We start from the raw sequence: 122,495 nt of genomic DNA on the forward strand, positions 1-122,495 counted from the left end.
TTCCTCATTTATAGGTGCATAAACACAAATATATAATATATTTATATAATTCTTTAAATTCGTAAACATATCTATGATAGATGCCTTAAAATCTTTGCCTGCTAATTCCACCTCTGTCTCCCCACATTTTGTTTCCATTGATTATTTTTCTCCTCATTTTGGATCACAACAATGATAATTATCACAGACTTCTTGCCAGAAAATGCAGTCCAGAAGGCATTGGAACAGTATCTTTAAGAACTTAAAGAAAGGGAAAGTCAACTTAGAATTCTATGTCCAGTAAAAAGGAATTTTAACAATTAAGGAGAAATAAATACTTGGTCAGACAAAAAAAAAAATCTGACAGAATATGTCACCAACAGACCTGGCCAATAGAAATGTTAAAGAAAATTCTACTGGTTATGAAGTATTATGAAGGAAAATGCTTCAGGAAGGATAATGGTACCAAATGGAACTTGTATTTACAAAGAAATTGAAGTAGCAGAAATGGTACATATGTGGGCACACATAAAAGGTATTTTCAAATTAAAAAACCTTTAAGAATTAAATTTAAAAAATCTGAGTAACAAAACTTAAATAAACAATTAGGTTAAAAAGTTTTAATTTAAAAATGTTAAGTTAAATATCTTAAAAGATAAACGATTTTAAGGCAAAAATGATAACACATTGTAGGATTCATAATACATGTAGAAGCAAATCACAACAACAATAGCACAGAGAATGGGGGAAATGGAAATAAACTGTTGTAAGGTTTTTACATTGCATTTGAAACACTGTAATATTTGGAAGTAGACAATGAAAATTTAACAACAATATTGTAAATCCCAGAGCAACCACTAAATAAAAAATGAACAGGTGGTGTCAATAAGCCAATGATGGAGATAAAATGGAGTACCAGAAAATACTCAATTGAAAAGAAGATAGGAAAAGGTTAAAAAGAACAGGAAACAAATGAGACAAACAATAAAATAGCAAAATGGTATATTTAAATCCAACCATATTGACAAATTAAATGTAAATGTAAATGATCTAAATACTCCAATTAAAAGACAGATTATTAGGCTGGATTTCAAAAGAGCTAGATCCAAGTAAATGTTATCTATAAGAAAAAAAACCCTTAAATTTAAAGACACAAGGAGGTTAAAAGTAAAAGAATGGGAAAAAATGTAACACAGTGTATTAGTTTTCCTTGGTTGGTATAACAAATGTAGCCACCTAAGCCATTCAAATGTATTTCACAGCTCTGTAGATCAGAAATCCAACATGGGTCTCACCAGGCCAAAATCAAGGCGTCAGGAGGGCTGCAATTCTTCCTGAAAGCTCTGGGGAGAAGCAGTTACCTTGCCTTTCCCATCGTCAGGAGACCCCCCACATTTCTTAGTTCATGGTTTCTTCCTCCACCTTCAAAGCAAATAAAGAGGGTCTAGTCCTTCTCATCTTGCACTATTCTGACCATTCTTTTGTCACTTCCCCCTGTGACCACAACCACTAAAAGGCATCTGTCTTCAAGGAATCATGTGGTTAGGTTGGGCACCCGTGGAATTTGTCCCTATTGTCATGTAAGGTAACATAATCACAGGTTCCTGGAATAGCATACGGGCATTTTTGAGAGCCATTATTCTGCCTACCACACATGCAAACCTTAGTAATGAGAAAAGTGTTAGAGTGGTTCTCAGACAATTGAGCATGTAACATTCATCAAAACAGACCATAAATTGAACCATACAAAAGTTCCAAAATTTTCAATAAATTTAAAAGATTGAACTCATACAGAGTATGTTCTCTGACCACAATAAATTAAATTAGAAATCAATAATGAAGATTTGGAAGTAACAAATCAATAATAGAAAGATTTGGAGGGGCAATTACAAATACTTTGCACTGAACAAAAATGAAAACAAAATTGGAATGCAATTAAAACAGTATTTGGTGGAAACTTTCAAGCTTATGTGCTTATATTAAAAAAGAGAGGTCTACAGTCAATAATCTGTTTCCATCTTAAGAAGCTAGTAAAAGAAGAGCAAATGGAAACAAGTAAGTAGAAAAAGGAAAAAATAAAGGTAAGGGAAGAAATCAATGAAACAGAAAGTATACAAAAATAAAGAAAAACAAATGACATCAAAAATGGAAAATATTTGAAAATATTATAAAAATTGATAAATATCTAGACAGATTTAAAAAATAATACCCAAGTTACCAATATCAAGACTGAAAGAGGAGACATCACCACCACAGTCTATAGATATTAAAAGACTAATAGGAAAATATTATAAACAACATCATGCCAACAAGTTTGGCAACTCAGGGGAAGTGGATACACTCTTGGAAGACTCTTGTATTCCTTTCTCACTGCTGCTGTTAGATTACCACAAACACTGTTGTTTTAACAACACAAATTTATTATATTATGGTTCTGGAAGTCCAAAATGTGTTTCACCTGCCTAAAATCAAGGGATTGGAAGGACCGCATTCCTTCTGGAGGGTCCAGAGGAGAATCTGCTTCTCTCCCTTGTCCAGCTTCTATAGGCCACCTGCCCTCCTTGGCTTGGGCTCCCAGGTAGTAACTGCCTCACTTACCTCTGCTTCTGTTGCCACATCTCTCTGACACTCTCACCTCCCTGTCATAAAGCTCTTGTGATTACATTGCATCCATCCAGATAATCCAAGGTAATCTTCCCATTTCAAGATCCTTAATTTAATTACACATTCAAGGTCACTATTGCTAATTAAGGCGCCAGTTTCAGGTTTTGGAGATTAAGACATAGACATCTTTGGGAGGTCATTCTGCCTCCCAAATTACCAAAATGGATACCAAAGAAATAGAATGTTCAGACAGCCCCATATCTACTCCAGAACTTCACTATGTAGATTAAAAATCTTCTCACAAAGGAACGTCAGGCTGGGAGGGCTTCAGTAGTTTTCGGTCAAACATTTAAAGAAGAAATGAACTTTGACTCTTCATAGTAAACACAAAAATTAACTCAAAATGTATCATAGACCTAAATGTAAAAGCAAAACTATAAAACTTCTAGAAGAAAACACAGGAGAATACAGCCTTGGGATAGGCAAACAGTTATTAGATAGGACACAAAAAGTATGAACTATAAAAGAAAAAAAATCGATGTTTTTCTCTATCAAAATACAAACCTTTACTCCTCAAAACATTTACGTTAAGTAAATGAAAAGGCAGGCCACAGTCTGGAGAAAATATTTATAATGTAAGATTGCTTTCCAGAATATATAAAGAACTCACATAGCTCAATAATAAGGCAAACAATTCAATAGACACACTGGGCAAAGAAGATATACAAATGGGCAATAAGCACATGAAAGGATGCTCAACATTAATTATCAGGAAAATACCTATTAAAGCCATATTGATATACTACCACTTATTCAAATAGATAAAATTTTTAAAAGGCTAAATATACCAAGTTTTACCAAGGACGTGAAATACCTGAACCTCTCATACATTGCTGGTGAGAAAAAGTACAGTCACGCTGGAATACAATTTGTCGTTCTTGTTACATTAAATATATACTTAGTATATGACTCAGTGATTCCAATTCTAGATTTTTCCTTCTGATAAAACATGTGCAACATATGAAAACATATATCCACATAAAACATAAGAAACAAAACATGAAAATATTTGTCCTCATAAACACTTGTCCATTAATAATTATAGCAGCTTTATTCAAAATAACTGAAACCTGGAAACAACCATAATGTCCATTAATAGGTGAAAAGATAAACTATGGTATATTCATACCATAAAAGACTACTGAGATTTAAAAAGAAAACTGCTGATACCTATAACAGAATAGATGAACCTCAAAAGCATTATGCTGAGCAAAAAAAAAAAAAAAAGCTACAAAAGAATATATACTCTATGATTGCCATTTATATGAAATTCGAAAACAGGCAAAACTAATCTATCTTGACAGGAAGCAGATCAGTGATTGAAGCAGAGGATGAGAGCAACTGACTGCAAAAGAGCATGAGGTTACTTATCACAGTGATAGAAATTTTGATTAATGGGTGTGTGTATGTATTTGTCAAAATCCATTGAACTGAGCACTGAAAATGGGTGCATATTATTATATGCAAGTTATAATTCAGTAAAACTGATTTTTTAAATAAAAGAAAAAAAAGTTTAAAAATATAGACACTTGGGCCTGATTCCTAGTGATTCCAACACAGCTGGACTAATGTGGGGCCCAGAAATCTGCATCTTAAACAAGCCCCATGGAAAATCATGCTGTAGGGTGTTTCACTTATAGAAATAGTATTGGTCTCTATGAGCACCCAAGGTGGACAACAAGTCAACCAAACTAAGAAAATTCAGAAGAAAATTGTTTGAGTTTTTGTGTGCCCTTGTTTCATCCCCCAACCTCCATTTTCTAGCTGGAATACTGATCACTACCACACTATCCTCCTAGGTGCTCTGTTCCTCCAATTGTTGGCTCGGCTGTGAATAAGCTTCCTTCACTAATTCTTTACAAAAGGAAGTCTCCTTGGAAGATAAATGGGAGAAAAGCAAAATAAAAACACACTACAGGGGCAGAGAATCCAATATATTTGCAGAGTACAAATCCTTTGCCATAAGGTTACTCAAGACTTACACCAGATGGGCTTGGCTGAACCAGCTCACTGGACACATGGTATTTACAGATATACCTACCCTGGGGGAACAGCAGGTAAACAGGGAGCCTGATGGACCGACCACCTGTGTGGATAATGGAATGGTACAACAAGTATGCTACGAGGACTCACAGCCCAGAAGAAATGTTCATTTCCCTGACAAATTAGATGAACCAGAGTGCTCAATTTTCATCCCTTAATGTTTTCCTGTTGTCTGACATGTCTTTGGCATCTTATGGCCCCAAATCTATCTGTTGAAATGCTCTCTATCGATCATGGCCAGCTTGAATAACACCTTCAAGGAGAAGAATCAGATCATGATAGTCAAACGCAGCTTCTCCTTCCCCAGAACTCCTGTGGCAATTAGCTTGAAGAGCTCTTACAGAAATTTTAATTTGTATTTTAGTTATTCATGTGCATACCATATTAACTCTAGTAGATTGTAATTGTCTTGATGATAGAAATTATTATTTATTATCTAGGCTCAATGTGGCCTGCATAGTTTCTAATATATTACTTAGCACTTAATGACTGTTTTATGTACATTTACTATAGCAATTAATGAATGATTCAGTCTATGCTGATTAATATTTCTGAGCTTTTGCTCATGTTTTTACCAATTCTGGAAAATTCTTCCCAAGTCAAATGTTACTGCCTTAAAGAAGTCCTCCAGATTCCCAAGCTGTTGGGCTCCTACAGCACTCTGGACATTTCTCTACCTTGTTACAACCACCATCTTATGTCAAAATTAAATATTTGTTACCTGTTTTACTTACTTAATCATAAGCTCTAAGAAGCCAAATATTCCATCCTAGTCATCTTTATCTGGGCATCACCTAGCCCAGTGTTTGGTAGTAGTATGCATTTCATAAATGTTTTTCAAACAGAAAGATTTCTTCAGAAGTTTCTGGAAGCATTGGCCCATGACACAGAGGTCATGGTTTATTTAATTTGTGTTCCTATTAGAGTAGACTACACCATCCTGAGGTCTCATTCCCAGAGAAAGTCCAGCATAAACAGCCTTCCCACCCTATGTTTCCTCGGCTGAATGAAGGATTAGAACTAGATATTCTCTAGTGTCCCTTAGAGTCCCTATGATCCTGTATTCCAGTAAATCCCCCAACAAAATAGACTGTTGAGGACAAAAAAGGTAAGCATGGACTCTCCCAGAAAGTCTTTAAGATGGATCCCTAGCCTCTGGGGTGGCTGGATATAGGAAAAGAATTCATGACCTTTAGAGTCCCATGACTTCCTTTTAAAATACATTTCTCTATTCTGTTGCTACCTTCCCTTTTTGTTTTTGCGTCTCCAGCTTCTTCTTATCTGTTTCTCTTCTCCTACGCGTCCCACCACACTTTCCCCGCACCTCTACTTCCACATCGCCTGCTTTTCCTTTCTCGCCAGATTTGTTTTACCCATCTCGGGTCCCCCGCGTTTATCCTGCTCCCCTACCCGCTCTCGCGCTCGCCTCCCCCACCTCCAGTCGGCCCTGCAGGAAGCCGGGACCCCTCTCGGAGCCTTGAGGTGGGAGAATAGTGGGCGGGTCTGGCGCCGCGGTCCCGCCCCTCGGTGTGTGTGTGAAGGTCTGTGTGGCCGTGACGCGGCGCCCGCGGCGGGGAGGGGGGCAGGGCCCGCCGGAGAGGGAGGCGAGCGGATCGCTGGGGCTGTTCGGCTCCCGCGCGCCCTCGCGCTCCCCGCCGCCCGCCGAGGCGCAGGCAGGGCGCAGGCGGCGGGCGGCATGGAGAGCCTGCTGGAGAACCCGGTACGTGCCGTGCTCTACCTCAAGGAGCTCACGGCCATCGTGCAGAACCAACAGAGCCTCATCCACACCCAGCGCCAGCGCATCGACGAGCTGGAGAGGCGGCTGGACGAGCTAAGCGCCGAGAACCGCAGCCTGTGGGAGCACCAGCAGCTGCTGCAAGCCCAGCCTCCGCCCGGGCTCATCCCTCCTTCGCCAGCGCCGCTGCCGGCTGCCCCGGCTCCTCCCGCCACCGCCGCCGCAGGGGCCCAGGACCCGCTCCAGAACCACGGACAGCTCTCGCCCGCCGCGCCGCAGCCCTCGCCGGAGCAGCCGCCTCAGCACCACGGACAGCTCCTGCTGCAGCCCCAGCCGGGCCCCAGCAGCCGGGCTCACGCAACCCAGTCGCCACACCAGCACCCGGTGGCGCCCGGGGCCGCAGCCGACAAGGAGAAGGAGCGTCCCCAGAGTTGCTGCGCGGCCGCTGGAGCCCTTCTTCAGCACAAATCCCCCGCTGCCCTCGGCAAGGGCGTCCTGAGCAGGAGAACCGAGTAAGTGGGGAAAAGGGGAGGGGGCTGCTGAAGTGAGAGAAAGGGAAACAAATGGGTGTAAGGAGAGGAGGGGAAAATAGGGTGCACCTGAGAGTCTATAGGACTACAGTAACGCGCAGTGAAGGGGTGAGGAGATGGTTGGGGTTAAAAGTGTGTCAAGGAGATTTGGGGGGAAGGAGGAAATGATATCGGGTGTTTGAGAGGGTTTGGGGGATGTGGGACCAAAGGGAGTATCCAGACCATTACTGAGGACAAAGGAGGGGGGAAAATGGGTTTTCAATGATTAGGGATATTGGAAATGGGCAGGTTCTAAGGCAACAAGATTGGAAGTTGGGATGAAGATCAAACTGAAGAAAAGAGAGCAGTTGAATTTGAAGTTAGGAAAAATTTGGAAGGGAGTTTAGGTAGTAAAATCAATTGAATGGAGAGTGAGATATAAAAAGATGAAGGCTTGGCCAAGAATCATGTCAAGAGCTTGAAAAGGGCTAGGGTCCAGGAAGAGTAGAATTGGGGTCTGAGGGAATTCAGGAGGAAGGGGATAGGGCAGAAAAGCAAGAATGATGTGTGAAGACAGCAGGACTGGAGACAAAAAGACGAGGGTGGTAGAAAGCATTTCTCGGAGGAACGAGCTGGCGCTTTAACTGATGCAGTGGGAGACAAAGCCAGAAGCGGCTCATTTGGGTAAGCTTACTCTGCTTTGACCCAGTGGACACCTTTCTTCTGAATCCCCAAAGAACCAAAAGGGTATCAGAAAACAGTCCACCAAGCCAGTGGAGGATTCAGTGATAGCATGAGGGCTCAGTCTGCTTACAGCTTTTTTCCCTGACTCGAGGAAGATTTCCGTGCAGCGTGCTTGGCAGCTGTGGAAAGGGAGCAATGATGAGAGAGATAGTTGGCAAACGGAGTTGGTATTTGGATGTAATTGCTGTTTAAGTCTCTGTTATGGCTGGAGATTGCAAACCTTGTTTTCCCTTGCTTATTTGGTGATAACTGGAATCTCATGTTGGGTCCTGAGAGAAATATGCTCATTAACCCCCGGTGAGGGACTCTAGGACCTCAGGCTCTCTCTTTATGCCCAGCGTCCATGAACTAGGACTATGGGAAGGAGAGACGGAAAAGGACTGGAATATTCTCTCCTCTGTATCGGGAAGGCTGTGACCATGTCAGCTTTCTTTCTCTGATTAGACAAGTGATGGGAGAGCCGCAGGAAGAACAGCTCAGGGGAAATCAGTACCTAGGCAGCACCTGACACGACAATAGTGATGCTAATGGAGCTGCGGGGAGACCGCGGAAGAAAGCCAAGAGTCTCATCTTCATCCAGTCTCACTGTGCTTTAGGTCTGGGAATACTTGTGAAGATTACACATATTCCATAAAAACTCACATTCTCCTCACATCTGGAGAGTTTGAGAAGTTGGGTCAGGACATGTTACCTCACAGGGTAGATTTGGCTGGAGCCATGGGCTCTTAGGGGGTCACGATCCAGGATGGTCTGACTTGGCAGACCTTATAGCACTCAAACCCCAAGAAGGTGTGGTTTTCTTACCCATCTCCCTGAATGGCCCATTTGCTCTTCCTTTAGTTTCACAGTTTTCTTTCCTTCTCTGGCATAAAAAGCAGAAAGGTAGTGTTCCCTCACTGCTCACACTGCTCAGCAAAAGGCAACATTCTTCCAAGATACTATGTGGCTTTTTCCCCAAAGAGAGGGAAAAAACTATTTCATTTCATTTCCCTGGGGGCAGTACAGCTTCCTGGTAAACGTGGTTCTTCCCTGGATCCCTCTCCCCATGTCCTGTGGTGTCCCCCCCCTCTTCCACTGTACCCCCACCCTCTTTGTATCCCTTCAGGAGACTGTGGGACTAAATGTTGATGAAAGGTAATTTTTCTTGGCTAAGGACTTTGCTGTGGCCCCTCAAAGTAGCTTAGAGAGCCCAAACTGTCCTGCCCAGGTACTCTTGCTGGGGTACACCCGGACTTCTATCTAGCCTTACATGTCAAACCCAGATGAACTGTGTGTCACCATCGTTCTTTATCCCTTGTCCCGCTTTGGCTTCCCAAGGGAGCAGAACAAACATACGAAGTAATTGAATGATGGAAGAGAGGGGGAGTTGGGACTCTTTCAATTAGGGAGCTGTGCCAGGCACCAAAATGTTAATACCACCAGTAGCCCCCTCCTTTCTCCAGGTCCTCCAGCTTTTTCCTGCTCCCCAAGCCTGGGCACCCAGAGACTTAGAGAGCAAGGATATGCATGCCTCCCCTCCTCCCTGCCACTCTCTCCCCTTGGATGTGAAATCATGGACATCTTAGCTGGTTGAATGTCTTTTGTGCCTTTGTACCTCCCATTTCTCCCCACTGTTTAGTCTAATTTCAACCCAAGTTTCCCTCATAGAACCCCAACCTGTTTCCTGCCCATAACCCTTTTATATGTTTGTCCTCCTCTTCTCATACCTCTCAATGGTGCAGGGCCAGGTATGGCCAGCAGGCAGAGAGAGCTCTTCATGGGTAGGTGAGATGAGGAGAAGAGCAGAACCAGCAGTCCTCTCCCTGTTTCCTCCTGGGGAGTTCCTTACTGAATCAGTTCTTTACTGTGTGTGCTGAAGTAGGTGGAAGAGATGACAGAAGGGATCTTCTCATCATAATTTCACTGAAATATTTTCACATTCCTGGCCCCATTATCGTGAGGATGCTAAGGGGTGGTTGAGGGTTACAAGGGGCTGAGCTATGGTGGATGCATTATCTCACAATACAGTTAGTCTCTTATCCCCAAAACTCCTCTTCCTGCCCAAATCCAGGAGAGGCAGGAGCCCTGGAAACCTGTGACTGCAATAATGGATTAATTGCTATCAGATCTGCATTAATATGTAGCCTGGTCTCTCTCCCTCTTTCAGCTGAGGGAGATATGAAGGTGGTGGCCTTGGACATTAGGCCAAGGAAGCAATGATGTGGGGTGGATGGGTGCATAGATATCATGGAAGAAAGACACTTGAGGGGTTAAAATTCTCTCTCTGCATGCTTCCTGACTCTTGCTAAGTGCCAGTCCCCACTGCTTTTGCCTCTTAATGAAAGCAGCAACCGTTGTTTCCTCTTTATTTTTTCAGAGCTCACAGCATCTTCAGAATTGATTATCCCTTTCGTGGCTAGAGCCAGAGCCACAGCCTGACCTGGCAAAGTCTCTTCCTTGCCATGGAAGCACATGACCTTTCAGTGTGGCCGCAGCTTCTCTGAGCGCATGCTTGCCCACCCACCGAGCCTTGCATGTAGGGCCCATGGATCTTGCCCATGTCCCCAAACCTATGGGCAGATGATTACTGGAGGCTGGGTAGGATTCTTGCTTTATAATTCAAATTCATCTCCTACCCTAACTCCCAAACTCCCCACCTCCATGAAGTCTGAATGGATTAGTAGTTCCTACCCTGTCCTCTCTTCCTTTATACCCTTCCTCTTCCTCATTACTTTGCCCCTTCTCTTTTTCTTCTCTTCTCTCTTCCCCCTTTTTTCACTCCCCTCAATATTTTCTCTCTCCCATATTTTCTTCCTTCTATTCCTTGCTTTTACTTAAGTTGTGTGGGGAAGTCTCCTCTCTACTCCATCCTTTCTGCATAAGATAAATCTTGGGTCATCCTTTGAGTGTCATGACTCACTGGGGGCTGGACGCTGGCTAGAAGATCATTGGATTTGCTTTTTAGCCTGTTGTCTAAGATGCTGATTGGAGCAGGTGACTCTGCTCCTACTGAGTCAGGGCTGTCTGCTTGGAGGTGGCAGCTCATGACTGACACATCCTGGGAGCTATTAAGACAGTGTGAAGGTGTCAGGCAATCAACTCTATCGTACCAAGTGTCCAGTCTGTTCAAAACCCTGCATTCTGTGCTGCAGAAAGGAAAGAAGAAAACCATTCTTGCTTAACATGTATGAGGCACATAACTAGAAACATCTAAATGAGGGTAAGCAGATTGCAGCCGCCTTGAGCCACTCTCTATCAGAGCAGAACAGAATAAAAAGAGTGAGCATACAAAATGTACAGAGCCCAGAGAGGTTTTCTTGGATAGAGTCAAGGGTTTATGTCAGGAATAGTAAGAGCCAACACTAGCTGGAAGGGGCACAGAGCCTAGAAGAGTCAATCCACAGAGATACCTGTTTTGCATGTGTATACCATCCCATCTTCTGACAGTTCCCCCTACCTTAGCTGTGTCCTGCCAGGCTAAACCCTATCAAGAGGGCAAGGAAAGCCTAGGCACTCAGGGTCCTGGTCTACGAGTGGCTAGAAGGCTTGCTTGCTGAGGAAGCGATGTTAATACCAATACCCACCAACCTGCCTATCCTCCTTTTTTACCCTCTCCCTAGCAAGGTGGGGGTACTTCTAGATAATAAAGAGGAAAATGGGTCCAGAATGAAGGCTCAGTGAGGTGGTGGGGTGGGGTGTCATTTTACTGACCTGGAAGCTGGCACTGAGTGAGCACTTGCTGTCCCCTGCCTTTCCAAGGGCCTAGACTGCTGCTCTTCTCTCCATTTCATCCAAAAAGAACACAGTTTAAGAGAAGAAAGTCACTCTTGGCCTCTGGGAAAACCCAGTGACCTCCCACCTCCTCCCCAGCCCCTGGGCCTTGCTCCACACAGGCTCTCTCCTTCTCCTTCCCACGCCCATCCCATGCCCACACAGTTAACACCATAGGACCTCACAAAGGCAGCCTGGAATATTTTTCCTTTAGCCAGTAACCAGGTGAGAGGAGCAGCAGTTGGTCCTGCTGATTCAGCAAATATCTTTACAGCCTGAGTTTCAAAGGTCACTTATGAAAAAAGGCAGATGGGGTCAGGTCTGGTGGAGAGTCAGTGAAGGGAGAGTGATATGGAAAAGGAGGGGACAACTGGGACAAATAGCTGGACCCATGGTCTGGAAAGGACTTAGACCCTGAATTTAAATGCCATGTAAAGATTTTTAGACAGACTACTCTTGTTGGGGAGCCTAGACATTTTTTTCATGGGGGCCCAGACATTCTCTCAATGGCTCTAGATGCAGGGCAGCAGCAACTTAGTATGGGGTTTCTTAGTAAGAGGTCCTGGGGACACTTACTGCACTTGGCAGATTCCCAAATGCAAGGTCACCTGGCAGGATTTCTGAAGCTTGGGCTGCTGCAGCTTCTTCCTCCTCTGCTTCTGGAACAGCACAAAGTGCAGGTTTCCATACAGGCTGCAAAGGGTTTCTTGTTTCTGTGGAGGAAAGAGGTGGTCATCTTCATGTCAAACAATGAGATTGCTAACAATCCAAAAAGGATCAGTAGAGTGAGTGATAAATTAGATTTTTTTCAGGCTGAAAGGAACTTAAGGAAACCATGGATCCCAGAATTTTCAAGATCTAGGTAGTTAAAAAATGGGCTTTGGAGTCAGGCACAAGTATGAATCTTGCTCTATCACCTACCAGCTCTGAGGCCTTACGTTCATTATTTATCTTCTTAGAACCTGTTTTTTCATTTATAAAATGAGAAGTAATATATACCCTGCAGTGTTGTACAGTTTCAAAATTAAACAGTGTCATTTTTTAGTATTGTTCTGGGCACCATAATAAATACTCAATACATTGTGGTATTTCTATAGGTAAAGAAACCAGGGCTCATCTACAGTAGACCATGGTGTTAAACTAGAATCCAGGTCCAGGAATGCTTCCATTTTCCAGGCCAGCTTTCTGCATGTGTCCTTTTCTCACCCACCCCCCACCCCATCTGGGGACAACGTGCACCCAAGCTATTCCAGCCACGTGTTGCCTTGAAATGCAGCCAGGCAAGACAAATCCACAATCTCTTAGTTATCTATGATGAGGTCTCACAATTTCATAGCTGGGAAATATTTCCTTAAGCCCAATTTAAATCTCTTTTGCTGCATTTTAAGATTACTTGCACTTCTCTGAAGGACATCAAAGGGTCTGAGTTGTCACCCAATGCCCCATGGGGATAAGAACGACCTTTCCTGTTTTCTAAACTGGGAAGCTACTGACTCATTTAGCATAGGGACTTGTCCTGGGTAAGAGCAGAGGGCCAGGGGAATTGAAGTCTTAACCAGGGAATGCATTCCACTCTTGGGATGAAAGCTAAATCCATTTCTCCCAATTCTTCCATCCTGAGGTTGGAAGGGTAGACCTGCTCTCTGCAGGATTCTGAGGTCAGAAAGTTGGAAAAAAGAGCAGGGAGGGACTGAGAAAAGGAGAGGCCTGATGTGTTATTGTGTGGTTTTTGATGATAGTCAGGAGGGGAGCCATTATGGGAAGACTCTGCTCTCTCTGATCAAGAGTTTCTTCTCCTAAGGGCTTTCTTACATGGGATACCTTCTAAGAAAAACAAAAATGGAAAAGAAAGGCAGTGAGCTTCTAAAATTCTCTCCCATTGTGGTCATGGCTGTGAGACCACTGTGGGCAAAGGCTGCTGTGTGTGTGTGTTGGGGCCCTGGGTGGTGTGGGGAGACAGGCTGTTTTGCCATTGCTGTTTGTGGAATAGCTCATCCAGGAGGGTTATGTAAGTCTACGAGACCAGTACATGTGCTGAGTGATACCTTTTGCCCCTGGTGGGTGGGCAGGCTACTGTGGACAGAGGACATGCAGGCTTGTCTAAGTCCATGCCTACACTCTCTGCTGGTATCAGGCCATTCCTAGGCCACACCTTCAGGGGATGGAGGGCTTTAAATGCTGGACCCTCTGGGGACTCAGGTGAACGTCAGAGCTGGAAAGTTTCTATAAGGTCATTTGGTCCAAACTTCTCATTTGACAAATGAGAAAACTATGGCTTTATGACTGATGCTTCCAAACTAGTCAGTGGCAGAACAACAACTAGACCTCTTCATCCAGTGCTTGTGACAATATACAGTGACGGACCAGAAGAACTGGTCAGGACTGCTCCATGGGTGTGCAGGGCCAAACCTACAGCTAGTTACAGGGCTTAGGGGCCCAGAGAGGTCTCTCTGCCTTCCAGAATATCTCATCTTTGCTGACAAATCCATAATTAGAGATTCCTTTGGGTGCTTCAAGGTTATCCCCCTTGTTGAAACTCAAATTCTTCTAGGACAGGAGCAAAAAAATACACTGAGCTATAGCAGCCTTTCACACTTTGGTCTGAAAGAGCTTATTAGAGCAGCATCTGAGAGCAGGTTTGATAAGGAAAGAGGAAGCCATGGTGGCACTGGTTGACTGGGGGTTAGGGCAGGAGGATTATAAGGAGCTGAAGGGCTCATGGAGGAGGCTGTTAGGAGACTAAGTGACCTTGATTTATGCTACATTTTGCAGGGAATTGGAATTGCCTTGCCTGGATTTGGCAAGCAAAGGGGAGGGACCCAGGGTATACTCCCACATTGACTTGTCTTGGGAAAGTAATTAATTATCTGGGCTATAGAAGGCATACTTTGCCAATGAGCTTCATTTGTAGAAGTCACAGGGCAGGAATTTGAGGAGCACCCTGGTGTTTGGTAGGCTCTTTTGATCCTCGCTGCCTCCCTGTGACACCCTAGTCTGGTCCCACTGTCAGGACTCTGGGTTCCTTCACCTTTCCCTGAATGACTTGTTAATCTCTCTGGGTGAGCCAGTCCCTCTGGGTCTTCCCTGTAAAATGGGGCAAGTCTACAGTGCCTCCACTTCTGGTTTTCATCCTGCATTCTGTCTCAAGTGTAAAGCAGACCAGGCCTCCTGGGAAGAAGGCTGGCTGGAGGGAGGGTGGGTACAGGGCTGGGGGCACCTGGGACTCTCTATTAAGCTATCCTGTTTGGAAGCTCAGGTGGTGTAATGCATAGAAAGCTGCCATTTGATTTTTCCCTGCACCTGCTTTGGCCTAGTTATAGTCTGTGCCTCATGCCACATGACCTCTCAGGGCTTTGGTTCTGTCAGGTCAAACCAGCTGTCTCCCTGCCTCCAAGCAAGAATACACCCTCTTATCCCAGGCAGAGACGCAAGGGAATGCCGCAATTTCTTCCTTGATAAATGATTCCAGTCTACCACAATTTTCATTCATCACATCAATTCAACATGATTATTTTAAAACAGCTACAGCAACAAAAACTCTACAGAGCAGTTGGGAATCTCTTGCTTGTGTCTAGTTTCAGTGCTTCAGGCTGTGCACAGCCTGGTCATTAGGAACAAAGATGCTTTGGATGCTTTCAAACTGGCGCATTTGCCAGTGTTGACATTCTTGGAGCTATTTAACTCTTAAGAGCCCATCAGGGAAGGACGACGGAATTCAGGGCCGGTAAAGGCCCTTCGTTGGGCACCATTAGCCGTGGACACTCTTTCCAAGCAGGTGAACTCCGACCCAGAAGCCAGGCCCCCTGAGAACTTATTACTGTGCCCACCGTTACTGACCCCAAGTGTAAACTTAGAGCAAACCCCTCCCCTTCTCTGGGTCTGATTTCCCCTCTGCCCAATGGGGACAGTCACTCTTTGCCCACCATTTTGCCCTCCTCCCCCCCACAGCTCTCCAAGTCCGAGGCAAAGCACGGCTGCTAAGAGGTTGCTGCAGCTGGAAGGACCTAGCTTAGATATGAAAAGTGATTTCCAAATGGTAAGAGCCTTAGGAAGAGAGCTCAGGATGCGGGACGGGCGCGGGACTCCGAATTCACCTTGCCTTTCAAGAAAACAAAGGAAACAGACCCGTGCAGGGCGAGGGTAGGGCGGCCCGCCGCCTCAGGTCAGGGAGGGATAGAGTTCTGCGGGAGCTTCCCGGAATTCCCAAGAATTTCCACAGGGCTCCCTCCGGACTTTGCGTAAACACCGGGGACTGCTGGAGTGGAGGGCTAGGCATCGAACCCCCTCCTTCACTCCGCCCCCAAACTGGCTCGGAAAGGCTGGGGACAACCCTCCCTTCCCCGGCGCATCCCCCGGGGCCCTCCGAGGCGAGACGGCGAGTGAGGCGCGCGGCTGCCCGCAGGACCGGGTCTCCCAGCCCCGCGCCGCCCCCGCCCCGGCTGCGTGCGCCCCGCGCCCCCGCCCGCGAGCGCTGCTGAGTCACCGCCCGAAGGCGCCGCTTTCGCCGCGCCCCGCACAGCACCGGGGAGCCCCCTGCCCGGTACGGGCACGGACCGAGGGGGCCGCGGCGCGCGCCGCGCCCCACCCCACCTCCCCGTCTGGCGCCCCCGCGCCCGGCAGTCTGGCTGCCTCGCTGGGTCCTGCCCACCCCCGCGGCCCTCGCGACTCGGCCTGGCGCGCACCGCCGCCCGCCCACGCCGTCTGGGAGCACCCCTGGCGCCGCCGCCGCCCGCGCTCCGCGGGAGCCAGGGGCCTTCCGTGCTGCGTCACCACCTGGTCGCTGTTGCTCCCGCCGCCACCCGCCCACCGCCCGCCCGGCTGCCCCCGGAGGGTGCGAATCCCCCGGGCTGGAAGGGCAGCCCAGGGTTCTGTGGGTGGGTTCCCTTCAGCTGAGAGGGTCGGGGATCAGGATGGTGTCCCCTGTCACCGGGGCCCGACTTCTGCTCGGCATCCATCTCCCTTGGCCTTCGTTGTGCCCAAGACGCCCCGGCCGGAGAATCCCAGCCCTCTCTTAGCCCTCCCATATTTATGTTTGCGATGTGTAGAATCATGTAACCTTAGGATTCAGGTCCATCTACGGTGAAGCCTGATGGCGAGAATGTGGCCCTCGGTTCGGATCCTAACTAGGTCCTGTACTAACTGTGGTCTTCAGCTGTGACAGCGCGGCTTTCCTTATCTGTCACAGGCGGGTAAGAACCGCACTGACCTCACAGGACTGCTGTGAAAGTTAAGAGGTAATGCCCATTAAAGCGCCAAGCCGAGCGCCTGGTGCTGCAGCGAGGAGCCAAAGGTTAGTGGTTGCTGTTATTTTCGAGCCCTTTGGGCCAGAAAGTGCTTTTTGAAGGCCCAGCACGCTTCATCGCCCTATGGTCCAGAGGGCTCAGAACAGGCCTCCTCCTTCCCTGGCCTTCCGGTCCGCCATCTCGACCCCCGCCCCCAATCTTTTCGGACGCCCCGTGGCCTGCCCCGCTTGCGCCACGTGGCTCTGTGGATCGCTCCGCCCACCTCACTCCTGCTCACGGAGAAATCCAGAGCCACGGGGATCCCTGAGGTCCGAGGGGTGGGGACAGACTCCCTTGGAAAGGGAGACTCGTCCTCTCCATTGCCCCAACCATGCGGGTTCTGGGCCCCGCTTGGCTTTGAACGGCACCTAGGAACCCCCCTGGCTTTCTCAGTCCAGGGCCGCAGACAGACCTATCGAACCAGGTCAGCAATAGCCCTTGGGCTCTTTCCGCTTGAAGGGCTTTGTCCTCCGACTTCCGACCACTGGACTTGTTCAGGTGGCTTTCATTTTAATACCAAAACGGCTGAATTTTCCGCGTGGCCCTGTTAGTTTTCATTTTGTCAATCTGTGTGCTTCTTAAAATTTAATTTACTTCTTTCAACAGGCATTGGTATAGTACAAAATTTAAACGATACAAAAATTTACCGTGAAAAGCTTCTCTCCACTCCTGCTTCCAATCCACCCCATCCCCATTACTGTTAGCAATTTCCATGTATCCTTCCAGGGATATGCAATGTACATGCAAGCACACGTGTGTGTGTGTTTCTTTTTACACAAAACACAGTACATTATATGCTGTTCTGCACCTTGATGACCCTTTCATATTCAATAGAGAAAGAACCGCCTCATTCTTTTTAACAGCTGTGAAGTATTCCGTTGTAGAGCCTGAAACTAGGACCTCTCTTCTGGGTAGCCTGCCTCTATGTAATCATTTGGGGTGTGCTTTTCTGAAGGCAGCTGGGGTAGACATTATTGAGGGGCTCCATTTGAACTTGGCTCTCCAGCTGCTGACATGTAGGTAGCCTCCTACAGACATGGGTAAATTACACTAGAAGTAAGATTCAAGGAGTGTGCTTCCCTACCTGAAAACTCTTTTAACACCCCCAGCTTGGTTTCCTTTGTTGTCTGCAGTCACCAGGCTTGTGGGAGCTTCCAGGGTGTTATACACTGGTTTATACCAGGGTGAAGGGAACCCTAAAACACTATCTCCTTCAGGAAATCTTCTGGAACTGATCTGTGGAATAAACTGAGGTTATCATTACCTCTCTCCCTACTTCCTGCCCCAGACTGAGCACACTCCAGTCCTGGCTAAGAATGGAATTAATTCCTTTACCCCTACGATCACACCTGAGCAAAGACCTGGAGCAGCAAGTTCTGCGCAGTGTGGAGAGAAGCCTTCCCAGCAGAGGCAGCAGCCAGCACAGAGGCTGGGGTAGGGGGCCTGCCTGGTTGTCCAGGTAAGACAGGAGCACAGGGAGAGTAGTACGAGGTGGAATCAAGAGATAGTGATGGAGGGTACATAGGCTGCTGACAGGCATTAGGCTGGAGAAAGGAAAAATAAGGACATGCAAACAGAACAGAGATGCCATAGGGGGAGAACAGACCGGACCCCAAAGGCCATGCCGTATATGGAAAGGGGACAGCTCTCCCTGAATTCCATCCTGATGTGCCAACTAAGACCCGGATGTCAGCCTCCTCCCTCTTGGAAGGAAAAAAGTTTCTAGTTGTCTGTTATGTCACCTTTAGCCAATCATACCTCTCCACACCCCCTAGGCTAGCTTGCCCACTCCTCCCCCTCCTAATCTCTTATAAGCCTCCCACTTCCCTAACAGGGTGTAACTTCTCTGGCCTCTGACAGTAAGGCCACAGAACCTCACCCGGGGGTATTTAAATAAATTACCTGGCCCTTTGTTGCCTCTCTTTGCCTGCTTATTTCAGCTAGAATTTATCTTACAGCGGCAGCAAATCTTGTAAGGGATTCTTGCCTGGGATTTCCAGATCCACCAGGCAGTGTTTGGAAATGTGTGGGGATATTTTAGTAGTCAGAATGGCTGGCAGGGCTGGGAGGAAAGTGGTGCTCTACTGGCATTTAGTGGGCAAGGGCTATGTCCAATATCCTTTAGTGCCCAGGACAGTACCCACAATGAAGAATTTTCCTGCCAAAAATAATGATGTTTTTGTTAAGATATGCAATAGGTCCTTGGAATCCATCATGAAGAGTAGGCTTTTAAGAAAAAGGACCCACTGGATTGTTTTGAGCAGAGAATGTTTAAAAGGAACCTCAGCTCCTGGGTTGACTTTCAGTTGTGAACAGACTGAAGGAGGAAGAAACCAGAAACAGGAAGATAAGACAGGAGGCTATTGCAAAGTCCAGGTAAGAGATGGAAGTAGCCTGGACCAGGGGTAGATGCGTGCAAGTGGTGGTAGTCAAGAATGGTGCGTTGACTACTGGATTGATGTGGGGTGTGAGAGAAAGAGGAGCTGAGGATGAGTCCAAGGGTTTGGGCCAAAATTATTGGAAGATGAGATGGGCAGGTGTGGGTGGGGAGATGAGGGGTTGAAGTTTAGACATGTTAAGTTTGAGAGGCCTATTGGACATTCAGGTGGAGACGACTGGTAGGCATTTGGATTGGACTTGGAGATATAAGTTTCAGATGGCTTTTCAAGCCATGAGACCTGGTGCCCAGACCAAGAAGTGAGAAAAGGAGACTGAAGAGAAGCAGGGATGGAGCCTTGCAGCACCCCAAGAGGTGGGGGTGGGGCTGAGAAGGAGCAGCCGCGGAGGAGAGGAGCTGGAGAACCACGTGGTCTAGCAAAGCGGTGTTTCAACAAGGAGGGCAGGAACGCAGAGTCAAATGCTGGAGTTGGGTGAGGATTGGAAACTGTGCATTGGCTTTAGCAACATGGGGAGATGCTGACCAGTATCGCTTTGGTAGAGCAATGCGGGTTGAGGCTTGATTAGTGTGGGTGTAACAGAAAGGGAAGGAGACTCAAGAGACAGATCACCCAAATGTAATGTGTGTGCCTTGATTAGGTCCTGACACAGATGAGGCAACTGTCAAAAGGCATTTGTAAGGCATTAGGGAAATGTGAACACAGATATTCGAGAATGATTACTTTAATTAGGTGTAATAACGATGCTGTTATTATATCTTTTTAAAGTTCTACCTGTTAGGGATAGCATTCTGGATGAAATGGTATTATTTCTGGGATATGCTTTAAAATACCCCGAAAAAAGTTGGGATAAAAGATTAGCAAAATGTATGTTTGACATTTCCCTAATAAAAAATTAAAAGGATGACAGAATGAAAGGAATTGTAGATGGTGAATATAGAAAATTCCCTGATGAATTTTGCTCTCACAAAGAGTAAACAAATGGGGTGATAATGGAGGGGAGTGGGTTTAAGACAAAAGGGTATTTTTTAAGGTGGGAGAAAGGATGGCTTGTTTGTCTCAGTCAGTAGGACAGTCAGCCACACTTCCTGACCCCCCACCAAGGGAAGGCCCTGAACTAAGCGTGGTAGGGAAACTGAGGAAGACTGTGTGATACCCAGAGGAAAGTAATAAAAATTTAATGAAAGCTAACATTTTATCACACACTTACTATGGGCTAGGCACTGTTAAATGCTTTACAAACTTTATCAGTAGCTGTCCTAGTAACTTCTCCTGTGGTGGATGAGGCACAGAGACATTATGTGGCTTGCCTAGGCCAAGCAAGCCCTTGAGGTGGTGTCCATATTCAAACCCAGGCAATCTGATTCTGGCAACCAGGGCTCTTAGCCTCCCTCTCCAATGCCTTCCTGCAGATGAAGGCAGTAACGTGCATCCAAATGGCCAAGAGAAATTTTTCAGAATGTACTTGCCCAACCTCCTGGCTGGAGATAGTCGTTCAGTAGGAGGTGAGGGGAAGGAGGGCAGCCAAGTGAACTTTATGAAGCTCTCAGCGTTCAGCTGCAGCCCCCTGCTTAAGAATCATCAGTATAGATGAGCCTGAACACACTGGTTTATCAACACATACACAAATAGGCATGCAAGTGCTGCGAACAACTGGGCTAGCCCAAGGCTGGGGAAAAAATTAAAATGTGATGAGCTGTGCTGTCCAGGAGAAAAGAATGTGAAGAGAGGGGAGCAGAGGATATTATTGTTTATTTAGGGATGGAAAAAATGTTATTTAGGCTCCTCGAGGACTGGAGACATATCTGTATGTTCATCTAACTATTTATTGAGCACCTTCTGCATGGCAGCTCTGCTGTTGGTGTTGGGGAGTCACAGTGGACAGGTCACACGAAGACTCTGCAGTCACAGCTCACATTCAAGAGAAGACATAAGAAACAAGGAAATTAACACATGTACATATAAATTTATAAGAACTATAAGGACAAATAAGAGATGACTGGGAGAGGGTAGTTTTGATAGGCAAGACCTCACTTAGGAGGTGACATTTGAGCAGAAGGATTAAAGAAAGCCAGGGATGGAGCCATGTGAAGATCCGAGGGGAAGACACTCTTTGCAAAGGCCCTGGGGCTGGAAAAAAGGCATGTGTTCAAAGAAAAGAAGCAGGGAAGGGCAGCCAGAGGCAGAGAGAGGAGAGAGAGAGAGAGATGGTCCAAATGGGCCTTTCAGAGGAGTTTGTGGGGGCGGTTAATGAGAAGTTGTGGGGTTGGGGAATCTGAGCAGGGTTGTGATATCCTCCATTCAGACAACAGAGTTGGAGGTCAAAAGACAGAAGATGGAGAGCAGTTCAGCAGAGGGATTCCTGGAGTGCAATTCACAATCATTTAATGTTCACTAATTTATTTAGTCATTCTTTCAACATCCATGTACTAATTTCTGCTATGAGCTGGGTATTTGTGTATATTTACTATTTCAGTGTACCCACATAGTCCTGATGGGAAGGTATTATTATCCCTATTTCACAGATGTGGTAACTGAGGCTCAGAGAGGTTAAGGTGACCTGCCCAAATTACACAGCTAAAGTGGTGTCTTAAAGATTCCCATGCAAGCTTTAGCCTCTTGTACCCCAACACAGCTATCCCCACTCAGGGTGTCAGGTTAGAGGGGGGCTGTGATGTGGGAAATAATTCCCCCAGGCAAGGCCTGACTGGGGACATGGCTCAATTTTCAGGGACAAAAAGGTTTGGTACCATGTCCATATGACAGTTGTTCATGTTTCTGCAGCTTTGAACCTGGCTGTTGGCCCACTCACTTCTGCCAGCAATGCAGGACTTGGGTAGAGGACTGGCAAGATGCCACCCACATGGGGCCACAGGTAGGCAATTAGCAAGTCCCCATGGGATATTGTATCCTTCCAAGGCCTACATGGTCAGGAGGGTTCATGTAGGGGATAAAACTTCTTTGGTCTCAGTCCTGTTTGCACCTGCACATGCAGGATTGTATGTGAAGGTAGGTATGTGTGTATCTACACATCCAAGAGTGAGTACATGTGCATAGATATGTGTGTGCATAGCTTTGGGGAATTTCTAGTGAGTGTGAGATTTGGTGTACTTAGGACCTATGTGCATGTTTATGAGTGCTCTGGACATGTACATACAGTGAGGTGTGCACGTATGTGTGTGTGCACCGAAAGGCAGGTGTGTATGTTTATGGGTATGAGTCTTTGCATACCCAAGCAAATGTATATAAGCACACTGAGTGTTAATGTGTAGCTGGCTCCCCAGAAGCAATGGGTGTCTGTGGATATGAGTTGGGGTGGTGCCCATGAGCAGAGAGGGGGTTGGGAGCCTGGCTGAAGCTATGGGGTAGGCATTGGCTGGATGACTTTTTATGTCTCTAACTCTCAGAGTCTGCCTGTGCTATGGGGGGCAAGTTCAAGGCTTTTCCAGTCACAGCCCAGGGGACGCTTCCCCAGCAGATGCCTGCTATGGGGTTGAGGTATAGTGAGAGTGGGTATGTGGGCATGTGCAGCTGTGGAAGGGCATGGGGCTCAAGTCTAAGCTGTGGGTCTCAAGTCATCACACGTCTCTCAGCCTGTTTCCTCATCAGTCAAATGGCTTTAATATTTACATTAATCATCATTATAATTTTAATATATAATATTATTATTTGTACTACCATTAGCTACTGGGGTTATTCTTAGGGCATTCAAATGTTCTCTGGAAATCAGAAACACCTACCAAATGCAGCCATAATTGTTGACCGGACTTAGTTTCACTCTTCTTGGAGAAACAATGCATGTCCACAATCCACTAAGGGCGGGTAGGTAACACCGTGTAGGTGTGCTTCCCTGGTATTGGGTGGCAGGACGGAGGCATGGGCTAGATAGCCCTGATCCATCCTCTCAAGCTGGCTTTGCCCATCAGCCATGCACCCGTCTACCAGGTAATGAAGAGATCTCTATGAGGGAAGTTGGCAAGATGCAGCCAAGTGCCTAGCTCTGTAATTCATGCCCAGCCACCCAGCCTGGCACTGAGAGCCCTCCTGGCTCCCTACAAAGGCAGCTGGACTTCAAACAAGTAGGCTTCACGCTGGACAACTGAATGGTTCTGGGGCTGCTGGCAGTGCCACCCTACTGGGCAGGGGCGAGAGAAGGGAAAGGAGAGAAGTGCTGTAATAAAAGGAGGAGACAGCAGCAGAGTGTGCCCATTGCTGTGGGCAGTGTGACAGGGAACACACGAGGCGACAAAGGCAAAAGTCAACCAGTGGAACTGCCGCAAACTAAAATGCTCCTGCACAGCAAAGGACCACCAGCAATGTGAAAAGGCAAATACCATCTGGGAGAAAATATTTGCCAGTCATATACTTGATAAGGGTTAATATCCCAAATATATGAAGAACTCATACAACTCAATAGCAAAAAAACCAATCTGATTAAATAATGGACAAAGGACCTGAATAAGCATTTTTCTAAAGAAGATATACAAATAGCCAATAGATGCATGAAAAGATGCTCAACATCACTAATCATCCAGGAAATGCAAATCAACACCACAATGAGATGTCACCTCATACCTGTTAGAATGGCCGGTGTCAAAAAGACAAGAGATAGCAAGTGTGGGTGAGGATGTGGAGAAAGGGGAACCCTTGTCCCCTGTTGGTGAGAATGTAAACTGCTGCAGCCACTAGGGAAAACAGTATGAAGGTTCCACAAAAAAAATCCTTAAAAATAGGGATACCATATGATCTAGCAATTCCACTCTGGGTACATATCTGAAGGAAATGAAAACAGGATCTGAAAGAGATATCTGCACCCCCATGCTTATTGCAGCATGATTCAAAATAGCCAACATATGGAAGCAACTTAAGCATCCATCAACAGGTGAATGAATAAAGATGTGGTGCATTTGTATAATGGAATATTATTCAGCTGTGAGAAAGAATGAAGTCCTGCCATTTAGGACAACATGGATGGCCCTTAAGGTAGGCTAAGTGAAATATGCCAGAGAAAGACAAATACTGTATGATCTCATTTACATGTGAAATTTTAAAAAAAGTAAACTCAGAAACAAAGTAGAAAAGTGGTTGCCAGGGGTGGGAGGTGGAGGAAATAGGGTGAGGCTGGTAAAAGGGTGTAAACTTTAAGCTAGGAGATGAGTAAGGCCTGAAGATCTATGTAAAACATGGTGACTAAAGTTGATAACGCTGTATTGTATAATTAAAAAAAAGAAAGGGGTGAACACACTAGACCCAGGTAGACTCTCCCTTCAGTTGCACAAACACTGAATAGGTAATTGGTGGCAGGTCCTGTGTGTGTGCATGGGGATCTGGAAACATGGAGGACATGGACTTTGCCACGTGATTGGGAAATGCAGCAACTAATTCAAGACGGGAGAGACAACTGCTTATGATACAGTCCTGTGGCTAAACTCCTAAAGACATTTTCTCATTTTATTCTCTTAACTTCCCAATGAGGTACTACTATTTGAGAGATAAAGGGAGATGCTCAGAGTGGTTAAGAAATGTTCCCAAAGTCACACAGCTAGTAAAAGGCAGAGTGCTCTGTATGTTCATGCTTGCTGCCTCCATGGAACAAAATCACTTTTTCAGAAGGGCATGGTGGCAGTCCGTGAGCTGGGCTCAGGGAGTCTGGGCTCAGGAGTTGCAGTCAGTTGCCACCACAGTAACCCCCAGCAACCCTTGCTTCCTGCGCTCTGCATCATCTGCAGACCTTTCATGCCACTTATCTCTTATGACAGTCGAAGCAACCCAGTGAGGTAGCAGGTTTCACAGGCAATAGGGTCAGAGAGCTCAAGTGACTGGCCCAAAACCACAGAGCTGGATGTCTCTCTAGAATCTAAACTCAGGCTTCCTACTTGGTCCAATGTACACCCTGGCCTCTTCTGCAGCAGTAAATTAACTGGGAGACTGGGACCAAGCCAGGGTTCAGGTGCTACCTCTGCCTCTTCCTAGCAGTGTGACTTTGTCCACATCACTAAATTTCTCTACCCATCTGTAAACTGGGCATAATAATACCTACCTCTCCATGTTTTATAGTTACCGCACATCAAGTTCCTGGCAGGCAATAACACTCAATAAATAAACAGACAGGCAGTCAGTTGTGGAGTGTCCATTGTCTCCCAGGCTCTGTGGGGAGGCGCTCACTGAGGAGGACAGACGATCCTTTCTGTAAAGGAAAGGAAGCCTTGATGCATTCTGAAGGAGATGGGGCCCACTGTTTGTACTTTGAGTGGAAAACTCGCAAAATGCACATGTAAGTATAAGCCACTTCCACTCTCAGTCACAATTTCCTTATCTGTAAAGTGTGAAAAATGACAATAACGGTGTCCTCCTCACAGGGACAATTGGTGTGGAAGTGCTGTGTTAATTCAATCAGTATCACATGCAGATATGTGGTTTCTCCTCTGAAGCAGCCTATAGTCTAGTGAGAACACAGAGGCTATCAACCAGTCCCCTAGGAGAGTGCATAGTGAACCCCAAACCTAGGAGAGTGCATAGTGAAACCACAGAGGGCACTGTCTTGCTGGGGAATCGGCTTGGCAGGGATGGCTCTTTTCTGTGTCGCATGGCTTCAGTTGGAGAGACTCGATTAAAACTGGAAGGTTCATTTTCAGGATGGTCATCAAATGGCTGGCAGGCTAGTGTCGGTTGTACATCCCTTTCCACGTGGGCCTCCCAGCACTGTGGCTAGTCTCCTCCTCCTATTATATAAAAAGAGTAGAGTAGGAAAGCCGGAGAGAACACCTCTCTGGAAGTCAAGGGAGGAAGGTGTCTCACGAGACGGTTTGGCCAGTGAATACTGCACAAAAGGCAGGTTGATTAGGAACTGAGAAATCCCCACTGGCATTGAAACAAGATCACTGGGGACCTCCCTGGTGGAAGCTCACGTAGGGTCCTAGGGGAAGAGCCCTGTTACAGCAAGGTGGTAGGATGCCAAGGTGAGAGGAACACCTGGGAGGAGACAACTCTCCCTGGACGGCTGGCTGTGGAGGGACGGGGGAGGAGTTACACAGAAAAATAATATCTTCAGGATGAGAGGTTTGAGAATGTTTATATGCTGGAGAGCATATAAGAGCATTTCATACACAAAATAATGCTTTGGAGAAGCTCTATTATTAACCCGATTTACTAACGAGGAAACCAAGGCAAAGCATATTCAGCAAAGTTAGGGTAACTCAAGAATCTTCTTCCAGCAATGCGGAAAGGAGGGCTTTTCCCAAAGGGCCATTTTTACAAGAGGGCCATTGCAGGGAGGGCAGCAAGCAGCTCCCCTCGAGGACCACCGTGATGCCCAAGGCCAGGCTGGCTCCAGTAGCTGCAGTGGGAGGGCTTTGAGTCAGAAGAATGCTTTCCCATCTGCTTTTTTTTTTTAAGGGAAATGTTCCTGCCTGCCCCTCCACACACACAAACGGTCCCTAATCCATCAAACAGATCAAATCAGAGCTGTCTTGGTTGGACTGTAAGGTCCTAGGCTCTGCCTTCTCCACTTTCCTCTTGACCTTGGTGTGGCCCCTGGGGCCGCTGATGGGCCCAAGACTCCTGGGAAACCAGGAGAAAAACACTGTGTTACTACAGGACCAAATGTAGATCCATCATGTCTGGAGAGCCTGCAGTGTGTTTTCAGGTCAAATCTCTCTGAAAAGGAGAGGCAAACAACCCTTTCCTGAGGACCTTCTATTTCTTGGCTGCTGGGGAATGGACTAGATGCTCTGTAAAGCTCTCCCAGAGGAAAGTGAGCAGAGTGTTAAAAGAAGCAGAGTGGGAGATTTGGATCTTTCAGGCTTTGTCAGCTTTGGGGCAGAACAGTGAACCCGGTGGACCCACCTGGGCCTGGGTACTACCAGGGTGATGTTTTCTGTGGCCTTTTGCCCCTGGCTGCTGGAACATCTGTAATCACCCACCTTATTAAGATCTTCCCAGAGCTTTCTGCGGAAGACTGTGCAGGAGCAGATTGTGCCAATAGGAAAGGAAATCTCCCCCTTCCTCCATGGCCCCTCGGCCAGGAAGGAGGCGTGACATGGAGGAGGAGTCAGGATGGCATCCTGGTAAGTCTCTGCTCGCAGCAGAGCTGTGGTGGCTGAGTTCTTTGGAGGCAAAGACTAATGATATCAATAATAGTCATCATAAGATTTTGCATCTGTGCAGGGTTTATTATGTTTCTCCCAAGGCAGTTTCACGTTCAGAGTCTGACTGAATCCCTAAAACTCAGTGAAATAAACGGCAGGAATAAGAGCCTCACCTACCATGACTTGAGCTGGCCAAGGGCCCACAGCAGTGGGGTGGGGGCGGGGTCCCCATCTCCGGCACTGTTACTACTGCACTTCCCCAGGACTCTCAGCCCTAGGTCCAGATCTGTCCAGATCTAGAATTTACCCCATTCAACCATCCCCACCCCCAATTTTCTCACTGTCCTAGTTCCTGGCCCCCTGAACTCCTTTGGCTTAGTCATGTGCCATCTGGTCTCTGAAAATCCAATCTAGCAGTTGAAGGGAAAGGGAAATCCGGTGTTTTTTTACTGCTGCTCTGAGGGGGGTTAATAATTGGGTGATTAGGGGGCAATAGAAGAGGGAAGTTAGAAAAGAAATTATTCCTAAGCCTCTTGATGAAGTACCAAGAAATAAGAAGAGGGAGAAAAAGAGTTTGGTCTTTAAAAAAATGCCATGTTAAGGTACAACTACATACAATAAAATTTGCCCATTTAAGCATATAGTTTGATAAGTTTTGATAAATGTCTACAGTTGTGTAACCACGATCTCATTTAGGCTATAGAACATTCCCATCACTCCAGATGACCCCTTGTGCCCTTTCTCAGCTTAATCTCTCCCCTCCTGTGTCCCTGAAGCTAGTCTGCTTTCTGTCATTATAGTTTTGCCTTTTCTAGAAATCATACAAATGGAATCACACAGTGTGTAGACTTTTGTGTCTGGCTTCTGTCATTTAGTATAATGCTGTTGAAATTTATCACATGGGTACATATATGAGTAAGCTTGTTCCTTTTTACTGCTAAATGGTACCTCATCTTACAGCTATACTATGATTTGTTCATCCATTTACCGGTTAATGGACATTTAGGTTGTTGCTATTTTTTTTAACATGTATCTTTATTTTATTGATTATAACTACCTCTACAGACATTTAGAACACATGGTCCACACATGTGTAGGATATGTCACTTTCTCAACTTACAGACAATGCTTGGTGTGCATATGCATTTGGCCTCCTTGCACTAATTCTGGGCAGCTCCCTCTCACTCCTTGTCTGGCCAGGCACAGATGCTCACAAAGTGGGAACCATTCATTTTAGTCTCACAACTAAAAGAACAACTCAAGAAATGAATATAGAAACCAAACACTTACATGGATGTTTTGTTTTTTACTTTTTAATTGTTTTTTATTTTATAGTGGTAAAAGGTAGAGAGAAAAGGAGGGCTAATACTTAAAAGAACACTTTACATGAGATCTACCCTCTTTAAATTTTAGTGTACAGTGTAACAGTATTGTTAATTATATTGCACATATGTCAACAATGCTATGCACAGATATCTAGAACTTATTCATCTTGATAACTGAAACTGTATGCCATTGATTAACAATTTCCCATTTCTTCCATCTCCCCTAGTTCCTGGTAACCACTATTCTACTTTCTGATTCTATGAGTTTGACTATTTTAGATACCTCATATAAGTGGGATCTGCAGTATTTGTCCTTCTGTGACCAGCTTGTTTTGCTTAGCTTAATGTCTTCAAGGTTCATCCAGGTGATTACATATTATAGGATTTTCTTCTTTTTTAAGGCTGAATAGTATTCCATTGTATGTATATATCACATTTTCTTTATCCATTCTTCTACTGATGGACATTTAGGTTGTTTGTGAATTTTGGCTATTGCGAATAGTGCTGCATTGAATCCTGATTTCAGTTCTTTTGGATAAATACCCAGAAGTGGGATTTCTGAATCATATGGTAGTTGTTTTTTTGATTTTTTGAGAAACAACCATGCTGTTTTCCATAGCACCATTTTGCATTCCCACCAACAGTATACAAGGGTTCCAATTTCTCCACATCTTCCCTAAAACTTGTCTTTTGGCTTTTTTTGCTAATAAACCATCCCAACAATTGTGATGTGATACTTCACTGTAGCTTTGATTTACATTTCCCTGATGATTAGTGACTTTGAGCATCTTTTCATATACCTGTTGGCCAATTGTATGTCTTCTGTGGAGAAATGTTTATTCAAGTCCTCAGCCCATTTTCAACTGAGTTATTAGTTTTTCCACTGTTGAGTCATAAGAGTTCCTTATATATTTTGGAAATTAACCACTTATCTGATATATGGTTTGCAAATATTTTCTCCTATTCTGTAGGTTGCCTTTTACTCTTTTGATTGTTCTCTTTGCTGTACAGAAACTTTTTAATTTAATGTAGTCTCACTGATCTATTTTTTCTTTTGTTGCCTGTATTTTTGGTGTCATATCCATGAAGTCATTGCCAAGACCAATGTCATGAAATTTCCCTCTACATTTTCTTCTAGGAGTTTTACAGTTTCAGGTCTTGTGTTTAAGTCTTTCACCCATTTTGAATTGATTTTGTGTACAGTGTAAGATATGGATCCTGATTCACTTTTTTGCCCATGGATACCCTATTTTCCCAACACCATTTGTTGAAGAGATTATCCCCTCTCCACTGTGCACTATAGGCACTCCTGTTGAAGATCAACTGAGTTGCCAGGTGTTTTTTTACTGATGTGAACATTTTGTGTTAATATATGTTTTTATTTATCTTGAGTAAACATCCAGGAATGCAGTTACAGGAGCATATGGTTAAGTTTGCTTAACTTTATAAGAAACTGCCATATTGCTACCAAAGTATCACACCATTTCACATTCCCACCAGAAGTGTGTGAAAGCTCCAGGTGCTCCTCATCCTTTTCAGCACTTGATATTGTCAGATATTTTAATTTCAGTCATTCCAGTGGGTGTGTAGTGGTATCTCACTGTGATTTTTATTCATATTTCCCTAATGACTAATGATGTCATTAGTACATTTTTTTTGGTGATGCATGTGTTAAATCTTTGGTACATTTTTCTATGAAGTTGTTTGTCTTGCTATTGAGTTGTGTGGATTATTAATTTTTAACAATATCTTTCAAAGTTTTTTAAAATTTTGATGATAAATTAGCTAATTTATTAATTCTTTTTTATGGCTTTTGTGTCCTGTCTAGGAAATCTCTTCATCCTCTAAGTCAGATTTTCTTCTATGTTTTCTTTGAGAAGTTTTATAATTTTATCTGTTATTTTAGGTCTATGATCCATTTTATGTTAATATGTATGGTGCGAGGTATGGATTGAAGTCCTTTTATTTTATTTATTTATTTATTTTGGTATTGTTAATGTACAATTACTTGAACAATATTATGGTTACTAGACTCCCCCTACTATCAAGTACCCCCCACATACTCCATTACAGTCACTGTCCATCAGCATAGTAAGATGCTATAGAATCATTACTTATCTTCTCTGCATTATACTGCCTTTCCCATGTCCTCCCACTGCTACATTATGTCTGCTGATTGTAATGCCCTTTTTCCCCCTTATCCATCCCTTCCCACCCATCCTCCCCAGTCCCTTTCCCTTTGGTAACTGTTAGTCCATTCTTGGGTTTTGTGAGTCTGCTGCTGTTTTGTTCCTTCAGTTTTTTCTTTGTTCTTATACTCCACAGATGAGTGAAATCATTTGGTACTTGTCTTTCTCTGCCTGGCTTATTTCACTGAGCATAATACGCTCTAGCTCTATCCATGTTGTTGCAAATGGTGAAATTTGTTTTCTTCTTATGGCTGAATAATACAGCATTGTGTATATGTACCACATCTTCTTTATCCATTAATCTACTGATGAACACTTAGGTTGCTTCTATGTTTTGGCTATTGTAAATAGTGCTGCGATAAACATAGGGGTGCATATATCTTTTTCAAACTGGGCTGCTGCATTCTTAGGGTAAATTCCTAGGAGTGGAATTCCTGGGTCAAATGGTATTTCTATTTTGAGTTTTTTGAGGAACCTCCATACTGCTTTCCACAATGGTTGAATTAATTTACATTACCGCCAGCAGTGTAGGAGGGTTCCTGTTTCTCCCATCCTTGCCAACATTTGTTGCTGTTTGTCTATTAGATGGTGGCCATCCAAACTGGTGTGAGGTGATATCTCATTGTGGTTTTAATTTACATTTCTCTGATGATTAGAGATGTGGAGCATCTTTTCATGTGTCTGTTGGCCATCAGAATTTCTTCTTTGGAGAAGTGTCTGTTCAGCTCCTCTGCCCATTTCTTAATTGGTTTATTTGATTTTTGTTTGTTGATGTCCATAAGCTGTTTATATAATTTGGATGTCAACCCCTTATCAGATATGTCATTCATTTATGAATATATTCTTCCATACTGTAGGATGTCTTTTTGTTCTACTGATGGTGTCCTTTGCTGAACAGAAGCTTTTTAGTTTGATATAGTCCCATTTGTTCGTTTCCCTTGCCTGGGGAGATATGTTCATGAAGAAGTTGCTCATGTTTATGTTCAAGAGATTTTTGCCTATATTTTTTTCTAAGAGTTTTATAGTTTCATGACTTATGTTCAGGTCTTTGATCCATTTTGAGTTTACTTTTGTGTATGGGGTTAGACAATAATCCAGTTTCATTCTCTTACATGTAGCTGTCCAGTTTTGCCAACACCAGCTGTTGAAGAGGCTGTCATTTCCCCATTGTATATCCATGACTCCTTTATTGTATATTACTTGACCATATATTCTTGGGTTTATATCCGGGCTCTCTATTCTGTTCCACTGGTCTGTGGGTCTGTTCTTGTGCCAGTACCAAATTGTCTTGATTACGGTGGCTTTGTAGTAGAGCTTGAAGTCAGGGAGCGTAATTCCTCCTGCTTTATTCTTCCTTCTCAGGATTGCTTTGGCTATTCGGGGTCTTTTGTCCTTCCATATGAATTTTAGAACTATTTGCTCTAGTTCATTGAAGAATACTGTAGGTATTTTGATAGGGATTGCATTGAATCTGTAGATTACTTTAGGCAGGATGGCCATTTTGATGATATCAATTCTTCCTAGCAAAGAGCATGGGATGAATTTCCATTGATTAGTCTCCTCTTTAATTTCTCTTAAGAGTGTCTTGTAGTTTTCAGGGTATAGGTCTTTCACTTCCTTGGTTAGGTTTATTCCTAGGTATTTTATTCTTTTTGATACAATTGTGAATGAAATTGTTTCCTGATTTCTCTTTCTGCTAGCTCATCGTTAGTGTATAGGAATGCAACTGATTAATTTTGTATCCTACAACTTTGCTGAATTCAGATATTAGATCTAGTAGTTTTGGAGTGGATTCTTTAGGGTTTTTCATGTACAATATCATGTCATCTGCAAAGAGGGACAGTTTGACTTCTTCCTTGCCAATTTGGATGCCTTTTATTTCTTTGTGTGTTGTCTGATTGCCATGGCCATGACCTCCAGAACTACGTTGAATAAAAGCAGGGAGAGTGGGCATCCTTGTCTTGTTCCTGATCTTAAATGAAAAGCTTTCAGCTCCTTGCTGTTAAGTATAATGTTGGCTATGAGTTTGTCATATGTGGCCTTTATTATGTTGAGGTACTTCCCCTCTATACCCATTTTGTTGAGAATTTTTATCATGAATGGATGTTGAATTTTGTCGAATGCTTTTTCAGCATCTATGGAGATGATCATGTGGTTTTTGTCTTTCTTTTTGTTGATGTGGTGGATGATGTTGATGGATTTTCAAATATTGTACCATCCTTGCATTCCTGGGATGAATCCCACTTGATCATGATGGATGATCTTTTTGATGTATTTTTTTTTTTTGAGAGGGCATCGCTCATATTTATTGATCAAATGGTTGTTAACAACAATAAAATTCTGTATAGGGGAGTCAGTGCTCAATGCACAATCATTAATCCACACCCAGCCTAATTCTCATCAGTCTCCAATCTTCTGAAGCATAATGAACAAGTTCTTACATGGTGAACGAATTCTTACATAGTGAATACGTTCTTACATGGTGAACAGTACAAGGGCAGTCATCACAAAAACTTTCAGTTTAGATCACTCATTATGAACTATAAACAATCAGGTCAAATATGAATATTTGTTTGATTTTTATACTTGATTTATATGTGAATCCCACATTTCTCCCTTTATTATTATTATTATTATTATTATTTTTAATAAAATGCTGAAGTGGTAGGTAGATGCAAGATAAAGGTACAAAACATAGTTTAGTGTTGTAAGAGAGCAAATGTAGATGATCAGGTGTGTGCCTGTAGACTATGTGTTAATCCAAGCTAGACAAGGGCAATAAAACATCCACGGATGCAGAAGATTTCTCTCAAAACAGGGGGGTTGAGGTTTTAAGCTTCACCACTGTTGATCCCCAATTTCTCACCTGATGGCCCCCCTGTGACTGTGCCTGTCTTAGGTTGTTCCTCCCTTGAGGAATCTTACGCGTCTCTGGCTAACCAGTCATCTTCCAGGGCCATACAGGGAAATGTAAAGTTGGTAAGTGAGAGAGAAGCATTATTGTTTGAAAAGGTTAACTTTTTACTTCTTTGAAGATTTATGCCCTGTGGCTTCTATGCCCAGCATTTGCCTTGAGGTATCTTTACCTCATGGAGGAATTATGATACTCAGTGAATTCGATATGAGGCACGAATTCTATTTAAGGGTTGTAATTAGGAAGGAAGAAGAAAAGCTATAGAGGTAGCAGATGGAAGAAAACATGGGAGGATAGATTATTTCTTTGACACATCTTCTTGTAGAGTAACTTAAGCATGTATAGGTTTTAAACTACTATTTAAATTGCACACACACATTAACATAATAGGAATACAGTTACATAACCAAAGCAGACCTACAATTACCAGCCGTCTCCAGGGAAGCCAAGAAAACCAGTTAGGCACCCTAGGCATGTGTGAAAATTTGTCTATGACATAATGGATATTGTCCAACTGTACTTGAACAGTCTGAGAGAAATCAGACAAATTAAAACAACCCATTCCTGGGAACTGTTCACATCCCATATGTTCTTTTAACAGTAGATAGTCTGTAGTTGTAAGATTTTGGAGGGCTACAACTTGCACTTCTCCTAATTCTTGGTTGAGTTCCAACAGTATAGATCCAGTCAAATTTGTTGTTTTACTGTATGCACAGGCCTGCTTAGATATCTCCTTCTTCATTCCAATGGCAAGTCCAGGAACCAGTGAGATGAATGCAGCTACAACTGCAGCATCGCCTGGATCTTTGTCGAGGATTTTTGATGATCATCTTCTGGTATGACTCTTCCAGAGAGTGCTGATGTTGGAAGTTCTTTTTCATATCATATCTTAGTTCATTTTCTGGGTAGCCAAATTAGGCTTTGATCCTCTGTATAAACACAAACAGACCCTTTGTCCACACTTTGATATGCCCTTTATACCATTGTGTAGAACTCATTGGAGGTCACCATACAGGAAATGCTTTTTTTTTTTTAAGAGAAAGGAATATTATCAGAAAAGTGAACCTCCATAGCCAATCATCTGACACCCTTTAAGTGATCAAAATTAAGGATATTTAAAGCATGCATTAATTGTTGATTTACAGTTAGTTTTATCCTATCAGGGAGTAATCCCCCTTTTCTTTCTTTTCTTTTTTTGTTATCATTAATCTACAATTACATGAAGAACATTATGTTTACTAGGCTCTCCCCTATACCAGGTCCCCCCCATAAACCTCTTTACAGTCACTGTCCATGAGCATAGCAAAATGTTGTAGAATCACTACTTGTCTTCTCTGTGTTGTACGGCCCTCCCCTTTCTCCCACCCCCCCATGCATGCTAATCTTAATACCCCTCTTCTTTTCCCCCCTTATCCCTCCCTACCCACCCATCCTCCCCAGTCCCTTTCCCTTTGGTACCTGTTAGTCCATTCTTGGGTTCTGTGGTTCCGCTGCTGTTTTGTTCCTTCAGTTTTTCCTTTGTTATACTCCACAGATGAGTGAAATCATTTGGTATTTCTCTTTCTCCGCTTGGCTTATTTCACTGAGCATAATACCCTCCAGGTCCATCCATGTTGCTGCAAATGGTAGGATTTGCCCTCTTCTTATGGCTGAGTAGTATTCCATTGTGTATATGTACCACATCTTCGTAATCCATTCATCTACCAATGGACATTTAGGTTGCTTCCAATTCTTGGCTATTGTAAATAGTGCTGAGATAAACATAGGGGTGCATCTGTCTTTCTTGAACTTGATTGCTGCGTTCTTAGAGTAAATTCCTAGGAGTGGAATTCCTGGGTCAAATGGTAAGTCTATTTTGAGCATTTTGATGAACCTCCATACTGCTTTCCACAATGGTAGAACTAATTTACATTCCCACTAGCAGTGTAGGAGGGTTCCCCTTTCTCCACAGCCTCGCCAACATTTTTTGTTGTTTGTCTTTTGGATGGCAGCCATCCTTACTGGTGTGAGGTGATACCTCATTGTAGTTTTAATTTGCATTTCTCTGATAATTAGTGATGTGGAGCATCTTTTCATGTGTCTGTTGGCCATCTGTATTTCTTTTTTGGAGAACTGTCTGTTCAGTTCCTCTGCCCATTTTTTAATTGGATTATTTGATTTTTGTTTGTTGAGGTGGGTGAGCTCTTTATATATTTTGGACGGCAAGCCTTTATTGGATCTGTCATTTACAAATATATTCTCCCATACAGTAGGGTACCTTTTTGTTCTATTGATGGTGTCTTTTGCTGTACAGAAACTTTTCAGCTTAATGTACACTTGTTCATTTTTGCTGTTGTTTTCCTTGCCCAGGGAGATATGTTCAAGAAGAAGTCACTCATGTTTATGTCTAAGAGGTTTTTGCCTATGTTTTTTTCTAAGAGTTTTATGATTTCATGACTTACATTCAGGTCTTTGATCCATTTTGAATTTACTTTTGTGTATGGGGTTAGACAGTGATCCGGTTTCATTCTCTTACATGTAGCTGTCCAGTTTTGCCAGCACCATCTGTTGAAGAGACTGTCGTTTCACCATTGTATGTCCATGGCTCCTTTATCAAATATTAATTGACCATATATGTTTGGGTTAATGTATGGAGTCTCAAGTCTGTTCCACTGGTCTGTGGTTCTGTTCTTGTGCCAGTACCAAATTGTCTTGATTACTATGGCTTTGTAGTAGAGCTTGAAATTGGGGAGTGAGATCCCCCCTACTTTATTCTTCTTTCTCAGGATTGCTTTGGCTATTTGGGGTCTTTGGTGTTTCCATATGAATTTTTGAACTATTTGTTCCAGTTCGTTGAAGAATGTTGCTGGTAATTTGATAGGGATTGTATCAAATCTGTATATTGCTTTGGACAGGATGGCCATTTTGATTATATTAATTCTTCCTAGCCAGGAGCATGGGATGAGTTTCCATCTGTTAGTGTTCCCTTTAATTTCTCTTAAGAGTGACTTGTAGTTTTCAGGGTATAGGTCATTCACTTCTTTGGTTAGATTTATTCCTAGGAATTTTATTCTTTTTGATGCAGTTGTGAATGGAATTGTTTTCCTGATTTCTCTTTCTATTGGTTCATTGTTAGTGTATAGGAAAGCCACAGATTTCTGTGTGTTAATTTTGTATCCTGCAACTTTGCTGTATTCCGATATCAGTTCTAGTAGTTTTGGAGTGGATTCTTTAGGGTTTTTTACGTGCAATATCATGTCATCTGCAAATAGTGACAGTTTAACTTCTTCTTTTCCAATCTGGATTCCTTGTATTTCTTTGTTTTGTCTAATTGCCGTTGCTAGGACCTCCAGTACTATATTAAATAGCAGTGGGGAGAGTGGGCATCCCTGTCTAGTTCCCAATCTCAGAGGAAATGCTTTCAGCTTCTTGCTGTTCAGTATAATGTTAGCTGTGGGTTTATGATATATGGCCTTTATTATGTTGAGGTACTTGCCCTCTATTCCCATTTTGCTGAGAGTTTTTATCATGAATGGATGTTGAATTTTGTCGAATGCTTTTTCAGCATCTATGGAGATGATCATGTGGTTTTTGTCTTTCTTTTTGTTGATGTGGTGGATGATGTTGATGGATTTTTGAATGTTGTACCATCCTTGCATCCCTGGGATGAATCCCACTTGGTCATGGTGTATGATCCTTTTGACATATTTTTGAATTCGGTTTGCTAATATTTTATTAAGTATTTTTGCATCTACATTCATCAGGGATATTGGTCTGTAATTTTCTTTTTTGGTGGGGTCTTTGCCTGGTTTTGGTATTAGGGTGATGTTGGCTTCATAGAATGAGTTTGGGAGTATTCCCCCCTCTTCTATTTTTTGGAAAACTTTAAGGAGAATGGGTATTATGTCTTCTCTGTGTGTCTGATAGAATTCCGTGGTAAATCCGTCCAGCCCGGGTGCTTTGTTCTTGGGTAGCTTTTTGATTGCCGTTTCATTTTTTATGTAGTTTTGTATTCGGTTTGCTAATATTTTGTTGAGTATTTTTACATCTATGTTATTAGGGATATTGGTCTGTAATTTTCTTTTTTGTGGTGTCTTTGTCTGGTTTTGATGTAAGAGTGATGTTGGCCTCGTAGAATGAGTTTGGGAATATTCCCTCCTCTTCTACTTTTTGGAAAACTTTAAGGAGGATGGGTATTAGGTCTTCACGAAATGTTTGATAAAATTCAGCAGTGAAGCCATGCCTATGGGTTTTGTTCTTAGGTAGTTTTTTTGATTACCAATTCAATTTCTTTGCTAGTAATTGGTCTATTCAGATTTTCTGTTTCTTCCTGGGTCAGCCTTGGAAGGTTGTATTTTTCTAGAAAGTTGTCCATTTCTTCTAGGATGTCCAGTTTGTTACCATATAATTTTTCATAGCATTCTCTCATAATTCTTTGTATTTCTGTGGTGTCTGTCATGATTTTTCCTTTCTCATTTCTGATTCTGTTTATGTGTGTAGTCACTCTTTGAAGTCCTTTTATTTTTGCAGATGGATTTTAATTGTTTCAATACCATCTGTTAGAAAAATAATCAAATTATCATTCTTCATTGAATTATCTTGGTAGTTTTTCCATAAATGAATTTATAAGAATCAATACACAGTTGAGTCTGTTTCTAACCTTTCTGTTTGGGTCAATCAAATTGTCTCAATTTTGGTAGCTTTATTTCAAGTCTTGAAAGCACAAAGTGTAGGTCCTACAGCCTGCTCTTGCTTTTCAAAGTTGTCCTGGCTCTTAAGACTCTGCTACCCCCAAGGAATAGAAGTGACTTCTGAGAAAATAAGAATACTTTTCCTCCTATTCATCATATTTAGATAGAGAAGCCTTCCTGGAGGGGGCAGGAAAATTAAGAGAAAGTGAAATTTTAAAAAAAGGAATCTAGTCTTCAGGCTCTACCAACACTAATGATGGTGGTACCATAATGGGCTGGGGTCAGGGAGGTGACCGGAAATGATTTTATGATTTCTGCTTTTTCCTGGCACTTAAGACAGCTTCTTTAGAGAGGTTCCCTGGCTGTTTCCTGCCAAAAGCTGGGGAGTGGTTAAATCCACTGTCTTTAGCTTTGTGAAGGGGAAGGGGATGTTCCTCATTCAAAGTCGCCCCACCGGAACCCTGGCTTTTCCTTCCTGATTCTCCTGCTGGGAGCCCCCTTCTTCATGCATCTGCCAGCTTCACTTAACTGCAGTACTGCACACATCATCAATTCCTCCAAACTGCTCAACTATTTTTATGGCCATGCAGTGGAATCCTGAGTCTCAAACTAAATATAGGTGTGGGAAGCTATAGGTGCACAGCCTCCTATAATCTCCAGAGCCTGGGCCTGGCCAAGCTTGGACCAGCTCCTTGCAGCACCTGATGCTTCCCTCCGCTTTCAGCCAGCTGGCGGGCCTGCCGGCCGCTGCTCTTCCCAGACAGCATCACAGCCTTCTTCTCAGCTTCCTAGTTCTTCAAGAAACAGGGTCCATTTCTGGCTGAGCTGTAGTTTCCCCTTTTCCTTCAGGTCTGCACTGCCTTCTCTGAAGACCCTTAACTCCTATCTTGCCTGGGTGACACCCTGAAATTCCCTGAGCCTGCCGCTCCCCACTAACCACCTACTCCAGGCTCCTTCCCAGCCAGCCTTGCACTGAGAGGCAGGATGCGGGCTGCGCCAAATCCTCATTCTGGGTCTGGACTGCCCCACATTTTGGTTCACCACATCCACCTGCAATCCAGCCACCCCATCAAAATACTTGGGATTGCTCAAGTCAGGAAGGGCCAAATTTTGCCTCAAGTGGGCCCTAGAATACAAGAAACAAGCTTCTGGCCTGGCTGCCACAGGCTTTCCAAGAGCCAGGCACTGAGAGTGGGTCATGTCCCTTTCTCAGAGGGGCCCCTTCCATTGCCAGTTTCCTTGGGTCCCCTCCAGCCCCGGGCTCCAAGGGCCACAGCCTGGGGCTGTGAACCCCACAGGCTACAATGTGAAGGATGCTTCTGGAATTGTGTGGCTCAGGGGCTCTGAGAAGACCCCTCCTGCTCCAGGCTGGATGGGAGGCTGTATGAGTCCAGGGCCTGGTTCACATCCCTGATGGACTCTGAAGGGTCCCCCTCACTCCAAAGTGCAGTGATAACTCAGCCTGTGAGTGCAGGCCCCTCTCATTTCCCTGCTTCTCCAGTAGTGATGAGAAACAGACAAGAGCTGGGTCCTGCATACTCCACCTAAATGCCCAGCATTGTAGGGATTTGCTCCATCTGTCTCCCTCCACACAGGCCTCGATTTCTACCACAATGAAATGGGGATGCAGAAATGTCCCTCATCCTCAACCTGCCCTGGTATAATGAATTAGGTTCAAAGAGCTGAACATATCAAGTGCAGAGGCCCCCACGAAGCAGGTTCTGAGAGTAGCTGGTATTTGCTATATTGAGGAGCAGTCTCTGTCTCTTGGTGCTCACAAAATGCAGCCCTGGCTGGTGTCATTAATGGAAAAAGAATTCTTCCTTTCTTTCGTCTTTTAAGCTGATAAAATTAAAGGGTTGGGTAAAAAAAGTAAATAAATAAACCAATCACTTTCACCTTTATGGTGTGCTTATACATCCATTGCTATGCTTACTCCTTTAAAAGCTCTGCAAGGTGCATTAGTTACTATTGTCCTAGTTCTACTAGTGAGAAAAAGGAGGCTTGGTGAGAGAAGGGACTGGAATGGACCTGCACAGGGGCTGTGATCCATTTGTAGGGAGCTGATGAACGTAGCACGGATCCCCAAAACTTATCTGGGGTTGGGTGGGGCAAGGCCTCACATCAGCTGTCCTGAGGGAAGAGAGCTGCGTTCTGGGTTCTGTGGACAGGCAGGCTGTGCCATGCCCCTGCCTCACATGGACAGGCTGGGATGGGACATCCTGAGAATAGCCTTGGGTTATTGCCTCCAGGGACTCTGTCTCCCCCTCCTGTCCCTCACTACATTTCTTACCCTCTGGCGCCCAGAGGTCCTTCTGTGATGGTGGCCATGTTCCCACGGAAGGCAAGAAGAGATAGAGGCAGAGAGAGAGAAAGGTCCCTGACCTGCAGGCTAGGGGCTCAGGAAGCAGCTCAAGGGCAGTGTCAGGACAAGCCTCAGGCTTGGGCAGGAGAAGAACTAGGCAGTGATCCCTCTGCCCACATTCTCGTGGTGGCTTTCTTTCCAAACTGCAATCAAACAGGAACTTCATTGTTTGTTGATTTGGATGTTCTCTTTGCTGGTGGGCTTCCTGAGGCAGGGACTGCACATTACGCTTCTTTGCACACTCACATTGAGCATCAACAATATACCAGGCACTGGTCTGGGCACTGGGGACTCCCGGTCCAGGGCTTAGTGGCTGGAAACAAGAACACCCACTGGCAGACAACCTTATGAAGTTGGGTAAAGGGCATGATTCTTGAAACCAGCCTGTCTGGGGTTTAGGCTCTCCTACAAATGAGCTGTGTGACCTTGGGCAAGTCTCTTGCCTTCTCTGAGCCTTGATTTTCTCATTTGTACAAAAGGGGATAATCACACATGCTGTACAGAGTTGTCATAAGAACTGAGATATCTGTTGAATGCATGATATTTCATCAGTGGTTTACAAACTCACTTTTTCCTGATTTGTAGACAAGTTTCCTGATCTGTAGAGAGATGAGCAAGATTTGTTGGGTGTTGTTTTGTGAAAATTAATGTTAATACATGGGAAAATCCCAGGACAGTACATGCCACATAGTAGACACTATGAGGAATTAAAATACAATTATTAGTATTTTGCTGCCCAGCTTCATCATCTATCATCTGTTTATATCTATCTATCTATCTATCTATCTATCTATCTATCTATCTATCTATCTATCTATCTATCTATCTATCTATCTATCATCTATTTATCTGTCTATCTACTAAACTCTAAACCTTTGTATTTTGCCAGTTTCTTCACTGATATCCTCTTTATGCTCCAGGACCCCATCCAGGGGTCCACACAACAGGTAGTTGTCATGTCTCCTTAGTCTTCTCTGTTCTGTGGACGCTTGTCCCTCTTTGGTTTTCATGACCCAGGCAGTTTCAAGCAGTACTGGTCAGATAATTTGTACAATGACCTTAATTTGAGTCTGAGGTTTTTCTCAGTTACACTGGGGTCATGGCTTTGGGGAGGAAGGCCACAGAGGGGAAGTGCCCTTCTCAGTACACATCCAGCTATTTTTAATGGGAAGGAATTATTGGATCCCTTTGTTTGGGTTTTCCTTTGGGGTGGAGGGGAGGGAAGTCTGGGAGGCTGAGGGCAACATTCAGCCAACTTCAGCTAGGACCTGCCTGGGCCAAGGGACTTGGACCAGGCCCGTGGGCAGGAAAGTGGTCAGGCTGGTGAGAGGCAGGCAGAGCAGGACTTGCGATTCAGCGTGAACTCAATCCCAGGAGAAGGCTACAAGGGGGGTTCTAAGGGAGAGGGCCTGGCTGCGGATGAGGAGGCCCACGGACAGGAGGTGGGTGGGGAAGAAACAGAAGAGCTGAAGGTCAGCCTCGCCTCTCAGCTGGACTGACCCAGGGGGCCCTATCATCAGGAATCCCAGGAGAGACTGCGCCCCCACTGGCACCGCCATCCAAGCCCAGGGCATGGGGGGACTTGGGGACATCCAGGCCCATGCCATGTTCTGCAGGTACCAGCACAGCTGAGTCCGGGGAGCTGGGTGGGCCATCTGAAGCCTTCTCAGTGCTGGTGGGAAGAGCAGCTCGATTGCTGGGAGGACACCTCTGGGGAACAGAGACGGGATCAGAAGAGAGCCCCGGACACTGCTGTGCCTTCTGGTGACCGTGGGGGCGAGTCCTCCTTTCCTGGGCTGGACAAGCTGTGCCTCTTTGCCTAGGTTCTCAGCAGCTTTTGTTTGAATTCCAAACCTGCCCTGGGCCCAGGTATACCCGCTAGCAGGAACGGGGGGACAAGCTCTCTGCTGTATCTACACACCTGAGTCGCGCACGCGTCATTATTTGGGCTCTGAGCCCTTCTGCTCCTCCTGTCTCCTTCCTTCTCCCACTTCTCCTCAGGCCAGCATCCCTGAGGGTTATCACAAGATGCTTGAGATTCTGATAATGCACTAACAGCTCTAATTTGCCCCAGGAACCTCGCCGGGGTAGGGGAGGTCGGTGCTGCTGGCAGACACCCGGGCCTTTGGTCAGGGGGCCTCTAGACAAGTCACTGCTCCACTCGGGGCCTCTGTTTTCTCATATGTAAAATGAGGAGTTGAGTCAGATCCAATTATGTTCTTCATTACCCTTAAAAAAAAAAAACCCATTATTCGCATTGATTATTAATCTATAATCCATAGCTTATATATAATCTATTAAATTAACAAAAATCCAAGATAAAAATTGCCCATGATCCATCTTGAAATGACATTAATATTTGTGCTGGTTCTTGACACTTTTTAGTCCTTGTCTAGGTACATATTCAATTTTAATGTATTTATAGTCATATCTTAAGTGGGAATATATATCTAATACTTTCAGTTAACCTTACACCAAGCATAGATTTTCCTTCTCCTTTTCTTACCTCCGTTCTCTCTTCCCACTATCATCTTGCTGAGGTAGCTAGTGTTAACACCTTAGTTATGGATATACTTGTATATAAATATAGAATGCATAGCATTTGCATTTGGGGGAAAGGGGCCATTGTTTATTTTACAAAACTACATATATTTCTCTGCAACTTGCTTTCCTCATTTAGCCATATGTTGTGGAAATCCATCCAGGCCAAGAGATACAGTGCATAATTCCATGTAAAGATATAGTGCAGAATTCCATATAGAGATATAGCACGTAATTCCATGGTATGGATGACGCTATCACAATTTACCATTCCCTCATCAATGTGCACTGAGGTTATTTCCGGTGGTTTTGTTTCTCCCCATTAAAAACAATACTGCCACAACATTTTGTGCACATACCTTTATGAACAGGTTCCTGCATTTCTAGGGTGCAGAATTCCAGAGGTGAGACTGCTGGGTCAGGACACATGTGTTCTTTTAAATGTCCAAAAACAGCTATGAAAGTTCCCATCCGTGTACTGATAAATGAGAGCACTCTCTCCCATGTCCTTACCAGCACCTGTAGTTATTAGTCTTTTTAATGTTTGCCAGTCTGATGGATGGGAAATGGCATCTCAATGTTGCTCTAATTGGCATTTTCCTGTTTACTAGTAAGGTTGAGCAACTTTCCATATATTTATGGGCTCTTTGGATTTCCTCTTCTGTTGACTGAAATTCATATTCTTGGCCCATTTTTTTTTCTACTGGGTTTAACTTTGCATTATGAATTTGAAGGATACCACTGTAGGATATCAACGTGCCTTCTGTCATGTGTTGCAAATATGTTTTTCCAACTTCATCATTTGTCTTTTGACTTACTATAGCATCTTTTTCCACACAAGATGTTTTCACTTTATGTAGCTGATATGTTTATCTTTTTCTTAATGGCTTTTCAGTTTCTTGTTTTGTTCTGAAAGTCTCCCCAACACATTCTTAAGTTTTCTTCTAGATTTTCCATTGTTTTATTTTTTTCTCAAACATGTAATCTTTCTGGAATTCATTTTTGTTGAATTAATAGAGGCTGCAATGTATTTTCTTTTTTTCTTAATTTTTATTAAGGTATGATTGATATACACTCTTTGAAGGTTTCACATGAAAAAACAATGTGGTTACTACATTTACCCATATTATCAAGTCCCCACCCATGCCCCAATGCAGTCACTGTTCATTAGTGCAGCAAGTTGCCATAGATTCACTGTGTGTCTTCTCTGTGCTACACTGTTCTCCCCGTGATCCCCCACACCATGTGTACTAAACATAGTACCCCTCAATCCCCTTCTCCCTCCCTCCCCACCCACTCTCCCACACCCCTCCCCTTTGGTAACCACTAGTTCATTCTTGGAGTCTCTGAGTCTGCTGCCATTTTGTTCCTTCAGTTTTGCTTCATTGTTATATTCCACAAATGAGGGAAATCATTTGGCACTTGTCTTTCTCCACCTGGCTTATTTCACTGAGCATAATGTCCTCCAGCTCCATCCATGTTGTTGCAAATGGTAGAATTTGTTTCTTTCTTATGGCTAAATAGTATGTCATTGTGTATATGTACCACATCTTCTTTATCCATTCATCTACTGATGAACACTTAGGTTGCTTCCATATCTTGGCTATTGTAAAAAGTGATGCGATAAACATGGTGCATATGTCTTTTTGAATCTGAGAACTTGTATTTTTTGGGTAAATTCCAAGGAGTGGGATTCCCAGGTCAAATGGTATTTCTATTTTTAGTTTTTTGAGGAACCTCCATTTTTCTTTCCACAATGGTTGAACTAGCTTACATTCCCACCAGCAGTGAAGGAGGGTTCCCCTTTCTCCGCATCCTCGCCAGCATTTGTTGTTCTTAGTTTTTTTGATGCTGGCCATCCTTACTGGTGTGAGGTGATAGCTCATTGTGGTTTTAATTTGCATTTCCCTGATGATTAGTGATGTGGAGCATCTTTTCATGTGTCTGTTGGCCATTGGAATTTCTTCTTTGGAGAACTGTCTCCTCATATCCTCTGCCCATTTGTTAATCAGGTTATTTGCTTTTTGGGTGTTGAGGCATGTAAGTTCTTTATATATTTTGGATGTTAACACCTTGTCAGATATTCATTTACAAATATATTCTCCCATACTGTAGGATGCCTTTTCTTCTGTTGATGGTGTCCTTTGCCATACAGAAGCTTTTTAGTTTGATGTACTCCCATGAGTTCATTTTTGCTTTGGCTGCCATGTATTTTCTTCCACAAGGATAGGCAAACTTAGTTTCCAGTCAGTGCTCTCGGAGGCTAAGGGTAGGTGGCTACCAAAATCAGGGCTAGGTCAGGGAGGAGATGGCCTAGAACCCCACTTCCTGATCATTCTCTGACTCTAATGACAACTGCCTGCTAAGGGAGTGCAGGCAATGGCTCAGTAAACTATCTGAAACTAGTTTCAGTGTTAAATCCTAAGGTGACTCAAAGTGGACATTAGCATCACAGAATTTTAGAGGTGGAAGAGACCTTGGAAATCATCTAATATAATGCCTCTCAATTGTGGCTGCCCGTAGAATCACCTCGGAGCTTATAAAAAGTCCTGGCATGCTGACCCAGGCCAGACCAAATGAACCAGTCCCTGGAGGATAGGGCCCAGGCATCAGTAGTTTTAAAAACCTCCTGATAATTCTAATAAGTAGCTATGGTTGAGAACCCTTCTCTAGTTCATCTCCCTTCATTAGTAAAGAAATTGAGACCCAGAAAAGGTGAACTAGGTGTCACACAGCTGGCTAGAACCCAGATCTCTGCCTCCAAGCTGGCTTTTTCATCTGCCTCAAATAAATCCCTTATCAACACCATCACCTTGGATTTCCTACTGGCAAAACCAAAGTCCGTATGAGTGCTCTGTACCTTTGCATATGGTCAGCTTAAAAATATTTACTGCGTGCAATTTTTGCATCATGGATTAATAGACCTAGTTTGGCCTTGCTGGACCTTAGTGGGGAATAGGGTTATAAAGAACTATGATGACAGTAGAGCTGAATAAATGTCCATCCACATAGGACAGCCTAGCATGGGGCTGGGGTGTAGAAGGAAGAGTTGGTTTATTGGAGGTCAGGGGGTGGCAGGGGAGGTGCTGTTTAATGGGGCCTGGTGGGGGTTTAGAAAGGTCTTGATGACAAGTGACCGCTGTACCGCCTTCCCTGGAGCAGCGTTTAGCAGCCTCTGACTATAAGGGGGCCAGGTTTCAGGGCAGGGATGCTGGTGTGTCAGAGAGCCGCTGGGCTCTGACCTTCTCCCTCTGCTCTGCCCTTAGGAATGAGACCGTGCTGCACCAGTTCTGCTGCCCAGCCGCCGACGCCGAGCAGAAGCCCGCCTGCTCCGACCTGGCCTCCCCGAGGTGGGCACTAACTGGTGGCCGTCCTCCCTCCTGCCCCACGTCCTGCCCCTCAGAGCAAAGTGCAGGCCACCACGCCATCGGGCCTCTTCCTCTTGAGTCGCGCTTTTTCGTCTGTTTTAGCTCCTTCCTCCACTTGTATTTCTCCTTCCTTCCTCTGGATCCCTGATGAGCTATTCCTAACTTTTGGGGTCATTATACCCTATTGTTCAAATTTGGAACCTGTGCTCCTCCCCACCTATCAGCCTATATAATGTCATCTTTTTAGAGGTCGATGGAAATTAATTTGATTCTAGATAATAGAATCACACGGCAGGGGCTCTGGCACTCAGTAGGTGCTCAGCTAATGATAGTGCCCATCTTGCCTCTGTATCAGACACTTACTTTTCTCCCTAGCTTTTTCTCCTTCCACAAAGGCGCCAAGATGGCTGTGTTCACTGTAAGGGTTTTCAGCCTCCTCTGAGTTAGCTGACACGCTGTGGAGGGAGGCCCAGTGTGGAAAGATCAGGGGCCAGTGCCCAGGCTTTCTCTGCCCTCCAGTGCTGGGCTTGTCGCAGCCCCATCACAGTCATGCTGTCCTCCTCACGCACTCCCGTCTGGCTCCCCACCCTGCTGTCCTCTGCTCTTTCTCATCCTTGCCTGCACTGACCTCTTCTCCCTCTCGTCCTGGTCTGAGTGCCGTCGACCTCTGTCCTTACTATACACTCTGTTCTCTTCTCTTCCCCACCCTTTTCTTTACTAGTTCTTCACTTCAGTGTGAGTCAAGATACTTGGATTCTGGCCCAAAACCTGCCCCATCTACAGTCTCCTGTTGTCAGAATGAATTGGGGCAGGTGACTTAGCTCCCTGGGCCTCTATGTCCCCACCTGTATAATGAAGGGGTTGGTCCGTTAGAAAGTAACCTCTCCATACAGTTCCATTGAGCCCCTCATCTGTGCAGTGAGGTGAGAGTAGGTGGTCTATGAGAGAGAAGGGAGGCTCAGGGCAGGGCTGGCCCTCGGGCACAGAGCCTGCAAGGACCAGTACCCAGACGTGCACCCAGGGCATCTGACTCCTGTTGCTTCCCATTCCCTGGCTCAGACTCAATGATGCCATATTCCCCCTACTCTCTAACTAGAGAATAATCAGACATGGTAGCTGTGGACATAAAACTACTCCCTGATAGGGTTACTACTTGTTTTCCCTTAAAGGGAAGTCAGGGGGGGCTGGGAGGGGCAGGACTCTGAGGAGGGAACTATGGGAAATGGCCAAGACCAGGGGCACACACTCGGGACACTTTAATCCAGGGCTTTTGGTTGTGCCCTGAGGCTGGCCACGTTGGAGGCTGGGAGGCAAAGGGAAGCACTGACCGAGTGCTGTGTGATGCCCTGGGTGGTCCCTGTGCCACATACTGTGGCTGGGGACGCAAGGACAAGGGAGGCCCTGTGGTTCCTTGAAGAGCTCCCCATCCGGCCCATTTTTGTGATGCCTGCAAATTGAACATGGCTCACCTGGAAACAGGAAGGAAGAAGAGGAATGGGAGAATGAGAGAGCGGGAGAGAAAATGAAAGAGGGCAGATTGTGGGGCAGCCCAGGGGCCATCTGGGAGGGAGAGGTGGAGGATCCCAGCTCCTTCCTGGGAGCTGTCACTGTTCAGACACAGAGCCAAGACCTCGTCCTAAAAATGTCCTCCTTGGTGGAGGAGGAGAAAGAAAAATTGTCTAGCCTGCCTCCCAGTCCATCAATCTGACTCAGTTCAGTGGGCATTTAATTGCTACCATCAGACACCAGCGTCGGTGAGAACGCACCACAGTGCCCTCGAGAAGCCCCGTCCTGGGGAGGCACCCCCACAGAAAGCCTCTCTTGAGTTTTCCATGGTCGGTCCTATCTGCCATGCTCACCCCTGCCACTGTGGGGCCACCCTGCTGCCCTGGCTCCTGGTGGGAGGAGGGAAGGAGGGGGTGTGCCCACTCATGGGTGCCAAGGGAATAAGCTTCTTTTCCGAGATCCGGGCTGGGAGGGTAGGAAGTCTTAAATCTTAGTTCCCCTTGGTGGGGGAAGGTTGGGGCGGAGGTGCTGGGGGAGGGAGGTGGGGGGCATGGGGTTTCCTGGAATGCTGGTGCCTGGAGGGCCCGTAAGAACAGTGATGGCAGCCCACCTCTCTGAGGGAGGCAGGTCCAACTGCCCCCGGGCCGGGGCAGACCTTCATCCGCTGTCTGCCTCTGTGCCCAGTTGTTCCACATTGTCCTGTCTATCTGGTGTGTAGTTTTCTAGCATGTGTTTCTGTCTGTCTGTCTGTCTCTCTGATGTCAGTCCCTCAGCTTCTCTGGGAGGAGGCCCTATAGATATTTTCTGACAGCCCAACAGTGTACGTGTCAGTCGGTCTGTCTGTCCTTGTTTTCTTTTGGGGAATTCCATTCTAAGATCAGTTTCCTCCCCTCAGAGACCCCACACTGCTGCTCCCCATGCTAACAGTGACCCTGTCACAGCCCTTTACCCTTCCCTTTAACCGGGTGTCCCACCTCCAGAGAGTGTAGCGCCAACCTCTCCAGGAATGGGCCAAGGTCAGAGGCTGTGCAGGGGAGAGCCCTGGTGGGTGGGGGGCTTGGGCTGGGTGCAGGGCTTGGAGGTGCCGGGCTCTTGCCCATGGATCAGTCTGGTTTCCCACCATTACAGCCTCATTTGGAGGTTTCTAGGGATAAGCCAGTTGGTCTCTACAGGAAACCCCAGTAAGAAATCTAAACCAACCAGTCAGATGTCAGGGTCTTTGGGGTCTTTTGTGTGACCTCAGAGCTGACCACCCAGGCCCTTTCACCTTCTTCCCCTGCACCTGGCTGAAGCCAGTGCTGGCCAAACTGTGGGGCTGAGCAAGAATCCCGTCCCCAGAGCTCCTAGGTTCCTTCCCCTGGGAACTCCCCTGGCAGCTGGTCTGTGTGAGCTGATCACCCACAGCCCCTGGGAATCAGCCCTGTAAAGAGGGGCTGCTGCCACTTGAGGCAGACCCGTCACCCAGGGGAGAGCTGCCAGGGTCCAGGAGAGATGCTTTCTCCTCCCAAAGAGGCCGCGGAGCCCCAGCCTCAGGGATGGGGTATCAGAACAGCCTTCCCCAGCCGCCAATAGAGCAGTCTTTGGAGACAGGGTTGGGAGAAACTCCATCTTTGGACCTGAAACCTGCCAGGAGACAAAGCTGAGCAAGTTTACAAGCCCCGAGTCTGCATTCGGGAAGCCGAGGGGTGCACATCAGGGACTGGGGGAAGACGGAGCAGTCATGGGGCTGCACCACCCATGCAGGGTCCCTGGGTCTGACCAGCCTGTGCTGACCAGGGTGATGTGGCCCTCGGGTGAGGGCCAGGGGCACCAAGTGGTGCCAGACTTTCTTCCCCCTGCCCCACGTGCCCCCCCTGCCAGCTGATGACAGGGCTTTCTTCTGAGGAACCGAACAGGCCAGGAACCACAGCCCTTCCTTCGGTCCCGCAGGCCCCTCCTCCTCTGGCTCTCGGTGACATCCACACGATGAGCCCAGGGCCGGCCAGCCACCCCCCAGACCCAGCAGAACAGCAGCCTGCTCGTCTCCGTGGGTAGCAAGGGGCCCGATGAGGAAGACCGGCTTCTCGCAGAGCGACGAGAGGAGCTGATGGGCTCTCAGGGACCGGCGGCCCTCGGGAGGGAGGAGAACAACCCCCGGCCTGGGGGCAAATGGGGCATCTAGGGGGCACTGTGGGCCCCAGCGGACTGAGCGGACTCACCCCTGGAATTTCCTCCTTCCTCCTCACCGCCCTGCCCATACTCCAGGATGACACAGACACTATTTATTGAACATAATAGTTATTGAACTTGCCAGGGTTGCACTAAGCACTCTCAATAATTTATCTCAATTCTGTGAGATAGCCGCTATTCCCATTTACTGTAAGGAATCTGGGATGGAGAGAAGTTGGCTGTCTTGATAGGGAGTCCGTATGAGTCAGTTCTGGAGCTGAAAGGTGAGCAAACCCAGCTCTAACTCCGGAATGCACCACCTCTTTCCATGGAGCTGCCGCTAGGATCTTTCTTTTTTTTAAGAGCACAGGAGAAATCCTTCCAGACATTTCATTTGATCTTAAATAACATCTATTTCCCCTGATTATAAGTTATACTTGCTAGTTATTGACAATGTGGAAAATACAGAAATACATAGAAAATAAATATTGAATCCAGTCATATAAAATTAACCACTGTTAATACATCAGCAGGCAAACTTTCGGGGTTGTATTTTTTTAGGCACTGGATTTTGCGTTATCCCCTGATCAAATGAAGAGATTGTGTACCCCACTCAGTATAGGGCGTCTGAGAGAGAGGCACAGCCCTCAGCGGCCCCTCGCCGGCCCCCAAGCCCTTGCCGCATACGCGGCCCTTGGCACCTGCTCAGCATCCCACTGAGTGCGGGCTGCGGGAGGCGGCGCTCCTCCAGACCCCAGAGGCAGGGACCCCTTCCAGGGGCGGCTGTCAGGGAGAGCCTTCGTTGGCATTGCAGGGGCGCTCCCAGTCCCTCGGCCCTCTCCGGCTCTCCCCAGCCAGCCTGAGGCCTGGTCAATGGAGCAGCCAGTGTTTACCCAGCGATTACAGAGCAATTAAACTCTCAATCGATACAGTTTAGTCCTCAAGCAGCTGGGCTGGGGATCCTCGGCATCACGCGCCTGCTCCCTTAGTCACCTTCTGGGCTCAGAGGCTGCTGGCCACCTGCTCTGCCTTACCAGTGGAAGCTGAGAGGGGGCAGCAGGCCTGTGTGCTCCCCTCCCTGGGGAAACACAGAGAAGCCAGCTTTCCTCGGAGGCCCCCAGGGTGGGGATAGGCCTGGGTCCCAGCCTGCCCTGCCTCGGTCTCTGCTGTCTGTGCATTTCACCCCTGAAGCAGCTGTGGCAGGCGGGGCCCCGGCAAGTGGTTTGGCCTCCTTCAAAGTTCCATGGCTAGTTCCTAGAGGCCTCTCGGGGAGTTGGGATCACTGAAAATTCCCATGATGGCCTGCCCTGCAGTGGGGCATCTGCCAACTCAGGGCCCAGGGGGGATTCCTGGGATCCGGAAGACACTGGGTGTAGGACCCAGCAGTCTGGCCCCCACGAACAGCAGGGGCTGGGGAGGGCCTGCCCCTCCCCACAGTCCTCTCAGGGTCACCAGTCCTCTGAGGGTCTCTGTGCAATTAGAGCAGAACCGCCCTTGGCTGGGCTCTATAGCTGAGGGTGACCACGAGGAAGATGGCCAAAGAATTTGGCCCTGGAGCTAGAGAAATCTGTCCCCTGATGTACTCTGTGGCCTGTCTTTACCTGTCTGTGCTCTGCCCTATCGATGTCTTCTCTGCCAGATTCAGGTGGCACAAAAGGAAAAACAGATGTCAGAATACTTTCAGACCTTGGCACACATCCCCTCCATCCCAGAGAGTACCAGGAAACCTTTCTCTTGTCAACATTCTTGACTCTGATTCTAGGACGCTCAGCTGGCATGTGGAATTCATGTTAGGAGTCAAGTATTTGTCCAGGCCAGTTTCCTTATGTACTTTTCCCTCCCGGGCCTTCAGCCATCCTCTCAGGCTGGTGTCTCCATGAGACCTAGGTGTTGCCAGAGGGTCCTCAGGAAGCTCACCTGTCCACAGGCAGTGCTGGCGGCTGCACAGTTGGGGGGAGGTCAGGCTGGGGCTTCAAAGATCTCCTGGTTAAGACAGATGGCTTCCTGTCAGCATCGTGTTTAGAGACGATCAGAAAATTCCTCGTCACTCTGTATTCCTATTTTGTGTACCCAACTCATGAGAGAGCAAAAAGAACAGGAGCTGTCATGTACTGAGCACCTGCTGTGGCTGTACAGGTGTCTCCTTATTTAATTCTCACTAACAGCTTACTCAGTGTGCTCATGTTACAGACAAGGCAACTGAGGATCGGAGATGATGAAGGCTTGTCCGAGGGCTGGACACCTGGTAAAGGGCAGGGCTAGGATCTGAACCACTTCAGTCAGATGATAAAAGAAGGGAGGTGTTTTCAAGCCTAGGAAATACAGGTGTGGCAGTGGGGTAGATAACCTGCTCCCACTTCCCCCCACAGGGAACCTGGGTTGTAGTTCAGGCACTGAGAAAGCCTGGGCCTTTCTTTCCTGCCCCTCTACCCTGCACATGAGGCTGTTTGCAGATACCAGACAGCATTAGGTAAACACATCAAAGCAACCAAGCTGAAGATAGAAATGACCAAGAAAATATTTTCAGTGGGAAAAAAGCTCTAGGCTTTATTATTTAAAGGAATAAACAACTAAAGCTCATACTTCCAGAACAAAATGAAAGCCACTGCAAGGAATGTCGAGCTTTCTCTGTTCAGCTGGGGTTTGTCAATGCAGAGTTTTGTCCAGTTTTCTGGGAAAAAATGCTTGTTTCATTTGCTGGAAACTTCTTGTTTGAGTCTTCTGGGTATTCATCTTTCATTCCCAGAAGGAGTAACCTCTCTGCAAGCCTGGAGAGTTTTCTAACCTCAGTACTCCCTGTGCTTTTAAATTTTATTTTGCCTTCTCCCTGAAAGGTCATCTTCACCTATTCATTTATCTTTTAACCAATAATGTGGCCTTGAAAATAACTTATAATTTCATTAAGTGTTTCTGGTGTAAGACAAATAAAAGGGTTTAAATTCATTTCATCAAACCAAAAAAGAAGAAATAATCTTCATCTAAAGCAAGAGTATTTTAATCAGGTTAAAGACTACTGCCTTTGAGAAGCCTTGGAATGGCTTATGAAAGGAGATTTTTAGAGATGTCTTTTGTGATGATTAGAAAAAGGAACAACAGGAAAGACAGCTGTCTGTGAAGGAAGACTGGAGCGTGTTGCTGTCTCCAGCAGCAAGAGGTGCCAAGCAGGAGTGAAGAGAACCACAGGGTGTCAGGCTGGAAGAGAGCCCAGGGCTGCAGCTGCCCTTCATTGCACAGTTAGGAGGTGCTTTGCCCAAGGTGTCCCAGCTGGTGACGTGCAGGGCAGGGTAGAACTCAGGCTTCCTGACCACTCTGGTGCTTTCCACTGCCAGACGTAGACAGGCGCCCCCCTTCTCTCTGCCTCAGTTTCCTCAGCTGCACCATCATGGGTGGAGCATCTAATTCCTGAGGCCCCTGAAATAGTGACTCAGTAAGAAGACCATCTGCCTTGGCCAGGGGCAGGACCCATGCACAGAGAGCAGGAGCCTATACAAAGCAGAACTGAAGGCCGCTGGTAGGAGATGAGCAGACCCAAGAGGTGATGGGAAGGGCAACAGGAATGAAAACCAGCATAGGTAAGAAGCCAGAAGTGTGTGGTAGCCACAGAGTGTTCAGGGTCAGAGCTGTGCTCTCTAGACAGAAGGCCCAGTCCCTCCTGTGGCTGGTGGGTGATGGCCATGGAGGAGGAGGCAGCCTTCCAGATGTTTCTATTCAAGCCTAGCCCATGGCATACAGAGTGTTGGCTGGTAAGAGCCCAATTTCTGAAAGAAAGAGAGAGAAAACTGAGGGACTAGGCCCAGATGAAGGCCAACCTAGCAGGGCGTGCAGGCCCAGAGAGGAGGTACTGTAGACATCAGTGCAGGAGGGGAATGATCCAACGCAGCCCAGGCTGCACAGCTCAGGTGAGAATAAGATGCAGAGCAGAGGCATCTTATCAGGAAAATCTTGCCAGTTGACAGTTTGACTGCCTGTTCTCCTAAGAGGAGACAGTTTAACCCCTGTGAAGAAAGGTTTATGGCCTGGCACTGACCCCTGCCCCACCTGTGGTGGTGGCATGTCTCCAAGCTGGGATCTCTGAGACTTCTTCCGAAAGCCATTGTGTTCAGCATTATCCCTCCTCCTAAACACTTTTGGAGGGGCCCCATGAAACCCTCAGGCATGGGGGAAATGGCATGGCCATTGCGCCATGGTAAGCTTGTGAATGATTTCTACTGCAGCAAGAAAGATTGAAGCTAGGCATTAGAAAGGACTTCCAGTAGAAAGCTGAAGATAAGAAAGGCAACTCTAGGGCATTTTGCTCTCTAGTAACTTGATGGATGTCCAGAGCAATGCCCTATACTACTGGTAATTCTGCCATTTCCATCTCTTGTATCACAAGCCCTCTGTGTTTGCCAAGCCCACACCCAATGGCCTCAGGCACCTGTAGGCCATCAGAGACCTTTCCTCTTGCACAATGTGGTGAGGAGCTGGGAGGATATCCTTCCCTGGAAATGGCTCAGGACCAAAGAAACATCTGCTCCCCTGGGCTGAGGTGGGCAGATGTGTGTGGGAAGTGTCAGAGAGGATGGACTGAAAGGACCGCAGAGCCGCAAGAACACCTTGCCCCTTGACCTGCCTCTGGGATGCTCTGTGTGCACACACGGTTTGTGAGGTCACATTCATAGGGCTCTCCAGGGGCCCAAGAAGGACGAGACAAGTTCTTTGTTCTCCAGGGAGCATTTGCTGGTGAGCCAGAAGCTGGGGAGGCACATCAGGCCCAGATCAGGGAAAGAACCTGTATTTCCTGAGCAGCAAATAGATGCCGGAAGCTGTGTGATCACTGTCATATTTACTCCCACCACAATCATGTGGTGGGTACCCCCATTTTACACATGAGGAAACAGGCCCAGAGAAGTTAAAGAACTAGTCCAATGCCACCCAGCTGCTGAGTGATTGGATTTGAACCATGGTCTGTCTGGTTCTTAACCTCATACTTCTTACACTCTGCTGCCTTGTCCAGCCCTTCCCTGCCAGTAAGCCTCTCTTGGCATCATCTCTAACTCAGAGCTTTAGAAATTACACCATACAGAAAAGAACAATACCTCTCCATTTAAAGAACTCTAGCACAAGACACCAAGAACATTAAAAAAAAAAGATAGTTTAAGTGAAAGGACTGTTCTTTATTCTGAAATCATATCCTTCCTCCCTTTCATATTTGTGTAGCATTATAGGCAAACTGAATAGGCTTTTGCTTTTTATTTTCTTAGATGGCACAATAGCATGTTGGAAATCCTAAAAAGGAAAAAGATGGTCACTGCTTCTGTAGGGCTTTCTGAGCATTCTGCATGCCTTGCTACCATAATTGTTCCAGGGAGAGGAAAGTGCGGCACAAGCAGGTTAAGCAACTTGCCCAAAGCCACACAGAGGACTGCGGCAGAGCCAGCACTCAAAGCCAGGCAGCCTGCTGCCAAGCCCGCACTTGTCACAGCTACAGGGCTGCCCCTGCTTACAAGGCGGCTGACACTGCCTGCAGCCCACGTGCTCCCTCCTCTCAGGGACCCCAGGACACCCACACCCACACCCTGACCGGGCGCCCAGCTGGTGCCCAGCTGATGCCGCTCGAGTCCACCTCCTCTCGCATCGCCTGTGCGTCTCTTGATGGTCACTGCGGTCCATTTGGAGATCATGACACTTCCAGACCCCAAAGGCTGTGGGGAGGGGGCTGTGGTCTTGAAGGGACAAATCCATTTTCTTTCCTTTAAATTCTTCCTTACTGAACTAATGGGTTCAACCCTGCTGCGGTCAGACCCCTGCCATCTTTCCAGTCCTGCCAGCACGGAGCTGCGAGGGCTGCCACCCTCGGAGGGGCCTCCGATCCCTCTGGGTCTGCAAGTCCTTGAGGGTTCCTGAGCCTTCCCACAGGTGCGCCTGCAGCCCGAGTGCTCCTGCAGCCCACACTGCCCATGTAAAGGCGAGCAGGAGATTGCCCCTCAGGAAAAGCTAGGTAATGATAAATACAAATTCAGGACAGGGATTCCTCAGAGGAGGGAAGGAGGAATACATGAGGCATTTACGGCTTCTAAAGGGCTATTTCATGAGCTGAATACAAGTGAATATTTTTCTTTGCACCTTACATATGTTATTCATATTTAATGTTTAAATAGTTCATAATAAGGGGGAAAAAATAAAATAAAAACCAGAGTTCACCAAGCTGTAAATATTACAGGCTCTCTGTGCCAGCTGTGCACTGACTTTAGGTTGTGTGTTTGGAGACCATTTGAAAGCAGTGATTCTGGGGTTTCATCTAAGCTTGGGTGCAGTGAGAACATTAGGAGTGGGAAGTATCTGCTCTTGGGGGAACAACACAGGCAGAAACAGTGAGAAAATCCAACGTGTCTCCAAGTGCACAGTGGGTTCTGCTGCCAGGGCTAAGACAAACAGGCTTGTGTGAAATTGTGTGCTGAGTGTTGGGGGCAGGGGTGGGGAGGGACAGGGAGCTGGCAGGATGTCCTTAGACCTTGATTTTATTGTCAGATACATGCCTATTTATGAGAAAATAAAATGCTCAACAGTATTAGGATTCTAGTAGCATTTGTCAGGTGGACAGCTTGGGAGCCTCGGGTGGTGTCCTGAGGAAGCTCGTAGGTTCTGACCTGCCCAGGGGTTGGCAGCCCGCTTGGGTGGGCTAAGCAGGGGAGGTTCCCACAGTGGGCGTCTGTGGACAGTCTGAGTGCACTGCTCCTGTGGCCCACCTTGAGTGAGTATCCTGAGCATGGTGGGTCTGGCTGTGGGGAGGGCGCAAGCCCAGAGGTGGGCTGTGACCCTGTGACAGGAGGCCCGGCAGGCAGACCAAGCCAGCCGGCACCTTTTGGAACAGCTGTGGCACCCAAGCCTGGAGTCTCTGTGGGGCTGACAGGAGAGAGAATAACTTACCCTCTCAGGGCCCTTGGGACACGGGCGGGAGAAGCATCTGTCACAACCTATGAGGTCAAGGCAGCTGTGCAAATGGATGGGCCTGGAAAGCCACAGCTGGCCTCCTCCAGGGGTTTCTATTCTGAGGCCTGGCTTCCAGCTCAGATAATGGAGGTCAAGGAGCCACAGGCGGGGGCAGGTGCTGGCACGGATCATGATGTAACGGAGGGGAAGGGAGGCTTATGCTGTGTCCTTGGGTATTGAGGGTAGGGGAGTGGCTGGCTGGTAGGCGTGAGCAGTGATGGCACACGGTGGGCCCAGTGCCTGTGCAGGGGGAAGGGGAGATGGAGGAGACTGAGCATCTCCTTCCTTCCAGACGTCACAGAATATTGCTCAAACTGTCCATTTCATGATGAGGAAATGCGTCCAGAGAGAAGGTGTGTGCCTAAGATGATATGAAACACTGTGGGCAGAGGTGAGATAGGACCTGACTCCAGCTTGGCGCCCCTCCCTCTACCTTGAGCATCATTTTCTGGCCTGTCCTTTGAATCAGCACAGAGTGAATGTGTTCCCACATTGGCCCTCTTATTCACCTCAACCCCTGCTGAAGACCATCTGGGACCCTGGGGGAACTTGGCTTCCCTTGCTCAATGCCTTAATTCTGACCATCTAAGATCATCTGAATGGCTCAGATGAGGGAGAGAAAGAAGTATTTTGGTAAAGGCAGAAACGTCTTGAGATGTGAGGCATGTTGTCAGCTGCTGTCTGGAAAATGCCTAGTTTCTTTGTCCCTGAAGTGCTTTAAGACAAGCTGGCAGAGTTTGGGATAATCTAGTGCAATCAGTCAGGCCCGCCGGGGACTCTTCCAGCCTGAGGGGTCCTTCAGCCTTCAAGACACTCCCGGCAAGGTCTCTAGGAACTGCTGTTCAGACCATTGCTCAGATGGGAAAACAGCCCTGCCTGCCCCCAGGTGGTCCAGAAGCCTCAGGGGCTGGGCCTCCGACTCCCCTTCTGCCTTCACCCCAAGCCAGCCCCTGGTAGGGGAGCCGGAAGCCTCCTGCCCTCCCCTGGCCTCACACAGCTCTTCAGTTGCTCCTGGCCGTGTGGCCTCACAGGCCTTCCTGGGCGCCCAGGGGCGACACTCACTGCCTGGAGCCGGATCCCTGGCAGGGACTGCATGAGCACAGATGCTGGGTCCTGTCAGGAGCCCCTTCCTCACTCAGCCCCCCAGAAAGGCTGCACTTCCCACTGTGGCCAGCATACCAAACGCTGAGGTCGCGTCATCTTCATCACTCTCTTGGAAAGGGGACAGTCACACCCCATTTTGCGAACAAGAAAACTGAGGTGCAGCAAAGTTAGGTGTCTTGCTCAAGATCACCCATCTAGTAAATTGCAGCACCAGGGCCCACATGTCACTCAAGCTCTCTTCCCGGTGAGCGAGGACTCCGTCAGGCAAGGGTAACAGTGCACAGCATCTGAAAGCTCTGTGGTGTGTGGAGCCCCAACACTTTGTGCGACCACAGCTGCTTGTAGCCCTTAGCATCATCCTCAGTATATGGAAGATAATCCACAATCATCTTCCCAAAATAGTGATTTTAGCCTGATCCATGGAGTCTTGTAAAGCCTCTGAGTGTGGAGGTAGAATTTGGCATGTACTAAATAATGAGCATTTTTCTGGGGAGAGAGCCCAGAGTTCTTAACAAAGGTGTCTAGAATCCAGAATGGCTCGACTGGACTGGGGGCAGGGAGGCCAGGGTCATCTCAGCTGTCAAGAAGACAGAAGTTTTGGAAAAGCAAAGCTGAGTATCCATCACTGATTTGGTTCTCTGGGAAGCAGACTCCGAATTCAGGGTGTGAATGTTTACGAGGGGATGCAGTCGGGATCAACACCTATGGAAGGGGAGGCAGGGACCCGCCTGGGGCAAAGGGAGGAGCCCAGCTCAGGGGCCCAGGAGAAGCCTTGGCCCATGCCTCTGTGAGCTCAGGAGTGAGAACCCATCAGACTTGCCCCATGTGGGATCAAAATGGTGAGGCTTTACAGCCGCCTCAATCAGGGCTTGGATGCTGACAGCCCTGGAAAGGATGTGACTTTGGGCCACGTAACTCTCTGCACCCGAGATAATCCCTAACTGGGCTGATGGGGCTGACAGGGCTGACCGCTGTAGGTGGTCTCCAGCAGTATTCCCAGAGCTGGGCAAGAAGTCATGCCGGGAAGGAGGGTCTGGGTGATGCACCACCAAGCCCACACAGGTTTCTCTGTCCTTGGGAAGGTAGTAGAGATGAAGTGATATCCATCCATCCGCCCACCCACCCATCCATCTATCTGTTTAACATTTATAAAACATGCCATATGACCCAGCCCACCATGATAAGCCCCTGGGATAAAAGGATGTACCCGGCATAGTCTAGTGGAGGAGAAAGAGACCCATCAATGAATAATCAGAGTACAAAGTGGTGGCCATTGCTGAAATCAAAGCAAGTGCCAAGAATTATCAGAGCACACTGTGGGGTGGTACTGACTCTGGGGGCCAGGAGTGTGCCCTGAAAGAGCTGATAGGGCAGAGAAAGGGATGGCTGGAAGCAGGAAGAGCAGGCACACAGGTCATTCTCTGAGCAACTGCTATTTCTTCCATTTCTCAAAGACTCAGATTCCCCACACTCACACCCTGTGTTCTCATGCATGAAATAACTGCTGTGGATGGCCTGGGCCCTGTGTGTGTATCAGCCCAATATCACATGGGCACACATTTTAAGCCTTCTTAAAAACATTTCATCTTGGTGCCACCCACATTCTATCTATTACCTTCTCAAAGTGGTGCCCTAACCCAGGAAGATTCGTGTGACTAGCACCTATCTCCCTTACGTCTACAGTGACCCTGTGTTTCTCCAGGCAAGTGGGCTACCATCCAAAGAATCTGTTTCTGCAGCCGGATACGGAGCCCAGGATAGCTAAGTTCACCAGGATCCCCCTCCAGAGGTTTATAAGAAGCTCTGCAGGCCACACAGTGAATCCTGTCCACATGACTCCTGTTCAAATGCCAGGATGCCTGCAACCTGACCCGCTAGGGATGGCAGCTTCATGATGTGAGGTTGGCCCAGTAAACCCTGGAGGCTTACGGGACTCAATCTGTCCTGAGGGGAATGATGTTCTGGGCACTAGAACAGTGGGCTTGCAGTTCCAAAAGAGCCTGTGGAGTGAAGTAGATGGGCTTCATCTAAATTGAAGTAGCTGTTCCTTCTAGTGTGATAGCCATGGATGGATATTTTAACCTCTTTCCTTGGACCATTTTTATAGATGGGGCACAGAGAGGGAGCAGAGGCTAGGAACGTTCTGAGCACTCAGGCCTCCACTGCTCCCTGACAACGTGCCCCAAACCCAAATCCATACAACAGATAGCAGAAAAACGCCTGCCTGAGCCATGCCCCACATTGTGCTGGGTACCACCAAGGAGAGTGCCTGTGGTGCAAATGATCCGATTCCTTAGACGGCATGGATCCCAAGACTTGGTGACCCCCAAGAACGAGGCCCTTCACTAGTGGATGGAGAGCGGGTGTAGGAGGAAGCCTCAAGGAAGCCAGTGAACCTTCACTTGTCCCCCTAAAGATCCTGGGAGCTAGTCTGGAGCTCTGGGAAAAACCATGAGGTATGATTAAAAAATTCTACTGTTTCAGTTTTGTGAAGGTTGAAGAAGGCTCAATGCTGAGAACCCTGTCCACATTGGAATCCTCCATGCCGTTTTGCTGGGAACTCCTTTGGAACTGTATGTAGGGTTCTAGCTTGGAATACAATCATACCACCATCACCATTTATCAAGGACTACTGTGTGCCAGGCACTGTACTAGGTTCTTTGCAAGCTGTATTTATTCCTCATGGCAACCTTGCAAAGGAGTTTTTAGGATGCACATTTTGCATATGAGGAAAGGGAACCACAGGATGGTGAGATGACTTGCCCAAGGTCACATAGTAAGTAGCAGAAATAGGATTTAACCCAGGTCTTCCTGACACCAAAGCCCATGTTCTGTGCCCTCCCCATATTCCCTTAAATTGCCCTATGGCTGATAGCCATGCTGTTGTGTTCAAGTCTGGGAGAAGTCCAAGGAAGAAAGGCAAGGACTGGGGCCCTGTTCCAACCACCTTTCGCCATACACCTGGGAGGACCACAGTCTCTCAGGAACCTGTACACTTAGGTGGGCAAAGGCAGAGTTCATTCCGCCTGCCAGAAAGCCTGGCCCCCAGGGCTGGTGGGCCTTGATGTGGCCTTGGCACTGGACTCTAATCCCAGACAACCAGGCTGGAAGGATCCTTAGAGATGAGCAAGCTCCCAGCGTGTGACAAGTGAGGAAGCTGACCCAGGAGGAGGACACGAGTCACCTACATACAGCTGCAGAGCTTGTTAGAAGCACTGTGTGGGCGTGTGTGTGCATGTGTGTGTGTGTGTGTGTGTGTGTGCATGGGTGCACAGGCACATATGCCCATACTGAAGATGGCACTGGGGGCCCCCTGACTCTCCGACTCTATGAATGAGCTCAGGTGAGGCCTTGGAACCTTTGTCTATACCCAGAGGGGTAGCCCACAGAAGGCTATTTTAAAATTTGTTTTGTTTTAAGATAAGTCATTTATTTGGGATAAGGTGACACCAGGAGGTGTTGATGGAGAAGCAGAGGATGAGACACACAAGAGAAGGAAGCCCTTACAGGTTCATTAATGATCAGATCACTGCGTTAGCAACTGGGGTTCATTCCCACTGGGCACATTCGTGAGATAGCATGGAATGTGCCTCAGAGTTGCTCTGCCCAAGGGATGAGGCAGCTGTGGAACTTAACCACCAGCCGCCACCTCATTAGTTGAGCACTGCTACCAGGGGGCACTAACTCCCCAGAACCTCTTGCCAAGCACACTTCAGCAAAAAAGCAAAGGGCCATTATTAAAGGTGTTCGTAGCCCTGAGTAGCCACCCATTCTCTAAAGAGTCTGGAAAACCTTTTGGGGTGGAGAGGCCTGGGGCCTCAGTACCAAGGACAACCCAGAGAAGAGGTAGTGAGACTGGATGCCGCCCCCCAGGCCCTGGAGGCAGGTTGTGCTGGGAGAGGGCAGGGTTACTTCTCTGCACCCTGTGGGAAGGATGGGCAAGTCCTACAGAAGGAGGAGTTGAAGTTAGCCCTTGAAAAGAACTTCCTGATGATACTAGTGCAAAAACCTCATCAGGTGTCTAGAGCTCAGCCAGCCGTGCAGCTTGAGTAACGGCTGCACAAGAAAGGAGGGAGCAAAGAATACAAGCAGCAAGGAGGGCTTCCCGAGGGAGTCTGAGGCTCCTTCTTGGTAGGGCTGGCCAATGAGCTCCCGTTTATCTGGAAGAGGAGGCGCAGAGGGTACTGGGAGGACAGACGGGGGTTGAGGGCAAGGACCCCTCACCTACCCTTGGTTATTCTAGCACACTGCAAGTTTGGGGGGAAGCAACAGGAAGAGGGCTTGTCTCTGCTTTGGGGCATCTTACATGGAGGCAAACCTTGGAAGAAAGAAGTCCTGAAGTTGCCTACCTCCCTGACCATGGCCACCCCGCCCTTCTGGGCCCTGCTCCTCATCTGTGAAAAAGGGCGATTGGAAGGTTGGACTGAATGACCTTGGGGTCCTTCTAGTCCTGACCTTCTGTCAGCTGTACAGGCCGTCTCCATGCCCCTTGTATTCTCTCCAATCTACCCCAAAACAAGTATTAACTGAACCCTCATCATCTGCCCAGCACTAAGTGGGGAGAAAGGGATAACATAAGAGTGTAGGCCTGGCCTCTAGGAGGAGGTAGACAGGGGAAGTACGAGTTAACGTCTTGAGCACTTACTCTGTGCCAGGAACCACGCTAAACACCTTCCATAGACTGACTCTTTTACCCTTCACATAGCACATAAGTTAGATACTAGTACCTCTACCATATGGATGAGGAAACCAGGTCTTAGAAAAGAACTACTTAACCAAAGCCACATGGTGGTAGAGCTTGATCTGAGCCCATGCTGTGAGCCACGATGCTTCATTTCTTCTGTGAAATAGATAGTGACTCTGTAAGCACCACTCTAGAGTTCAAGAAGATAGCAGTGAAAGCTGGAGGCATCTGGGGAGGCTTCATGGAGGAGGTGGTTTAGCACTTGGCATTGAGGAAGGGGCAGAACTGGGAGGCTGGCCAGGGAGGGGAGCAACCTGAGTGCACTAACTCTCCCCAGGGTGACTCCAGTCAGTAGGTATCTTCTTCGAGTAGGCAGGTGGGTGGCAGCTATGGCTCAGCCTGCTGGCAACTCCATGAGAAGAGAGGAGGGGCCAGGGAAAACAGATGCTTCTCTAGACCCAGCAGGGCAAGCACCCTCCTCTTCACAGACCCAGCCCAAAACAACGAGTCCACCCATCCTGGAGGGGCTTCATGTCCAGGCCAGGCCTACAAGCATCACCCCTTCCCCTGACTCATTTGGGCAGGCCTATGAATGGAGCTGGTTCAGGATGGATCAACTTCTTTCCAGCTGCCTAAGCCAATGGCTAGAGACAGACCGCTGAAAATTATGGTAGTTCACACTTAGATACAGCAGGGACCATGAGCCAGGCACGGTTTTAAAAACTTAAACTAACTTAAGCCTTTCAACATTGCTATAAGGTGGGTACTATTATTATGCCCATTTTATGGACAGGGAAACGCAGGTACAGTGATGTTAAGAATGCGCCCAGTGTCCCCCAGCTAAGAAGCAGTGTCCAGACTGGAACCCAGGCAGTCTGCTCTCACTCTGCCAAGCAGAGGTTCACGAGCTCTGATCGTAGCTGCTGCTTCTCCTGTGCCTGGGATAGCCTCCCCAAATTCAGGCTCTCCTTGCCCGGGGCTCTTCCTTGCCAAGATAGTCCCTCCTAGCAGGGACAGCAGGAGGCACCCCCAGCAGCCCCCATCCCTAGAAAGGCCCATCGCTGCTGGGAAGGCCAGGCTAGAGTGCCCGGGCTCCCCCTCCAGCCCTGCACCCACACGCACCATGTCCCCCCACCCCCAACCGAGCACCGTTGCCTTTTGTTCACAGTGATGGCTCCTGCGCCCAGGCCGGTGGGGGCGTGGAGGACTCCGTGGCAGCAGCGGCGGTGGCAGCCGGCAGACCCAGTGCCCATGCCCCGAAGGCTCAAGCCCAGGAGCTGCAGGAGGAGGAGGAGCGGCCGGGGGCGGGGGGTGCCTCCCCGCGGGCCGGCCCCCAGCGTGCGGGCTCCCCCGCCCCGCAGCAGCCTGCCCTGGCGAAGGCGCTCTGCTCCCACGCCCCTAACGCCTCCGATTACGAACTCTCCCTTGACCTAAAGAATAAACAGGTACCCAGGGCCTCCAAGGGGTGGGGTGGAAAGGGTGGTGAAGGGGCCCTGCCTTCGGGGGCTGTCCAGGGTACCGTGGATCTCCCCAGATGGGCCCAACTCTGCCCAGGCACACCTCTTTTACCGCTAGTTCTCCCACACTGAACTAGGCAATCTGCCCTTCCCTGCAGCCCAGTTCCTCAGGCAACCAGCCTTTGCGTGGCAGAGGCCACAGCCTTGCAAGGCCGGACCCCCAGGCAGTGTGTCCAGGGTTCCGCTCCTCTCACCCCGTGCAGGAAGCCTAACCTGCCCCATACACCTCTAGGCAAGCAGCCCACTGTTCTCTGAGGAAGTTCCCCACCTCCACCTGCTGCTTTGAGAAGATAGCCCAGCTTACATGCTCACCCACAGGGGGCACACAGGCTCAGGTGAGGCACAAAGACAGTGGTCTCCTCCAGGAAGACTGGGGATTCCCTAGATTAACCCAGACTGGGTATTGGAAAACAAATCCCATTAAGGGATTCCAGGCCTGCATTATTTCCCACAGTCCGTCTTGGGGGACAAGTAAGAGTTCTGAAGGGAGGTCTGTAGGTGTGTGTGTCTGTGTCTGTGTGTGTGTGTGTGTGTGTGTGTGTGTGTACTCATGTTACACAAGGTTAGGGAAATGTTATGACCTGATATTTAAAAGAATATTGCAAGAAGCAGCACTGAACTGAGTGGACACAGGACGTGTGTCCCGACTCTAGCTAACTGTGAGTTTGGGAACGCCAATTAAGTGCTCTGGGCATTGGTTTCGTCATCAGCAACACTGGGAATTAGACCTTGAGTCATCTCCGGGGTCCCTTCTAGCTCTAAAATGTGTAGGTTCTGAAGAATTGTTCTTTAGCTCGATGGACAAAATGAGTCTTGGGAAGGGAAGCTGGCAGAAAGGTCACTGAGGCTGTCATGACAAACCAAAGAACTTTTTTTCAGCATCAAAGCCAAGCTGTTACCCTAGCCACCTGTCGGCAGAGCATCTGGCTTTCAGTAACACATTTAACAAACTCCCATGATGTCTGTGTGTCAAGATAGGAAGTGCATGGGATGATAACATAGTCAGATGGGTCATTCTCACACAGAATTCTTAAAAACGCGTTGGTTTTTCTGTCAGTGCACTTTCTGGAGGAGAGTGGGGTGCTGTCCTTGGTTCTGCTCAGTCCAACCATTTTGATGGTGCTACTTTCTGATCATGAAAAGTTGAAAGTGGACAGCTAATACCTTGATGGTAGTAGAATCCAAGACTTTAAGAAAATTCCCATCAGTACAGAAAGATGGTTTAAATGGGAAAAGTCAAACAAAATAGGGAAAAATCTAAAGTTCTGCTCTTAGCTTGGAAAAGCGCACAGTGTTGTAAGATGGACAGGGATGGTCCTGGCGGGAGGCCTTTAGGACCTGCGAGCTCAAGATGAGTCAACAGCCATGAGGCAGGGGCCAAAGAAGGGAGCACAGCAGCCTTCAGAGAAGGGCAAATAGAGGCCCCGCCTGAGGGAGCCGCCGGCCACAGCCCCCCACTGGCTACTGGTCAGGGCCTGTCTGGAGCCTGTGCTTGGTTCTGGGGCCTTCATTTAAGAGGGAAATGAAGGTTCTGAGGTTCTCCCAAGAAGGAAAACAGGATTGGCTAGAGTCATATGGAGAAGCTGTAGACATGAAAATGAGTCTTAAATATGGAAGAGCTGGCATGGGAAAAATGTATTTTTTATCATTCCAAGCAAAAATAGCAGTACTAATGTATGAAAACTGTAGGAGAAGAAGTTTAGCTCAATTACGAATTAGAGCTATTAAAAATGTAGACTGCGTTGCTTGTGAGGTAGGGAGTCCTGTGTTACTGGAACGCTTTTGCAGGGACTGGAGGACAGTCCAGCTGGGACACAACAGTGTGGTGGGTGGTCAGACGGCCAGACGGGAGTCCTCTCAGTTCCACATGACTGCTCCCTGAGGACAGAGACCATCTCTTATTCATCTCTGTGCCCTTCTCCTGGTATCTCGAGAATGTCTCAGACACTTATGGACATGGTAAGAGCTGAATGAGTGAATATTTTTTGAACAACTATGATGCGCAAGGCAACAAGGGAGTGAGGTACCAAAAGGAAAAAAAGCATAGTCCCTACCTTCCCCCAAAAGAGATTACAGTTCAAATTAATGAGTATCCAGTTAACAACAGTGAGGAAACTCATGCTTCAGCTTAGGCGGGAGGATTAGTTTAATTCTGAGTTACTAGGTGGATATGGAGAGTTGTGCAGGATTCTGATTGGTACCGTGGACCTTTTTATAGTGGACATAATTCTAATAGACGGGTTTGCATGTCAGGCCTGCAGGAGTGGGCAGGAAAGAGGTGGGTTGGTCAAGGGTGTGATGAGGCCTTTGTGCTGAGTGAATCTAGCTTTGGGGAATAGCTTACCTCCCCTGGCTTGTGTATCTATCCAGCCCAAGCATAGGCTGGAGGTGGGAGGAAGAGGACAAAAAGGGATTGAGAGGCTAGAGCAAATTTATAAGAGACTGAGATCAACTCCTTTCTTCTGCAAACGAACTGTGTGACCACGAGCAAGTTGCTTAACTTCTCTGGGCCTTAGTTGCCTTGTATCTCATCTCTCTGGGGCATCACTATTCCCCTTGCCTCTACTGCCAACCTGCGTACTCCACGTCCACACTCCAGCACTTGGCCTTGGTCACTCCTTCTCTTGCCTTGGGGCTCACTTCCCATGCTCCTCTGCCTCCTGGCAGCTGCCCCAGCTCTCTGAGAGCTGTCCTGGCTACCCCTTGTCGGGGATCCCACAGTACCCAATGTCCCCTGTCAGAGCCCCAGACCTGGATCGTCTTTTTCTGTTTGCTTGATTCCTCCTTGAAGGGAGGGCACATGATTTATTCATCTCCGCAGCCCCAGTGCCTGACACAGTGCCTGGCATAGGGGAGATACTCAAAGGATGAAAAGGAGAAAATAAATCAGTGACCTGAAGTGGTTAAGGATGGGCATGCAGCCTGCAGGCAGGACCTGACTCTACGTTACACTCTTTGAGATGTAGGATTTAATATTTTGGTCCCCTGGTCCTCACCAGTTTTACAAATCCTGTAGTCCTTGAACTGGAAGGAATCGGAGACAATCTGGATCTCCTTGTCCACTTGCTCCACCAGTCTGTCCAGAATCCCAAGTGTTTTCCACAGCCCCTCCCTCTCCTCCATGTCTGCTCCATCCCCAAACCCCACTGATGTTACCTCTTCACTATTTCCCAAGCCCTACCTGCTTCTGCCAACCCCACTGCCCCCACCTGAGGCCTGGCTGCCATTGTCCCTCACCTGCCCCCCTGGGGAACCCCCACAGGGTTCCCTGCTTAGAGCTGCACCTCTTCCAACCTAAACCCTGCTCTGCAGCTGAGACCGCTACATAAAGAGCATATCTGATCATGGCACCCCCTGTGTAGAAGCCTTCCACAGCTTCTCATTGTGTGTCAGACAAACTTCTGCAGGGTCTTCTACTACCAGACCCAACTCCACATCCTGCCTTGCTCCCAGGCTCCAACCATTCCGATATGCCTTTCTCAGAATCTCCATGCCATCTTTTGCCACTGTCTCTTCAGGACTTTATTTCCCCTGTGGGGAATACTCCCCACCAGTTATCCAGGCACACCTTGCCAGGAAACCTGTACTCAGACTTGGGGGCTCAGCTCAGTAGCCCAAGCCTGGGTATTCACGCTTACTGAATGCCCCACGGCTGGCTCTGCCATCTGGTCACTGTCCCACTCATAAGGGCAAGGACTCTGTGGCTCTCAGGGCTGGCCCAGACTTGAGCACACTGCACACCAAACACTTGCAGGAGTTCCATCCACTTCTTAGTCTGTGAGGAGCCAGTGCCCCCTAGAGTTGGGCAGGAGACCTGCCCCGCCCATGCCCAACACCATTTTCCTCGGGCCTAGGAAAAGCTCAGCATTGGAGGAAAATGGGAAGGAAGGAATGAAGGGAGAGAGGGAGGGAGGGAGGATGAGGTCCATGCCCGACCTCCCTGTTCTTGGCTGTCCCCTCCCCGTGGCCACAGTGAAGGGTCCTCCTGCACAGCTTCTTGTCCTCTGCGCTGTCTGCCCTCAACTCTCCCATCACCTCACAAGTGAGGTGGGGCCACAACCAGCAGGGCCAGGGAGGGAACACGCAAACCCCTTCGGGGGTCCTTTAGGGAAGTCTGTGGCAAGGATATAGAAGGCCTAGAAGTGGTTTCCAAATTCATTCAAGCCCTTGAGGGGGCTTGTACCCTGTTCTATGCCACCGCTGGGGAGCAGCCCAGCTGGGATGCCCACACTACCTCACTCTCTGTGCTGTCCAAGCAGGGGCCACCGAGCTGTGGCAGTAGAATCTGGGCCCTGCTCCCTGCGTCAGGGTCCTTAGTGGGAGCCACATTCTCTTTCTGGAGGCAGCCCCCAACCCACTCCCACCCCAGCAGACCTCCCACGGTCAGCCTGGAGGCCAGCCTCACCGTGGAGACCGGCCTCACCGTGGAGACCTCTCACAGGGAGAGGAGGGGGCCACACTGCCAACTCTCTGGGCCTGTTTTATCATTTGGGAAATGAGGGGTTGTAGGAGAGCATGTAAGGCTCCTTCCTACTCTGACGGTGAGGCAGAGGGTGGCAGTGAAGGCAGGCGGCATCAGGCTGTCCCTGTGATCCGCTTCATTCAATTCAGGGGATGATATTGCACAGCTGCCCTGTACTGGGCCCCATGTGAGGCCTGGGGACCCCACGATGCCAACCACGTGATTCCAGTCCTCAGGGGGCTGGCATTCCAGGGTGGGCACTGACATGGAACCGGTGCTAGTGGCACTAACAGCACTAACCGTGTGTTGGACACAGTGCTCTCTGAGCACTATCTCCCAGATCCACATACTCTCCCAGCGAGCTAGGTGCTATTACTACCCGCATTTTAGGAACAGGAAGACTGAGGCTTAGCGATATTAAGTAACTTGCTTAGGAACACATCCCTCGGTATGTATCTGGTGCAGCTGAGATGCGACTCCACGGTCCACGATTTTAGCCAAGTGCCCTCCACCATGTCCTCCACTACAACCGGGGGTGGAGGGAGGGGGGTGCACCTGAAGATGGCAAGCAGCCTGGCCTAGGGTTTAAAGCAGGCTTCCTGGAGCAGCCTGCCTGAGACAGTCTCTGACGGGGAGGGGCTGAGCCATAGGACCCCTACCCCACCCGGAAGGCAGCCAGGAGAGGTTCCCAAGGGCAGCCCTGCTCCTAAGCAGGCCCCCACGCCCTGTCCAGCACCACCTGTATTTTGGACAGTGGGCAGGGAGGCGGGCACACAGGGAAGACGCAAGGGTCCTGGCCCTGCCAGTGCAGGCTGGCCTCTCCCATGGGCCGCCCTGGGAATCTCCAAAGCCCCCAGCCCTCTCCAGACCCTCTGTTCCTCAGCCTCAAGGAAGTTCTGCAGGCTCATACCTACTGTTCTATACTGTGCAATCTTGGATCAGAGGAAATCCTCGTGAAAAGCCCCCCAACCCGGGCCTAGCACCCCCACAGTCTCCAGCACCACGGCTCCCAGCCGGCTGCTCTCCTCCCCCACCGGGGCTTGGAATCCATTTCTCAGCAGCCCTCTGCCCTGTCAGGCTCAACCGCCGCAGCAACCTGCGAAGAGGGAGCATATTCCAATTAACACTGAGAGGCTCATTAGAGACGGAGCCCCCTGCGCCCCCCTCCACCGCTGCCTCTGGCAGAAGCTGAGGAACTGCTCTCTTGGGAGGAGGTGAGGCCACAGATACCCATGATTCATGGCATTTAAAGAGAAGCTGGCAGAGCTGCTCTGGGGCCAGTGGGCCCAGAAACCCTGCCTTCCATTGGGCCCTCCTCCCCTCCCACATCCATCTCATCAGCTCCCTGACCCTGGTTAAGAGCAGGGTTAAGGTGGGTGGGAGGGCCTGGCTAGTGTGGATGGGGCTGGCCTGGGGCACTGCTGAGCTCCCAAGCCCAATGGGAAGGGACTGCATGTGGTGGTATGGGTAGGGGTCAGTGGGGGAGAAAGGATGCAGCATTTGACTTGAAGCACAGATCTGGAAAAGAGCCTGGGTTTTTATTTCCCCTGGGATGTAGGACAGAGTTCAGTTTAGTTCATGTCCACAACATTTATTAAGCCATAGCCATAGCTCCTGCTCAGCACTGAGCACCAGGAATGCAGAGCTAGATAGCACTCTGTGGCCTGTAAGGTATAGTCTGTGGGGGCTGCGAGAACATCTAGGGTGGGCACTGAGGGAGGGAAGCAATGGGGCACTGCAGGCTGGGCTGCAGCCCAAGGCTGGAGCAAAGGGGAGACATTTGTGTTAAACTCATTGGAACAAATGGAGAGGACCCAACAGCTGAGTTCCTACACCATGGTGGGCAGGTGCCCTGTGCCAGGCTCCTGGTGCTAGGCTTGGCTCCAAGGATGTACCTGAGGCCTCGAATAACTAATGCTCTGTTGAGTCTGGGACAGAGGGTGGAGAGGGAAGGATGGTTAGATGAACATCACAAAGATTAGGGAAGACAACAAGAGACAAAGACAAGTATGAAACAACATACTCTGTGGGGCCCAAGGCCGGGATACACCTGTGTGGCTGGACTCTGAGAAGGCTTCCTGGAGGAGGCACATTTGAGATGGGTCTTGAAGGAAGGGGGAAAGGTTCAGTTGGAGGAAAAGGGATGAGAGTGGAGCTGAGGGTGGGGCGAACATTGCAGACTGAGGGGAAGGGCTGAGCAAATGCTCAGAGCTGGGACCGGGGTGTAGGCTGGTGGCGGAGCAGGAGGCGGGCTGGGCAGTTCGGAGACTGGGTGGTATTCCTCAGCATCGGAATGCCAAGAAGAAACATTTATACCTATTCTGGGCAATGGTCTCAAACAACAGAAGCCTATGTTCACATGCGCTCTTGGACAACACTGATCAGCATGATACAGTGTGAGATGGGTGGGCAGTGTGGGGGCAGAGGTAGAAGGAGGCAGGGAGGCAGGGAGGACACCTGGAACGGTCCGAGTAGGGAATCAAAGGCCCAAGTGACAACAGTCTGGTAGACAGGTGAGGAGGACTGTAGGTGTGGGCAGGAGATACAGGACTTTGAGGCTGACTTTTGCAGAGGACAGGACAAAGGAGGCCCAAGGCCAAATGCGAGTTTCCCGGACTGGATAGCACGACAGCCAAGGTGCTGTTAGGCAAAGGTGCCTTGAGAGAGGTGGGGAAAGGAGATGGCTTTGCATACGTGGACAGAGGGAGCCATAAGATGTGGGAAATGCAGATCTAAGATCAAGGCCAGGAATGGAGATTTGAGTCATTCGCATAATCATCATTGTCATCAAATAGTCACCACTTATTGTGTAACTCCAGTGTGCCAGGTGCTGTACAGAATAGTTTAATTCTTTTAACAAAGCTACAGTGTCAGCAGGATTAGCCTCATTTAACAGAGAAAACTCAGAGTCAGAGATGTTAAGAAACTTCTCCAAGGTCAACCAGCAGGGAAGAGGCAGATCTGGGACTGGGTATTTCCCCTGTGGCTTGTTTGTCAACCATCAAAACAGAGTGAAGTCATGAGAGTGGATGAGGTTTTCAGACAATAGGTAAGAAAATCCTAGCAGGTGGAACTAAGGCTCTGCCTGAGATAGCCCCTCTTAATTGGCTATTAATTATCGGCTACCAGGGGCTGCTCTAATGGCTTCCCACATAGAAGTCATGGTAGATGTCCAGAAGTGCATAGGAAAATAATCAGACTGTGTCAGGAGAAGGGAAGATGGTTCACATGTGATTTAGAACTAGCATGCTTAGGGATTGTGGTTGGAATGTAGGATTAAAGCACTGCATGAAAACAGGAAAACCAAGACATACTAGGTCCTAAAAGTTTTGAGATGATAAAAATACCAAGAGCTGCAGAAAAGAGGGAGGTAAGGAAGGTTGAGGATGGCCACCAGATCTAGTGATTGAGGGTCACTGGTGACCTACCTGGGGTCTATGGCAGAAGACAGGTGGGAGCGGGAGGCAGACCGGGAGCAGTCGGCTGGATTGGGCTGGGTCAGCTGTAGGCATGTGCCCATGGGGTGAGGCAGAGGGCGCAGACAAGTCCTCCAAGAGGCTTGGCAGGAAATAGAGATTGGGCTAGTGCCCCAGAGCTGGGGGGCCAAGCAGAGTTATGTTTTAGTGTGGAGAGATCTGGAAGGGCCTGTAGACAGGTGGGAGGCAGTCAGTGCCGGGGTGGAGACTGGAAATGTTAGGTCAGAGAGAGACTGGAGGGAGACGAGAACATACAGAGGAAGCGAGAGAGGGTGGATGGTCAGGTCTGGGCGAGGGAGGTCATGGGTCGATCAGGAAGGCTTTAAGAGTCACAAAGATAACTTTGGAATTAATTATTTAATGTGTTTAATAAAATTCTTTGAAGGCCTACTGTGTGCTGGACACTGTCCAAGCACTGGGGATAAAGCAGTGAACATGGTGGGCAAGGTCTCTGCCCTAGGGGGCTTACGGTCTAGTGGAGGACTTGATGGAGCCGATGCGGGAACTTAAATCTGGCTTCCTCTCTGCTTGGGTGGAGCACAGACACGGGCTGGTAGAGAAAGTCTCCTAGGGCTCTCTCATCAGGCGTCTGCCTCCAAGCAGGGTGACACTATGCCAGGGACAGACCCCCTTCTGGAAGCATTTCAGGCAATGAGATTTCATAGCTTCCCTCTTAGCCAACAGCATCTCGTAACCTGAAAAGTGAACTCTTGGGGTTATGATTTCCCTAGAAGTGTGAATAGGGCAGGTAGGAAAGAAATAAGAATTCCTGTCTGGTGCCAGTATCTCATGATGCTCAAGGAGGGGTAAACAGAGCCAGGAAACAAGAAAGAGCAGTTGGGTGATCAGTTGCCCTCACTCTCCACACTTCCCCTTGGAGGACTTTCCAGTGTGAGTCAAGGCCAATCTCCGTTCCAGGCCTCAGGGAGCCTACTGGAGTTCCCCCAGCTGAACTACAATGCTCTCTCCCATCTGACATGATTTCTGCAAAGGCAGAAACAGAATGCCCCCGAGATACCAGTGTTTCCTGGAGATCCTTGATACATGATGTCATACCTAGATAATGACCCCACAGGCAACCATCCAATTGGCATGCTACCAATTCTAAGACAGCCTACAAGATTCCTGTCCCCTGGTATACATATTCCGTGTAATCCCCTCCCCTCAACATGGGTTGGCCTAGAGGACACGATGGGATCTCACTCCTCTGATTAGGTCACCAATCAAATGACCTAGAGTTAATCAAAAGGAAGATCATCTGTGCGGAGGTGTGTGTCTGTGGGGGGAGGGGAGGGCTGTCCTAATGAGGCAAACCCCTTTAAAAGAAGGTGATGCGTCAGAGACTTGCTCTCCTGTCGGCCTGGCGGGGTCAGAGTACCATGTTGTGAAAAGGGCCATGTGGCAGAGAACAGCCGGCAACTGGTAGTAACTGAGGGTCTAGGTTTTCAATCTCAAGGAACTGAATTCTACCAACAGCAATGAACATGAAGGAGGACCCCGAGCCTTACATGAGGTTGCACCCAGCTGACACCTTGATTTCAGCCTGGTGAGATCCGAGCAGAGAACCAGGCGAGCTGTGCTCAGACTACTGCCCTACAGAACTATGAGTAAAACAAATTGGTGTTGTTTTAAGCTGCCACATTTGTGGTAATTTTTTATGCGGCCGTAGATAACTAATACATCTGGTATGATTTGTAAGAGCACCCACCTGGAAGGCCCCTACAATTTGAGGATCATGAGGACTGGGAGAGCTTCCTGCCTTCTGCTCAGGGCCTTGTACCTTGTGAAATGCAAATGCCTCCAAGAGGGGTCTTTTAGGAAGACTCATGGGCCAACTGAACATTAATATGAATAAGCTTTCCAGCTATCTTCCCAGAGAAGGGCTGGACTGAGGGAGAGGAAGCACAATGGAGAGAGATACCAGCTGTGGGGATGGGAAGGGCACTGAAGGGCGAGACAGGAATTGCTGAAAACAAGACTGAGGATGACCCGGTTTACCTGGGATTGTCCCTGGGGACTGGATTGGATCTGTGAGGTTTCTTGGGCTGGGAGTGTGCCTCTGCTGGTTCAGCAGTGGGGCCCCCACTGGGGGAACAGAGGCGGCTACTGGGGCTTGGAGAAGCGGCACTCCAGCTGCAGCCCTTGGTGGGTCCAGTGCAGAGGAAGCAGGTTGAAACACTACTGAGGGATGAAATCTGGCCTTCCTATCTGTACTGCCCCTCCTCCAATGACCCTGGGAACATGGGAGGGAGGATGCTGTTCTTGCCTCAAGTTGTTAATCTCAGCCCACCTACCCCAATTCCTAGTTCCAGTGTGACACGTATGTGTAAGTGGGCATGTGGCCTTGAACAAGATGTCATTCAGGGCCTAGGAGTCCTTTCTCAATTCTCGAACTTTCCAAAGGACGCATCACAGTCCACAATGCTACTAATATGACTATCTCTTTAACATAGGCCTTATCTCTTATTTAAATGCTATTGGCCATTCACATCTCAGGGGGAACATCCTTCTAGTTCTTCCCTGAGAGATTTTGCTAAAGGGGAAAAAGTGAGGGCATAGCAGCCTGAGGGGGAGAGAAGACCATCGAAGGGGACAGAACTGGCAGGAGGTGACATAAGGGCCTGGAGACAAACTGGCCCCTTGTCAGAAGCTTTCCTGGGCACAGCCCTGCTGTGATGAGGTGGCACACCCCCACTAGCCAGCCCTGCCAGGCCCTGCCCTGGAAGTACAGCTCCCACCGTTGAGAACAGAGGTGATTCAAATTGTGGAGCATGGTGGCGGGAAAACTCCCACTCTTGAAAACATTCATCCGTCCTCCCATCATCCATCTGTCTTTTTACTGAATTTGTATTTATTGAGCATCTACCATGTGCCAGCCCTTGAGCTGTTAGTGGGGACACAGAGATGATCAAACCTAGGTCCTAACCCTTATGATGCTTCCAGGGACACAAACCACCCCAGTGCAGTGACACAAGTGTGGAGAAAGCAAGCCCATGCACAGCAGTAGCAGCAATGTCTTTTAAGCATTTGTTTCATTTTTATTATTTTAAGTGTACACACAAGGAGAAGGAACAGTGTAATAAACTGCCATATAATCATCACCCGGCTCCAGTGATTTTTAGTAATATTGTTTCATCTAGCCCTTCCACTTTTCTGGAAGGAGTATTTTAATACAAATTCAAGAGAGCATGCACTTCATCCATAAATACTTCTGTATGCATCTGTGATGTGAACATCACCACCCCAGCAGCAATATCTAACTACCATAAACAATACCTCTGTCCCCTGCCACCAGTCCCCAGAATCCAGTCGCATACCTGCACCACTAGGAGTCTTGGCAAGGATCTGCTATCTCTGGCAGGAATTTCCAGGGCCCCAGGTGTGCATTCCTGGGCCCCGCCAAAGGGTAGTAGCCAGGTAACTGCACTGATGGATAGCCACCAGGCCTAGCTTTTGGAAGGGCTGCCCTTCTGTAACTGCTCTCTTTGTCCCCCTGTCCTTGCTGCAGATTGAAATGCTAGAACACAAGTACGGTGGCCACCTCGTGTCCCGGCGCGCCGCTTGCACCATCCAAACCGCCTTCCGCCAGTACCAGCTCAGCAAGAACTTCGAGAAGATCCGCAACTCGTTGCTGGAGAGCCGCCTGCCGCGCCGCATCTCCCTGCGCAAGGTGCGGGTACCCATGGCTGAGAGCCTAGCAGCCGAGAAGGCGCTCATGGAAGGCTACGGCCTCATGGGGCTGCCGCTGGTGCGCTCGCCCTCCCTGCCGCCCACCTTCACTGGCACGCTCACCGAGCTGGAGGACTCCTTCACCGAGCAGGTGCAATCGCTGGCCAAGTCCATCGATGACGCCCTCAGCACGTGGAGCCTCAAGACCATGTGCTCCCTGCAGGAGAGTGGTGCTTACCAGATCCACCAGGCCCTGCATGCGGGCACGGGGGCCCCGGGCCTGGAAGCCGAGCTGCGGGAGCCTGAGAGTGCCCGCCCGCGGGCTGGGGAAGAGGCCGCCGAGGGTGCCGGCCTGCCCCAGGGCCACAGCAGCACCCTCATGATGGCTTTCCGGGACGTCACTGTGCAGATTGCCAACCAGAACATCTCTGTCTCCTCCTCCACAGCTCTGTCGGTGGCCAACCGCCTGGGCACACAGACTGTCCAGGCAGCGGCCAAGTCTGCTGTGGACAAAGGCGAGCAGAGCGGGGTCCGGGGTCAAGAGGCCCCGGTGGCCCCGGACGCGGGTCAGGGGGATGCGCCTGCCCAGAGCACGTGCGCCGAGGCCGGAGCCGGCAGAGCCCTGCAAGCCACCACGCCTGGGGGTGCAGACCCAGTGGTGGAGGAGGCCGGGGCTACTACAGAAACAGAGGAGGTGGAGGGGGCAGGGCAGGCGGGGAAAGGGGCCGAAGCGGAGGCCAGCGACAACTTGGAGCAGCTGAGCAGCAGCAGCATGTTCACCAAGTCGGCCTCGGAAGAACCAGCCGCGACCTCCAAGGAGGCCCTGCAGGCCATGATCCTGAGCCTGCCCCGCTACCACTGCGAGAACCCTGCCAGCTGCAAGTCGCCCACACTCTCCACAGACACCCTGCGCAAAAGGCTCTACCGCATCGGCCTGAACCTGTTCAACATGTAAGTGAGCACAGTTCTGGAGCCCAGGGAGTCCTGGGGAGATGCCGGGAGGCAGGGAAGAGGGGTAACCTGTATTACAGGTGAGCAGGGTGCCAGGTAACTTACCACATCATCCCAGTGCCCAACTAGGAGGCATTTGTGCAGTCCCTCCCTACTCCTTGAGATTCTGCACAGGAATGCACAGTTTATTTTTAATTGTTATGAATTGATCTTAAGCGTTAGGAACAAAACACCACATCAAGCCTATGCTTCACTACTACTACTGATTAAGATGAAGCTAGGGTTTGAAAAGTGAGGGAATTTACAAGAAAATGCAGTATCAAGTAAATAAGCCTACAGGTAGTATGAGGACTGAGCAGAGACCATTTCGGTAAGATATGAAGTGAGGGGACCAGCGTTAGCTCATGGGGTTGATGACAGGACAGAACAATGAGGAAAGGTAGAGAAGGGCCTGGGTAAGGGAGAGAGGAGAGAACTTGCATGGGGAATGTAGGAAGAGAGCAGGAGAGGGACTGAGATGAAGGGGGAAAGACACAGGGAAAAGAGTGGGAAGCAAGCGGAGGTGGAGTGGCAAGAGAATAGGGGAATGGAAATAAAAAAATGAATGGCTGCCATAGCTCAGAGCCCACAGCCAGAGCCGCCAACCGGACCTCACCTTACAGCCAGTGGCAAGCAGAGGTAACACACACCGCTTGCACGGAGGTCTCAAGGGCAGGAGCCACTCATCTCCACCCTCCACTCACTCCTTCCTTCTTAGCCCTGAGCCAGGAAACAACACCCTCCTGCCCACTTGTACCTTCATTTATTTTTTTTTTATTTTTAAATTTTTTATTAAGGTATTATTGATATACACTCTTATGAAGGTTTCACATGAAAAAACAATGTGGTTACTATATTTACCCATGTTATCAAGTCCCCATCCATACCCCAATGCAGTCACTGTCCATCAGTGCAGCAAGTTGCCAGAGATCCACTATGTGCCTTCTCTGTGCTACACTGTTCTCCCCGTGATCCCCCACAGCATGTGTGCCAATCATAATATCCCTCAATCCCCTTCTCCCTCAATCCCCTTCTCCCTCCCTTCCCACCCACCCTCCCTCACCCCTCCCCTTTGGTAACCACTAGTCCCTTCGTGGAGTCTGTGAGTCTGCTGCTATTTTGTTCCTCAGTTTTGCTTTGTTGTTATATTCCACAAATGAGGGAAATCATTTGGCACTTGTCTTTCTCCGCCTGGCTTATTTCACTGAGCATAATGTCCTCCAGCTCCATCCATGTTGTTGCAAATGTACCTTCATTTATTTACTTGACTGTTACTTATTGAGTGCCAGACCACAAAGGTAAAAGATATGTCCCCTGGTCTCAAGAAGGTCATATGCTAGGGAGAATAGCTACTGTTCAGAGCTCACCTTACATGAAATATCTGCAGACTTCCTAACAGTATCTGGAGATAGCATTATGCCATTTACAGAAAAGGAAATGGGTAAGCTACACACTGAAACAGCTAGTAAGCGGCAGACAGGTGAAGCCAGATCTGTCTGGCTCCAAATCCACTGCTCTTTCTTCATCAGGCTGCCACCCTGGTGAGCACAGCCCCTACCCTCTTCCAAAGTATCACTGCTACCTGCACACGAATGCTCACACATACTCAGATCCTTCAGGAGAGGGGTTCTCAAACTCTCCAGAGTGAAGAACCAGTTTGGGTTTTTACCCAGTATGTGTGGACTGATATTTTGTACAATACAATAAAAATGACTCTTTAGAAAAACAATCTCATGATTGGTTGTCCTGAAAATGTCAAAGTGCTATAAAAGGTTCTAAATGCTTCCCCTCTATTTCTGTACTTACCTTCTGGACCAGTAAGATGCAGTTCAGGGAGCAGAATGGATTTTCAGACCATACTGTGAGCACCTTTGCCTTAAGACACAGCACCCACACCCACCCATCGAGCCTGAGAGAGTAAATGCTGAGCAGGATTCACGTGTCCACCAAGAACAGAGAACAGGGTGTGGTGGGAGAGCTCACCTCTATTTCCCCTCCCTCGTGAATCCAGGGTGTGTAATTCCAAGGCACCTACCTTGTTTACACAACAGGATACAGTCAGGGAGGAAGGGCCTTCTTGGCAGACCTTGGAGACCTCAGGCTAAGACCCAGTGGGAAGGAGGAGGGTAGACAGATGGGACGCCTCTCCACCTGCTCTGGAGTTCACTCTGCTTGGCCAGACCACTCCTTGGCCCTTCCTGCCCCACACTATCTTCTCTTCTGTGTGGGGAGGTTCCAAACAGTGGGGGTTTGGGGAGAGGTGCTTCCGATGGGGAACCCTCAGGCGTGGAAGGGATCTTGCATTTCCAGGGAATTCTTCCTAGGGCACTTTCGTGGACTGGAAGGATGGGGCTCACTGTAACCCTTCTCCCTGCTCGCAGAAACCCAGACAAGGGTATCCAGTTCCTGATCTCGCGAGGCTTCATCCCTGATACCCCCATCGGAGTGGCCCACTTCCTTTTGCAGCGGAAGGGCCTCAGCCGGCAGATGATCGGAGAGTTCTTGGGCAACAGCAAGAAGCAGTTCAACCGCGACGTGCTGGAGTGAGTGCCCCTCCCTCAGGCCTTGCGCCCGGCCCCTGGCCCCCGGCCCTGCCACCAGCCCACGACCCCCGGGGTGCTGGACGTAGCAGGTAACAAGGAAGGGCTCAGGGCAGGAAGCACTATCTCGGAAAGCTGGGCCATTTCCCAGAAATCCCTGCTCCAGCTCCAGCAGCTTCTTGATTGGCCCTAGGGCCCAAGTCTTTAGCCAATCATAGTCTGTTTCCCCACTTCAAAGTCATTCAGGATTGAGCACTCTGCGCAGAGCACCCCTGGAGGCCCTGGGGTTCTGGAAAGGTCAAAGGAGACAAAAAGTCCTCCTTGCTACCCTCTGGGACAGAGATGGATCCTGGAAAGGAGGCGGGCTGAGCCAGCGCTGGGGCCATCTCCACCTAGGGAACAGGCCCCTCAGCCCAGCTCTGGTGGCTGCCCCCTGCCCAACCCTCAAGCCCCTCCTCTGCCAGCGCGTGCTTGTTCCCTTCACAGGCTCATTTCTGTATAGGCGGGGGCAAACAAAAGGCCGAAAAAAGAAGGAGTTAGACTGAGGGTATTAGAGCAAGAAAATGCAATGATTCCATGAAGACAAAGTGACCTCCAAGATCACAACAATCAGAGAAAATTGTTTTGAAGTTCAAGAGATGAGGGGAGGGCGCTGCCTTTGCTAGTGCTCAGCTCTGTCGGTTTGGGGGTGCAGACCAGCGAGAGTCAATACTTGCTCCCCCTCTAGAGCTGTAGGGCAGGGGTGGTGTTCCTCGGGGCTGAGGAGCAGGGATTTGGAGCCACCCCTCCCCTGGCAGAGAAGGCGAGGCCCCTAAAAGCCTGCTTCAGGCCCCTGCCGCTCCCCATGCGCCTTCTCTCTTTCACTAGGCCCCCTGAGCTCACTTCCTTCTTGAAGGTTCACCATCCTGTACGGAGGCAACCCACTTCTCTCCCCACTTTCTCTTTGGGTACAGTCAGCAGCAGTGTTTCCCCTGGGGTCCTGCGGGAGCAGCAAGGGCCTGCTAGAGAGGGGCAGGTGGCTCCTGCTCAAGAGTTTGGAAGCATGAGAGTCACAAGGCCTGACCAGCAAGATTGTCAGTGTCCTGGGTGGGACTGGAGAGCTGGCTTCTATTTATGGAGCAGTCATGGTGCTGTGTCTTTCGATCTCCATACCTGTAGAGTGGAGGGGTTGGATTGCCAGGGGCAGACCGGTGCCCTCTAGAATCCCTGTGACAGTCGTACTTTCACTGTTAGGGTAGTTGCCTAACTGAGCATAGAAGAGGAGGGACTTGGACTATTTGAGGGACCCTGAAATCCCCCCAATGGCCTCCAGTTGCCCCCAGTTCCTGCCTCTGACTCCGGGTGGCCTTGGGGAATCAGCTGTCCCTCCAGGAACTGGTGGTAAAGATGGTCCAAGGAAACTGATGAATGTGCAGGGTTTCCCTTTCATCCCCCCCCCACCCGTCCCGCACCCCCACCCCCATCTCCCCCCCCCTCCTTCTGGCTCCTCTCCTTTTGCACACCCTGGCTGTGCGGGTGCCCTGAGGCAATGCCCTCAGGACAGGATAGAGAAGAAAGATCAAGTTCTTTCTGTTTCCTGCCTTGCCCTGTTTTCCCCCCACCTGGGTGTCTCTCTGGCCTCTGCCTTAGGAAGGAGGCTGTACCCTATCACTTCACTCTGCCCCTCCCCATTGGGGGACCCTGCTTTGTTGCTCTGCAGGGGTGACTGTGTCACTCAGAGGTCCTAACTGGCAGTTTTTTGTTTTCTGCCTTCTCAAGTCCCCACGTGGCCTGGCCCTGGGATTCTAACCTGCCAGGCCCCCACTGGCCTGGAGTGCTGGGGACGCATGGCTTTCCTCCAGCCCAGGCTGTGCTGAGCAGCACAATGAAAGCTAATTGCCATCCTCCCCAGGAGACTGCGTGTGTGGGCAGGAGACTCCAACCAGACCAGCGCTTCTGCCTGTGCTGGGAAGGGAGCTGGGCAGAGTACTGGAAGCCGCTGAGGGGGGATCAGGCTTGGGATAGGAGGTCGTGTGGGGGGGTAGGTCACTTCTGCAGGCCTCAGTTTGCTCACCTGTAAAGCGAGAGGGCTGGGCTGTGCCATCTCAGAGGTCCCTCTGAATCCTGTGGAAGGGTCATCTTTCCCATTCTTTAGTGCATGTGTAGCGCCCTGGCATCACACAGAACCATTTGCCCTAAACCTCGAGGTCATGCTTTGTCATCCTGCCAGAGCTTCCCCGGGCAGCCCTCAGGATCCAGGGCAGTGGTGGGGTGCCAGGGACCAGGGGAGAACAAGGTGATCCATCACCATTCATTCAGCAAACACTGAGTGCCTACTGTGTGTTGGGATGGGGCTGAACTGGACATCCTGTGTGTGTATGTGGGATGGGGGTGGAATAGACATGACTCATGGCCCCAGGGAACTTGCAGAGCCTGGTGTCAATGGCAGAGATGAGAAGAGTATGGTGAGGGAGGCGAGGTGCCAAGAAGCCAACAGCAGGCTTTCTGGGTTTGCGGAGGGTCAAGCTGAGCCCAGTTCTGCCTCAGTGAACGTCTGGACCCCTCATGCTGTATTCTGCAGCCGTACAGGCCCTGGGCTCTGGGGCCCTGGCACCCTTGACCTCCGCACAGCTCCACAGAAAGGAGCCCCCTCCCCCAAATCAGTGGTTTGCTGACTGCCTGGGTTATCTCCTGCCAAGTGCCAGGAGAAGATGGAGTATCAAGAAGAGGCAGGCACTTGCCAGGGAGTCAGAGGCGTGGCGCTTTGGTGTTTCTCAGCTCCAGCCAGCTACCCTGGAGCCATTCAGATCTGCTGCCTCTTCCTTACTCCCACCAGGGAAAACACAATAACAGTCACCCAGTGCCATTTTGCCCAGGCCTGGGAGACTTCACTGGGATTCTACACAGCTTCCCTGCCCCCCTCCTGGTGACATTCAGCATGTCGCATCCGTTCTGTACAAAGCTGTTTGCCAAATAAAAGGACATAATTCACCCATCCCCTTGGAGACTGAGACAGCTCAAGCCACATCCCTCTCCAAGATGCAGCAAGACAGGAAGGGGAGAGGCTGAAAGCCTCTGGGCAGAGGGGCAGGACCCCCGACCTGGGCCGCTGGGGGAAAGGAAGGGAAGGGGCCCTAGCAGAACCTGCCTCAGCTGCCGGCCTGTGTCAGAGAGTCATAGATGCAATGACATTTGCCTCCAGAATCCAGCCTTCCATGCTCCTAGAAGATGACCTCTCCACCCCTTTGTATCCTGTTTCCATAGAAGACACATCCCAAGAAGAAATGTATTCAGCCAGGCTTTACCAAATAATAACAGAAGGCATTCTGAGCTCACAGGGCCATGTCCATTCCAGTGTTTGCCTGGGAAGGGCTGTTGTTTTTTAAGGAGAAACCAGTCTCAGTTTTCTCATTTGTCAAATGGGGATAATATGAATAAATCTGTCAAATGCATACAAAGTGCTTAACTCACACCTGATGCTTAGTGAGTTCTTTTAAAATGTTAGCTATTTCTATTATTGCCTTTCCCACTTGAAAGCACAAGGCATTAAGGCCCCGCACCCCACCGCCAACACAGGGGAGCCTCAGACACCTCAGGTCTGGTTTGGGATCAAGTGTGCTCCCCAGACAACAAGAACTTGCCGCGGAATGAAGGGGAGCCCATTCAGGGACCATCCTGTACCCTGCAAAGTCCTCTCCAGGGCTAAGGAGAGAAGGGTAGTGGTGGCCTGCTGGCAGGAGCCACACAGTAACCAGCTTAGCATCCTTTGGAGCTGGAAGCTTCTCCCTCTCAGGCCTCAGGTGGCTGGTAAATTTGGCTCTGCTTTATTTCCCTTCTGAAATGTCTGCTTCAGCAAGTTTGAAGGCCCACGGATGGGGGATCACTGCTGGCTGTGAGCAGTTGCTGTCCTGGCCCCGTGATCGCTTCCGATGTGAATCACGCACACAGGGAGAGCATGGGTGTCCTCACGTGTGCAGAAGTGCATGAAGGGCAGCTTTGGGGTTGAGTTCCTAGCTGCTCCTTCTCTTACTCCGTCTACTCCATTCTTTGTTAGGTATTAGAGTTTGACATTTTAGCAAGATTTCATTATTTCATTTCCATGGAAATATATTGGGCAGAGTGTAACAGATTTGTTTTTCTTAGGGGACATTCCAAAATGAAGACAGATTGTTTGTCATACTCAACAGGCTGGAAGGCTCCAGTCTTTCATGGCTAGGAAGAAATTATTGGAGAACGTCCTGCCCATCGTGTGTGTAGAACCTCTAGATGGTTTTCTTAATCCTGAGGAATTACATGAGGAAGGGGAGGGCAGGCTGGGGCCTAGGCTGGCCTTCTAGGTCTGGAGGTATGTGGAAGGAGGCCTGGGGCACTTTGGAGCTGTTTCCATCACTTTGAGAACTTGAGACTCCCCACCCAAAAGAATAGAAGGAAGGGGTGTCTTCTGTAAGTGGTGTCACACACACACACACTGGTAGATGAGAGATTTTTCCTTGTAGTAAAGAGCATGATGGTTAAGACCCACTTATTCCTGTATGTGGAGATTCTTAGACTTCAAGTGTGGGAACAACAAGCGTAGAGTTTAAACTCCTTTGGCTTGGTCATGTTGGCATAAATTGAGCTTTTACACAAAAATGAAAACACCTAAATCCCTTCCTGATTACTCAGGCCCTGGCTCCAGAGGGCTCTCTCTCAATCCCTGTGTGGTAGTCAGGTGTGGCTGCAACTGGCCACTCTTTAAAGTGGAACTTTGAGGGGTTTCCTGGGAAGTACACACTCCTGGGTCTTTAGGAGGGCCAGCTGTGAGTGAGCAGACTGCCAAAGATAATGGTGACAGCTCACATATATCAAGCATTTACTGGGCATTCACAGGCACTGTTCCAAGACCCATACGTGCAAAAGCTCATTCCATCTTTGCGGCAGCTCTGTGAGGCGAGTGCTATTAATCTGCTCCTGATGGAGGAATTGAGGAACAGAGAGGTTAGGTAGCTTGCCCCGGGTCACAGAGCCAATCAACAGCTGAGATCTGAAGCCAGGCAGAATGGTTCCATCATCCGAGCTGTTAACCCTACAGCTTTGCACTTCATCCCAAGAAAAGCATGGTCTGAATGCCTTTAGTCCTTGTCAGCCAGCTATGACCTGTGGCTCTGGAAGATCCCTTGCATGTTCAGCTCATCCAGCCTTCTCATTTGACCCAGGCAGGAACTGAGGTTCAGAGAGAAGAAATGACTATTCCCCTGGCCAGTAGCAGAGAAGTTGAACAGAATCAGATCCTGTCCCATCCCTTGACTCACCTTTATTTGCTATGCTCTGACTAATTTGAAAAGAAAGCAGAGCTGAGAAACTGATTCATGAATCTCAAGAAGTCTGAGCTAGGTTCTGTTTCCCCTCTCTGGTAGATGTATATTTTAAAGAGTCAATGGATGAATGTCCAATGGTATAATTTCAAGCAGAGTTAATTAGTGATGAGGCAAAGGATTTTAGTCTATGCTAGAGGGAACTTCAAATCCACTTACTCACCTGGGATGTCAACTCAGACTCGGTCTCCAGATACGTAACAAAACCTGCCATTTATTAATCTCTATTACATACCAGGAACTTTACATACATTGTCTCTTTTAAAACTCATAGTCACCATGCCCATCAGGTGTTACAGGTGTTAGCTGCATCCTGCAGACAGGGAAAGGGAGGCACAGCTAAGGGACTTGAATGGAGTAGCTAAATAGTGGAAACGAGATTTAGACCCAAGAAGTCTGGCTGCTGCCCATTTCACCCAGTTATTGCCACAGAGCAGCGGTTCTCAAACTGTGGTCCCCAGAAGAGCAGCATCACTGGGGAACCTGATATTGTTGGTGATACCAGTCCTCTGGCTGCACCCCAAATCAGAACTCTGGGGGCAGCAGTCTCCATGTTAATAAGTCTGCTAGGTAATTCTGATGCTCACGTTTGAGAACCACTGGTGGATAGTGGTGCTGTGAAAGGAAGATCACCTCCAGCATCCATGTTGCCGCCTAATCTGGGTAGCTTGGTTCTTCTGGTTCCGGAGTCTTCACGATGTGACTGCAGCCATCTCTTTGGAGGCTCCCAAAGATGAGATTTTCTTTGCCCCCATGTCGTCACCAGGAACACTGGCAGGGCCTCCTGCGTCATCTTCCTGCTGCTCTATTTTCTTAGCCACACTGCACTTTTCCAAAAAGCCTTGACCTTTGTTGGGCATGTTATGAGTTCTGACTAACAAAAATAGCTCTCTGGCGGATGGGGATATTTTTAATTGAATTGTATGAGCCAAGAACTGCAGAAATAAAACCAGGGTTCCTACATCCCGTGGCAGTGGGCGGTTTCCTTTCATCCTAATCCTGAAATCTGGGCTCAGTCTCCCTGGATCACCAGCTGCGTGCATACAGCACATGCACCTCTTCCCTGGCCTCTGCCTGCATCTCACCTTCCAAATATCTGCTGTCTCTTCTGGCCAATTAAGCATCCCTGCTGCTATCATTACCTATCTTCAGCTCCCAACCAGTTCCTTTGTCTGCCAGACACTGTCTTGCTATTGGAGGGAAAAAAAATTGAGATGACGAAATGCATCTTGATCGCAGTCATGTGCAACGCTTCATTTCCCTGCCTCGCAAGCTGATTCCATGCACAGATCGGTGTGAGCAAGTAATTTTATGCAAGACTGTACCTGTTCATACAGATACAGGGAACAGCTGTGCTGACGCTTCCCCAGCTCTTCCGAGGTCCTTGCCCCTGCCCCTGCAGAAACCCGCAGGGGATGGCAGCCTGAGCAGAAGCTGTACCACCCTGATTCCTCACCACCGGTGACACTTCCCCAGGCAGGGCCAGACATGCTTTGCTGGAAGCAGTCTGACCAGCACCAGTTTGGCCTAGTCCTTGTCACCCGTCCACTTGCATCTGCAGCTGAAAGAGGAGGGAAGCATTTGCACCGCACACTGCCTCGCTGCCTCTAGTCTGGAATCCATGTGGTCATTGCCCTGGTCTCAGGGTCAGCTCCAGAGGATCTTGGCAAAGCAGGCTGAGAATCCTAGGCCACCAGCCAGAGCTTCCGAAGGCGGCAGCCACTAAGCCTCTTCCCCAGCTGCCCTCGCGCTCAGGGTCTTATTCATCCACATAGTTTGTCACTCACTCATTCATCCTCAGAACACTTAAATTCATATATACGCCAGGGGTACAGAGAGGAAAAGAGCCCCTGCCTCAGGGAGCTTGTAGCCTCGTGGACAGGCAGGAAGGTAAATGTCACATCACAGGACGCAACTTCAGTGGTAGGCAGAAAGCATGTCCAGGGGATGGTGGAGGTTGAGAAAGACATCTGCAGACTGATAGCTAGACAGAGACCTGCAAAATCATGGAGGCTTTGGAGGAGACTTCAGGGGGGACAGCTGGTATGTGTAGGGGCAGGAGAGGCTGGGAAGCTAAGCGGGCCTGCCTTGCTTTGCCAAGGAACCTGGGTTTCATACTGGGGATGTGGGAAGCCCTTGAAAAAATACAAGCAGAAGAGTAAATGACAGGACCAATGATTGTTCTGGAAGATGGTTTGGAGGCACACAGGCTGGTTAGGAGGCTACCACAGTCAGAGTAGTGGTGAGAAATGATGAAGCCTTAACCTCAGCAGTGGCCGTGGGGAGGGGAGAAACAGGTGGGCCAAATGCATGGAGAGGCAGCAGGGCCTGGTGACTGCTGTGGCAGGGGAACAGAGGTGGCGAGTCACAGTGGGCAGCCCCTGAGCGTCTGAGAGGTCAGGATACTGAGTCTTTGCAGAAAAATATGTTTGTGCTTCAAGCCCACGAGAGGGATTTGTGCAGATTATACCAAATAAACTCATACCTTTTCAGTTTGGGCAGGGAGGACGATAGATGCAGGGTTTGGGGACATTTCATTTGAAGAATTCCTCAAACCAGACATTGTCAAATATTTACTGAGAACACATTAAAATATTAAATATTGAGTAAAACATAAAATATGTGCAACCTGACTTCCCTACAAGAGATGCGAGCACAACCTACGGTCTTGTGAACATGCCCAGTGACTGACATTCAGAGCTGAGGACCCAGATGAATTCAACAGCTACAACTCAGAAGCATGTTGGTAAACTTCCAGTCAAATGCGTCAATGTCTGCACAAGCCCTCCATGCCCAGCAGCCCCATGACTTAGGGTGGGCTTTTATAAACAATCTAGGTCAACCAAAAAGAATACTAACTAGTTAGTGACTAATAATAGAGTGAATTTGTCACAAGAGACAAATACTTAAGAGTTGGTGGTGTGCAGTCAACTTTCAGAGCCATTGGAATGGGCAAAGCCACCAGGAAGGGTGTTAGGAAGGAGGAGGGGGCCCGGGGGACGGGTGGAGGAGGAGGAGGTGGAGGAGACCTGGGATGGAGGAGGGGCACCTTCAGAGAGCAAAGGGTGCGAAGGGAGCAAGACGGAGCTATGTTCCCAGAAGGGAGTGGTGAGCCATGGTGGTGGCCAAGCGGCTGGTGCGATGAGGAGTCAGGTTAGAGCCACTGGACTTGGCAACGTGGCGACCAGTGTGGCCTTGACGGGAGATGTTTTGAGGGAAGGTTGGGGTAGGTGCTTGGCAGAGCAGGTTCAAAAGTGAATGGGATTGAGGAAGTGGAAACAGCAGGGCAGGGACACTTCTAGAAGTCTGGCTCCAAAGAGGAGTAAAGAAAGGCAGTAGAGGCTAGAAGGCAAAGAAGCATCAAGGCAGGGTTTCAGTTTGTAGAACAGAAAAGATCTGATTTGGGTGCAAATGAGAATAACTTAGTAGATGCTAAATTGGTATCTTATGAGGAACATCACCAACATGATGTGTCCAGAATTGCAGTCTCCTTCGCTCACCCAGCACAGATGCCCACCCTGTCACGGGCTCATCCTAGGAGCAGGCCACCAGGCCCCTGGGTGCTTAGGCTGGAGCTCTGGGGCTCATGGTTGACTTTCCATTCCTCACTCCCATGTTCCCCCTGGCACCCAGTCCCACCAGTCCTTCCTAGGGTGGGTGGGTCTCAGAGCACCCACACAGTCCATTTCCACCTTAGCCCAAGTGCCATCATCCTTCACTCAGAGCTCTGCAGTGGCATGCTGACCGGGCCCCCGCTTTGTTCTTGTTCCCTGCCCCTCTTTTTCCATTCATTCCCCTCCAGCAGCCAAAGAAATATTCTTGAAACAGACTGGATCATATCCCTCCTCTGGTTGTGCCTTTTGGCTGTTCCCACTGCATTCAGGGCAAACCCCCAGTCCTTCCGTGGCTCAGAGGCTCTGACTGGGCAAGCCCCTGCCCACCTGCCTAGTCCCACAGCCCGCCACTCTGTACTCTGCCCTTTCGAGTGCCTTCCTACCACAGGGCCTTTGCTTATGCTCCCAGCTCTGCCTGAAAGCTCTCCCCCACCCTCCCTTCTCTTGTTCAGCTCCTACTATTCTTCCAGGTCTCTGCTCAAATGTCATGTCCCCAAAGAAGCCTTCCCAAAAGTATATCCTTTGTCCTCTCATGGAACCTTGTCCTTTGCCTACGGAAGACTCTTCACAATTACAAGGAATAATTTTTTTTGGCTCTGTGTATGTTTGTGTCTGTCACCAGGACAGGGTCTGTGTTTGTGTCATCAGCGTGCACTCCAGGTCCCTAGCACAGCGCCTTGCACACAGTAGGCTCTCAATGCATGTTTGTTGTGCAGGGGTGGGGGAAGGAAGGAACAAAAGCCATAAGCAGGGTCAGAGAAAGCAGCAGAGAGGTGAAAGAGGACAGTAGAAGGGAGGAATTGGTTCCCTAGGAGGCTGTGGGTGCCCAGGCCAGCTCTGACACTGCGGGATGGCCGCACAGCCTCTGTGCTGATTGCCCACAGGCGGGGCTCCTCACATGTGACCCTATGGCTGTGTCCAGTTGTCCCCTCTTGGCCCCTCACAGGCTCCATCAGCATCTGGGTACGCACGGCCCAGGGAGAGACACTCTAGCACCAGCCACCGTGGGGAAAGGAGCAGGCTTGCTGGCCCCGGAGTCCCCCGCAGGGCTGGCACTCTTGCGAGCTTCAGTTCCCTCATATGTAATAAAAACCTGGGCAATGGTTGGTACTGCTTCGGATTGAGAAGGAGAAGTCATCACACACTTAGGGAAGCACTGAGATACTCAGCGGATGGGGGTCCAGAGGGAGCTCCCCCCTGGCTTTAGGACCCTGTTGAAGTGGAGTAGGCCCAGAGGGGTAGAAGGCCCCACAAGCAGGAGGCAGAAAACCAGTTCTTTCTCACTGGGGGCGCCTGGGGCAGGTGCCTTTATCTCAGTTTTGCTTTCTGTAAAATAGGGCAGTTGTGCCCCAGCAAAGACCAGTCAGAAAAATGTGATATGTTTCACCTTAAAGATGATCAAAGAGGAGAGATGGTTGTTGACAGTCCTGGGTGGAGGTAGCAGGGGTGGATCTGGAAACTCTCAGTGATCTCATTGGGGGGCGGGGATTCTAAGTGCCAGTAGATACTGCAAAATAAGAGCAGCGATGGGAAAGGGTGCCAGACGAGGAGAGGGGGAGGAGGTCACAAGCAGGCTGCAGTTCAGACTAGGGAGTGAGTGAAGGATCCTGGGGAGCCTCGAGGACGGCATGATTCCAGGCTGACGGTCACCCCTGGGGTGCAGGTCCATTGGAGCAGGCCTGCTGCAGAGAGCACAGCCCGGCTGGCCAGGCCCTGCCGGGAAGGCACGCAGTGGTTCCCTGGGGGGAGGAGCAGAAGCGCCAACCAGCAGTGGTGCTGCCCCCTCCTGCTGCTGGGAGCCTGCTGCCTGCCAGCTATGGCCACTCCCCACTTCTGGGGCCCTGTCAGAGAGTGGCAGAGTGGAGGGAGTCCTGAGAGGTCACTTCCCCCATGCCCAAATCTCCAGGGGCACTAGTGCCTCTCCACCACTCAGCACAGTTTCCTCCCTGCCACTGGGGGTTTTGCAGAAATGTTGAGATTTTCCCTAGCTTTTGAGAACTCCAGGACACCTCCTGCCCACCCAGCAGTGATGTGCCAGGTGGCAGTTGAAGCAGGAAGGCAGGAAATGCGTGTGTCGGGGAGGGTGTCTTCTGTCTCCGCCTCCATCAACCCCCTTCCTCAGCACCACTGCAGAAGCAGCCCCTGAGAGCCAGGGACACATGTTCTCCCAGGAGCTGCTGCCCAGGGGCCCATGAGTTGCTGGGCATATTTTGAAAGCCTCCACCTGGACCAAATCCCCTCCTACTTATCCCGGCACACAGCTCGGCCATTGGTTTCCAGTTGCTAAGAATTCCCTGGAGAGCTTGTGACTCCCAGCCCTGGCCTCCCAGCAGTCTAGTCCCAGATCTGGGCGGGTTCAAGAATCTATTTTAACAAGCTGCCTTGGTCCTCGAAGATGTGGGATGTAGAGACTCTCCAGCCCCATGGGCCAAGTGTCCTCCTATGAAGCCCTCCCCAACCCTGAGGCCTAGCCCGATCTATTCAGTACCCCCCATTCTGTGGGCTGGCGTTTCCATCCCAGTCCTTGACTCTCAGGCTCCAGGCTCATTACTGGAGCTTTTAGCCACAGCCTCGAGCGAGTGATCGGGCTGCGTGTCACCTGCGAAGGGCTGGAAACTAGGCCATCGTGCTTGGCTGAACAGATCTGCCCTCTCCCTGCTGCTCACTGCCTCCCTCTCTCTCTGCTGCCTCCCCACAGTGCTCGGGCCTCCCAGCACCAGCCCGTCAGTGTGGTGTGAGCATTGGGGCAGAGGGTGCATGGACAGAGGCTCCAGAAGGGATGCGGATGAGGGATACAGGGTGCCAGGAATGGGCTGGGGTAGACGGACTGATGGGGCAAGTCCTGGGCAGCAGCTGGATGCCAGATCAGGTGACCAGGGGTCATCCTGGGGTCCTCTAGGGAGACAAGCCTGTCCATCAGGGCTGGTGAGCCAGGCTAGGGCCCATTGCACGGGAGCAGGAAGGCTTGCAGGAGTCGGGGGCTGGGGGCTGGGATGAGAGGGTGCCAGGTGGCTGCCCCCTGCTCTAGGCACAGGCCCACCCTGCTCAGTCTGCACATTTTCTTCTTGCTTCATCTCCTCTTGTGTTTCTCTGTCTCTCCCTCTCCACCTCTCTCTCCTTATCCTCTCTGTGTCCTCCCTACCTGTCGCCGTCTCCTCCCTCCCACTCCTTGTGTCCTGGCTGGAGCTCCTGTTCCCCACGGGCATGACTGCGCTGGTTTGCCGCCTCTGTCCACCACCGCTGTGTGGCTCAGTCATGCTCAACTCATATCTCCTGACACCGCTAGGCTGGGGGCACTCAGATGGCCCCACGGTGCTACCCTCAGAGTCCACATGCCCGCTGAGGAGGGCTTGGTGGGGAGTGACAGGAGCTGCCGAGGAATCAGAGTGGCCTCCCACGGGGCTGGACCTGGAGGCCTTGACTGCCCACCTGCCCCTCCCCAAGGTCCAGACTGACATCGCCAGCTCCCATACTTCGACCAAAAGCTCGTGTCCCTCCAGCCCCACCCTCTCCTGCCCACCACCCAGGCAGACAAGCCTGAGAGAAGGCTGCCCTCTGCCCACCGGTAGGGATGGGGAGAGGGGAGGAAGAGGACCTCTGCAGCCCTTCCTTCTCAAGGGGTCCCAGGTAGTAATGGTCTCTCCTCCCTGTTCCCCTGAAACAAGTCAGGGAGGCAGAGTCCCATGGGCCCCCAGGCCCTGACCCCCACTGTGTGGCTGTCTCCCTTGCTTTCTCCTAGAAACTGGCAAGAGAGCCAGGGTTGAGTAGGAACCTTTGAGTCTTCTGGGCAGTGGGCTTAGCACGGGAGCCTGGACCATGGAGGAAATGGGTCCTGCTCAGAGCTCAACCCTCTGCTCACACATCCACTCAGAGAATGTTTCCTGAGTCCACTGGTGTGCTGGGCACTGAGCCATGGGCACGCCTCACCCTCTGTGGGCCAGTAGGCAGCCATGACCAGGTGCGATGCCCATCACAATCCTGTGGCAGAGTCCTCTGGGGATGTGGACTGGGTGTACTGACCTGGAGAGGGGAGGTGGAACGGAGCATGGGTGCAGAAAGGGGAGAGGGTAGCTCCGAGAGCAGTGTTGTCACGTGTGAGCTCCTATGATTCTCAGCAACTTGAGGTCTTTGCTGGGCTTTGCAGGGCCCAGATTCCAGCCTCTCTGCTCATAGCACTGGGACAGGGCACCCAAAGGAGGGTGAAGCTGGGTGAGGTGGGTGCAGGGTGGCTCCTGGCCCAAGACCCTGTGGAAGGAGCAGCCTATGTAGAGGAATGAGACTGTCCAGTGGGGACGACTAGCACGTGCTGCCCATGCACTGAAGGGGACATTCAGAGGTGGAAGGGCCCTTGGGGAGCAGGACTCTGACCTCCCCCCTTCTCAGAAGAAGAACCTGAGAGTCCAAGAGGTGAATTTGTGACCCAAAGTCACCAGAAATTTTGTGGTAGGTCAAGGCCCAGAGTCTGGCCATGTTTGTCAGGCTATTCCCTCCAACGTTAAACCAATTTGTCATTTACTCTTGGGAGGCCACGACTTCCTCTGTGAGCTGGGGGCTTCTTAATGGGGACGTGGGCTTGCTCCTGTCCTGGGTCACCAGGAGAACTGGGAGGGGCCTGGGAGGAGCGGGCGGAGAGTTCAGTCTGCCGAGCACCAGGTGGGGGACGCAGACTCCTAATGGGCAGGAGCTGAAGAGTGTGTTTTATCATTCGCATGTTAAACCTCAGTTTGCTCTGAGGTTGCGTGGAAGGGATGAGGGATTTGGAGGCGGGAGGTCTGCAGCCCCATGGCCTTGGCCCACCCGCTAGCCACTCTGGGCCTTGGGTGCTTGGCTCGGAAACGGAGACCACAGCCAGCCACGGGGCTCTTGCCCTAGAGGGAAAAAGAGAATCCTCTCAGGTGACCAAAAGGAGCCCCCTGGGGGTGAGTTGGACCTGGGAGGTGGGCGCCAGTGCCCTCCTGCAGGGTCACAGGGACCGAAGCCCTTCTCCCACCCACCTCGGGTGGGCTGTGACTCCTTCCTCGGCTGCAGTCAGTTGGGGGAGGCCTAGGGGCCAACCTCTCATGACCAACCCCCCACTGAATTCAGCTGCGTGGTGGACGAGATGGACTTCTCCAGCATGGAGCTGGACGAGGCCCTGCGGAAGTTCCAGGCGCACATCCGCGTGCAGGGCGAAGCCCAGAAGGTGGAGCGGCTCATAGAAGCCTTCAGGTGGGACCCCTCCCGCAGCCCCGCTCCCCTCACACAGCCTTCAAACACAGGCCTGGGCACAGGGAGGGCGCCCCATGGGGGAAGTGGAGCGCTGGGAGGCTGGGGGACAGTCAGGTGCTGGGGACAAGTCCCCTGGTGAGGCAGGAGGGGTGGGCTGGACAGAAAAGAGGAACAGGAAGAGAAGGGACAGGAGCCCCAGGGAGCTCCCAGCTGGAGCAGCCCAGCCACAGACTGTGCGCACTCTCTCAGCCCCAGCAACAGCGAGTCTGATCCGGGTGGGGGTGAGGTGACGCCCGCCCTGTCCCTTCAGTGGGGCAGAGGGCCAGGCTTTGGGGAGGCCACCATCCACAGGCTGAGGGGGCACCTCCCTGGACCTACAGCCCTTAGAGTGCTGGGGCGCGGGGAGGCTGGCCAGGCCTTCAGCACGCGCTGTGTCCCCCACAGCCAGCGGTACTGCATGTGCAACCCCGAGGTGGTGCAGCAGTTCCACAACCCCGACACCATCTTCATCCTGGCCTTCGCCATCATCCTGCTCAACACGGACATGTACAGCCCCAACATAAAGCCTGACCGGAAGATGATGCTAGAGGACTTTATTCGAAACCTGCGAGGTGAGAGGGGACAGAGGAGGCGGGGCCTCTGCTCAAGCCCCCTTCTGATCGGGGCTGGTTCTGTGCGTCTGAGCCGATTGTCACCCCAGTGGCCGAGGGCGCTGTCTGCTGCTCTCCAGGCCTGGCCACACAGAGTGGCCTGGGGAAGTTCCCTGCATGCGGGCATCTGGGGAGTTTCTAGGAGCCACTGCTGTTGCCCCACACCAAGCAGCCAGCGCCCCTGGCCATGCCCCTGGCCCTCCATGGCACAGCTCTGTTGATTGACCTCAGGGCCCTAGCACCATAGTCGGTTCTCAGGTGATACCAGCCCTTACTGCCTCACAACTCATGGGAGTTTCTGCAGCTTGGGTCCATGTCAGTGAGCCTTGCAGATAACAGCGCTGTTGCCAGCTTTTCTGATTGATATAGTGCCCCACCTGGCAGGGAACAGGACAGAATGGACAGGTGTGATATGTGCTCAACTGATTTTTTTCCTTTTGAGCACTTTACAAATCAAAGTCATACATAAGCATAATTTAATAAAGTCAAATAATTCTATAAGGCTTACTATAAAAACAGTCCCTCTCTCACTCTCCTTCCTCAGAGGCAACCACCTTCAACTTTTTTGCTGTTTACTGTGTTTCCTCTATACTACTAAGTAACATGCTTCTGCTGCTTTTCTTTGGCCATTCCTCTTTTAAATTATTATAAAATATATACTGCAAGGTGTGTAAATCAGAGCCTGTGAAGGTTTATACTCCTATACACCTATGTGATCACACCAAGATTTAGACATTCATCATTTCCATCCCCAGAACATTCTCTCATGCCCTGCCCAGGAGTACCGACTCTTCTAACCTTCTGTCACCACTCATGAGCTATGCCAGCTCCTGAACTTCATACAAACAAGATTATAGAGTGTATATACTTTGTGTCTTATTTTTTTTTCAATGCTATTTGTTTTTAGGTTTTTAAGTATTCTCTATTAATATGTCTTCATCCAGGGAGGTTGCTGTAACAAAATACCACAGACTGGGTAGTTCATAAACAACAGACATTTATTTCTCAGTTCTAGAGGCCAGAAAGTCCAAATTCAGGGCACTGGCAGATTCAGTGTCAGGTGGTAGCCTGTTTCTTGGTTCGAGCTGACACCTGTCTGTGTCTCTGGCCCTGGTGGAAGGGGCCAGGGAGCTCTGTAGGGTCTAAGTGCAATAATCCCACTTGTGAGAGCTCCATCCTCACGACTTAAGCACCTTCTAAAGGCCCCCTTCCTAATACCATCATCTTTAGGGTTTGGATTTCAACATATGAATTTTTGGGGCAGGGAACACAAACGTTCAGTCCATAGCAATTTACCTCGGCACAATATCAGGATTTAGCCCTTTCATCCACCTTCCCCAGCCCAATCCACTAAAACTACCCTGTAGCCCCACTCTCTCAGGATACCTGTGGCATCATTTTTGTGACCTCAGTCATTTATTTTACTAAGACTAGGTAAACACCATCCAAAGCTGAGTCTTGAAGCATACAATGATCACAAAACAAATCCATTCTATTTCTTTCCTTGGAGCGAATACTTGCATTCTTTTTCCATTGTGTAGCCCTCAGTGTAACTGCCACTCCAAACTTTCCACCCTAGGTGTCAAGGTCCTCTCAGTGTGTTGAGCCCCTGGAGACCCTCCATGGGTTTCAGCTTCTTGCAGCTGTCTCTCCTGGAGCCTCTAGTCCTGCCCCCAGGTTGCTGGGCCAGCTTCCCAGCTGTTGTCCTGGGATCTCCACCACCATCAGGGATCCCATTCACCTTGCCCCTGACTGACTGCTTGCTTCCTAGATTTCATAGTTTCTTCATTTTCAGTTCACTTCCAGAGAAAAGGTACACTGGAGACAAACTTTTTGAGAACTTGTGTATCTGAATATATGTTCTTCTATTTTCACTCTTGATTGGGAATGTGGCTGGGAATAGAATTCCAGATTGGAAATATTGAACTTGGAATTTTGAAGGCATTGCTCCACTGTCTTTTAGCTGACAATGCTGCGCTGCCAGTCCAGCTCCTGACCTTTTGCATGTTATTTTTTCTCTCTCTCTGAAAATGTGTAAGTTCTTCTCTTTGTCCTTTGTGCTCTGAATTTCATGTTGGTGTACCTTGTTATGATTCTTTTTAATTGAAGTATAGATTTACAATATCCTATTCACTTCAGGTATATGTCATAGTGATTCAGTATTTTTACACATTACGAAATGAGCCACATGAGAAGTCTAGTTCCATCCATCACCATACAAAGTTATTACACTATTAATGATGAGATTCCCTATGCTGTGCATTATACAACCCCATGACTTGTACCTCTTAACCCCTTCACCTGTTCCACTCACCCCAACTCCTCCCCCACTCTAGGAATCCATAGTGTTTCCTATATCTATGGGTCTGTTCAGGGATTTTGTTTGTTCACTTGATTTCTTTTTTAGATTCCACATATAAGTGAAATCATATGGTATTTTTTCTTTCTCTGTCTGACTTATTTCACTTGACATAATAACGCTAGGTCCACCCATGTTGTCAAAGATGGCAAGAGATCATTCTTTCTATGGCTGAGTAATATTCCACTGTGTATATGTGCCACCTCTTCTTTGTCCATTCATCCATTGATGGACACTTAGTTTGCATTCCTATCTTGGTCATTGCAAATCGTGCTGTGGTGCACATGGGGGCGCAGTTACCACGTTGGATTAGTGTTTTGTGGCTGTGGTTCTCTCTTCATCCTTCGTGCTAGGTGCTGGACCGTCCTTCAGCCCGGAAACACATGTCCTCCAATTGTGGGAGTTTGTCTTAAATATTGTTTTTCTTATCATTTTGCCCTCCATTTTCTCTCTACTCTTTTTCTGAAACTCCTACTATTCAGAGGTTAGATCTCCTTGTTTGAGCTCCTAATTTTTATAGTTTTCTATCTACCATCTTTGTCGTCATGTTTGATTTTCTTGAAGATATCTCTTAGCTTTTCTTTTCTCCTACTTTTTCACTTCTGCTGTTATATTTTTTATTTTCCATAACTCTTTCTTGGTCTCTAAATGTTCCCCTTTTATAGCATTCTAATCTTGTTTTATAGATGTGATGTCATCTATATATCTCTGAAGATATTCATGATAGGTTGTCATTTGTTTCCATTTCTCCCTGCTTACCTCTGTTTATTTTGTTTCCTTTTCTGTTTTTTCCATATTTTTTTCTCTTTCATGTTGCAGATTTTCCATGTATAGTTGGTTGTTCATATTTAAGAGTAAGCCACTAAGAGGCTGATTAAAAACTTAGTATGAGTGGGGGTTGCTGACTGATGGGCTTTCTCATAGGTAGGCTGACTGGTGCTGATTTCATCGAGCTGTTTCACTAGGGGACCCCTACTGCAGTATCTTTAGACATTTTCTCTTGTGCTGGTTGACTCCCCAGAATTGAGATGTCCATTCCATTACCCAGAGGGTCTGAGTCTAGCTGCCAACATTCTGAGATCTTTGTGGGTAAATAGGTTGAGGTGGTCTCTTGACACACAGACTGCAATGCCATCCCCAGTTTTCAGCACAGACCCCCACCTTTGGCTGGGCTTGGGGTCCCCCAGCTCAGAGTTCCTGATTCATCCTTTTCCAAGGATCAACCCTCAGTCTTCTGCTGGAATGGGGAAAGGGACAGAGAAGTCTAAATGCTTCTGAGACTGATTGTCAACCTATTTTCCGGTTTCCAGCCCACCTTCACCCACACGTTCAGGGATGCTTATTGCCCCCAGTGCCAGAGCTCTTTGGTGGTTCTGTGGTATGTTGAATGACTTCTAACCTCTCTGCTTGCTTCAGTTTCTACTTCCTCAGGTTTGCTAATCCATCCATTTATTCATCTCCTTTCCAGGTGCCTTGCCCCTCCCCCAGTTCTCCTTGTCTTTGTGGGTGTATGCCTCTTTTTAAAAAATCCTTTTTACCAGGATATTCAGAAGGAGTAGAGGTATGCATCCTGCTATATTTAACTGGGAGCCTCTGTGTATTCAGTCTTGATCACTGTTCTTTCTTGCCCAATCCCAATTTCTTTCAGGCCCCTGAGGGTGCTGCATGGCTCATTTGTCCAAGCTTAAGAGCCAACCTCAGAGGAGGGAGAAATGAGGTCAATACAGAGAGTTACTCATAGAAAGTGTAAGGTCCTCTCAGCATTTGGGAAAACTCCCTTGAGGAGGCTTGCCCAAGTTGCTTTATTTTTTAGTTTTCTCCTCTTATAAAAGAAGTATATGGTCATTAAAGAAAAATCCAGAGAAAGTAGAAGAAACTTTTTTATTGCCTCTGTTTCTACCTCCCAACAAAGGTGTGTTTGTGTTGGTATGTTTGCTGCTGGCACTCCCTGTTGCCAGAGTTTGATCACTGCCATGGAGCACAACTTGGGCGGAGGTCTCCTCACCTGCATGGTGCTGGGGGTTGCCTGCTCCTCCTCACTTATGTCTGACTCCCCCCACGCTCCCAGTGGGGAAAATCTTGTCACCCATTCAGCAATTAATCACTGGGACTCTGCTCTCTACAGGAGGGGAGGGAGGGCCTGAGAGGGGAACAAGACGAAACATTTTCAAGCTGCTGTCCTGGTGGGATGGGGCTGGGTAGACAAATATGGGGAGGATGAGAGGACAGCAGAGGCAAAGGCGCCTCGCCTGGGACACGAAGGCTGGAATGTGCAGATGAGGGGTGAGGCCTGGGAGTTTCTGGTTATGGAACAGCAGGAGATGAGATGATACTGGGGCCGTGTTACAGGACTGCTGGTGCCTGGCCAAGGAGCTTGTCTTTAATTTAATGTGTGTGGGGAGACAGCCTTTGAAGGCTTGGAAACAGGGGCAGGGCAAAATCCAGGCACCCTTTAGGAGCATGAGTGTGGTAGAGGCTCCCACCTCTGATGCTCCCCTCCGCCACCTCCGTGCTTCCCCTTCCTGCTCTTTGTAGGCGTGGATGACGGCGCCGACATCCCCAGGGAGCTGGTGGTAGGCATCTATGAAAGGATACAGCAGAGGGAGCTCAAGTCCAATGAGGACCATGTCACATACGTCACCAAGGTGGAGAAGTCCATCGTGGGCATGAAGACGGTAAGTGCCCCCTGCTGAGCTGCCCCCACCCGTGGGCCAGTCCCTATTGTGGGGCTGCCCACTGCAACGCCTGCCTCCTTCCCTTCCTTCCTGACATCTCCCTTCTTCTCCTTCCCTTTCAAAACGCTTGGCCATTGTTTGCTCACTTCCTAGTTTCTGAGTGCCTCCTCTGTGCTGTGCACTGCACCCCTGGCCTAATCTCCTCATTGCCTCTTTGTATCAGCTCCCACAGCAGGAGAAACTGAAGGGAGATGTCAGGAAAGACTGCCCACGGGACCAGGGTGGAAGCATCTGGATGCCAGATGGGAGGTTTTTGATGAGAGGGATCGTGGGCTTCTCAGATGGTCCTACAGAGTACAAGACAGCAAATAGGCCAAAGCAGGCTCTGGATGGGGTGTCTCAAGCCCCTGGGGTGCCCCTTAGTTGTGACCCATGTCACAGGCAACATGTTCCAAGTTTGCAATGATTTTCAAGATGAGCATTCCTATAGTTTACTACTCAACTTGTATGTCAGCAGAGGCTTTTGATACCACATAGATAAAGGGTGAAGAGCAGGTTCTGGTATCTGTCTGCATTTCCTCCTCCCTAATGGCTCAAAGAGCAGTTTGGGGATGTCATCCAAGGCTCTGCTGTGGACTCTCTGCTCTGTCTGTGCAGCGACTGCCCTTTTCTGCCCAGAGCACTTCTTGCTGAGGCCTTAGCCTCTGTCTGGACTGCAGGCACCCCGGGGGCAGATTCAAGGGGCCCCTGTAATGCCCTGCCCCCTGCACACTTGAGTTTGAGTGTGCAGTAGAGGACAGTGTGGAGGCGTCCTCCGGCAGGCTGCAGCCTGAGACGTAGGGTGCCCTCAGGAAGGTCTTGGAATGAAAAGGGTTGACAGCAACTGGACTGGAAGCATCTGGAAACTCCTCTCAGTTTCCTCCCCATCTCCTCATATCCTCCAGCACAGTAAGCCCCTGTCCTCCAGCCTTGCTCCCTAAGACGGTGACCTGCTTTGTAATGACCTGCTTTGAAGGACAGAGGAGGTTTAGGGTCAGGTGTAGGTCCTGCAATAGGACCCTGGGCCTCCAGCTGCTCTTCTGGAAAGTGGAGCTGGGGGTGGGGAGGATGTGAGCTTGGGGCCCCACTGAGCACCCCCCTCCCCAGGTGCTGTCGGTGCCCCACCGCCGCCTTGTCTGCTGCAGCCGGCTCTTTGAGGTGACGGATGTGAACAAACTGCAGAAGCAGGCGGCGCATCAGAGGGAGGTATTCCTCTTCAACGACCTGCTGGTGGTGAGTGGGCCGGGCAGGGGCCCAGACTTCACCCCGGAGCTGTGACTGAGCGTGGGCTCACCCCTCTCACAGCACCTTCACATCACAGGGCGCAAGGCAGCTCAGGCACACACGGTCATTCCTGCTTTGTAAGTTTTGGAGCTGAGGCAGTCTCATTATTTGTCCATGGTCCACAGTCATGGTGGAAATGCACTAGATCCCAGATCATCTGCCTTCCCAGGTCACAGGAAGCAGGGGCAGGGGCGGGGCAGAGATGTACTTCATGTCCCACAGCCTGCAAGGGACAGTGGGCCTGAGTGGGGCACGGCTGTCCCTGGGCCTGGGGGTTGCTGGAGAGTGTGTGTGTGTGTGCACGTGTGAGAGTGGCATGTGTGTGAGTGTGTATGAACACTGTGTGCACCCTTGTAGGTATGGGTGAGCCTCTGTATATGTGTGTGGGTGCATGTGTGAGCACATGTGTATTGTGAGGGTATGTGTGTGTGCAAGCACTGTGTGCACATTTAAGTATGTGGGTGAGTTTGTGTGCAGATGTGTGAGAGAGTATGCATGTGGGCATATGTGTGAGCATGTGTGTGAGAGCATATGTGCATACATGCATCTGTGGGATACTCATTCTTTGCTCTTTGAAAATAGGTACGCATTTCACAATGAGTGCCAACTATGTGGCAGGCATCGTTCCGAGTGCTGGGGACAGTGGTGAATGGGATTCTGTTTCTGTCTTTCCCTCGGATCCCATGAAGGGAACCTAATGATCTGCTCTAAGGTCCACTTTCCACCGAGTGATCCTCCCACAGTGGCCTCCTAGAGTGCGAACGAGGCCCTGCATCTGCTGCACAGCAGCCCCTGCCCCAGCTTCCCCAGCTGGGCGAAGGCAGTGCACACTCCTCGCCTGCTGGCCTGCAGGACCTCTGCACTCACCTCCCTCTGCTCCTCTCCTCAGCTGCTCTGGTGCCCTGGCCCCACGAGCTACCTCCCTTGGCTGCCCCCCATTCCTGCCTCTGCTTCTGCTGGAGAAGCCCCCACATGCCTTGGCCACCACCTCGCTCACTCCATTCAGGTCTCCACTCAGACGCCCCCTCCTCGCAGAGGCCCTCCCTGTCCACCTTGCTGGCTGCCTATCCCCTCGCTGTCTATTCCTTTCTCCAGTTCATTATCTTCCAAACACTTATCAGTTTCTGAAAGTACCTTACTTATCCATTTCTTTACTTTGTTTTTTGCTTACTATGCTTTATTGATTGACCAATTGATTTCCACCCTCTGGCTCTCCCCACACCCCTCCCACGGGGCACAGCCAGTACCTAGAAGGTGCAGAAGAAGTATTCACATATTGAGCTAGTAGCTGACTGAGCTTTGATTTCAGTAAGGGGAAGGAGATAGAAAATAAGAAAACAAAGAAGATATCAAATTGAGACAAAGGTGCCGTGAAGACAGTTAACAGTGTGGTAGGATATAGAGTGATGGGTGTGAAGGTGGATTTGTTTATTTTGTTTCTGTTTGTTTTTTAGCTAGAATGGTCAGGGAAGGAATCCCTAAGGAGGTAGCATTTAAGGTCCAAGTGATGAGAGTCATTCATCACTGCAGAAAGCTGAGGGGAGAGTTGTGGAAAGGGAATGGCATATGCAAAGGGCCTGTGGTGGGTCTGAGCCTACCTTAGTCAAGATACAGAAAGCAGGACAGTGTGGTTTGAACATAAAGCCAGAGTAAGGCAGGGACTAGATGGGGTGGGGCAGGAAGTGGGCATTGGCTTACTCTAAGTGCCGTGGGAATAGCCACCAGGAGGTTTTATGGGGTAAAAAACTGTATTTTGATATAGTATATGTTTACATACATGCATATATCTGAGTGTGTATGAACATGTCCTAAGTCTACCAGTGTGCATGTGTGTGCATGCATCGCTGCATGTGTTTACTCATGTGTTCACAAGTATACCTGGGTGTTCATGCATCCAGGTGTGCACACGCATGTGCACACACATCAGTGCTATCTCCCTCTCTTGGACAGATTCTCAAACTCTGCCCGAAGAAGAAGAGCTCTTCCACGTACACCTTCTGCAAGTCCGTGGGCCTGCTGGGCATGCAGTTCCACCTCTTTGAGAATGAATGTGAGTCTCAGTGGGCCCAGAGATGTGTCAGAGGGTGGCTGGGGGAAGTCGAGGGCTGTAGGGAGGGTGGAGGGGCAAGCACCCAAGGCCCCAGCTACCAGCCATTTGGGGCTGGCCCTACCCTGGCTGCTCTGCTCAAGCTCTTGGGGGCCTGGGGTCTGGTTTCCAGATTACTCACATGGCATCACCCTGGTGACCCCGCTCTTGGGCTCTGAGAAGAAGCAGGTGCTGCATTTCTGTGCCCTGGGTTCTGATGAGATGCGGAAGTTTGCGGAGGACCTGAAGGAGGCCACCGCTGAGGTGGCAGAGCTGGAGCAGATCCGGATAGAGTGTAAGGGCACGTGGACCCCTGGCTGGGTGGCGGGCTCCCGCTTGGCGTGGAACCGGGTCTGCTGTGGGCAGGCGTGGCCCTGACGCCCTGCCCCACCCTGGAGTGAGTGTGGGGTGAGTCCAGGGGCCCCTGCTGTCCTGGACCCACCCTCTGCCCCTGCACCGTCTCGGCCCCACATGCATGCACAACCCTCTGTGCTGCCTCACAACTAAAGTGAGGGACCCTGAAGTGTGCACACACATGTGCACATCTGGCCAGGCCATGGGGCTGCATGTGGGCCCCTTGGAACCCAGGACTCTGCTGCATTTGACCAAGACAGACCCATGCGCACACTGAGGCACGCAAACCAAAGTGGCCAGGCCAGGCCCTCCTTTCCCCACGAAACGGCCTTGGACAGGTTGTCCCTGGTCTGGTCAGGTGTACCCATGGCGTCGTTCCCGATCTTTCATCTCCTTTCATCTAGCATAGCCCACCACTCCACTTTTTTCATAACATGTCTTCTTGAAGAATCCAAGTGGTTTCCTGGCTCCTCTGCATCTTGGAGTTGTCTTTCTGCTCTTCTAAAGAATGCCTTGACCCTTGCCAAATCAAGCATTTTAGAAAGTATGCAGGCCCCTTTGTATGTCTGGGTGGTTTACTCATTGCTTTTGGGTTTAAGAAAAGAGCAGCGATGGCCTGCAGCCCGTGCCCACTTGCAAGCTTTCACTGCGTGGTTTCAAAGAGCCTTACATGGAAGAGTGAATATGGATGGATTCAGGAACTAAAACAGAAAATAAAAGTAGACTTTAGGTCTGCCTTACATGCTCACTTGGTTGGAAAGTATTTCTGAATTAATGTAAATCCATTAGGCAATAGGAACAGCAGTGGGAGTTGTCAAGCAGGCGACCAATATGATGGGGAGGTGCTCTTTAATCCATGTTCTTTGAGCATCGACTGGTGCTGGGCAGTGTGTTCACAGTGTTCACAGCAATCTGCAAGGTAGATATTTGTCCCCATTTTACAGATGAGACTTAGGGAGTTAAGGGCATGTCTAAGTCATGCATATTGGAAGCAGGTGAGCCAGCACTTGCATTTAAGTCTATTCTGAGGTTCATGTGCTTTCCACTCTGAGAATGAGAGAAGAAGTTGTGTTTATAATTTCCTAAGAAAACAACAAAATCAGGTTAAAACAACCTCCCGCCAGGTGACTCAGGCAAGTGCCTGGTGGAGGGGGTGTAAATTCCCTTTCTGTGCTCTGTTGGCATCCTTGAATCCAGCAGTGTAACTAACAAACCCCTAGGGCTGGACCAGCTGCTCAGAGACGCCACCTCGGCTGCTGACCTTAATCATTGTCAAGGACACACCCTGGAGGGCCCCACCTCTCTCACTGCACAGCCCTGGGGAGCCATCCTGAGGACAGGCCCCAGCATTGCTGGCAGAGGCTCCTTCTCCCCCATCAGCCTGAGGGCACGGCGTCGCATCCCTCCCCACATTCCTGAATCTCTGCGCCAGGAAGGGGCTTTCTTCTCCTGTTGTCTGGAGGGCCAGGAGCAGGGAGAGAGGCTCCTGTCTTACTCTTCAGGTGGTGAGAAAGGGAAGGAATGGCTGAAGAAAGGGGAAGCACCGGTCAGGGAGGCAGTAGGAAAGGAAGTAGAAAAAAGAAAATGTAAAACAGCGGTAAGAGCTGCCGTTTGTGGAGCGCCTGTTATGTGTCCAGCATGGGCTGAATGCCAAGCCTACTACATTTCTTAGTTCTTGCCACACTTCCGACAAGTAAAGAAATTGTACAAGTAAAGAAACCGAGTCTAATGGAACTTAAGGACACTGTCCAAGTTCGCAGTAAGTGACAAAACAAGATTCTCACTGGGTTCCTCAGACTTCTTGCTGGACATTACCATGCTGATTTCTCCAAAGCCAAGACTCACGGGAGGAACAAGTCTCAGTTCAAGAATAATTATTAGTATAGATTGATGGCATGATGTAGTGATCAGGACAAATTGTTCTGCCTTGGGGGTTTGTAGTCTGGTGTCCCTGGATTATAGACAAGTAGATGGAAAGTAGGGGGGCCCAGGGGAGTAGCTCTGATAAGAGGAACCTGTTAGGTCTCCCGGAGAAGAGAAACTGACGGAGTGATTTGGTAGTGCCTGTCGGTTCTCCAAGGATGGTGCCTGGCAGCTTGCGCCGAGGGAGGAACAAGAAGGACCAGGTTTCCAGTCTAGTGAGGGGAGTTAAAGTTGAGTACCAAGGCAGATGCCTGGGCCAGTGCTGGGCAGCACCCACAGGTCCTGGGTGCGGGGGACCCCCTCCTGGGGAGAGCTCTGGAAACCTGGGGCAGACTCTGTCCCACGGATGCCGGGTGGGAGGCTGGGCACCGCCAGCTGTGCCAAGTGATTGTAAGAAAAGCCACAGCCAGACCTTGTTCTAAGTGCTTGAATGTATTTCCTCTTAATGACACTTTGAAATGGGCCCGGCTTCCCCACAGGTGAGGCACAGAGAGGTTAGGTGACCTGCCTAAAGTCACACTGCCAGCAAGTTTTAGAACCGGGACTGAAACCCAGGTGTCCACTGCATTCTCAGTAACCTCTTCTACTGCCTCTCTGACATTCAAGCAGGTATTAGCATGCCCACATGCAGAGGGAGAAACTGAGGCACTCTCGGCTGCTTCACTGCCCTGAAGTGGGATGCCAGGGTGCTGGATTTTGTAGTGTGTTAGGGTCCCCTGCCCTGCCTGCTCGCTCCTCACGCCCCACCTCTGTGTGGTTGAGGCCAGGGCTTCCCCCTGCTCACCAGCCTCTCGTCCTCCAGGGGAGCTAGAGAAGCAGCAGAGAGCAAAGACACTCTCCTTCAGGTCCACCGGGGCCCAGGTGGACCCACAGTCCAAGCAAGGATCGCCTACAGGTGAGCCCTGGCTCTGCTTAGAGGTCATGGACGGCCTGGTGACGCGGAGGCCCCCCACCGCCCCCAGCCTGGGTTCCTAGGGGGTGGGTGAGGGGAGTGCTCCTTCCAGGCTGTATCTTTCTGCTGAGGACCTCCCTCCAGGTTTAGCCACCTGGGACTTAGAGTGGGAGTGAGGAAGGCCAGAGAAGCGTGTGAATTCACAGACTGCACCAAGGCCAGAATCCGTATGAGACTTTACCGGCCACCCCAGGGAGCTGGGCCACAGCCCGACACCCTGGCCCTGGTGGGGAGGCACCCTGCCCTCCAGCACCTTTGACGCCTGCTGGCTCACCGGGGAGACTAGAGGTGTGGGAAGGAGGCCCACAGGAGACAGACTTGCTGTGGACACGGGATCAGAGTGAGAAGAGGGGTGGTCAGAGTGTCTGCAAACCCTGTCTGCCCTGTCAAAGTCTTTCCCTAATGAGCTGTGAGCACCCTCTCATCCCAGCCAGAGTCAGCCCTCCCCCAAATCCAGATAAACCCCCAGAGCCAGCTTCTTAAATGGGTTCTTCATGCTGAACTATTCACTCCCAAAGAATCAAGCCAGCTTCAGCTTTTGTGCCACCTTTCGCCCTATGCTCAAGACCTGCTCCCTTCCTCCCGTGAACATCCCCCCACCTTTCCACTGCCCACCTCACCTTGCTCCCCACCTGCAGGGGGCTCAGGAAGCGTTACCTCAGCCCCACCCCACCAGTCCCAAACGGAACAGAGCTGGGAGGGAGGATGGCACAAGGACTGATCCTATCCCAGCCAAACCCCAGCAGACCAGCCAGAACTGTTTACCAATTAATTAATGCAGCCATTTATTCTACATTAACAAACACTTTCTGAGTGCTTGCTGTGTGCCCCCTGCTAAACACTGGAAAGCCAGGGCCCCAGCCAGACAGCAGCTTGAGCTGAGACATTCCACCGGGTTTCAAGCTAGTGGTGTACAACCCTCAGTGCAGCCACAACGCCGAGATGCTGTGACTGACATCGCAGGCCTGGTCGCTCAGCTGGGAGATGCGAGTCATTTTCCAAGCAAGACTTAGGGGCTCCTTAGCTACATGGAGAGTCGCACGATGATGTCATCTGCATGTGGGTTTGACCTGCCGTCACCCACTCAGAATTCTTCACCCTGCCTATCAGCCGGCCCCTTCATTTCTGTAAGGTCACAGTACAGGGACCACTGCTTATTTTCACAGCTGTTTAAATGCCGAACCTTGGCTGTGACTGATGCCCTGACGTCCCACCCCATTCTCTGCATCCCAGCCTGTCTGTCTGGAAAGCTGTATCCCCTGGTCAGGTCATAGGAATGTCTCCAGGGCCTTGCCCCTCAGTTGCCTCCCTGGCAGGGCGCTTCCAGGCCCCAAACCCCGCCCAGCTCCCTCCTGGCACACAGAAAGCAGAGGGCGGTCTCAGCAAGGGCACTGACACTCCCCTGCCCGGCTGCATCGGGGTTGCTCAGGTGCCTGGGGTGGGTGGGAGCCGGGCTGACAGAGCCGGAAAGAGTCACCAAGCCGTCCCTGGGGGCCTGCAGAGGCTTGGTGCTGTGCCAGGCCGGGCAGAACGCCCCAGCAGCAATTACAGGGCACTTTTCAGCTCTTACATGTGCCAGGCCTGTGGTGAGCAAATCCTCACCACCCACTAAGCAGCAGGGAAAAGAACCAAAAAGGGACCACAGCCCCTCCCTGTAGGAGCCCATGATTGGAGATAAATTAACACAGTGCCCAGGGACACACCATGGTGCCTCCTTGCAGTTCTGGGAACCGAGAACCAGTGCCACCTCCTAAGCAACCTTCACAGTTCACATCGGGAAACTTTCTCATACGAGGAAAAATGGCAGAGATCTTCTAGTCTGTGGAAGCTCAGAGAGGCACAGCACCGTGCCTGAGGTCACACAGCTAGGTGGCAGAGCTGGGCTCCGACCGGCAGTCCGGCGCTGCTGGGCTGCATCTCCCGCAGGAGTGGTGAGGCACCGTCTTCTGCCCACCAAATAGTTGCTGGGAGAGGGATTTGCTTGGGAGGGCTAGAGAATGAACAAGCCGTTTGCTTTTTTCATTCAAAGCCAAAAGGGAAGCTGCCCTGGGGGAGAGGCCTGCGGAGAGCACGGTGGAGGTAAGTGTAGGCCTGGTCACCCAGGTGAGTGGTTCTGTGCCCCCAGCTTGTCCTTCTCACCATCTCTGTTGTTTCTCTTCTCAGGTATTAATCAATGCCTCCCCAGCCCGACTCACCATTTTACCAATTTCAAGAGATACAATTAAAAGTTACTGCTAGCATGAGTGATGTCACTGCCCCAGTGCCTCCTTAAGGAGCAGCGCCTCTGTCCCGCCCCGCCCCGCCCTCTGCCCAGACAAACCCCTGCCAATGAGCCTGTGGCGCCCCCATGGCAGCCTGCCCCTCATGCTCCCCTCGGTCTGCTTCCCAGCAGACTGCTCACTGGTCCCCAGGACTTTCTACATCAGAGAACCCAATATGCCCTCCCCAAGGGCTCCCTCCCACCCTCCAAAGAAGGGAGCCCAGGCCCCTCCAGAGTACCCCTGCCTTAAGTCAAGACCCAGGGAGATCACTTCCAGGATGGACCCTCCCCTCCCAGGTGCCCCCTGGGGAAGGAGAATCGAGGTGGGGATGGTGGAGTGTGTGACTGGGTACATGGGCTTCTCCCCGCAACAGCTGGTCTGTTGGAAAGCTGACCATTGGATGGGGATGTGTGCAGGAGAAACTGGAGTGTGGGAGGGTTATTAGGGATCTTCCTGGGGGGGAGCTGCTATATCTGAAAACTGTCCATGTTGGAGGGAAGGGGGTGCCCATCCCTATGCCCCTGAGGGCAAGTAGTGGTAGCAGCTGATCCATGCCAGGCCCCCAGGTGACACCTGGGAGGGGACACAGGTTGCCCCGGCCATCCTCTCTGAGGCCCAGGCCCCCCACTGGCTTCCTGCACCCCAACGAGACCCCCTCCTTCTCTGCCAGATCACCAGGGGATACCTCCTGCCCAGCACCCCCCCAGGCTAGGGGATCCCTCACTTGGAGTCTGAGGGGAGCCCTGCCCACCAGCCTGACTAAGCTTGGAGAAGCCCCTGGATGCCCCAGGGGAGCCCCGTTTTTTCTCTCTCCCTACGGCCCCCACTCCCCCACACACCTGTGTCTGGAGGAGGCACCTTTACATGGAGGAGCTTCCTGCCCCAGCAGCTGACAAGTCCCCAGGGTGGGTATTCCATCCCCTGCCCACCCCCACCCCTCATCTTCCTGCAGCCGCCCATTCTCTAGCCTTGCAGATAAACACAGGAAGCTTTCAGCCCTCTGGCTCCTTCTGCCAGCCCTGCCCACCCCTCAGCCTGACCTGCCTAGGGAGGACAAGCGGTCTGGCGGCCCTCCCACCCTGCCAGAGGGCAATGTGGCTATCTGCAAGGCTGCCACCCCAGCTAGCCCCAGGGCCCTGCCAGCCAGCCTCTGCTCCCCTGCACAGAGGCAGCCCTGCCTCCCTGGCCTCTCAGCTGGACCCGAGCTATTGTCCTCTGCCCTCTCGCCTCACTGCCTGGTTGAGCCCCCGTGGCAGGTGCTTCTCCATCTTCTCTGAGCTGTTCTGACCTGCTCCTCATGCTCCACCCCCTCTCTCTCTCTCTCTCTCTCTCTCTCTCTCTCTCTCTCCTTTCTTTCAACATCAGGGAGGTGAGAAGGGGGTCAGAATGAGAAAAAGTGCTGCTGTCACTTCCTGCTTTTCACTTACTGACCATTAAAGAAAAAGGGATCCGGGGTGGGTGGGGAGAAGGGAGGCACAGACAGTGGGGGGTGTCAGGAAGAGGAAGGTGAGGGGGTACTGCAGGATGAGACCGAGGCTGTGGGCTCTATGGGGCAGCTGCAAGGTCTGGGGAAGGGAGCAGAGGCCTGTCCCAGTGTCTCAGGCCATTTTCTCCTGGGAAAGAACTCAGAATAAAAGCAGGTGGGGAAAGGAGCCGGTCTCCTCCAGCAGTGGTGGATGGAGGTCTTCTGCCTGAAGGAGGACCACAGAGGAAGGTGGGCCCCCACCATGCCCTCAGCCCGGCCTGTGTCCTGGCAGGGCATGGGGGTGCTCAGGGCTGCTTCCTGTGGCTGGGGGAACCTTAGGCCCAGAAGATGCTGCTAAGGCTGAGAATGAAGAATAAAGCCTCCCACAGGCTGAGCACCACAGTGGGGGCTTGTGGGTATTGAAGGGGCAGGCGAAGAATGGGCCTGGAGACCTGCAGACAGGGAAGCGGCCTACTGGGAGGACACAAAAGGGGCAGCTTCTGCCAATAGATAGGGTCGGGACCTGCTGGTTTAGGGCTCTCAGACAGTTTGGGGCTAGGCCATCCTGGTCTAAGCCTGGTGATCAGGTCGCCTCTCCTGCAGCCTCGATTTACCTCTCTGTGCTCTGATCAGCCTATCTGGGTGGTGGTGACGAGGACAATAGGAAGCGTCCTGCTGTGGGGAGAAGGCTCCCAGCCTCCCACAAGGGCCCTGGTGCTGGAAGGGGATTGTGGTATATCCCATCCGCAGGCTAGAGGAGTAAGGAATTAAGCCCTCTCCTTCCAAAATCCTCTAGCCTCCCTTCCTCTCTTTTCCCCCACCAACCTGCTACCAAGAGGAGCCAGGCTAGTTCACAGTGCCCTCTGTGGGCTGAGGGAGGGCGCCACCTCCTCCTGCCCACCCAGGGTGGTGAAGGTTAGAGTTCTTTCTCAGTACCCCTCTTGGAGCTGGACAGATTTAACCAGAGCCTGGGCTGGGCCAGAAAGGCAGCCGGGGACCTGATTTTGCCTGACTGAGCTGCTCTTCAATGCATGGTCCTGGCTCTGGGGAGTCTGGGAGGATGGGGGCGGGGAGGTCCAGATCACCGCTGCAGGGCTCCCTGGCGTTCTGGGGTTCAGGTGCCTTTGTGATTCAATAGTGATAGGCTTCCCCTCTAACAAACTTGAAAGGCTCAAAGATACATGACTCTGTCCCTTTGTCTGTCTAGTCACCCTGGGCAAAGACCTTTACCCTTGCTTTTCAAGCTCAGAGGTTGGTGAAGAGAGAGGTAGGGAGAAGCTTATCCATGGTCCAAAGCCCTCCAGCAGTTCCATGAAATCAGATTGCAAAGCTCTGCAGAACCCTAGGCCATTGGTCTAATGGCCCATCTCACAGATGAGGAGACTGAGGCCAGGAGCTCTGAGGCTGCTCATGGCTGGTCTGACACTACCCAGGGTCAGTACCTCTGCTGGACAGCCAGGCATCTTCTAGGTGGCCCGGAAGATGGAGAGAGGGTCAAGGTGAGGGCTGTGAGAACCTAGGGGCACAAGAGATGCTGAAGGCGGGGAGGCTCACAGTAGCCAGTCCCAGCAGCTGGGAATTAGTCTTGTAACATTTCATGCTTCTCTGGCTGTTTCTAAACTAGGTGTCAATTCACAACAGGCTTCAAACGTCCCAGCACAGCTCCGGGCTGGGGGCCGAGAGGGGAGCGCCAGCACCACTGCCAGACCTGCAGCCTAGCCCCTTGAGAGAGCAGCCCCCACCACTGCCACCGCCACCACCCACTCCCCCCGGGACCTTGGTGCAGTGCCAGCAGATTGTCAAGGTCATTGTCCTGGACAAGCCCTGCTTGGCCCGCATGGAGCCCCTGCTGAGCCAGGCCCTCTCCTGCTACGCCTCATCCTCCTCTGATTCCTGCAGCTCCACACCCCTGGGTGGCCCAGGCTCCCCTGTCAAGGTCATACACCAGCCTCCGCTGCCCCCGCCCCCACCCCCCTACAACCACCCACACCAGTACTGCCCACCCGGCTCCCTGCTGCACCCGCGCCGCTACTCCAGCGGCTCAAGGAGCCTGGTGTAGACTGCCCCACTGCTCTGCTGTCCCAGGAGAGCTGCCCGAGGGGCCCAGGGCCGCCCCCAGCCCCCTCACTGCCCCTCGGCTCACTGCCCCCCACCCTCTGGCACAGTGCGCCCCTGGTCACCCATCACCATTGTTTCCCGAGAGAATCTCAACCCTGGCCCCTGGGTTCGCCTCACCCAACCACACTCAGTCCAGCACCTCTCCCCTGCCCTGCAAATCTGGGACACCACCTCACTCTCCTGGGCCCTATGCTGCCGGGCACAGCCAGGCCTCCTCTTCCTCCTGCTGCCATCTGGCCACCTGGATCCCACACTGAAGGGAGCAGGAGTCAAGGGCCTAACCAGCTTCAGGCCCAGGCCTGGGCCAGAGGGTGCGGGGCAGCACCCACGCACTGGACAAGACAGGGCTCTGGTTCACTGCCCAGCACCGGGGGCCATGCTGGGCAGAGAGGGACTGGCCTGGGGTCCCTGGAGGGGCCAAGTCACGGGAGGTGTGAGGAGGGGGCTTTCTCTGCTGCCCCCACCCCACAAGCCTAGCAGTCTCAGGAGCTGCACCTGCCTGCCCAGGGATGTTGGCTGCCCTAGCCACACCTTCCCCTCCTCCCAGGACCTACCCCTGCTTTCTCAGGAGCTGGGGCCCTGTCCGCCCAGGGCTGCCCAGACTTTAGGAAAGCCTCCGGAGAGGAAGGGGGGGAAGGGGACCACTCTGCTCTCTCTAGGTCAAGTCAGCAGAGCCGACTAATTGTGAGGTCATCTGTCTACAAAACACGCCTTTTTAAAGAGTTCCTTGGTTCTCTAGTCCCAAATAACACCCAGCCAATGCAGAGTGCACACAGGAACACAGCAGGGAGAACCAGGTTCTTCTAATGTGAAAGTGGAAGTGGGGAGATGGGACTGTGACTTGCCAGGGGTAAATGCAGCCAGCAGGCATAGGGTCTGCACTCAAGTCAGGGCTCCCTCTTGGGTGACTCCCGCAGGGATTTGGATGCAGAAGTGGGCAGGACAAGTAGGTGTTCCAGCTCTCTGGCTGTCACCCTAAGCCAGCCCTACAGCCTTTCAGTCCCCCCGCAACCCACCCCTGTCCCTGAAAAGCACCAGACCGCCTCCAGCAGGGGGACTGAAAGAGTCCCTGCACCCTCAAAATTGCAAAGGAGAGCCAAGCAGGACTCACTGAACACCCCAGGGCCAAGCTGAATCAGAGTCAGTCTGTACGTGGCCTGCCGAGCCTTGGCAGCCAGCCTCAGAAGCCACAGGGCAGTACAGCCTCCCCAGTCATGGCCCTTTCCCGAAGTGTTTGTCCCCAAGCCAGGCCGTGTGCCCCAGTTCTGAGCCAGCAGCTCATTGCTGTCCTTTGTTACGATCGCCTCCCACACAGAGTGCGTTATCAAAGCACCCCAAAGGCTGAAGTGAATGTCGGCCAGGTTCAGAGTGAGTCCCCTCCGCCCCTGCGACCCCCATTGCGGGGCTTGAGCCCGTGGGAGCCCAGAATCCCCTCCGCGGAGGTTCCAGGTGACCTAGTTTCCTGTGGGGGGTGTGGTCACCCAGACATCATGAGTCTCCCAGTGAGTTTATTTCTGGCCCCATCACTGTCAGCCCCATTTCCATACCATGTGACCTATGTGCCACATCCCCTATGTGGCTCCCCAGCCCATCTGCTCCCGTCCTCGTGGCTTCTCTGTAACAGCATGGCTGACAGATGGGGCGCCACATTCAGATTCCCCTGGTGCCCCCGGCCAGGGCAGGGGTGCCCCTAAGACATGAAGGCCCAGGCAGTAGGTGTCAGGACTGGGGGGTGGGAGTGGAGGAACCCCGAGTGAGGGGCTGGAGGCGGGGTGGGTGGCAGGGAGTATCAGTTACAAAGGAAGAGGTGCTATGAGGTGACTGGCATATGTAACGTGGGGGACCCTGAGGGCCAAGGGCTGTGAGGAAAGGCACAATCCACACAGTAGGGACCCTTGTCACCTGCCCACAGTACTTCTCGTTGACAAAGTGCCCTCCACCCTGCTGATAGGCATGCCCACTCGGGCCCCTCCCTCACCTCTGCCGAAGCCCTGGCTTTCTCAATTGGGACCAGCAGGGTTCCCAGGCTGGCGAGTGCCTGCAGCCTCTGTCTGAGGACCCAGATGCTCAGGCACCTCTGTGCCCCTTCTCAGGCAGGGGCTCACCCCTCCATTGCTGCAGTGACTTCCCTGGGCTCCACTGGCAGCACTGGGAGCCCTGGCCTAGGGAACAGACCAGCCTGAGGTCAGTGGCACGTGGGCCAAGCCTACACTATGCAAGGCTTTTGATCCCTAGTGCCCAGGGGACAGGAGGCAGCTGGCCTCTTCACTGGGGAAGCAAGGGTTCCCAAAGTCTGCAACCTCTGTGCCCTGATCAGCCAATAGGCTAAGGTTGGGACACACTTCTGTCCTCGTCCCCAGGGCCTAGCCCCCAAAGACCTGGGACAAGCCTCCTGCCCTCCTCATGGCAGTGGCCGTGTCGGGGCTCCAGCCTCCCAGAGGGCTCAGCAGGAGATGCTCCGGCCGTCTTGTGCCCTCAAGGCTGAGGGGCAGTGGAGTGCTGTCTGGGCTCCCAGACCCAGCCTTGGTCTACATTCCCAGTCACCCCACAATGGCACATGCTATCAACTCTCTAGGCCTTACTTTGGGGGTCTGGGCCTCTCTCTCAACTTTATCCATTCAGCCCCAACTCCACAGTTGGAAGCGGAAGTAGCTTTCCCACCAACTTTGAGCAAGTCCCACCTCCAGACCTGGAACAAGACCCTGCCCTGGCAGCTTGACCTGGAAGCCTGCCTGCCTGCCTCCCAAGGCCATCACGCTGAGCAGCCCTGGGTCCTGGACTCCTAAACTCCATGGCCCTCCACCCCACCTGACACCCCCTCCGCCCCACCATATCCTGCCAGAATGTATCTTTGAACCCAATAGGCTCCTGCGATAGCCATCTGTCTATCTGCCCATGTTCCGCTGTGCACACCTTCTCGCTGCAGTCCGCTCCTTACTGCATACGCCCCTCACCCCACTGGAGAGAAGCTTCTCTAGGGAAAGGCAGGGTGGCTGCACCCAGCCATTGATCCAAATGGCAAATATTTTGTAACAAAATAGCCCAGAGGTATTTTATCTGTTCAATTCATAGAGTTTTAGAGATTATATTGGAATATGTCACTTGAGCAAATTGTGTCGGTTCTGTTTCTTTTGTTCTCCAAGAGGGAGGGTCCCACTTACCAGAGCATCTAATTGGTGAGAGTCCAAAGTAAGGGGACATTCCTATGCCTGCAGCCCTGAGGTCTCTGAGGGGCAGCTGCACTGCTAGGCTGCTGTCCAGCCATGGTGGCCTTTACCCAGCGTGATGTGCCTCTGAGCCACCATATGCACCGTCAGGAAGCCCTATGTTAAATACATGAGGCTTGGGTGTGGGGAAACAGCTGATGAGTGGGCACTGGGTCAGAGCTAGGGGTGCAGGACTGGGGAGTTGACCCCAACAACACCCCCCACAACACACACCTTTTAGCCAGTTGAGAGAGCAGGCAACCATGGAGACCAGAGCAGCTTTGGAGCAGGGAGGTCCTGTGACTGCCGGTGCACATCCAGGCAGAGTGAGAGAGGGGAGGGCCAGGGCCCTCTCTGCCTTGCTGGGCCTGCTACAGTGGACAGTGGGGGCACACTGTGGGGCCAGACTCCCGCTGACCATGTTTGATCAGCCTCAGGTGATTTTCACCAGCCATCAGCTCCTGAGGACTAACCTTCTAATCACAGGGTCTGGTTGACAAGCCCTAGTGTGCACCCTTCCTGAAAAGAGGGGGCCACAGGCTCAGGTGGAAGGTCTAGGGGCCCCTGCTGAGGAAGTTGCATGGAACCAGAAGCAAGGGAGCAAACACTTCTGAGCCCCTGGCGTACCAGGCCTCCTGCTGGCTGCCGGGAGTGTTGCCAAGATTCTGCAGAGGGTAAGACAAAGGCCAACTGGCGGTAACACAGGAGAGAGGACAGAAATCAGAGCTGGAGAGAGAGGCGGGTGCCCAGGCAAGCATTCACAGCCACACACAATGCCCAAATGAGGCTGTGTGGACAGGGGCTTGACATAGAGTGAGTTCTCCCGGCAGGGGAAAGAGGAGAGAGCTTTCAGCAAAGCTGAAGCATCAGGAGCTTCACAAGGTGGGGGAAAAGCAACTGGCCAGAATGGCTCAGCCAGAGACCCCTGCAACCAGAACTCTGAACACCCAGGAATCCAACAGCTCCACTACCCCTTGTTAAAGTAGAAAGGAGCATGTCCTCACCCCACTTTCAGGAAGAGGGAAATTCCAGAAGTCTGGGGCCATCCATGACCTGCTCCATCCTGGGAACTCTCTGACCCAGGAAGCTGGGGATGGGCCCCTTGAGAGCACCCCAGAGGGGACCCAGCTCAGCCCAGGCCTGAGAGAGGGCATGGGGCCATGGGGCCTGTGCTATCAGTGCACGCACGCAGGGCGGTGCCGCCATCCTCCAAGTATCCTGGCTGCAGAGGTCATCAGGCAAGAATGCCCATCCCTCCGTGAGTTCTGATAGAGTCCTCTGGTGCTGCAGTCCCCTCTGGGTCCCTCTGCCGCAGGGATGAAGAGCCATGGCCAGAGCAGCAACCTGCTCGTGCCCCTTTAGATGTGGGGACACCCAAACCCACCAGCCACTGACTTGGAACCTAAGGGAGCCTGGGATTTATGGGTTTCTGGCTGAGTGCAATGGGCCAGAACAGGATGCCAGTGCTAGAAACTGGAGGAAATTCAACAAATTTATGAACACCTGCCATGCACCAGGTGCTGGTCTGGGTCTTGAGGGCCACACAGTGAGTGGACAAAGCTCCTGCTGGCCAGGCGTTCACGTGGGGTGGTGCTGTCAAAGTAAAGGTACCTACTCTCTTCACACTGCAGTGATGGCCCAGTAGAGGTGGTGGGGAGGGGCTGTTTTAAAATGAACAATCAAGAAATGCCTCTCCAAGAAGGGAAGTGCAACAAGGTCAAGGTCATGTTCGAGGGCACATGGGCAGCTCAGAGGCTACCTCTGCAAGATGGAACAGCCATGGCTTTTTGAGGCAGATATCAGGACTTTCTGCCAAAAAAACTATTCCCTAATAGATAAATTTATGTGAAAAATTTCAAGAAATCTTACTTAAATGCATTAAAAAAAAAACACCTTTCCTGTGGAAATAATAAAACTGGGCTTCTCCTCGAAAACCGTGGATAGATGGTCACAACAATTTGTGGGCAAGAAAGTGGGTGGAAAGACGGTGGTCAGGCAGCTCTAGGGGCAGGGTGGGTGCAGGTAGTGTAAAGGCCGGGCCACTGAGGAGAACCTGGGACACCAACCTTGAGCCCAAAAGGCAAGCAGCAGCAGTGAGCGGAGCTCCCTGGAGGCGGCCACTGCATGTGCTCTGACTCCTGACCTGGAGGAGCCACCCCAGGGCCGGTGCTGCCTGCGAGCAGTGCTCTGCTTACCTCCTCCCTGTGACCCCAAGCCGAGCAGACTCAGGTTGCCATATAAACTAATAATGAGATGGACTCCACGGCCTGATGCCCTCCCAGTCCTGGGGTGGGTCACCTTTCCCACCTCTGGGTGAATAGGGCCTTGGCACGCTTCCCCTCCTCCCCCGGCCTTGACAGATGTGGCCAGTGATCGCTGCTTTCCAGGAGTTACCATAGTCAATGAAAGCTGACACCCAGGATGACATTAACTTGCCACCTAGCCCATGACGTCCTTGCTGAGGCCTGGAAAGAAGGCATTTCAGACAGAGGTGGTTAGAGCTGGTAGCACAAGCTAACACTTCGGGGTAGGAGGCACTGGGGCCCGGGGAAGTCTCCGCAGGACCCTGGACGGGGCTGCGCATGCTGGCGCACTGCTTTCAGACTGCTCAGAGAAATGGCTTTGGGGAGAAGCCTGCTCTGGTGCTTGGCCACCAACACCCTGCCCCTTGGACACACAAGTTGCTTTCTTCAGGGACTCCATGCTACTCTAGCAACCTGGCAACCGCCTGTCCAGTGGGTCCCCTCCCTTGTTCCGCTCCCTGCCGCCAACTCCCTCTTCTCTGACCCACAGAGGTACCAGAGGCAGCTGGGGCCCAGGTGCAGATCGGCAATGCCAGGGGAGCTCTCTGTGCCGGGACAAAGCCTGGCCAGAGCAGGCCACCACCAGCATGACTGGCCTTTGGAGACCCTTCCCAGGGCAAAGGGAAGAAGGTGAAGCCCAGCCAGGGCCCAGTGGCCTGGAGTCACAGGCTGAGTTCTTATCTGCTTCTCTTCCCTTCCCAGGAAGGAGTTGGGCCCAGGGACGGGCCCCATGCCCTAGCCTGGAATCAGGAAGAGTCCCACTAGGAAAATTCCATTCTGGAAGAGGCTGGAGAATAAGGGAACTGGGCTCAGGAGATGGGAAGGAGGGATGGGATGCTTCCCTTGCCCCTTCTCCAACACCCCCTCCGGGGTGACTGGCTTACTTCCCTAGGGAACCAGGCACCCTATCTCCACTAGCCACCTCAGTGTTTCCGGCTCCCATGACCCTAAAGAGCATGAAGGCAGGCTGGAAAAATCGTGGGAATGAGCCGCAGGGAGGCAGGAGACCACCAGGAGAGCCGCCTCTTCTTCCCACACCCCCACTCCCCAGACAGCCCTGCTGCCCTCTCCGCAGGAACCCCCAATCCTCGTCCCTTCCGGGACATCTGTGCTGGGAGGTAGCCTCCCTCCCTCACACCACAGGGGGAGAGAAAGGCGAGGGAGCCTCACTCACCCTCAGGGGGTCACAGAGTCCCCGGATGTCAGACCCAGCAGCAGACGGGCCAGTTGATCCAATGGCTTCCTGTACAGATAAGGGGACTATTTAAGAAGTTGTTTAAAGAAGGGAACACTCCCACAGTAAGGAGAGAAAGGCAGTTAACAGACAAAAGCAGAAATAATGAAGTAGAAAATACATATGCAACAGGAAGGATTAATGAAGCCAAAATTTCATTCTAAGAAATAACAAATAACATTGACAAGCCTCTGACAAGACTTTGACCAAGAGAGCGCAGATTAATTACTTGAGGGCAAATGAGGGGGACAAAATATCAGTACTGCAGAGATGTTTTCTTAAGTAGAGAGCATATCACAAATGAACTATAAAAACACTATAAACTGTAGGGCAATCAGTGTGAAAACCTTTACAGGATGAACACTATGCTAGAAAAATATCTTACCAAAATTCTCCCAAGAACAAATAGAAAATTTAAGATGTATAACATTAAAGAAACTTGAATATGTAATTTAAAACTTATCTTACCAATGCTACCCCCATCCCCACAAAGAACACACATACCACTAGGCCAGATGATTTTACAAAATTCTATTAAGCATTAAAGGAACAGATAGTTCCAATTGTTTATTAACTCCTTAGATGAGGAAAAAAGAAAATTCCAAACTCCTTTCTATCCAATGTAATTATCTAATGTAACCTTAAAAACAAAACTAAGCCAGACGAGGCCAATATGACAGGGAAAACTATATGCCACGTGACCAGATTAAAGGAGAAAAATAGTACGACCATCTCCACCAAAGCACAGAGAACAATCAGTAAAATTCAACACTTCTTATTCATTTAATTTCCTTGAAAACTATAAAGGGCTACATAAATTTAGACCCTCTTGCTCTAAAGAAAAAATCTGACAATCTAATTTGCACAAAAAGTCATGTTTCAATCACCTCTACAGGAAACAAAGGCCTTGCCACGTATTCTTGATTTTAAAAAAACAGCAACCTTGGAACAGAAGAGAACTTAATAGCCTCATAAATGGTACCCATCAAAAGTCTGCATCAGCTCTCATTCGCAGGAGTGAAATGTTAGATTTCCTTTCAAAACTAGGAAGGAGGGGAAGGAGGGGAGGGAGGGAATGAGGCCTGCGACCACCACTTGCTGCCACCAAGTGAAGGAAGACAAGAAATAACTGGAAGGAGTGAAATTGTCAGAATTTCCAGACAGCCTGATTATGTATGTAAAAAACCCTCAAAATCAAGAGAAAAAAATATTAGAGCCAACTAGGAAAGAAGTGTCTGCAGCCAGACAGGCTGCTCCACGGACTCTGCCCCGCTAGGTTCCCCGGGCCGCTGTGTCCTGCTTCCACCCTCCTCCTGGGACCCACCCCTCTCAGCAACAGACCCAGACGCCCTCTGCTCTTGCTGAGACTGACTTGGCCAGAGGCGAGGCCACCGTCACTTGCCCCCATGGGCTGCAGTCTGAGTGGAGTCAGGGGCTGAGTCTTGCTAGAGAGACTTGCCTGCTGCTATGAGTGGCATGTGACAGGGAACAGGGATCTGGGGGCTGTGGGGGGCCCCTGGGCTCCACGACAGGTGGGGCAGCATTGAGGAGGTGCTGTGATTAGAGAAGCCTCCAAATGTGATCGCCTCAGGGGTCTGGTGAATTCTTGCTGCAGCCATGGGGCTGGGTCCTGACCCTGCAGAGGGGCCCGGGCCAGGGGAGGGCTGGGCCTTGCAGGGCACAAGCTCTCCTCACTCTGAGGTGCCACCTAGCAATGCTGCCTCCCCTCCCTGGCCTGTCAGGCTCCAGAAGGGCTCCTCAGACCACAGGAGCAAGTGACCTGACCATGCTGGTGGTGGCCAGCCTGGAAGCAGAGAGCGCTGGAGTGCAGGGTGCTGGGGCCCAGGGCACTCACCCGCCTCAGCCCCATGTGATATGCCCTGGTCCTGGCCTCTCTGTATTGACAGGTGGCTAATAAGCTTTTCATCCCTGTCAGAGGCAATCAGCCCTTGTGACCCCCTGAACAGCTGGATCTGCAGGGGAGCCAAGCACCGTCCGTCAGGGAGGCGCACATGAGGACGGGGTGGCAGACAGTCCTTGTTGCCCCAGAGCAGGAGCAGGCAGGGACCAGGGTCAGGGCAGGGCTTGAAGGGGTTAGAATGGTGAGGGTGTGGGAGGAAGGCACAGGGTGCAGACAGGACGGACCAGCGATCATCCTGCAAGCCGCGGGCTGCCTGTGGAGAGAGGCCACACCTGACCCTTAAAGAGGGCGGGTCTTGTACTAGGGGAAACCACAGGCTGTATTTATTGTCTACTACTGCTTACCAAATTGCCCCAAAGCTCAGTGGCTTAATACAAATTCATTCTTTCTCACTGTGGGTCTGGAGCTCAGGGCCCACCTGGCTGGGTGCTTCCTCCTCCTAAGGCTGCAGTCGGTGTCAGCCAGGCCTGCAGTCATCCGAAGGCCTGACTGGGGCTGCAGGATCCACACCCAGCAGTTCATCCACCTGGCTGGCAGGTTGGTGCTGGCTCTCAGCTGGAGGCCCTCACTCCCGCCAAGTGGGCCTCTCTACTGGGGTGCTTGAGTGTCCACATGGCACAGAGATGGGCTTCTCCAAAGTGGGAAGCCACAGTGCTCTATGACCTGGCTGTGAAGCTACTTACCCCCATTCCTCCACATGTGCTAAGGGTCAAGGGTGAAGTTCAAGCAGGTAAGGATCACTGGGGGCCAGCCTTTCAGGGAGCTGAGCTGTCCCCTGTGATTATGATATTTCCCCACAAACCCCAGTCCCGGCTCCTTCCTCCCAAACCCCACACCTCTCTCCTCTGGGACTCCTCCTAGTCTGTGTCCCCTGCCCTCCTATATGATTCTGTTCCTTCTCATGCTCCCACAACCCTGTCCCCTCAGCTCAGCAGCTAAGGGCTTACAAGGCTGACCAGATGGATGGCTTATGCTCACTCTCTCCCACCGTGGTGGGTACTTCTGACTGGAGTGGCTGAGAACCTGCAGCACTGAGCAGTGCAGACAGATGGAAGGCCACTGCTAATGCTTCCTGCCCACAGGGACAGCAAGACAGGAAACCCTGACCTGAAGTTGAGGGTCTGCCACAAGGTGGTCTCGACCGGAGGGTGGGCTTGGAACGTGAGCTGGAAGCGGAGCCCAGGTAATTCCTGGGGGTCCCAAACCAGAGCCAGGCCCTCTCTCAGGAGCCTCTGAATGGTGGGAATGGGGAGCTGTGAGAGCAGGACAGCAGGCTGGATAGGGACAGGTTCCCCGGGTCGGGTGCCCTCCAGCCTGGTGCACAGACCACCACCTTGCAGTGGGAGGTCCACTCACCAGTCTGAGCAGAACTCACGGACCCTCAGCCCCCAGAGCTCTCCCAGCCCCAGGCAGGGGCGGAGGGTGCCGAGCCTACGGGAGCCCACTCCTCAGCTGTGTGGGGCAGCCACAGCCTGGCCAGGGAGCAGCTGGCAGGTGAGAGTCCATGAGGAGGCCAGACCCTAGGCCCAGCCTCGGCAAGGGGAGTGAGGAAGGAGGAGGGGAGCAGCGGGCACGGCACCCCCAAGGGAGCAGTGGCTGTGGGGGCTGGCTGCCCAGGAAGCCCAGCCTGGGGGGACAGAGGCCCAGGGAAAGCGCGGGCTCCGAGACAGCAGGGACTGGCCTCACAGGGTGGGGAAGTGCCAGGCAGATGAGCGTGCTTCTTCACAAAGTAAGGGCAAAGGGCTGGTGACTTGCACACAGCGGGCGGGCTTGGGAGGCAGAAGTGACCCACACATCAGACTCCTACTACATCGCTTTGCTTTGGAGCCCACTCTGCTATGGGGGCTGCCATGGATGCCACTGCAGATCTAGCTTTGGAAT

General features: G+C 50.2%; 1 protein-coding gene and 1 long non-coding RNA gene across 6 annotated transcripts; one reads left to right on the forward strand and one right to left on the reverse strand.

Annotated features, from left to right (window-relative positions):
• The first annotated feature begins 6,270 nt into the window (after positions 1–6,270).
• On the forward strand, positions 6,271–113,013 carry IQSEC3 (IQ motif and Sec7 domain ArfGEF 3). 5 transcript variants are annotated; one of them, XR_005056840.2, is made up of 15 exons: positions 6,271–6,933; positions 46,460–46,543; positions 64,144–64,420; positions 75,939–77,050; positions 79,471–79,632; positions 93,662–93,784; positions 94,229–94,395; positions 99,329–99,468; positions 100,615–100,740; positions 102,742–102,841; positions 103,011–103,172; positions 105,957–106,049; positions 108,136–108,185; positions 108,270–109,272; positions 111,457–111,591. XR_005056840.2 is itself a non-coding variant. In XM_037001588.2 (14 exons), exons 1-14 carry the CDS (start codon positions 6,383–6,385, stop codon positions 111,889–111,891), a joined length of 3,582 nt encoding a protein of 1,193 aa, XP_036857483.1. In that variant the 5' UTR covers positions 6,271–6,382; the 3' UTR covers positions 111,892–113,013. The 5 variants fall into 5 exon arrangements, 3 of the variants coding, with proteins under 3 accessions (XP_036857483.1, XP_073078766.1, XP_017519094.2); XR_005056841.1 differs by having other exon boundaries at positions 111,474–111,581; XM_037001588.2 differs by lacking the exon at positions 108,270–109,272 and having other exon boundaries at positions 111,457–113,013.
• LOC140846430 (uncharacterized) lies at positions 75,444–79,055 on the reverse strand. The gene is made up of 3 exons (XR_012125514.1): positions 78,896–79,055; positions 76,223–76,316; positions 75,444–76,091 (listed from the first exon to the last, which is right to left on the reverse strand). It is a non-coding gene; the product is annotated as an uncharacterized lncRNA (long non-coding RNA).
• Positions 113,014–122,495: the final 9,482 nt, after the last annotated feature.

Source organism: Manis javanica, chromosome 15, assembly GCF_040802235.1.
Source record: "Manis javanica isolate MJ-LG chromosome 15, MJ_LKY, whole genome shotgun sequence".
NCBI classification, from domain to species: Eukaryota; Metazoa; Chordata; class Mammalia; order Pholidota; family Manidae; genus Manis; species Manis javanica.

Excerpts from the sequence above, each read along its gene's own strand:
- IQSEC3 (XM_037001588.2), top strand. The coding sequence starts at position 6,383 with ATGGAGAGCCTGCTGGAGAACCCGGTACGTGCCGTGCTCTACCTCAAG. Across the intron at positions 99,469-100,614 it reads CCATCGTGGGCATGAAGACG|GTGCTGTCGGTGCCCCACCG; the intron begins GTAAGTGCCCCC and ends CCCCCTCCCCAG. Across the intron at positions 108,186-111,456 it reads CTGCGGAGAGCACGGTGGAG|GTGTCAATTCACAACAGGCT; the intron begins GTAAGTGTAGGC and ends TTTCTAAACTAG.